We start from the raw sequence: 144,179 nt of genomic DNA, 5'->3' as shown, positions 1-144,179 counted from the left end.
GCCACTTGGGTCGCTTAGCTTAGCCATCCAGCGACCCTGGTGCACCTCTTTTTTTCATTGCATCATGTGATTTTTGGGGACAATTTTTTAAATCGGCCATCGTGTCTGACACTGCAATGCCACTCCTAGATGGGCCAGGTGTTTGTGTCGGCCACTTGGGTCGCTTAGCTTAGTCATCCAGCAAACTCGGTGCAAGTTTTAGGACTAAAAATAATATTGTGAGGTGTGAGGTGTTCAGAATAGACTGGAAATGAGTGGAAATTATGGTTATTGAGGTTAATAATACTATGGGATCAAAATGACTACCAAATTCTATGATTTAAGCTGTTTTTGAGGGGTTTTTGTAAAAAAAACACCCGAATCCGACAAAAAATTTTCAGGGAGGTTTTGCCAAAACGCGTCCAAATCCTAAACACGGCCGTGGAACCGAATCCAAAACCAAAACACAAAACCCGAAAAATTTCCGGTGCACATCACTACAAAAAACTAGAGATGAGCGGGTTCGGTTTCTTTGAATCCGAACCCGCACGAACTTCACTTTTTTTTCCACGGGTCCGAGCGACTCGGATCTTCCCGCCTTGCTCGGTTAACCCGAGCGCGCCCGAACGTCATCATGACGCTGTCGGATTCTCGCGAGGCTCGGATTCTATCGCGAGACTCGGATTCTATATAAGGAGCCGCGCGTCGCCGCCATTTTCACTCGTGCATTGAGATTGATAGGGAGAGGACGTGTCTGGCGTCCTCTCCATTAGAATAGAGATAGATAGATTAGATAGAGAGAGATTGTGCAGAGTCGCAGACAGAGTTAGTTTACCACAGTCAGTGACCAGTGCAGTTGCTAGTTAACTTTTATTTAATATAATATATCCGTTCACTTCTCTCTGCTATATCCGTTCTCTGCCTGAAAAAAAAAACGATACACAGCACGGTCAGTCACACAGTGTGACTCAGTCTGTGTGCACTCAGCTCAGCCCAGTGTGCTGCACAGTCATCAATGTATAAATTAAAAGCTTATAATTAATTGTGGGGGAGACTGGGGAGCACTGCAGGTTGTTAGCAGGAGCCAGGAGTACAATTATATTAATTAACAGTGCACACTTTTGCTGCAGGAGTGGTGACCAGTGCCTGACCACCAGTATAGTATTGTTGTATACTACTAATATCTCTTTAAATATCAACCAGTCTATATTAGCAGCAGACACAGTACAGTGCGGTAGTTCACGGCTGTGGCTACCTCTGTGTCGGCACACGGCAGGCAGTCCGTCCGACCAGAATTGTATTATTTATTATTATATACCTACCACCTAACCGTGGTTTTTTTTTCATTCTTTATACCGTCATAGTGTCATCCTAATTGTTACGAGTATACTACTATCTCTTTATCAACCAGTGTACAGTGCGGTAGTTCACGGCTGTGGCTACCTCTGTGTCGGCACACGGCAGGCAGTCCGTCCGACCATAATTGTATTATTTATTATTATATACCTACCACCTAACCGTGGTTTTTTTTTCATTCTTTATACCGTCATAGTGTCATCCTAATTGTTACGAGTATACTACTATCTCTTTATCAACCAGTGTACAGTGCGGTAGTTCACGGCTGTGGCTACCTCTGTGTCGGCACACGGCAGGCAGTCCGTCCGACCAGAATTGTATTATTTATTATTATATACCTACCACCTAACCGTGGTTTTTTTTTCATTCTTTATACCGTCATAGTGTCATCCTAATTGTTACGAGTATACTACTATCTCTTTATCAACCAGTGTACAGTGCGGTAGTTCACGGCTGTGGCTACCTCTGTGTCGGCACACGGCAGGCAGTCCGTCCGACCAGAATTGTATTATTTATTATTATATACCTACCACCTAACCGTGGTTTTTTTTTCATTCTTTATACCGTCATAGTGTCATCCTAATTGTTACGAGTATACTACTATCTCTTTATCAACCAGTGTACAGTGCGGTAGTTCACGGCTGTGGCTACCTCTGTGTCGGCACACGGCAGGCAGTCCGTCCGACCAGAATTGTATTATTTATTATTATATACCTACCACCTAACCGTGGTTTTTTTTTCATTCTTTATACCGTCATAGTGTCATCCTAATTGTTACGAGTATACTACTATCTCTTTATCAACCAGTGTACAGTGCGGTAGTTCACGGCTGTGGCTACCTCTGTGTCGGCACACGGCAGGCAGTCCGTCCGACCAGAATTGTATTATTTATTATTATATACCTACCACCTAACCGTGGTTTTTTTTTCATTCTTTATACCGTCATAGTGTCATCCTAATTGTTACGAGTATACTACTATCTCTTTATCAACCAGTGTACAGTGCGGTAGTTCACGGCTGTGGCTACCTCTGTGTCGGCAGTCGGCAGGCAGTCCGTCCATCCATAATTGTATTATTATTATAATATATACCACCTAACCGTGGTTTTTTTTTCATTCTTTATACCGTCATAGTGTCATACTAGTTGTTACGAGTATACTACTATCTCTTTATCAACCAGTGTACAGTGCGGTAGTTCACGGCTGTGGCTACCTCTGTGTCGGCAGTCGGCAGGCAGTCCGTCCATCCATAATTGTATTATAATATATACCACCTAACCGTGGTTTTTTTTTCATTCTTTATACCGTCATAGTCAGTCATACTAGTTGTTACGAGTATACTACTATCTCTTTATCAACCAGTGTACAGTGCGGTAGTTCACGGCTGTGGCTACCTCTGTGTCGGAACTCGGCAGGCAGTCCGTCCATCCATAATTGTATTATAATATATACCACCTAACCGTGGTTTTTTTTTCGTTCTTTATACCGTCGTCATACTAGTTGTTACGAGTATACTACTATCTCTTTATCAACCAGTGTACAGTGCGGTAGTTCACGGCTGTGGCTACCTCTGTGTCGGCACTCGGCAGGCAGTCCGTCCAACCATAATTGTATTATATACCACCTAACCGTGGTTTTTTTTTCATTCTTTATACCGTCGTCATACTAGTTGTTACGAGTATACTACTATCTCTTTATCAACCAGTGTACAGTGCGGTAGTTCACGGCTGTGGCTACCTCTGTGTCGGCACTCGGCAGGCAGTCCGTCCAACCATAATTGTATTATATACCACCTAACCGTGGTTTTTTTTTCATTCTTTATACCGTCGTCATACTAGTTGTTACGAGTATACTACTATCTCTTTATCAACCAGTGTACAGTGCGGTAGTTCACGGCTGTGGCTACCTCTGTGTCGGCACTCGGCAGCCCGTCCATAATTGTATATACCAGTGACCTAACCGTGGTTTTTTTTTCTTTCTTTATACATACATACTAGTTACGAGTATACTATCTCTTTATCAACCAGTCTATATATTAGCAGCAGACACAGTACAGTGCGGTAGTTCACGGCTGTGGCTACCTCTGTGTCGGCACTCGGCAGCCCGTCCATAATTGTATATACCACCTAACCGTGGTTTTTTTTTTCTTTCTTTATACATACATACTGCAGTGCCACTCCTAGATGGGCCCGGTGTTTGTGTCGGCCACTAGGGTCGCTAATCTTACTCACACAGTCAGCTACCTCATTGCGCCTCTTTTTTTCTTTGCGTCATGTGCTGTTTGGGGAGGGTTTTTTGGAAGGGCCATCCTGCGTGACACTGCAGTGCCACTCCTAGATGGGCCCGGTGTTTGTGTCGGCCACTAGGGTCGCTAATCTTACTCACACAGCTACCTCATTGCGCCTCTTTTTTTCTTTGCGTCATGTGCTGTTTGGGGAGGGTTTTTTGGAAGGGACATCCTGCGTGACACTGCAGTGCCACTCCTAGATGGGCCCGGTGTTTGTGTCGGCCACTAGGGTCGCTTATCTTACTCACACAGCGACCTCGGTGCAAATTTTAGGACTAAAAATAATATTGTGAGGTGTGAGGTATTCAGAATAGACTGAAAATGAGTGTAAATTATGGTTTTTGAGGTTAATAATACTTTGGGATCAAAATGACCCCCAAATTCTATGATTTAAGCTGTTTTTTAGTGTTTTTTGAAAAAAACACCCGAATCCAAAACACACCCGAATCCGACAAAAAAAATTCGGTGAGGTTTTGCCAAAACGCGTTCGAACCCAAAACACGGCCGCGGAACCGAACCCAAAACCAAAACACAAAACCCGAAAAATTTCAGGCGCTCATCTCTACAAAAAACACGACACAGACTGCACATACTGTACACTCCACACACAAACACACATTACAGACCACACACATACTGTACATTTAAACAAACATATACAGTGTACTGCACACATACTAGAGATGTGCGGCTGGCACTTTTTGTGTTTTGTGTTTTAGTTTTGCTTCTAATTCCACTTTCGTGTTTTGGTTTTGGCTTGGTTTTGCCAAAACCACCCTTTCGTGTTTTGGTTTTGGATCGGGATTATTTTTGAAAAAAACATAAAAACAACTAAAATCACATAATTTGGGGGTAATTTTGCTCCTACGGAATTATTAACCTCAATAACATTCATTTCCACTCATTTCCAGTGTATTCTGAACACCTCACAATATTGTTTTTAGGCCTAAAATTTGCACCAAGGTGGCTGTATGACTAAGCTAAGCGACACAAGTGTGCGGCACAAACACCTGGCCCATCTTGGAGTGGCACTGCAGTTGCAGACAAGGTGGCACTATTCAAAAACTAGTCCCCAAACAGCACATGATGCAAAGAAGTAAAAGAGGTGCAATTAGGTAGCTGGCCAAGCTAAGCAACACAAGTGTGCGGCACAAACACCTGGCCCATCTAGGAGTGACACTGCAGTGGCAGACAGGATGGCAGATTTAAAAAATAGGCTACAAACAGCACATGATGCAAAGAAGAAAAAGAGGTGCAATGAGGTAGCTGGATGGCCAAGCTAAGCGACACAAGTGTGCAGCACAAGCACCTGGCCCATCTAGGAGTGGAACTGTAGTTACAGACAGGATGGTACTTAAAAAAACTAGTCCCCAAACAGCACATGATGCAAAGAAGAAATAGAGGTGCAAGATGGAATTGTCCTTGGGCCCTCCCACCCACCCTTATGTTGTATAAACAGGACATGCACACTTTAACAAACCCATCATTTCAGCGACAGGGTCTGCCACACGACTGTGGCTGAAATGACTGGTTGGTTTGGGCCACCACCAAAAAAGAAGCAATCAATCTCTCCTTGCACAAACTGGCTCTACAGAGGCAAGATGTCCACCTCCTCCTCATCGTCCGATTCCTCACCCCTTTAACTGTGTACATCCTCCTCCTCACAGAGTATTAATTCGTCCCCACTGGAATCCACCATCACAGGTCCCTGTGTACTTTCTGGAGGCAATTGCTGGTAAAGGTCTTCCCGGAGGAATTTATAATTCATTTTGATGAACTTCATCTTCTCCACATTTAGTGAAAGTAACCTCCTACGCCAATCGCTGACAAGGTTACCGGCTGCACTAAACACTCTTTTGGAGTACACACTGGATGGGGGGGGGGGGGGGGGCAACTTAGGTCAAATGAAGCCAGTTTGTTTGTGCAACGGCATCCAAATTACCTCTTTTTCCTGCCAGTATACATACGGACTGTTTGACATGCCTACTTGATGCTGTCACTCGTATAATCCTTAACCATTCTTTCAATGGTGACAGAATCATATGCAGTGACAGTAGACATGTCAGTAATCGTTGGCAGGTCCTTCAGTCCGAACCAGATGTCAGCACTCGCTCCTCACTGCTCTGCATCACCGCCACGTTCCGCTTGAGTTGACAATTTACTAACCAGCAGGTCTTTGCACCTCTGCACACTTGTGTCTGCTGGAAAGAGAGATACAACGTAGACTTATACCTAGGATCGAACACGGTGGCCAAAATGTAGTGCTCTGATTTCAACAGATTGACCACCCTTGAATCCTGGCAAAGCGAATGAAGGGCTCCATCCACAAGTCCCACATACTTTGCGGAATCGCTCCGTCTTAGCTCCTCCTTCAATTTATCCAGCTGCTTCTGCAAAAGCCTGATGAGGGGAATGACCTGACTCAAGCTGGCAGTGTCTGAACTGACTTCACGTGTGGCAAGTTCAAAGGGTTGGAGAACCTTGCACAAGATGGAAATCATTCTCCACTGCGCTTGAGTCAGGTGCATTACCCCTCCTTTGCCTTATCGTAGGTGGATGTATAGGCTTGAATGGCCTTTTGCTGCTCCTCCATCCTCTGAAGCATATAGAGTGTCGAATTCCACCTCGTTAGCACGTCTTGCTTCAGTTGATGGCAGGGAAGGTTCAGGAGTGTTTTCTGGCACTCCAGTCTTTGGCACGCAGTGGCAGAATGCAGAAAGTGGCCCGCAATTTTCCGGGCCACCGACAGCATCTCCTGCACACCCCTGTCATTTTTCAAAAAATTCTGCACCACCAAATTAATTGTATGTGCAAAACATGGGACATGCTGGAATTTGCCCACATGTAATGCACGCACAATATTGGTGGCGTTGTCTGATATAACAAATCCCCAGGAGAGTCCAATTGGGATAAGCCATTCTGCAATGATGTTCCTCAGTTTCCGTAAGAGGTTGTCAGCTGTGTACCTCTTACTGAAAGCGGTGATACATAGCATAGCCTGCCTAAGAACAAGTTGGTGTTTGCGCAATGCTGCTACAGGTGCCGCTGCTGTTATGCTGCGGAAGGCCATACATCTACCCAGTGGGCTGTTACAGTCATATAGTCCTTAGTCTGCCCTTTTCCACTTGTCCACATGTCCGTGGTAAAGTGGACACTGGATACAACCACATTTTGCAGGACACTGGTGACGCTTTCTGACATCTGTGTACATTCTCAGTATCGCCTGCCTAGAGAAGTGGAACATAGATGGGATTTGATACTGGGGACACAGTACCTCAAACAATTCTCTAAGTCCCACTGAACTAATGGCGGATACCGGACGCATGTCTAACATCAACATAGGTGTCAAGGCCTCAGTTATCCGCTTTACAAAAGGATGACTGCTGTCATATTTAATCTTCCTCACAAAGTACTGTTGGACAGTCAGCTGCTTACTGGAAGTAGTACAAGTGGTCTTCTGACTTCCCCTCTGGGATGACGATTGGCTCCCAGCAGCAACAACAGCAGTGGCAGCAACAGCAGGCGTACCACTCAAGGATCCTCCGGAGGAATCCCGGTTAGGAGAGGACTCCTCAGTCTTGACAGTGACATGGCCTGCACTTGGAGGACGTTGACGTTGAGGGAGTTGGTGGTGTGACCTGCAGGAGCTTGTGTACAGGAGGAAGAAGGGATTTAGGTGTCAGTGGACTGCTTACGCTCTTACCCAAAGTTTCACAACTTTACACTGACTTATGATGAATGCGTTGCAGGTGACGTATAAGGGAGGATGTTCCTAGGTGGTCAACATCCTTACCCCTACTTATTACAGATTCACAGAGGCAACAGATGGCTTGACACCTGTTGTCCGGATTTGTGGAGAAATAATTCCACACCGAAGAGGTGGCTTTTTGGTAGTTTGCCCAGGCATCACAATGGACTTCTTCATCCCACGGACAACAGGTGTCTCCCTCGTTACCTGACATAAACAAACCACATCACCCAATCCTCATCGTCAACTTCCTCCTCAGCACCAGTAACACTCATATCCTCATCCTGGTGTACTTCAACAGTGACATCTTCAATTTCAATATCAGGGACTGGACTGTGGGTGCTCCTTCCAGCATTTGCCTCTCAGAACGCACAGTTCTTTTCTGTGCTTTTTCCAGATTAACTCTCTAGATTTTTCTAGCAGGAGGATGAGGACTTCCATCGTCATGTGAAGTCATGAACATAGGCCAGGGCCTCAGCCGTTCCTTGCCACTCCGTGTCGTAAACGGCATATTGGCAAGTTTATGTTTCTCCACAGACCATTTACATTTCTTTTTTTGGGTCTTTTTACTGAACTTTGGCTTTTTGGATTTTCCATGCCCTCTACTATCACATTGGGCATCGGCCTTGGCAGACGACTTGATGGCATTTCATCATCTATGTCATGGCTAGTGGCAGCAGCTTCAGCACTAGGAGGAAGTGGTTCTTGATCTTTCCCTATTTTATCCTCCAAATTTTTGTTCTCCATTATTTTTCTGGAGTTATATAACACAATATGCGGCACAGGAGTGACTGATGGCTGATGCACAGGACACTAGCACTGGTCTGATGCAGGACAACACAGCAACACTGTAAGGGACTTGTTGTTATTATTATTATAATACTGTAGCAGTGGACATATAGCAGCAGCATATACCACTGTGACTGCCTGGTCACTGGATTGACTGATGGCTGATGCACAGGACACTACCAATGGTCTGATGCAGGACAACACAGCAACACTGTAAGGGACTTGTTGTTGTTGTTGTTGTTATTATTATTATTATTATTATTATTAATATTATACTGTAGCAGTAGACATATAGCAGCAGCGTATACCACTGTGACTGCCTGGTCACTGGAATGACTGATGGCTGATGCACAGGACATTAGCACTGGTCTGATGCAGGACAACACAGATAATTATACAGCAGCACTGGCCATATGGCAGCAGATGACACCACCACTGTGAATGGTCTGTAAATGCTTATTTACTTACAGGACTAAAAGCAATACTTTAAAATACACTCAATACACATTAAAATCGAGCCGCTGCGGCCACTGTATTCAATCCTTAACCCACGTACTTTTTACTCAGTTAGCGTACAAAGCCCCATACTTTGAGTACTAACGCCGCGACGGACGTATAAAGTACACGCAGTGCATACACATACACACACCGACACGCTGAGAGCACAATGCAGCTTCACGTGTGGCTGAAATACATTTAATACCTTAGCAGGAAAAGAGACAAGACACCAATTGTATTTAATAGGAAAAAATAGATGTTGATCTTGAATGCGCTATACCGTGAATTGCAGCCTAGGAGAAACAATTTTGTAACCCAAATGGAATCAAGTCCTTTTTTGGGATACAGACCATTTTAACAAATTGGAGACATAGGGATCTAGAATCAAGATTAGCTAAAGCCGAAATGGAATGGATTTTTAAGTTAAAAACATTAGTTCCTAATGGGTTAAATGGAGAATTCGAAATGAAATGGTTTTTATAATTTTTATAATTCATATATTTTAATATTTTCTATTCCTTTTTTCTTCTCTTATATATTTATGGACTTTTTATGAAGATTCTTTGGACTTTGGTGAATGTTTAATGTTTATTTATTGATGCACGGCACTTTGAATGACCTCCGGCAATATACGAGGCTAGTTCCGGGATCAATACCACCACTGGAACGCAATCGGACTCTGGCTGAAACGCAAAGAGGATTTCCGGGGTGACGTCACTTCCGCTTGAGAAACGGGAGTTAGACGCGACGTCACGTCCGGGAGGAGCGTCTGTTTGGACAGTTTCCTGGTGGCTTTGTCGGACGTTTAAAGATGCTCGGGAACAGGAAGTTCCTACTAATGTTATGGACATTTATTGCTGACGGACTTTATTTTGTCATTTCCGCTGATGTCATTTAGGATGCTGTGGTGGGAAAATTTAACCCAATTAGAAGGGATATAAATATAGGAGGCTTATTACTACTCACCATGCTTCTGATGAAGGACCTGGTGTCCGAAAAGCTTTAAGCTGCTGGTGAGAACATCCAAAGGGAGAGCTCTTTTTGTCCAATACTTACCTGAGGAGGTGCGAGGAACCCGGGCCGTCATTCTCCAATCCCTTATTCCATCTGGGACGGGTAACGAAGTGGAAATTTGAGCCTATGTGATCCTGTACCACTATATTGTGGTGATATGCTGTTTTAATTCTATGTTATTATTGGGACATAAAACTGGAAATTTCAAGTGGATATCCTCATGGTGCATGACTGAGAATCTCGTCACTCCTTGATACACGAAAGTGGAACTCAATTACTGTCAAAAGAATTACATGAGGAAAGTACTTTGTTTAGTGATATGCGCCATTGTGAGATTCATTTTTTGTAACCAATTGTATTTAAGAAGTTGGGATATGACCCGCCAACATATAATTGATAAAAGGGGGTTACAACAAATATACAATTACAATAAGAGAAAAGAGGCTACAATACAATTGTACATATGTTTGGTTTCGCCAGCGCCACTCGGTCCGGTGCTCAGAACAATCAAGCAAGATGACTTTCAGAGAGAGAGAGAGAGAGAGAGAGAGTGACCGGCTAGGCAGCTTTAGCTTTTATACAGTTGGTAAAAACACAATACAATGGAAACTGTAACCTCTTCATCCATAGGTCAAAGGGCTGGTCATTTACAGTACAGGAGGGGTTTGAATAGGTGGGTGATGTCTGTTCCAAGTGTACTTGCAGTTGGTCTCCACTGGGTTCCCGTCGAATATCAAAGTACAGTAAACACAGTATAATATTAATATCCTATTCCTGCGCATAACTATGTGCAGGAGCGTGCTATCTTCTGCAAACTGCTACCGGAATGTTGCCCTTAAAATACCCTACAGTTGGATACCAAACACCACCTCATAACCTAATTCTGTCCCCTCATATCCTGTAAAGGTGAATTCCTTTGTTGTACCTTTTAAACAAGTATAACTTGCTGGTGTGGTGCGTGTGGGCTATGTGTACATTGTGCACTATGTGGATTAAATATGAGATATGTCTTTGTGGCTTGTCCATGCGAGTACCAATGCTACCGTAATTACCCATACCACGCGCTAATACGCAGGACCGCGTGAGCGGTCATACGCAACTTGCGAATATGTGCACGCACGGCAGAACAAGTACGCGCACGGAGGCCATCTGTGCTGAGTTTGTACGTGATGTGTGTACTGTAATATTTTCCGACTTCGACAGTCCACCCTTTGGCAGTCACCAATAACTGCCACTCTTGACTAATAAACTAAAAATATTACCTATACAATTTATATACAAGCTTGGATGATCGGGGGAGAGTTGTAGATGGGAAATGTATAGCCTAGTGGGATAGTAAAAGCATGTATGTATGAATCAATGTCTGGGGGGCATGTATCATCGTGCCGTATATGTTCTAAGTAAGCTTCGAGGTATTGCGAAGTATACATTAAATCCTTCTCATCCCGTATTAAGGGTCTGTAAATGGGCAAACAAACACTACCAAGCTTTTTTTTCCGGCTTCTTATTCCAACAAATGGGGAGCACATTTAGTTGATGATACATGGAGGGGGAACATATGTGAATGCTACTATATGTGTATAACACCTATCGACTATGTGTGCCATTAACTGAGGGTTGCAGAAATGAAGATAAGACATATATATATATATAAAAATACATTCACATAAACATTGGGTAGGGTTGGCGTCTTTTCCGGTTGGATGTTTCTGGGTAAAGGGGGAGACAGAGAAAAATGGTGAAAGAAACAGACCATGAAATTCATTTGCAATCCTTGTCATAACACTGTTTCTATTGATGGGTCATAAACCAAATCTGCTGCTGTGACAATGCCCTCGCTCCTTATAGGCCCTACACACTGGCCGATTTTCAGAAAGATATGAACGATCTCGTTCATAAATGAACGAGAACTCATTCATATCTTTCAGTGTGGAGACTCCAGCGATGAACGATGCGCGTCCCCACGCTCGTTCATCGCTGGCCTCCCGTCGGCTGTGCATGCAGGCCAATATGGATGATCTCGTCCATATTTGCCTGCACTTCAATGCAGCCGCGTGACGGGGGGAGTGAAGAAACTTCACTCCCCCCGTCACTGCCCCCCCGCCGCCGGGTCGCTCGTCGGCCGTATCGGCCGTCGGGCACCTCGGCGGCGCATCGGGAAATGAGTAGGGCCCTTTAGACTCATCAAATTTGTGCCGTGCTTGCGCCGCGTTAGAATTTGAACACACTAATATCAAGCCAATACTTATGACGACACCCAGGATACAAAGGAGAAACTTTCCTACACTTGCAATTGCATTCTGCACCCACTCTCCTAATCCAGAAAACCATTTGAGTGGGTTTAACCATGAGACCCAGCCGGTCAATTCATTACCCACAGACATCAAAGTAAGATTTTGTTTCCTCCGGAACTCCCACTTCAACTGTAAGATCTCATCCATCTTTTGATCGATGATCTCCGTGGGGTCGTCAGTGCTATTCGTGATATACGTACAACACTTCACTCCATATTGAGTTGCCAGGGTAACACAGTACCCACCTGTCACAGCTGTAACATAATTAAGGACCATTCTGTGCTGGATCAGCTCTTTCTTGTAGGCTTGTAACTCCCTTCCCGTATACCTGAAGGTGTCATCATACATCTCAGTGATATTATCTATCAAGTTCGCTAGCACATGGATGTACCTATAATTTATAGTTCCTATGGCAGTACGGGTGATATCTAATGCGATAAGGAACTGAATCCCGGTGGATTCATGGATCAAATCAGAGGCTGCGTGCTCTGCCCTGTCTCTTGATGATGTGTTCATAGTGGGTATGAGTATAAGGAGTCTGAGCGCTGCGGTGAACGTCTTTCATTTTATCATGGGTTATGGTCATGACCTCTGGTAGTACTCTCCCAATATAACACAATCCCTCAGAGCTTGGAGTAAGTCACTTGTACGCTTTCCTCCCACATATGAAATAGGCATCATCTGGGAGAACATAGGGGACAAAATGTAACATCACCATATTGCAAATTTTCCATGTAAAGAAACCAATCCCTAGTTCTCTCATTTGCTCAGTACAAGTATCGGGCTGGATGATATGGGCACAAAACCCCTACGATACCTTTCCAACCCACATGGTCTTGCTTCCACGTGTATACCGGTACTGAAAATACTTTCCACTGCTGGCTATCTTGCGTACAAGTTCAGAGTCGATAGGAATCCTATCAGTTCTGTGAGAAAAGGTCATTGTCTGGTTATTCCACGTCACTTCCCAATTTCCCGGTTTTCGGTAATTGGAAATATTAAAACACAATAAGGACCTGTCTACAGGATACAGGTGGAGCTTCAAACTAGGGGGCCTAGATATATTGAATTTCTTGTCCACCTGTCTCCCACCCCGTAATTTGAGTACCTCATCTATTGCTAAAGGGTACGGCACTAATCCTGACTTACTCTGTCCTTGAGGTACCTGTGAGCACACCCAACATTCTGTCTGGTTTAAGATCTTACCCACTAATGAGTGGTAATCGCTCAACGGATGTCAGTCCATGTCAATATTAATGTTGGATTGACGTCTCTGGATGCACCCATCTTCGACTATGTTCTCACAATTTCTACAAATACAATATTCATCAGACAATAACCCCTCACATTGCCTCCGAGCTCCATGCCTACCAGAGCACTTACTGATACCAGCCTTTACTCGAGTGATGTGCTGCTCCGGAGATCCTAGAAATCCATACTTGCCATCAGAACCCATTCCAGATCCTTGCTCGACTTCTCTGGGACCCTCACCAAAACAAATTGTCCTGAGCAAAAACAGAATTACTAGCAGTACCCGAAACGCAGTCTCTTGGGGTAGTTCCATTTCGTTAAGGGAAAAGAAGGAAGCTAAGAAGGGGGAGAAAGTGAAAAAGGGCAGTGGGAGGTGAAAAAAGAGAAAATTGGTACGACAACCATCTTTGATCTTGTTGCTCTCCGTGCTCAGGTGCCGTTCAACAGTTCTGCCTCTCAGCTTTCCTGGAATAGACTCTCTAGTGATACGAGGTTCTCTTCACCTTGCTCTTTGAACACACAGTTCTCTGGGTCTGCGGCCTTCTTGCAGTGGGACGAGTGGACCCAAGTCTCTCTTTCGGTGACCTTTAGTGCTGTCGTGCTGGTTAACAAGACTTGATATGGTCCTTCCCACCTGTCTATGAGTCAACCTGAGCGTAGAAAATTTAAAATCATCACATAATCCCCAGGCTCAATGTCATGACAATTACCGTTCGGTAGGTCAGGAATCACCAGCTTTAGATTTCTTTGTTGATTTCTCAGCTGCTGGCTCAGCCTAACCAAATATTTCACAGTTATTTCATTATTGCACTTCAAATCATCCTGGGGGTCTATCATTACATGTGGTTGTCGACCAAAAAGAATTTCAAAGGGTGATAAGTTAAGCGGTGACCTGGGGGTGGTTCTGATGCTGTACAACACTAGTGGCAAAATTTCTGTCCACAACAATCCAGTTTCAGCCATCACTTTGCTCAGCTTGTTCTTAATAGTGCTGTTCATTCTCTCCACCTTTGCACTCGCCTGTGGTCGGTACAGAGTGTGCAGCTTGCTATTAATTCCCATCAGTTTGCACATGACCTGAAAGACTTCACCTGTAAAATGGGTACCGCTATCACTTTCAATCATTCTAGGGATACCATATCTGCACACAAATTCATGCACGATTTTCTTGCTGAACACAGCAGTATTTGTGGCAGCGGGGAATGCTTCTACCCAGTTGGAAAACACATCAGTACATACTAACACATATTTCAAATTCCTACAGGGTGGTAACTGTATGAAGTCGATTTGTATTGCCTGAAAAGGTCCGTCTGTAGGAGGGATATGGGATGGCTCCGTTGGTATTGCCTTACCAATATTCTTCCTCAAGCAAGTAAGACATGTCATTGCTTTCTTACCTGCATGAGAAGAGAATCCTGGTGCACTCCAGTAGGCTCTTACCAGCTTGCACATACCCTCCTTGCCCAGATGAGTCAGACCATGTGCTGCCACAGCTAGACTTGGGAGATATGTTCTGGGGGCCACTGGCTTACCGTATCCACCTGTCTAAAGTCCTGAGGACTCCTGACCATATCCTTTCACCTTCCAGACCATCTTTTCCTGTAGGGAACACAAATTTTTAATTTTTAATTTAATTATTTCATGTTATCAGTTGTGTGAAGTAAAAACATCTCTGGATGAGAGAAGAGAGGGAAAATGAAAAAGAAAAATGTCAGGTTTGCCCTTCACCAACAGGCCGTCACACTATCATGCATATCAGTGTCTGTACACAATCTCCCTTCACCAGTATTCCCATTCTCCACCCTTTGTGCATGACCAGGCACACTGTAGTAATACTGGTGTCATTGTGTTGGTGAGATATACTGGGTTTGGGTAGAACTCTGAAGGACCGAGTAGGCATGTGGTGTTTAAACTGTAATCGGGTCCACGTATTGGACCACCCTGTGTGAATGCAAAAAATGAAGAGGAAATTGTGGAGAAACAGAATAGACGTTGGTGACAGATAAGTTTGTAGAGGCAAAGAAGATTTTCTTAAATTTGACAACTGGATTGGGCACTACGGGGAAGTGATTTTCTACTTGGTCTACTCCCCTTAAAATTTTTATGTTTGTGGTATCGCTATTGGGACTATCCCAGCTATCAATCCAGTGTCCTGTCCATCCTAAGTTCATAAGGAACCCGGTATCTGTGAGATAATTTCCTCTACCTGTGATGGACATGAATCTAAAACAGAGAATTGTAACATTAGTCTTCGTGGGTGTCTAACATACTTTGTACTTACTGACTGGGAGCACATTATATGTATATCATATCTAACAAAGCTCCTGTTAAGTTAATCAGGGGCCATTTCTGCTAGAAGAAGAAGCAAAAGTTTAGAGGCCCCATCTTAACCCTAGCAAGTTTTGTCAAAGGGTAATGTTGCATTTATTTTGTTTTTCCCATTAGCTGAATCTGTGTTTTCTATATAGCTTGTGATTCCTTACTATATGTCCCTTGGTCCCATCTATGTGTTTAATAATGTGGCTTGTGTTTTCTGTCTAGGGGGTCTATATTGACTATGTGTCCTACTACTCCTACAATCTCTGGCAAAATTCTCTTTTTTCCTACAAATGTAACATAGTCTTGATCTTTTCCAAACATCAATGGTCTGGGGTTTAGGTAGATGGGACTTTGCTGTAAGAGCCTGTGTATTTTCAGTCCTCAACCTCTCCTCCTGTTGTTCTCTGCACCTAACAATATTCTTGTGATGTTCAATAGCGCACTCTCTAAGATTAGCTACTGTGACCCCTTTCCAATTTGGTAAAGAAGTCTGCACCCTGACCCTCAATGCCTTATTGAGACCGTCCATTAGCACAGAGACAGCTACCTCCCTGTAATTCTCATTGTTCCCTATATCCGATACCCCAGTGTATCTAGCCATTATTTGCAAAGCTCTATGGAAATATTCAGATGTCATTTCACTGTCCTTCTGTCTTATGGAGAAAATTTTGTTCCATTTAACAGCAGTGGGGAAATACAATCCTAGTTGTATGTTAATTCGTTCCACGTTCTCCTGATTGTGTTCGTCAGTCATAGGACTATCCGACTCTAATTTACAATCCGTAATACATTTTTTGGTGTCAATATTAGGGGGTAGACTCGCTTTCAAAAGTGTCCGCCAATCTTTGTTTGCCGGTTCATGGGTATTACCCAGATTCCTGATAAACTTCTGACATCTGGCTAAATGCTTCTGGGGATCAGGGAATTCTGAAATGATTGACCACAGCTCTGATCTGGACCACGGGCAATACATTGCATTGTTCCTGGTGAGGATTATTCCCTGACTATCGGTCCTCCTATTGGGAGTTACTATTTCCAAGACAGGATGTAATCCTACCATTCCATTCCTAATCTGCTCACTGTGAGGTGTTAATGTCCCTGTGTAATGAACAGTCTCACACTTACCAGTAGCTGTGATCTCCCCAGTCCTTTCAGTAGGGGACACTGTTACTGCTCTTACTGGTTGGACAGGGCCCACCTGAGTTTCCTGTAAGGTGACTGCCTGAATGAGGGCTGAGATTAGGCTGGATCCTTCATCTTCCTGTGACCTATAACCTTGGAGAGATTTCAAAACAGGATACAACTTGCACGGGTTAGAGTTAACACATTGCTTCTGCATTCTACTATCATTTACAGATGTACCATTGATTGTAGCCATTTCCTGCCCTACGACTTGTGTCGGTAATGGTGTGCTCATACTCACATCCCTGCCAGGTTTGGAACTTGCTGTGCGAGTTAGTTCCCTTTGCACCTCTCCCTCTTGCTGCCACAGATTTAAACAATCGTTATGTCTGATCCTTTGTTTTCTAGATTTAATCAGACATATTTTAATCCTTATGTTCTGCAGTACCTCTGATTCACAGCTACCCACCCCAGGGAATGATGCCCTATCTTTAGCAGTCATACGTACCCATTCATTGCAATAAGCCTCTGCGTGCGGACCATATTTCCCACACATAATAAACCTTGCTGGCCCCCTGGGCTGAAATTCTCCAGCCTGAACCCTGCATACTGAACGTCTCCCACTTGAGCAACTGGCTCCCATAATTGTGGGTCTTTACCCACAAACACCAAAATACTCAATGCAAGCAGACGGTGAAAGTTACTCGAGCGCCTTTCACTCACTCTCGCCCATGCTGGCCAGTACAACGATACACTGTCGAGAGTGTATCGCAATGCCCCCAACTTAGGGCTCCTATAAGACCTTACAGCACCGCAATTTCTTTCGGTGGAGGGTCTGTTGGAATATTTTCCTGAGAGAGGCAGCGAAAAATACCTTTTCGGTATCTTTCCACTGGAATTTTTTGTAGGGTGAAAACAGAGAAATTACATAACTGTTGTTCACCCTTTCCAATGAAAGTCCACCAGGGAGATTTTCCAACGTTATCAAAGAAAAACCCCTTTGTTTACACAATCACGTCTGCGTATGCTTTTCCACAGTGCATATGACACAATGGTATCACGTTGTGTAGAACACACGGACGTGCGGTTCAATCGCACAGCCTATAGATACTAGTTATCTATATGCCCTATGATCGCGGGAGTCAAATTCACAAGCTGCGATCCTCAGCCGCAGCATAACAAAAACTATATGGGGGTCACAATTCTCAATTCACAATTCCCTACCATGCTCCTGTGCAAGTCTCCTCACGACTTGCGTATTTCCACAATATGTTCACGTAAGGTAGCGAACCTTACGCCACCGGGCCTCTACTAACCCAGTGTCCCCACGGGACACAAATTTACGGGGTTCAGCTCCACTTACTCCGCTTTCACTCACTCAAATACACCTTGTTTTTCTTTTCTGTACAGAAAATTTCCACTCCCTTAGGTTGGTTACCTTACCCCAGAGGTACTTACAGTTTTTAAACTAAATTTTTAAGGTAACCTGTTTTTGAAATCGGATAGTTATGTGCTATTGTATTAAATGTATACTATCCCACCTTTAATTGAACTATCGTGTGCTTTGTAATTAGCATCCGTACTCCTATGCAACCTTGCGTAAACACGCGACCAGTGTGCCTTTTACGCCACATGCGCTCTCCTGTACTTTGTCCGAACCACGTGTGCAATGTGCGTCCGCAATAAAACAAATCACACAATCTCTATAAATGTGAGCAATAAACTATAATCGCTCATAAACACAACCCACACTTGTTCTGTATAAACCTTTGCAACCAGGCCAGAACTGCGTTTTGTGTCTTTATAATTACTCCCTTAATACACTTATTTCAAATTTATCTATATAGCAAACAAATGTATCCGATTTCACACAGGTCTAAAATGACTAATAACCTATGTTTTAAAACATCCAAGCAACCAGAAAAAGGTTTAACTTAAAGATGTATTTCCACCCTTTGTTGATAGTTTATAGTCTGCTATGATCTGCTAGCTTATGAGCGTGTGAAAAACCGGATCGAGCCCCCAATTGTAAATGCTGATTTACTTACAGGACTAAAAGCAATACTTTAAAATACACTCAATACACATTAAAATCGAGCCGCTGCGGCCGCTGTATTCAATCCTTAACTCACGTACTTTTTATTCAGTTAGCGTACAAAGCCCCGTACCGTGTACGCACTTTACGTACACACGCAGCGATGGACATACAAAGTACACGCAGTGCATACACACACACACACCGACATGCTGAGAGCACAATGCAGCTTCATGTGTGGCTGAAATACATTTAATACCTTAGCAGGAAAAGAGACAAGACACCAATTGTATTTAAGAAGTTGGGATCCGACCTGCCAACATATAATTGATAAAAGGGGGTTACAACAAATATACAATTACAATAAGAGAAAAGAGGCTACAATACAATGGTACATATGTTTGGTTTCGCCAGCGCCACTCGGTCCGGTGCTCAGATCAACCTAGCAAGATGACCTTCAGAGAGAGAGAGTGACCGGCTAGGCAGCTTTGGCTTTTATACAGTTGGTAAAAACACAATACAATGGAAACTGTAACCTCTTCATCCATAGGTCAAAGAGCTGGTCATTTACAGTACAGGAGGGGTCATAGGTTGGTTTGAATAGGTGGGCGATGTCTGTTCCAGGTGTACTTGCAGTTGGTCTCCACTGGGTTCCCGCCGAATATCAAAGTACAGTAAACACAGTATAATATTAATAATGTTCGCCAGTAGTAATGCCCCAATAGATGACCCCCCAGTAGTAATGCCCCCAGTAGATGCCCCCCAGTAATAATGCCCCAAGTAATAATCATGGGAGACTTTAATCTTCCTGATGTAAACTGGGAGGTGTCTGTTGCTAGTTCCACTAGAAGTAGGAACATTTTAAATTCCCTTCAGGGAGCATCCCTCCACCAATTGGTGAGGGAGCCCACTCGGAAAGACGCAATATTAGACTTAATACTTACAAATGGAGACAGATTATCGGACGTAAAAGTGGGTGAAAACCTGGGATCCAGTGATCATCAAGCAGTATGGTTCAGCATTAAGACAGAGACTGACTCGTCCCATACAAAAACAAAGGTGTTGGATTTTAGGAAGGCTGATTTTGTAGGGATGGGAAAATGTGTAAGCGATTCTTTGGCAGAGTGGAGGAACTTGGAAACAGTGCAGGAGAGGTGGGAAACATTCAAATGTGCAATATTGAAGGCAACAGACCTTTGTATCAAAACTGTTAGGAAAAACACAAGGAAAAGGAAGCCAGTGTTGTTTGCAAAAGAAGTAGCAAATATTGTGAGAGCAAAAAAGATGGCTTTTAGGAAATATAAGCAGACACAAAATAATGAAGACAAAAAGATATATCTTGTTAGACAGAAGGAGACAAAGAAGGTAATCAGATGTGCAAAGGCACAAGCTGAGGAGAAAATGGCCCAGTCAGTGGGTAAAGGAGGCAAAACTTTTTTTTAGGTATATAAGCGAAAAGAGAAAAACAAAAGGCGGAATTATAAAACTAAAGACGGACACTGGGAGTCTTGTTGAAGGAGACAATTTAATAGCAGATCATCTTAATGATTATTTTTGCTCAGTATTTACTACTGAAAGAGAGGGGAAGGGGCCACAGTTAAGTTGCAGGGATATTCAGGAAAATGAAACAAGTACATTTACAGAGGAGAAGGTCCTAACAGAACTCTCAAAGCTGAAAGTGGACAAATCTATGGGGCCAGATGGGATACATCCAAGGATATTAAAAGAACTTAAAGAGGTGCTGGTAGCACCATTGACAGAATTATTCAACCAGTCATTAGCTACAGGAGAAATTCCAGGGGACTGGAAAAGAGCAAACGTAGTCCCACTGCACAAAAGTGGAAGCAAGGAAGAGGCAAACAACTACAGACCAGTGAGTCTTACATCAGTAGTAGGGAAATTGATGGAAACACTCTTAAAAGAAAGAGTTGTAGATTATCTCAAATCCGGCAATTTACTGGATCCCAAACAGCATGGATTCACTGGGGGGAGATCATGTCAAACAAATCTTATTGACTTTTTTGATTGTGTGACTAAAGTGATGGATAAAGGTGGAGCCAAGGATATAGCTTATCTAGACTTTAGTAAGGCTTTTGACACAGTTCCACATCGCAGACTGCTAAATAAACTTGAAAGTTTGGGATTGGATATTAGGATTATTAAATGGATAAGATCTTGGTTGAAGGATAGAAAACAGAGAGTTGTGGTAAATGGAGTGCATTCACAGGAGGGAAATGTTACCAGTGGAGTACCCCAGGGATCTGTACTTGGACCAGTGCTTTTTAATATCTTTATTGGTGACATTGCAAATGGCATTAAAGGGAAAGTATGCCTTTTTGCAGATGACACAAAGGTATGCAACAGGGTAGACACACCAGGTGGGGTAAAACAAATGATTGAGGATCTAGGTAGACTAGAGGAATGGTCAAGAGTCTGGCAATTACAGTTTAATGCCAAAAAATGCAAAATCATGCACTTGGGTCTCAAAAATCCTAAAGCTAAATACAATATTAATGGCACTATACTGGAAACTACTGAGGAGGAAAGGGATCTAGGAGTCACTATTTCAGATGACTTAAAAGCAGGTAAGCAATGTAACAAGGCAATGAGGAAGGCTAGTCAGATGCTTGGCTGCATTGGGAGAGGAATCAGCAGCAGAAAGAAAGAAGTAATAATGCCACTGTATAGGTCATTAGTACGGCCTCATCTAGAATACTGTATTCAGTTCTGGAGGCCATATCTTCAAAAGGATATTAATACATTAGAAACTGTACAAAGGAGGGCAACTAAAATGGTGCATGGCCTACATCACAAAACATACCCAGAAAGACTAAGAAATCTCAATATGTATAGTTTGGAGCAGAGAAGGGAAAGGGGGGACATGATAGAAACTTTCAAATATATGAAGGGTTTTAACAAAGTCCAGGAGGGAAACATTCTCCAAATGAAGAGAAGCAATAGGACACGAGGACATGCACTGAGACTGGAGGGGGGGAGGTTCAGGGGAAATTTGCGGAAAAATTATTTCACAGAAAGGGTAGTGGACAAGTGGAATAGCCTCCCATCAGAGGTGGTAGAGGCTAAGACAGTAGAGCAATTTAAACATGCATGGGATAGACATAAGGATATCCTTACAAAGAAATAAGGATCAAATAAGGTTAGTGATAAAAAATAATATAAAAAAAAAATAATAAAAAAAAATAAAAATAAGGGGCAGACTAGATGGGCCAAGTGGTTCTTATCTGCCAACAAATTCTATGTTTCTATGTTTCTATAGTTTGCCCCAGTAGTAATGCTCCCCCTCAGTAGTTATGCCCCTTGTTGATGCCCCCCCAGTAGTAAGATCCCCCCGTAGTTTGCCCCAAGTAGATGCCCCCAGTAGATGCCCCCTGCACTAAGGAAGAAAAAAACCATCATACTTACTGAGCCCCGTTCCCGCTTCCAGACCGCTGCAGTCCTCCTCCTCTCTGAGCGTCCGCTCCTCATTCAGCACTATGAGAGAGATGTCATGACTGACGTCTCTCCCATAGCGCACGCCGCACAGTGAGAGCGCCGGAAGCCGGAGCTCAGTACTGAGCTCCTGCCTCCGGCTCACGGTGAGGAGGGACGGGCGCCCATTGGTAACACAATCTCAGCGGGCGCCCGTCATCTCCCTGTGCGGCGCCGGGGTACATAGGGTTGGGGCCACAAATGACAGGGGGGGGGCACGAGCCCGAGTGCCCCCCCCCCCCCCTTGGATCTGCCACTGGATGCCACCACCACTGTGAATGGTCACTGGACTGACTGATGCACAGGACACTAGCACTGGTCTGATGCAGGACAACACAGCTAATTATACAGCAGCACTGGGCATATGGCAGCAGATGCCACCACCACTGTGAATGGTCACTGGACTGACTGATGCACAGGACACTAGTACTGGTCTGATGCAGGACAACACAGATAATGATACAGCAGCACTGGGCATATGGCAGCAGATGACACCACCACTGTGAATGGTCACTGGACTGACTGATGCACAGGACACTACCACTAGTCTGATGCAGGACAACACAGCAACACGGTAAGGGACTTATTATACAGCAGCACTGGACATATGGCAGCAGAGGACACCACCACTGTGACTGGACTGATGCAGCACAATACACCACCCTGAACTGATGCAGCACAACACAGCACCCTATACAGCAGCACTGGACATATGGCAGCAGAGGACACAAGCACTGTGACTGGACAGATTCAGCACAAGACACAGATACTGAGGACACTGAGAGAATGGAGACACGTCCTCTCTCTACACTCTCCAATGCCGGAGTGAAAATGGAGGGGACGCGCGGCTCCTTATATGGAATCCAAGTCCCACAAGAATCCGACAGCGGGATGATGACGTTTTGCCTCGTTCTGGTTTCCGAGTCAGGCGGGAAAACTCTGACTTGGATCCAGGCTCGAATGGTGAAGTTCGGTAGAGTTCGGTTCTCAGAGAACCAAACCCGCTCATCCCTAACACATACCCAGGTGTTACAGAGGAGAGACACTACCAGTGCCAGCCAAGGAACAGCTACTGGAATTGTGAGCATATATTATGGAGTTACCATGCTGTGCATGTGCAGCAGCTCCCAGTCGCCGTAGGTAGGGAGAAAGCTTTGCCGGCAATAGCTCCCTGCAGCGGTAGCTGCGATCGCGGACGTGGCTTTTCTCGAAACGGAGACACAGCTGTCTCCGTTTTTAAAACAAGGTATTAGATCCATTGGGAAGGGGGGGGGGGGTTCTGGGTAACCAGACCCCCCACACACACACTTCGTGCACTACTGGTGTTACAGTATGCATCATTGAATAAAGCCATGTCCTAAAGAGATTCTTGAAGAATAACGTCTGTAATGAAGTTATATGTTATGTCCAAGGAGGTTGTTTTAGGCAGTAAACATACTGTATATTTCATCCAGTGAAAAAAAAACTGTTTACTTAGCTTTCATTTAGATATTACGTTTACTTGAGAGATTATTTGTATCTGTAGATAAGCACATATCAGGTTTCAGGGAGTTGTATAATTTTATATTTATACTTTAAATAATTAACTCACGCACAGTCATAATCTATGACGTTGATTAAGCTTCTTTTTTTTTTTTGTAAATAATAACCAACAAGTTTATGGCAATATAAGTAATTAGATTTTATAAAATGCCAATTTGGCCTTTGAATACAAATTACACATTGCCTACAAGGAAGAAAAAAATTAATATATAGATAAAAAAAAAAGACAGATCTGAGGCCTTTGTACCAATTCCCACAACGGCACTTACTGTGTGGAGTTTGTATATTCTCCCTATGCTTGCGTGGGTTTCCTCCGGGTGCTCCAATTTCCTCTGACAATCCCAAAATATACTTATAGACAAAGGTATCCCAAGGGGGTTACTGGGCGTGTGGACCACTCATGGGTGATACTGGTCCAGGAAATGACACCAAAATGCTGGTTCCTCCACAGGGATTGGGAGCCAGGTGCCGCAGTGTGACATTATCCTGTAGTGCCTGGCTACTGTCACTAAGAAGGAGCCGGCAGTGCAGCCCCAGTCTCTGGGGGCAGCCTTGCATATCTGTGGATGCTGGGCACGCCTCCTGAGTGATGTAACAGGGGGGCATCCCGCAAAGCCATGCCTCCATAGTGATGTAAATGGGAAAGTTCTGTGAGGCCACGCCCTCTGCCAGTGAAATCACACTGCGGGTAAGTTAATTGGCTCCTTACAAAAATTAACATACTGTGTTACAGGCGCACTCTGTCACTCACTAAGATCAGGGATGTGGTGTTAACAAGGAATGGAGCATGCAGAATGGAGAGGCGCTGCTGAGGCGCAAAGTCTAAAACCCCCCTGTTATTGATCAGGGACCCCTGAAGAAAATGTTTGGATTTAGCAGCCGGGAGCCTGCAGTTTGTGTCCCTTAAGCCAGGGCCGAAACTAGGATTTTTGTCACCCGGGGCAAGGTAGTCATTTGACACCCCCCCCCCCCCCCCCCCCCCGCAAAAAAAAATAAAAAATTCTTTTACAATAAATAAATAAAAATAATAATTAAAAATAAATAAATAAATGAATAAAAATATTATATATATATATATATATATATATATATATATATAGATATCTCTTTCAGAACTTTTTTACCTGAAAAATTGCCTTTTCTAACATAAATTTCATATCCAGGAAAAAGTGTCCCCATTTTACACAGTACGACAGGCAAGTGTCCCCATTCCCCATTTTACACATTGCGGCAGACAGGTGACCCCATTTTACACATTGCGGCAGACAGGTGTCCCCATTTTACACATTGCGCCAGGAAAAAGTGTCCCCATTTTACACATTGCGGCAGGCACGTGTCCCCATTTTACACAGTACGCTGGCAAGTGTCCCCATTTTACACATTGCGGCAGGAAAAAGTGTCCCCATTTTACACATTGCGGCAGGCACGTGTCCCCATTTTACACAGTACGCTGGCAAGTGTCCCCATTTTACACATTGCGGCAGGAAAAAGTGTCCCCATTTTACACATTGCGGCAGGAAAAAGTGTCACCATTTTACACATTGCGGCAGGAAAAAGTGTCCCCATTTTACACATTGCGGCAGGCACAGGTCCCCATTTTACACAGTACGCTGGCAAGTGTCCCCATTTTACACATTGCGGCAGGCACAGGTCCCCATTTTACACAGTACGCTGGCAAGTGTCCCCATTTTACACATTGCGGCAGGCACAGGTCCCCATTTTACACAGTACGCTGGCAAGTGTCCCCATTTTACACATTGCGGCAGGCACAGGTCCCCATTTTACACAGTACGCTGGCAAGTGTCCCCATTTTACACATTGCGGCAGGCACAGGTCCCCATTTTACACAGTACGCTGGCAAGTGTCCCCATTTTACACATTGCGGCAGGAAAAAGTGTCCCCATTTTACACATTGCGGCAGGCACAGGTCCCCATTTTACACATTGCGGCAGGTGGTGGAGGGAGAGAGAGAGAGAGAGGGCGGGATGTACTAAGATGTTACCCTGCGCTAATAGCCCTCTTACCGCTTCGAAGCATGTTAAAATCATCCTCAGCCTCCCGACGCTGTCATTCTTTCTAAGCAGTTTCTGCATCATGTTTCGATAGTGCATACAGTGCCTGCGGAGGACCAGTACAGCCAATGGAGTCAGGAAACAATACGAAGGTATCACGTGATGCAGAAACTGCTTGAAAAGAATGACAGCGCCGGGAGGCTGAGGAGGATTTTAACATGCTTCAGAGCGGTAAGAGGGTTATTAGCGCAGCGTAACATCTTAGTACATCCCGCCCAGAGAGAGGAAGGGAGAGGGGCTGACTTACATTTGAAGCGGTTCTCGCCGCTCTTCAGCCGCCTCTCCCTCCTCGTCTGCGCGGCTCCCCCTTCTCCCTCCTCCGGCGGGGTTTCGTGGAATGACGCGTTTGCGCCGTGACCTCACGACGCAATCGCGTCATTCCGCGAAATCCCGCCCACCGAGCTGGGCACTCGGGAGAAGGGGGTTTCAAAGTCTAAAAGTGCCGCGGCGGGTGTTAGGGGGTCTCGGCGCCCCCTCCAATCCGGCGCCCAGGTCGCCTGCCCCCCTAGCCCCCCCCCCTAGTTTCGGCCCTGCTTAAGCCGCATACTATGTAGTCCATATTGGTAGAAAACATAGTACATGTCGCACTGTGTGTTTATACAGTGCGCTCCCGCAGGGTCGTTATCGCAAGAAAAAATAGACTGCGCAGGCAGTTCCATTTTGACTAGAAAGTGTACAATCTAGTACATAGTATAGTTAAAATTGTACATAGCCAAAATCGCACATGGCCAAAATCGCACCGTGTGTATAGTCAACATTGGTGGTTTTGGGCTCTGAGGCATTCAGAGGAAATCGCATAGTGCATATTGGCCACATAGGCAGAATTGCAGTGTGTAGGCCCCTTTAAATCTGCCTCTTGGAGTTACAGGCCAGTGCTAGTGGTCTGGAAGTTAAGGATGCATGGTCCACAATTAAATAACAAGAAAATAGTCCAACAATCCAAGGTCTAAACACAGGAGAGCACAGGAAAAATTTTATGACTAGCCAAGGGTAGCCATAAATGGTAGCCATAAACTCTGGCACTAAGAAGTGCTCAGAATACTGTTTGGATACAAGAGTCTGTTTACATTTTGTGCTTACATTATGTAAACTGTCACTTTTCTGTAACTCCAGGAAGAGGATAAGAGAGAGATGAGGTCCAGGGAGCACTGGAACAGTTACGTAACTGTAACAAGTACCAGTCACAAGAGCTACCTGTTTATTTTAGTAGCTCTGTTCAGTGGTGGCTCAGAGGTAGGGAACCACCACCATCTTCTTAATACCAATAATAATAATAACAATAATTTAATTTATATAGTGCTTTTTCTCCAACAGAACTCAAGGCGCATTACAGACATCAGAAACAATGCACATTGGGGGTCATTCCGAGTTGATCGCACGTACCAACTTTTTGCTGCTCATGCGATCAACTAGACGCCGCCTATGGGGGAGTGTATTTTAACATAGCATTGCTGCGATCGCTTGTGCAGCCCTGCTATGCTAAAAAAGTTTTGTGTGAAACAAGACCAGCCCTGCAGTTACTTACCCTGGATCCAGCGATGAAGATCCCGGAATTGACGTCAGACATCCGCCCTCCAAACGCCTGGACACGCCTGCGTTCACTGCTCCACTCCCAGAAAACGGTCAGTTGACGCCCCGGAACGCCTTCCGCCAGTCACTCTTCTTGTGATCACGGCAGCGATCGCTTTCTTCGTTATTCTTGTCATTGCCCCCATGTGGGGGTGGGGCTTAATGATGTCAGAGCCCGCCCCCGCCACCTGAAGTCTCCTGCTGCGTATCCTCTCCGGGCTTCTCCTGGAGAGGAGCTATTTAAAGTAGGCAACCCTGTGTAAGAGGAGCTACTTTGATCAAAAAATCTTTTTTTAAATCCGGATTGAAAACCAACAACACAGTTTATGCAAAACCAAAACCAGACGCCAAATTAGAACCAAAACCTGCAAAAAAGATCTGTCGCACATCTCTAGTTATTATTAAATTAGCTTAGCTATAAAACAGACCATCACATGTTATTATTGTTTTCATGAAGTATGCATGTATGTTATAGTTATTATACGTTATTGTGATGTTCTTATTGATGCCTTGCAACATGCATTCCCAACCTTGGTACTCAAGGCACGGTAACAGTCCAGGCTTAAGCACAAATGGGTGAATTAAAATTAGAGATGTGCACCGGACATTTTTCGGGTTTTGTGTTTTGGTTTTGGATTCGGTTCCGCGGCCGTGTTTTGGATTCGGACGCATTTTGGCAAAACCTCCCTGAAAAATTTTTGTCGGATTTGGGTGTTTTTTGGATTCGGGTGTTTTTTTACAAAAAACCCTCAAAAACAGCTTAAATCATAGAATTTGGGGGTCATTTTGATCCTATAGTATTATTAACCTCAATAACCATAATTTCCACTCATTTCCAGTCTATTCTGAACACCTCACAATATTATTTTTAGTCCTAAAATTTGCACCGAGGTCGCTGGATGACTAAGCTAAGTGACCCAAGTGGGCGGCACAAACACGTGGCCCATCTAGGAGTGGCACTGCAGTGTCAGACAGGATGGCACTTAAAAAAAATAGTCCCCAAACAGCACATGATGCAAAGAAAAGAGAAAAAGAGGTGCACTGTGGTCGCTGGACGGCTAAGCTAAGCGACACAAACACCTCAATATCACAGGAATTATTTGTTCTAATCAATGGTATTATTGGTCCAAATCACTGGAAGAAAATTACAAAATCACAGGAATTATTCGTTCTAATCAGTGGTATTATTGGTCCAAATCACTGGAAGAAAATGACAAAATCAGAGGAATTAAATGGCAGTAATGTCGGGAATTATATCAAATGGCAGTACCACTGGACATATACGGAAGTGTCAGACAGGATGGCACTTAAAAAAATAGTCCCCAAACAGTACATGATGCAAAGAAAAGAGAAAAAGAGGTGCACTATGGTCACTGGATGGCTAAGCTAAGCGACACAAACACCTCAATATCACAGGAATTATTCGTTCAAATCAATGATATTATTGGTCCAAATCACTGGAAGAAAATGACAAAATCACAGGAATTATTCGTTCTAATCAATGGTATTATTGGTCCAAATCACTGGAAGAAAATGACAAAATCACTGTAATTATTTGGCAAGATCACTGTAATTAATAATTATAAATCACTGATATTAATTGGTAAAATCTCACTATCGCCTGCCTAGTGAAGTGGAATCTAGATGGGATTTTGTACCGGGGACACAATAACTACATCAATTGTCTAAATTCCAATGCACTAATGGTGGAAAACGGGCGCACGTCTAACAGCGCACTGATTATACTGAGCACTGATTATACTGATCACTGATTATACTGATCACTGATTATACTGAGCACTGATTTTACTGAGCACTGATTTTACTGAGCACTGATTATACTGAGCACTGATTATACTGATCACTGATTTTACTGAGCACTGATTTTACTGAGCACTGATTTTACTGAGCACTGATTATACTGATCACTGATTATACTGATCACTGATTTTACTGAGCACTGATTTTACTGAGCGCTGATGATACTATGGAGAATTGACACTGAGCAGCGAGAACAGCACTGGACTATTGTACTGTAGTATACTGGTCACCACAATGCAGCACTATACTACTATATACTGGTGGTCACCACACTGCAGCACAGATATTGAGCACTGATCAGGATACTAGAAGTGACACAGAACAGCAAGATACAGCAATGGCCAACTGTACTACTATATACTGGTGGTCACCACAATGCAGCACTGTACTACTATATACTGGTCACAACAATGCAGCACAGATTGAGCACTGATCAGGATACTAGAACTGAGTCTGACACGGATCTGCAAGATACAGCAATGGCCTGTATCTTGCAGCTCCGTGGTCACCACAATGCAGCACTGTACTAATATATACTGGTCACAACAATGCAGCAAAGATTGAGCACTGATCAGGATACTAGAACAGAGTCTGACACGGAGCTGCAAGATACAGCAATGGCCTACTGTACTGTACTACTATATACTGGTGGTCACCACAATGCAGCACTGTACTACTATATATACTGGTTACCACAATGCAGCACAGATATTGAGCACTAATCAGGATACTAGAACTGAGTCTGACACAGAGCTGCAAGATACAGCAATGGCCTACTATACTGTACTACTATATACTGGTGGTCACCACAATGCAGCACTGTACTACTATATACTGGTCACAACAATGCAGCACAGATTGAGCACTGATCAGGATACTAGAACTGAGTCTGACACGGAGCTGCAAGATATAGCAATGGCCTACTGTACTGTACTACTATATACTGGTGGTCACCACAATGCAGCACTGTACTACTATTTACTGGTCACAACAATGCAGCACAGATTGAGCACTGATCAGGATACTAGAACTGAGTCTGACACGGAGCTGCAAGATACAGCAATGGCCTACTGTACTGTACTACTATATACTGGTGGTCACCACAATGCAGCACTGTACTACTATATACTGGTCACAACAATGCAGCACAGATTGAGCACTGATCAGGATACTAGAACTGAGTCTGACACGGAGCTGCAAGATACAGCAATGGCCTACTGTACTGTACTACTATATACCGGTGATCACCACAATGCAGCACTGTACTACTATATACTGGTCACAACAATGCAGCACAGATTGAGCACTGATCAGGATACTAGAACTGAGTCTGACACGGAGCTGCAAGATACAGCAATGGCCTACTGTACTGTACTACTATATACTGGTGGTCACCACAATGCAGCACTGTACTACTATACATGTGATGTGGCTGTGGCATACCGGGAGTCTCTCTTCGGTCCCGTTGGCGGCCTGTCTTGTCGTCCCATTCTGACTTGTCGCGACGCCTGTCGACGTCTGCATATAACACCTATATAGGACCTGGGCAGAAGGACTGAAATACCCCAGTACGAACAACACCCCTCCCCAAAGTGTACAAGGATAACTACAGTGGGACACGGTAACAAAGATTTATTGCAGGAAGGTATATTCACCGCTTATGTAACTTGAGTTACTGGTCAGTATGTTTAGCACATTTCGGTAAGGCACATTACTAAATAACACATCATTTGCATAATGAAACAGGTCATAACAACATAAGTACTTTCGGTATTTCAATATTGATAAAGCTGAATATTTATCTTACTTAAAACCCTTTAAGAGGTCAATGAACACAGTACGCTATTGGCGTATGGAATACCGTAAGGGTACGCACGTTGCGTAACAATCGCTTAGCCGTGGTCGAGACGCTCAAGCGTCACATTCGCTCACGGCCAAGAGATCACAGGCAGGCACGCTATTGGCTGCCGACTAACGTAATGATACGCTATTTGCGTAGCTATACCATAAACAATGTATTTATGCAATAAACCCTTGTGCAGTGATAAGGTGAAAATGCAACATAGTGTAAGATGGTTTACACTAAAGCTGTTTGAGCGATAGAGACGCTCCTATTACCCACTGCAATATAATGAACACACACAATACCGGTCTAAGGGTCTAACGCCTTTTTAAGGAAATGAATGAACGTTCAAAAGAATCATACAATACAAGTCATACACTACCAATATAACATAGACTACCTAACCAGATAACTACACATAAAATACAATAGCAGTACAATAACGATATAAGAGAAACGAGAGAGAAAGAGAAGAGAGAGAGAGAGAGAGATATGGCTCACAATAACAAGAAAGACAATATGATTGCGGAGAAAACTTACGCTCAAGGGAAACAATCGCATGCGCCTCTGGATATCCAGCTCCCGATTATCAGCAATGAGAACCGTTGAAGAGAATAGAGAGCTGGATCAGGTCGGCTTGTCCTTTTATACCCTACACATAATACTGTACAATGGTCCCTATAATCTCATTGTTCATTGGACACAGGAATTCGTCTCCGCATTATAACAAAAGGTCATAGGTTGATTCATACAGGTGGGCTGTGACTATTTCCAACTGCTCAGGTGGGTGGGAAACTAGGTTTCCCGCCGCATGGATAATAAAGTGCAAATAATAGTAAAAGTCCATAAACTTCTTATGTCCATAACTATTCGCACGAGCGATTAATCCGCTTCAAACCAACACCGGAATATTGCTAATTAAATACTCTTCCGATGGATACTAAACACCACTGTATAACCCTTGTCTGACCCTTCGTATCAAACAAAGAGGGTTCTCTTTGTCTATGAACATGCTACCTTAACTAAACTTTCAGGTTCTATCAAAGGGACCATAATCTACAAAATACATTATACAGTTAAAATATGTTATGTACGAGTCGCCTGCTAGACGCACATAAACTTTACCGTAAATGCACATACCGTGCGCCTGCGGGTGCACATAACAGCGAGTATGCGCACGCACAGGAGAGCGTACGCATGCGCAGCGGGGACACATATGAGGTGCAAATATGGCAGTGTGCATCATGATATTTTTCTGACTTTGACAGTCCACCCTTTGGCAGTCACCAATAACTGCCACTTTCTAAAACATTTCAAAAAGAGAAAAATATATGTCATGTGTAAATATTTCTATGGTTGGGTAGGGGAGGAGAGGAGAAGGTGAGAAAAGGGTATGACCTAGTGAGATAGCAGAAGCATGTGTGTATGAATCCATGTTTGGGGGGTCATGTATCATCGTGCCGTACGTGTCTTAAATCAAGCTTCGAGGTATTGCGAAGTATACATTTGAATTCCTTCTTATCCCGTATTAAGGGTCTGTGGATGGGCTGTCAAACTTTACCGAGCTCTTTTCGGCTTTCGGTTGCAACAAAATGGGGGAGCACATTTTAGTTGATGATACATGAATAGGGGAATATGTGAGTGCTGATATCTGTGTCTGTATTCCCTATCGACTATGTGTGTCATTACCTGAAGGTTGTAGAGATGAAGATAAGAAACAATTATGGTAAATGCAGTGGTATTCTATGTCAGGTTAATGAACATTTGTCGGTTGAAGTCTTGTCTGGTGTCTGTTGAATGCAGTCTTCTTTGGGCTTTTGCCAAAAAGTGCGGGCAAAAAGCTTTGTCAATGTCCATAGACTTACAAAAGTGTTGGGCTAGCGTAAATTTAAAATTTCTAGGGAAACTGGGGGTCTATGGCATAGTTCATCAATTATCTGTGTACAAGGTTGTCAAAACTTCTTCTTTAATCCATCTGTTGTCTGTATACAGGATCGCCAACTTCCTCTTCCAAGTGGGTCTTTTTACCTTGGAGAAAAACGAGAAACAGGTGAAAGAAACGGACCGCAGAATCGCATTTTCATCACATCATTGTCTCTATCGTTGGGTCATAAATCAAATCCATTGGAATTATAATGTCCTCACTCCTTAAACTCATCACCCTAGTACTTCGTTTACACTTCGTTAAAGCCTGAACGCATCTAAATATCAAGCCAATCGATATGACAACACCTAGGATACATAGAAGAAACTTCCCTACATCCATTATGACTCCTTGAGCCCATTCTCCTAAACCAGAGAACCAATTTCGCGGGTTCAACCATGACACCCAACCGGTCAGCTCATTACCCACAGCAGCAAGGGTGAGATTATGTCTCCTGCGAAATTCCCATTTTAATTGGAGAATGTCGTCCATCTTTTGGTCTATGACCTCGACCGGATCCTCGGTGCTATTCGTAATATAAGTGCAGCATTTTACGCCGTACTGCATTGCCAGTGTGACACAATATCCGCCTGTTACTGCTGTGAGGTAATTAAGAACCATCCTATGCTGAACCAGTTCTGTTTTATAAGCTTGAAGCTCCCTTCCGGTATACCTAAAAGTGTCGTCATACATTTCAGTGATATTGTCTAATAAATGTGCAAGCGCTGATATGTATTTATAATTCAACACTCCTCTGGCGGTGCGAGTGATGTCTAACGCGAGTAGAACCTGAATCCCGGTGGATTCATGGATCATGTCAGAGGCCGGATGCTCTGTTCTTTCTATTAGATGACGTTTAACGATGTGTTCGTAATGAGTATGAGTATAAGGAGCTTGGGCAACACGGTGAATATCTTTCATTTTTGTATGCTGTACAGTCATTACCTCAGGCAGTACTTTTCCAATATAACATAATCCTTCTGAGTTTGGGGTAAGCCACTTATACGCCTTCCTCCCACATATGAAATATGTATCATCGGGGAGAACATATGGGACGGAGTAGGACATAACCATATTACACATTTTCCATATAAAATTTCCTAGCCCTAATTCTCCCATCTGTTTAATACACGTATCAGTTTGTACGATATGTGCACAGTATCCTGGTGATACCTCTCCAATTTTCATGGTCTTACTTCCTAGGGTATACCTATATCGGAAAGATTTTCCACTACCGGCTATGTGGCGTATAAGCTCTGTATCTGTTGGCAATTCGTCTGCTCTATGTGAGAATGTCATGGTCTTGTTATTCCATGACACTTCCCAATTTCCCGGCTTTCGGGGATTGGAAATGTTATAGCACACTAAAGACCTATCCACATGGTATTGGTGGAGCTTTAAACTAGGAGGACTAGAGATACTAAACCTCTTGTCCACCGGCCTCCCACCACTTAACTCAAGTACCTCCCCTATCGTTAAAGGAAGTGGTACTAGCCCTGATTTGCTATGGCCCTGAGGTACTTGAGAGCATACCCAACAGTCTGTCTGATTTAGTACTTTACCCACTAAGGAGTGATAGTCACTCAATGGATGCCTGTCCATATGGATATTAAAACTGGATTGGCATCTCTTGATGCATCCATCCTCAATTATATTGTCACAATGCCTACAGATACAGTTTTCTTCAGCTAACAATCCTTCACAATTCCTTCTATGGTCAATGCTATCGGATCGTTTTCTGATACTCGCCTTTGCTTGTTGATTATGTTGTTTTTGGAAAACTACGCCTCCATCTTTGTCATCAGAACCCATTCCAGAACCTCTCTCGACCTCCATGGTACTCTCGCCGGAACAGACTGCTCTGGTCAACATCATGGTCAACAGGAAAATCCGGATCACAGTCTCTTGGGGCAAGTCCATCTTAGAGGAGGAAATGGAGAAAAATGAGAAGGGGGAAAGAAATACTTGAAGGAGGTGGGATGGGAAGTTGGAGAAAAACAATAAAAGGGAACAGGGGATCGACAACTGCTTCCGATCTTATGATTTTTCAAAGCTCAGGTGCCGCCTCAGTCCTCCTGAAACAGACACTCCAGTGATACCACTTCCTCTACCGTCTGTTCTTTATCACGGGACCTCTCTGGATCAGCAACCTTCTTACAATGGGACGAATGAACCCAAGTCTCTCTCTCGGCAACCGTCAATGCTGTCGTGCTAATCAATAAGACTTGGTATGGTCCTTCCCATCTGTCAATAAGGCAACCTGAGCGTAGAAAATTCCGTATCATTACATAATCCCCAGGTTCAATGTCATGACAATTACTATCTGGCAAATCAGGAATCACTAACTTCAGATTGTCATTTTGATTCCTTAGCTGTCTACTCATGTTAACCAGGTATTTTACAGTCACTTCATTGTTACACTTCAAATCATCCTGAGGGTTAATCATAACATGTGGTTGTCGACCAAACAAGATTTCGAAGGGGGACAGATTAAGAGGGGACCTGGGAGTGGTTCTGATGCTGTATAATACAAGGGGTAAAGCTTCTGGCCATGTCAATCCTGTTTCTGCCATAACTTTGCTTAATTTATTTTTAATAGTGCTGTTCACTCTTTCCACCTTCGCACTCGCCTGGGGGCGATATGGAGTGTGCAGCTTACTATCAATTCCCATCAACTTACACATTCCTTGAAAGACATCACCTGTAAAATGGGTACCCCTATCACTTTCAATTATTCTAGGGATACCATATCTACACACAAATTCCTGCACAATTTTCTTAGCAGTAAACATAGCGGTATTTGTGGCCGCCGGAAATGCTTCGACCCAATTTGAGAACACATCTATACAAACAAGTACATATTTCAAATTTCGACAAGGGGGTAATTGAATAAAGTCAATCTGTATTACCTGAAAAGGGCCGCCTGTAGGTGGGATATGAGATGGTTCTGTTGGTATTGCCTTTCCGATATTCTTCCTCAAACAGGTAAGGCATGACATTGCTCTCTTACCTGCGTGAGATGAAAATCCTGGGGCGCACCAATATGCTCTTACCAACTTACACATTCCCTCCTTGCCCAGATGAGTCAGCCCGTGTGCTGCCTCAGCTAAACATGGAAGATATGCTCTAGGGGCCACTGGTTTACCTTGTCCATCCATCCAGAGTCCTGAGGACTCCTGGCCATATCCTTTTGCCTTCCAGACTGCCTTTTCCTGTGTGGAACACAAATTTTGCATTTCACACAACTTCTGTGTGTTGATGGTATTAAATACCATCAGTTGTGTGGTGTCTGTCTGTCTGGGGGTACCGGCTGCTAACTTAGCAGCTTCGTCTGCTCGGCTGTTACCAAGTGATACTGGGTCCTGGCTATATGTGTGTGCTTTACACTTGATAACAGCCACTCTGTCGGGTTCCTGTATCGCTGTTAGAAGCCTTTTGATGTGAGCTGCATGCGCTATCGGTGTGCCAGCTGCCGTCATGAAATTTCTGAGGCGCCATAGGGCTCCGAAATCATGGACTACCCCGAAGGCGTATCTAGAATCGGTGTAGATATTGGCTGACTTTCCCTTAGCCAATTCACATGCTCTGGTTAGGGCAACCAGTTCAGCAACCTGGGCTGAGTGAGGTGGGCCTAGCGGTTCTGCTTCTATGGTGCCTTGGTCATCTACGACTGCGTATCCAGTACACAAGTCTCCCGAGTCTGACTGTCTGTGACAACTACCGTCAGTGTAGAAAGTAAAATCTACATCTTCCAGTGGGTTGTCACTGATGTCAGGCCTTGCCGTGAAATTTTGGGTCAAATATTCCATACAATCATGTGTGTCATCCTTTGTATTAAATCCTCCTTCCCCACCACTCTCATCCTCCACCCTTTGTGCCTGTCCAGGCACACCTGGGAGATATGTTGCAGGATTTAATGCACTGCATCTCCTTATGGTGATGTTTACGGGGGCCATTAGTGCCAATTCCCATCTTGTAAACCGCGCTGATGAGACGTGCCTGGTTTGGGCAGAATTTAGCAAGGCTGACACTGCATGTGGTGTATGAATTGTGAGGTTGTGACCTAGCACTACATCTTCGCTTTTCGTTACTAGCAATGTTATTGCAGCAACGCTTCGCAAGCATGTGGGGAGGGATCGCGCTACCGTATCTAGCTGAGCGCTGTAGTATGCTACCGGCCTGCTGGCATCACCGTGCTTTTGGGTTAGGACGCCTGCCGCGCAACCAGCACTTTCTGTTCCGTACAGCTCAAAGGGTTTCCCATAGTCTGGCATACCTAATGCTGGCGCCTGCGTTAGGCACTGTTTAAGTCCCTCAAATGCCATCTCGGATTCGTCTGTATGCGAAATCCGATCAGGTTTGTTTGATGAGACCATCTCCTGCAAAGGTAATGCTAGAATGGAAAATCCTGGGATCCAGTTACGGCAATACCCACACATTCCTAAAAACGTTCTGATCTGTTGCTGGGTTTGTGGCAGAGTCATGTCTCTAATTGCTTGAATTCTATCAGCGGTCAGGTGTCTCAGTCCTTGTGTTAGACAGTGTCCTAAATATTTTACTTTAGTCTGGCATAATTGCAACTTGTCTTTGGAAACCATGTGTCCTGTGTCTGAAAGATGAAACAGGAGCTGTTTCGTATCCTTCAGGGACGCTTCCAATGAATCTGAACACAGTAGTAAATCATCCACGTACTGTATCAATATTGATCCACTCTCTGGTTGGAAAGACTGTAAACAATCATGCAAAGCCTGGGAAAATATGCTTGGACTGTCTATGAAACCTTGCGGAAATCGAGTCCATGTGTATTGGACTAGAGATGAGCGCCGGAAATTTTTCGGGTTTTGGGTTCGGTACCGCGGCCGTGTTTTGGGTTCGACCGCGTTTTGGCAAAACCTAACCGAATTTTTTTTGTCGGATTCGGGTGTGTTTTGGATTCGGGTGTTTTTTTCCAGAAAACCTAAAAAACAGCTTAAATCATAGAATTTGGGGGTCATTTTGATCCCAAAGTATTATTAACCTCAAAAACCATCTTTTTCACTCATTTTCAGTTTATTCTGAATACCTCACACCTCACAATATTATTTTTAGTCCTAAAATTTGCACCGAGGTCGCTGGATGACTAAGCTAAGCGACCCTAGTGGCCGACACAAACACCTGGCCCATCTAGGAGTGGCACTGCAGTGTCACGCAGGATGTCCCTTCCAAAAAACCCTCCCCAAACAGCACATGACGCAAAGAAAAAAAGAGGCGCAATGAGGTAGCTGTGTGAGTAAGATAAACGACCCTAGTGGCCGACACAAACACCGGGCCCATCTAGGAGTGGCACTGCAGTGTCACGCAGGATGTCCCTTCCAAAAAACCCTCCCCAAACAGCACATGACGCAAAGAAAAAAAGAGGCGCAATGAGGTAGCTGTGTGAGTAAGATAAGCGACCCTAGTGGCCGACACAAACACCGGGCCCATCTAGGAGTGGCACTGCAGTGTCACGCAGGATGTCCCTTCCAAAAAAACCCTCCCCAAACAGCACATGACGCAAAGAAAAAAAGAGGCGCAATGAGGTAGCTGTGTGAGTAAGATAAGCGACCCTAGTGGCCGACACAAACACCGGGCCCATCTAGGAGTGGCACTGCAGTGTCACGCAGGATGGCCCTTCCAAAAAACCCTCCCCAAACAGCACATGACGCAAAGAAAAAAAGAGGCGCAATGAGGTAGCTGTGTGAGTAAGATAAGCGACCCTAGTGGCCGACACAAACACCGGGCCCATCTAGGAGTGTCACTGCAGTGTCACGCAGGATGTCCCTTCCAAAAAACCCTCCCCAAACAGCACATGACGCAAAGAAAAAAAGAGGCGCAGTGAGGTAGCTGTGTGAGTAAGATAAGCGACCCTAGTGGCCGACACAAACACCGGGCCCATCTAGGAGTGGCACTGCAGTGTCACGCAGGATGTCCCTTCCAAAAAACCCTCCCCAAACAGCACATGACGCAAAGAAAAAAAGAGGCGCAATGAGGTAGCTGTGTGAGTAAGATAAGCGACCCTAGTGGCCGACACAAACACCGGGCCCATCTAGGAGTGGCACTGCAGTGTCACGCAGGATGTCCCTTCCAAAAAACCCTCCCCAAACAGCACATGACGCAAAGAAAAAAAGAGGCGCAATGAGGTAGCTGTGTGAGTAAGATAAGCGACCCTAGTGGCCGACACAAACACCGGGCCCATCTAGGAGTGTCACTGCAGTGTCACGCAGGATGTCCCTTCCAAAAAACCCTCCCCAAACAGCACATGACGCAAAGAAAAAAAGAGGCGCAATGAGGTAGCTGTGTGAGTAAGATAAGCGACCCTAGTGGCCGACACAAACACCTGGCCCATCTAGGAGTGTCACTGCAGTGTCACGCAGGATGTCCCTTCCAAAAAACCCTCCCCAAACAGCACATGACGCAAAGAAAAAAAGAGGCGCAATGAGGTAGCTGTGTGAGTAAGATAAGCGACCCTAGTGGCCGACACAAACACCGGGCCCATCTAGGAGTGGCACTGCAGTGTCACGCAGGATGGCCCTTCCAAAAAACCCTCCCCAAACAGCACATGACGCAAAGAAAAATTAAAGAAAAAAGAGGTGCAAGATGGAATTGTCCTTGGGCCCTCCCACCCACCCTTATGTTGTATAAACAGGACATGCACACTTTAACCAACCCATCATTTCAGTGACAGGGTCTGCCACACGACTGTGACTGATATGACGGGTTGGTTTGGACCCCCACCAAAAAAGAAGCAATTAATCTCTCCTTGCACAAACTGGCTCTACAGAGGCAAGATGTCCACCTCATCATCATCCTCCGATATATCACCGTGTACATCCCCCTCCTCACAGATTATCAATTCGTCCCCACTGGAATCCACCATCTCACCTCCCTGTGTACTTTGTGGAGGCAATTGCTGCTGGTCAATGTCTCCGCGGAGGAATTGATTATAATTCATTTTAATGAACATCATCTTCTCCACATTTTCTGGATGTAACCTTGTACGCCGATTGCTGACAAGGTGAGCGGCGGCACTAAACACTCTTTCGGAGTACACACTTGTGGGAGGGCAACTTAGGTAGAATAAAGCCAGTTTGTGCAAGGGCCTCCAAATTGCCTCTTTTTCCTGCCAGTATAAGTACGGACTGTGTGACGTGCCTACTTGGATGCGGTCACTCATATAATCCTCCACCATTCTTTCAATGTTGAGAGAATCATATGCAGTGACAGTAGACGACATGTCCGTAATCGTTGTCAGGTCCTTCAGTCCGGACCAGATGTCAGCATCAGCAGTCGCTCCAGACTGCCCTGCATCACCGCCAGCGGGTGGGCTCGGAATTCTGAGCCTTTTCCTCGCACCCCCAGTTGCGGGAGAATGTGAAGGAGGAGATGTTGACAGGTCGCGTTCCGCTTGACTTGACAATTTTCTCACCAGCAGGTCTTTCAACCCCAGCAGACTTGTGTCTGCCGGAAAGGGAGATCCAAGGTAGGCTTTAAATCTAGGATCGAGCACGGTGGCCAAAATGTAGTGCTCTGATTTCAACAGATTGACCACCCGTGAATCTTTGTTAAGCGAATTAAGGGCTCCATCCACAAGTCCCACATGCCTAGCGGAATCGCTCCGTGTTAGCTCCTCCTTCAATGTCTCCAGCTTCTTCTGCAAAAGCCTGATGAGGGGAATGACCTGACTCAGGCTGGCAGTGTCTGAACTGACTTCACGTGTGGCAAGTTCAAAGGGCATCAGAACCTTGCACAACGTTGAAATCATTCTCCACTGCGCTTGAGACAGGTGCATTCCACCTCCTATATCGTGCTCAATTGTATAGGCTTGAATGGCCTTTTGCTGCTCCTCCAACCTCTGAAGCATATAGAGTGTTGAATTCCACCTCGTTACCACTTCTTGCTTCAGATGATGGCAGGGCAGGTTCAGTAGTTTTTGGTGGTGCTCCAGTCTTCTGTACGTGGTGCCTGTACGCCGAAAGTGTCCCGCAATTCTTCTGGCCACCGACAGCATCTCTTGCACGCCCCTCTCGTTTTTTAAATAATTCTGCACCACCAAATTCAAGGTATGTGCAAAACATGGGACGTGCTGGAATTTGCCCATATTTAATGCACACACAATATTGCTGGCGTTGTCCGATGCCACAAATCCACAGGAGAGTCCAATTGGGGTAAGCCATTCCGCGATGATCTTCCTCAGTTGCCGTAAGAGGTTTTCAGCTGTGTGCGTATTCTGGAAACCGGTGATACAAAGCGTAGCCTGCCTAGGAAAGAGTTGGCGTTTGCGAGATGCTGCTACTGGTGCCGCCGCTGCTGTTCTTGCGGCGGGAGTCCATACATCTACCCAGTGGGCTGTCACAGTCATATAGTCCTGACCCTGCCCTGCTCCACTTGTCCACATGTCCGTGGTTAAGTGGACATTGGGTACAGCTGCATTTTTTAGGACACTGGTGACTCTTTTTCTGAGGTCTGTGTTCATTTTCGGTATCGCCTGCCTAGAGAAATGGAACCTAGATGGTATTTGGTACCGGGGACACAGTACCTCCAACAAGTCTCTAGTTGGCTCTGCAGTAATGATGGATACCGGAACCACGTTTCTCACCACCCAGGATGCCAAGGCCTCAGTTATCCGCTTTGCAGTAGGATGACTGCTGTGATATTTCATCTTCCTCGCAAAGGACTGTTGAACAGTCAATTGCTTACTGGAAGTAGTACAAGTGGGCTTACGACTTCCCCTCTGGGATGACCATCGACTCCCAGCAGCAACAACAGCAGCGCCAGCAGCAGTAGGCGTTACACGCAAGGATGCATCGGAGGAATCCCAGGCAGGAGAGGACTCGTCAGAATTGCCAGTGACATGGCCTGCAGGACTATTGGCATTCCTGGGGAAGGAGGAAATTGACACTGAGGGAGTTGGTGGGGTGGTTTGCGTGAGCTTGGTTACAAGAGGAAGGGATTTACTGGTCAGTGGACTGCTTCCGCTGTCGCCCAAAGTTTTTGAACTTGTCACTGACTTATTATGAATGCGCTGCAGGTGACGTATAAGGGAGGATGTTCCGAGGTGGTTAACGTCCTTACCCCTACTTATTACAGCTTGACAAAGGCAACACACGGCTTGACACCTGTTGTCCGCATTTCTGTTGAAATACTTCCACACCGAAGAGCTGATTTTTTTGGTATTTTCACCAGGCATATCAGTGGCCATATTCCTCCCACGGACAACAGGTGTCTCCCCGGGTGCCTGACTTAAACAAACCACCTCACCATCAGAATCCTCCTGGTCAATTTCCTCCCCAGCGCCAGCAACACCCATATCCTCCTCATCCTGGTGTACTTCAACACTGACATCTTCAATCTGACTATCAGGAACTGGACTGCAGGTGCTCCTTCCAGCACTTGCAGGGGGCGTGCAAATGGTGGAAGGCGCATGCTCTTCACGTCCAGTGTTGGGAAGGTCAGGCATCGCAACCGACACAATTGGACTCTCCTTGTGGATTTGGGATTTCGAAGAACGCACAGTTCTTTGCGGTGCTTTTGCCAGCTTGAGTCTTTTCAGTTTTCTAGCGAGAGGCTGAGTGCTTCCATCCTCATGTGAAGCTGAACCACTAGCCATGAACATAGGCCAGGGCCTCAGCCGTTCCTTGCCACTCCGTGTGGTAAATGGCATATTGGCAAGTTTACGCTTCTCCTCCGACAATTTTATTTTAGGTTTTGGAGTCCTTTTTTTACTGATATTTGGTGTTTTGGATTTGACATGCTCTGTACTATGACATTGGGCATCGGCCTTGGCAGACGACGTTGCTGGCATTTCATCGTCTCGGCCATGACTAGTGGCAGCAGCTTCAGCACGAGGTGGAAGTGGATCTTGATCTTTCCCTAATTTTGGAACCTCAACATTTTTGTTCTCCATATTTTAATAGGCACAACTAAAAGGCACCTCAGGTAAACAATGGAGATGGATGGATACTAGTATACAATTATGGATGGACTGCCGAGTGCCGACACAGAGGTAGCTACAGCCGTGAACTACCGTACTGTGTCTGCTGCTAATATAGACTGGTTGATAATGAGATGTAGTATGTATAAAGAAGAAAGAAAAAAAAACCACGGGTAGGTGGTATACAATTATGGATGGACTGCCGAGTGCCGACACAGAGGTAGCTACAGCCGTGGACTACCGTACTGTACTGTGTCTGCTGCTAATATAGACTGGTTGATAATGAGATGTAGTATGTATAAAGAAGAAAGAAAAAAAAAACCACGGGTAGGTGGTATACAATTATGGATGGACTGCCGAGTGCCGACACAGAGATAGCTACAGCCGTGGACTACCGTACTGTACTGTGTCTGCTGCTAATATAGACTGGATGATAATGAGATGTAGTATGTATAAAGAAGAAAGAAAAAAAAAACCACGGGTAGGTGGTATACAATTATGGATGGACTGCCGAGTGCCGACACAGAGGTAGCTACAGCCGTGGACTACCGTACTGTACTGTGTATGCTGCTAATATAGACTGGATGATAATGAGATGTAGTATGTATAAAGAAGAAAGAAAAAAAAAACCACGGGTAGGTGGTATACAATTATGGATGGACTGCCGAGTGCCGACACAGAGGTAGCTACAGCCGTGGACTACCGTACTGTACTGTGTCTGCTGCTAATATAGACTGGATGATAATGAGATGTAGTATGTATAAAGAAGAAAGAAAAAAAAACCACGGGTAGGTGGTATACAATTATGGATGGACTGCCGAGTGCCGACACAGAGGTAGCTACAGCCGTGAACTACCGTACTGTGTCTGCTGCTAGTATAGACTGGATGATAAATAATGATATAAAAAATATATATATATCACTACTGCAGCCGGACAGGTATATATTATATAATGACGGACCTGCTGGACACTGTCTGTCAGCAGAATGAGTTTTTTAATTTTTATAGAATAAAAAAACACCACACAAGTCACACGACGAGTGTACTTTTTCAGGCAGACAATCACAATATACTATACTGGTGGTCAGTGTGGTCAGGTCACTGGTCACAGTGGTCAGTGGTCAGTCACACTGGCAGTGGCACTCTGGCAGCAAAAGTGTGCACTGTTTAATATGTACTCCTGGCTCCTGCTATAACCTATAACTGCTCCCCAGTCTCCCCCACAATTAAGCTGTGTGAGCACAGTCAGATATTATACATAGATGATGCAGCACACTGGGCTGAGCACAGATATGGTATGTGAGTGTGACTGAGTCACTGTGTATCGTTTTTTTCAGGCAGAGAACAAGAACAGAACGGATTATTAAATAATAATAAATTATAAAACTGCACTGGTGGTCAGGTCACTGGTCATCAGTCACTAGTATAACTCCTCCTAAGCTCCAGTAAGTAAATGAAGTGTCTCACTCTCACTCTCCTATCTATTTTAATTTCTAAACGGAGAGGACGCCAGCCACGTCCTCTCCCTATCAATCTCAATGCACGTGTGAAAATGGCCGCGACGCGCGGCTCCTTATATAGAATCCGAGTCTCGCGATAGAATCCGAGCCTCGCGAGAATCCGACAGCGTGATGATGACGTTCGGGCGCGCTCGGGTTAACCGAGCAAGGCGGGAAGATCCGAGTCGCTCGGACCCGTGTAAAAAAACATGAAGTTCGGGCGGGTTCGGATTCAGAGAAACCGAACCCGCTCATCTCTATATTGGACTCCTCTGTATGTAAATGCAAACAAATATTGGCTGTCAGGATGCAGGGGTACCGAAAAGAAAGCGGAGCAGAGGTCAATAACAGTGAAAAATTTCGCAGTGGGAGGGATCTGCATAAGGATGACAGCTGGATTTGGCACTACGGGGAATTGACTCTCAACTATTTTGTTAATCCCCCTTAGATCCTGCACTAGCCTGTAACCCCTCCCCCCACTCTTTTTCACAGGGAAGATGGGACTATTGGCAGTGCTGGATGTTCTTACCAAAATGCCCTGTTGTAGCAAACGCTCTATTACTGGGTAAACTCCTAACTCCACCTCTGGCTTCAGAGGGTATTGTGGGATTTTTGGAGCTATCCTACCATCTTTTACTTGCTCAACTACTGGAGCTACGTTTGCCATTAATCCAGTGTCTTGTCCATCTTTAGTCCACAGTGACTCTGGTATTTGGGATGTCATTCCTTCTACTTGGGATGGAGTCCTATTTGTCATAACGGTATGTGACATTAATTTTGATGGGGAGTCTAACATGTCTCGTACTTCCTGAGCGTTATTCTCAGGTATGTCTAAGAATACACCTTCAGGAGTACAATAAATGACGCACCCCATTTTACACAATAAATCTCTTCCCAGGAGATTAGTCGGTGCCGATGCCGCCAGCAAAAAGGAATGCTTGGTGTGCAAAGGCCCTACTGTAACCTCGGCTGGTTTGCTAACAGGGTAGTGCTGGACTACTCCCGTTACTCCCATGGCTGGGATTGTCTTACCAGTGGTTCTCATGCCCACTGTCGAATTTATCACTGATTTGGCCGCCCCCGTATCTACAAGAAAGTTTAATGATTTACCAGCTACATTAATTGCAATTTCGGGTTCACTTCCAAGACTTGCAATCAATTTTACTGGCTGCAGATTACAGGTGTGGCCACACCCCTATTGGGTATGGTGACCTCCCTGAATCCCGCTGGCAGCGACTACTTGAGAGGGAGTTAACTGGGAACTACCAGAGGCTTGCCAGTCTCTGTTCGGGGGGTATCTTTTTGTTTCCCCTGCATGTGGCTCATAACTCCGTTTCTGCGGACCCTGATCCCAATGTCGTGTGTCGTGTCGTTGTCTAGGGGGTTGATAAGACTTTTGTGTGTTTCTCGATTTACAGTCTCGTGCAAAGTGTCCCTCTCTATGACAGGAATAACAGGTTACCACATTTGACTTACCCACAGGGTTTGGTGATCTATACAAAGGCTGCCTTGTGGTCAGGGCCTGTATACTTACGGCCATTAACTTATCACCTTGTAATTCCCTGTGTCTGGTGATATTCCGTTCGTGATCAACAGCTGCCTCTCTCAAAGTAGCCACCGACAGACCTCGCCAACATGGTTGCGTGGTCTGTACCCTTGTCTTTAATGCTTCTTTTAAACCATCCATTAGCACAGATACTGCTACTTCTCTATGATTTATGTTTGTTTTAATGTCTTCTATGCCTGTGTATTTAGCCATTTCCAGTAATGCCCTGTGAAAATATTCTGAAGCTGTCTCTGACTCTTTTTGTTTAATGGAGAAAATTTTGTTCCATTTAACTACAGCTGGAAAATACTCTTTTAATTGTAAATTTATTCTTTTTACATTGTCTTGGTTGTACACATCCGTAAGGGGTACATCCTGGTCCAATCCACAGTCAGCTAAAAATTGAGCTGAGTCGACATTGGAGGGTAAACATGCCCTCAGCAATATCTGCCAGTCTTTGTTATTGGGCTCTACAGTGTTCCCTAGGTCTCTGATGTATTTCTGACTAGCAACTAGATCTTTTCTAGGATCAGGGAATTCAGACACTATGGTTCTTAATTCCATTCGGGAAAACGGGCAGTGCATGGCAATGTTCCTGACAGGAGTGATTCCTGTAGTGTCAGTTTTCCCATTTGGCACTGCTATTACCCTAACGGGATTAAGTCTACTAACATCCTTCTGAATAGATTCTACAGCTTGTGGTGAAATGGTTTCAGCATAGTGTATGGTGCCGTACTTACCCGTTGATACGACCTCACCTGTCCCTCCGCTAGGGGCCTTTGATACTAATCTTACGGGTTGGGCCGTGCCCACTGCTGTTTCTGATATGGTGGCTGCTAGTGAGAGCGCCGATATTGTTGACGATTCATCCTCTTGATCACACTCCTGGGGAAAGTTTAAAACAGGGTACAACTTGCACGGGTTAATATTTGCATTAGTTAACTTATTAACATTATCTTTAACATTTATACAGTTGCTAAGTGTTTGTTTGTTACACCCTAATGCGTCATTCTCCGCAACCAATTTCTCTCCTGATATATATGGTGGCGGCGGTGCCGTGGCTATCAGTTTCTTGATAGGGTTAGATCCCGCCGCCTGAGCCAATCCTCTCTGTATTTCACCCTCCTGTTGCCATAACTGTAAATAATCATAATGTTTGATCCGTCTCTTTGTTGATTTAATGAGACATATCCTTCTCCTTAGATTTAGTAACACATCTGGGCTAAAGCTGCCTACTCTTGGGAACTTCTCCCCGTCATGTACAGTCATTCTTTCCCATTCATCACATAAAACCTCTGTGTGTGAACCGTATTTTTCACACATTACATACCTTGCCGACCCGATTGGTCGGTTTACTAAATCAACCCGAACCGAGGTTGATCGCCCCCTACCTGAACAACTGGCCCCCATAACTTGCAGGTGTTGCTTTCACTACCTCTGACCTTAATCAGGGTCTTCAGCGAACCCTTACAAAAACCAAGATGTTCAGGATAGGCCGACGGTGGCGGTTTACCGAGTACCCCACTCACTCGCCCACGCCGACCAATACGCCCACACACTGCCTTAGCGCTGGCGTACTCGACCCAGGGCCCCTGCGACCTGAACCGCTATTTACTGGAACATGTGAGGGTGATCCGCAGAGCACTTACTCTTTCCAGTAACTATTGGTTGCTGGATAGTTCCTGAGTGACCAGCGAACCTCCCTTAAAATAAAAAAAATTACACAAATCACGTTAGAATGTACAAATAGCATTTATGATCCCTTTCGTACGCAAATGGTACTGGGTCAAATTACTAACTAATGCACACAATTACGTGCGGTACAATCAGTCTGCACATAAGCAACTAATCTTATGTGCGGAGCGACCAGTGGAATCGAAAATTTCGGCTGCGAATTCCTTCAGCATGAGCTTTAATGGCCTATATGGGTTCTGCACCAACCCCCTGGGTTGTGCTCTTTAATTTATAGCGGACTTCCTTGTCTGCTGTACCTGGACCTCCTGGTCAATTCTGGACCTCCTGGTCTGTGCTACAGTAGACCTCCTGGTCTGCTATACTCTAATGCTCAGGTTTTTATGTTTAACAAGGGATGCCTCCCTAGCCACCATGCACGTCACTTACATGTATGTACCTCACGAGAACTCGACTTCTTGTGGTTCAACCTCAAAAAAAAAATTGTAAAAACTTATATATGCAAACACTCACTCACCACATGTACACTTTACTTTTGTTTCTATTTCTATTTCTGCGCAGAAATTTATTTCCTTTAGACCAGATGAGTCGTAAATTTAGAGAAGGATCTATTAATTTAAATTTCAGACACTAAAATTGACTTGCGCTATTTATCGCGTTGCCACCTTTTCGCCTGTTAAAAATAACACTATCGTGTGATTTGTTACGTGGGCGTACCCAGACGCTCCGTTGCGTAATATACGCTGCGTGCGTCGGCCTTTGGGTTGCGTGCGCGAGTCTCAGTCTTTTGTTAGAGACACGTGTACGCAAGGCAGGTATCCACCGTAACACAATTAACACGTTTATCAATGTAGGTGATCCTCGATCATCTACCGAGCACCACACAAGTCTCTCCTTGTATCTTAGGCAAAGCTGTGTGCGTGCTTTACAAATTACCCCTTAAATGTATTACCTTTACTCTTTAACTACTGATAGCAACAAATCTTTCTTAGCCCGTTAACAATTGTGAAATGGCAAACAGGAGAGTGATATGAAAATACACGAATGAAAAGAAATGCAGATATATGCGTGCGTGCGTACGCAAGACAGAAATAAACAGTTTTAAAAGACACTAGCGTGTTGTTCTTACCTCCGGTTCTGGATTCCTTCAGCACCCTTTACTAAGCGAGGCAGACGCTTATCCAGACAGCACTACGAGGAATATGACCTCCCGCCCTTTGCTGATGGATAATGTCTGCTGAAATTACCTAGTGCAGATATGTGAAGGACGGACGAGCCGCCAATTGATAAAGCTGAATATTTATCTTACTTAAAACCCTTTAAGAGGTCAATGAACACAGTACGCTATTGGCGTATGGAATACCGTAAGGGTACGCACGTTGCGTAACAATCGCTTAGCCGTGGTCGAGACGCTCAAGCGTCACGTTCGCTCACGGCCAAGAGATCACAGGCAGGCACGCTATTGGCTGCCGACTAACGTAATGATACGCTATTTGCGTAGCGGACGCTCGGGACCACGAGGAGATCACCAGCGGCGCAGACGCTCACAATGTTAAACCTTTATAACTATACCATAAACAATGTATTTATGCAATAAACCCTTGTGCAGTGATAAGGTGAAAATGCAACATAGTGTAAGATGGTTTACACTAAAGCTGTTTGAGCGATAGAGACGCTCCTATTACCCACTGCAATATAATGAACACACACAATACCGGTCTAAGGGTCTAACGCCTTTTTAAGGAAATGAATGAACGTTCAAAAGAATAATACAATACAAGTCATACACTACCAATATAACATAGACTACCTAACCAGATAACTACACATAAAATACAATAGCAGTACAATAACGATATAAGAGAAACGAGAGAGAAAGAGAAGAGAGAGAGAGATATATGGCTCACAATAACAAGAAAGACAATATGATTGCGGAGAAAACTTACGCTCAAGGGAAACAATCGCATGCGCCTCTGGATATCCAGCTCCCGATTATCAGCAATGAGAACCGTTGAAGAGAATAGAGAGCTGGATCAGGTCGGCTTGTCCTTTTATACCCTACACATAATACTGTACAATGGTCCCTATAATCTCATTGTTCATTGGACACAGGAATTTGTCTCCGCATTATAACAAAAGGTCATAGGTTGATTCATACAGGTGGGCTGTGACTATTTCCAACTGCTCAGGTGGGTGGGAAACTAGGTTTCCCGCCGCATGGATAATAAAGTGCAAATAATAGTAAAAGTCCATAAACTTCTTATGTCCATAACTATTCGCACGAGCGATTAATCCGCTTCAAACCAACACCGGAATATTGCTAATTAAATACTCTTCCGATGGATACTAAACACCACTGTATAACCCTTGTCTGACCCTTCGTATCAAACAAAGAGGGTTCTCTTTGTCTATGAACATGCTACCTTAACTAAACTTTCAGGTTCTATCAAAGGGACCATAATCTACAAAATACATTATACAGTTAAAATATGTTATGTACGAGTCGCCTGCTAGACGCACATAAACTTTACCGTAAATGCGCATACCGTGCGCCTGCGGGTGCACATAACAGCGAGTATGCGCACGCACGGGAGAGCGTACGCATGCGCAGCGGGGACACATATGAGGTGCAAATATGGCAGTGTGCATCATGATATTTTTCTGACTTTGACAATACCTAAACTGGCATTTAGAAAAGCAGGTTCAGGAATGTTCAAACAGTATAGTAGTGAGCTACTAGGCGACACTATAGACTTATTAAAGGGAAGCCTCTGACCCTACACAAAATCCATAGAAGTCCACATATGAGTTCGCACAGAAAAGCAACTGAAGGCAGTTATGCCTGCTTCTCGTCTGGTGGGGCCGATAAGTCCGGCACACAATAAACAATTCAGACCGTCTTCCGGGAATCACTTCCCTTAATACGACTTGGAAAGGGGCATATAACAGATGGGATGCAGCGTAATGGTACTGCTCCTTTAAGGTCAGTGCATCTCTTTGAGGCTGTGAGTCAGGTAGCAACTTAGGGATTGCCCGGGTTGAGGCACAGTGGTGTCTCAGAGTGCGGCCTTGAATAAAGTCTATAAATCTGCGAAGGGGCGCAGGTAATTACTAGAGATGAGCGGGTTCGGTTCCTCGGAATCCGAACCCCCCGAACTTCAGCCTTTTTACACGGGTCCGAGGCAGACTCGGATCTTCCCGCCTTGCTCGGCTAACCCGAGCGCGCCCGAACGTCATCATCCCGCTGTCGGATTCTCGCGAGGCTCGTATTCTATCACGAGACTCGGATTCTATATAAGGAGCCGCGCGTCGCCGCCATTTTCACACGTGCATTGAGATTGATAGGGAGAGGACGTGGCTGGCGTCCTCTCCGTTAGAATAGATAGAGACACTTGAGTTGATTACTTAGTAATTTTGGGGAGCATTAGGAGTACTCAGAGTGCAGAGTTTTGCTGATAGTTAGTTACTAGTGACTGACCACTTTATTATTTAATATAATCCGTTCTCTGCCTGAAAAAAAACGATACACAGTCACATACCATATCTGTGCTCAGCCTCAGTGTGCTGCATGATAATATCATCTATGTATCTCTGACTGTGCTGAGTGCTCACTGCTCACACAGCTGAATTGTGGGGGAGACTGGGGTGCAGTTATAGCAGGAGTACAGTGCACACTTTTGCTGCCAGTGTGACTGACCAGTGACCACCAGTATATTGTCTGCCTGAAAAAGTTAAACACTCCTGTGGTGTTTTTTTTATTATTCTATAAACGCATTCTGCTGACAGTGTCCAGCAGGTCCGTCATTCATTATATTATATAAATATTTACCTGCAGTAGTGTTATATTTTTTTTGTTCATCTCTATCATCTTTATCATCTCTATATTAGCAGACGCAGTACGGTAGTCCACGGCTGTGGCTACCTCTGTGTCGTCAGTGCTCGTCCATAATTGTATACCTACCTGTGGTGGTTTTTTTTTTCTATCTTCTTCATACTAGTAGTTTAGGAGTCTGCTGACAGTGTCCAGCAGGTCCGTCATTATATTATATATACCTGCAGTAGTGATATATATATATTTTTTATATCATTATCATCTCTATACTAGCAGACGCAGTACGGTAGTCCACGGCTGTGGCTACCTCTGTGTCGTCAGTGCTCGTCCATAATTGTATACCTACCTGTGGTGGGGTTTTTTTTTCTATCTTCTTCATACTAGTAGTTTAGGAGTCTGTTGACAGTGTCCAGCAGGTCCGTCATTATATTATATATACCTGCAGTAGTGATATATATATATTTTTTATATCATTATCATCTCTATACTAGCAGACGCAGTACGGTAGTCCACGGCTGTGGCTACCTCTGTGTCGTCAGTGCTCGTCCATAATTGTATACCTACCTGTGGTGGGGTTTTTTTTTCTATCTTCTTCATACTAGTAGTTTAGGAGTCTGCTGACAGTGTCCAGCAGGTCCGTCATTATATTATATATACCTGCAGTAGTGATATATATATATTTTTTATATCATTATCATCTCTATACTAGCAGACGCAGTACGGTAGTCCACGGCTGTGGCTACCTCTGTGTCGTCAGTGCTCGTCCATAATTGTATACCTACCTGTGGTGGGGTTTTTTTTTCTATCTTCTTCATACTAGTAGTTTAGGAGTCTGCTGACAGTGTCCAGCAGGTCCGTCATTATATTATATATACCTGCAGTAGTGATATATATATATTTTTTATATCATTATCATCTCTATACTAGCAGACGCAGTACGGTAGTCCACGGCTGTGGCTACCTCTGTGTCATCAGTGCTCGTCCATAATTGTATACCTACCTGTGGTGGGGTTTTTTTTTCTATCTTCTTCATACTAGTAGTTTAGGAGTCTGCTGACAGTGTCCAGCAGGTCCATCATTATATTATATATACCTGCAGTAGTGATATATATATATATTTTATATCATTATCATCTCTATACTAGCAGACGCAGTACGGTAGTCCACGGCTGTAGCTACCTCTGTGTCGTCAGTGCTCGTCCATAATTGTATACCTACCTGTGGTGGGGTTTTTTTTTCTATCTTCTTCATACTAGTAGTTTAGGAGTCTGCTGACAGTGTCCAGCAGGTCCGTCATTATATTATATATACCTGCAGTAGTGATATATATATATTTTTTATATCATTATCATCTCTATACTAGCAGACGCAGTACGGTAGTCCACGGCTGTAGCTACCTCTGTGTCGTCAGTCACTCGTCATCCATAAGTATACTAGTATCCATCCATCTCCATTGTTTACCTGAGGTGCCTTTTAGTTGTGCCTATTAAAATATGGAGAACAAAAATGTTGAGGTTCCAAAAATAGGGAAAGATCAAGATCCACTTCCACCTCGTGCTGAAGCTGCTGCCACTAGTCATGGCCGAGACGATGAAATGCCAGCAACGTCGTCTGCCAAGGCCGATGCCCAATGTCATAGTACAGAGCATGTAAAATCCAAAACACAAAATATCAGTAAAAAAAGGACTCAAAAATCTAAAATAAAATCGTCGGAGGAGAAGCGTAAACTTGCCAATATGCCATTTACCACACGGAGTGGCAAGGAACGGCTGAGGCCCTGACCTATGTTCATGGCTAGTGGTTCAGCTTCACATGAGGATGGAAGCACTCAGCCTCTCGCTAGAAAAATGAAAAGACTTAAGCTGGCAAAAGCACAGCAAAGAACTGTGCGTTCTTCGAAATCACAAATCCACAAGGAGAGTCCAATTGTGTCGGTTGCGATGCCTGACCTTCCCAACACTGGACGTGAAGAGCATGCGCCTTCCACCATTTGCACGCCCCCTGCAAGTGCTGGAAGGAGCACCCGCAGTCCAGTTCCTGATAGTCAGATTGAAGATGAAGATGTTGAAGTACACCAGGATGAGGAGGATATGGGTGTTGCTGGCGCTGGGGAGGAAATTGACAAGGAGGATTCTGATGGTGAGGTGGTTTGTTTAAGTCAGGCACCCGGGGAGACACCTGTTGTCCGTGGGAGGAATATGGCCATTGACATGCCTGGTGAAAATACCAAAAAAATCAGCTCTTCGGTGTGGAAGTATTTCAACAGAAATGCGGACAACAGGTGTCAAGCCGTGTGTTGCCTTTGTCAAGCTGTAATAAGTAGGGGTAAGGACGTTAACCACCTCGGAACATCCTCCCTTATACGTCACCTGCAGCGCATTCATCATAAGTCAGTGACAAGTTCAAAAACTTTGGGCGACAGCGGAAGCAGTCCACTGACCAGTAAATCCCTTCCTCTTGTAACCAAGCTCACGCAAACCACCCCACCAACTCCCTCAGTGTCAATTTCCTCCTTCCCCAGGAATGCCAATAGTCCTGCAGGCCATGTCACTGGCAATTCTGACGAGTCCTCTCCTGCCTGGGATTCCTCCGATGCATCCTTGCGTGTAACGCCTACTGCTGCTGGCGCTGCTGTTGTTGCTGCTGGGAGTCGATGGTCATCCCAGAGGGGAAGTCGTAAGACGACTTTTACTACTTCCACCAAGCAATTGACTGTCCAACAGTCCTTTGCGAGGAAGATGAAATATCACAGCAGTCATCCTGCTGCAAAGCGGATAACTGAGGCCTTGGCATCCTGGGCGGTGAGAAACGTGGTTCCGGTATCCATCATTACTGCAGAGCCAACTATAGACTTGATTGAGGTACTGTGTCCCCGGTACCAAATACCATCTAGGTTCCATTTCTCTAGGCAGGCGATACCGAAAATGTACACAGACCTCAGAAAAAGACTCACCAGTGTCCTAAAAAATACAGTTGTACCCAATGTCCACTTAACCACGGACATGTGGACAAGTGGAGCAGGGCAGACTCAGGACTATATGACTGTGACAGCCCACTGGGTAGATGTATTGACTCCCGCCGCAAGAACAGCAGCGGCGGCACCAGTAGCAGCATCTCGCAAACGCCAACTCTTTCCTAGGCAGGCTACGCTTTGTATCACCGCTTTCCAGAATACGCACACAGCTAAAAACCTCTTACGGCAACTGAGGAAGATCATCGCAGAATGGCTTACCCCAAGTGGACTCTCCTGTGGATTTGTGGCATCGGACAACGCCAGCAATATTGTGTGTATTAAATATGGGCAAATTCCAGCACGTCCCATGTTTTGCACATACCTTGAATTTGGTGGTGCAGAATTATTTAAAAAACGAGAGGGGCGTGCAAGAGATGCTGTCGGTGGCCAGAAGAATTGCGGGACACTTTCGGCGTACAGGCACCACGTACAGAAGACTGGAGCAACACCAAAAACGCCTGAACCTGCCCTGCCATCATCTGAAGCAAGAAGTGGTAACGAGGTGGAATTCAACCCTCTATATGCTTCAGAGGTTGGAGGAGCAGCAAAAGCCATTCAAGCCTATACAACTGATCACGATATAGGAGGTGGAATGCACCTGTCTCAAGCGCAGTGGAGAATGATTTCAACGTTGTGCAAGGTTCTGCAACCTTTTGAACTTGCCACACGTGAAGTCAGTTCAGACACTGCCAGCCTGAGTCAGGTCATTCCCCTCATCAGGCTTTTGCAGAAGAAGCTGGAGACATTGAAGGAGGAGCTAACACTGAGCGATTCCGCTAGGCATGTGGGACTTGTGGATGGAGCCCTTAATTCGCTTAACAAGGATTCACGGGTGGTCAATCTGTTGAAATCAGAGCACTACATTTTGGCCACCGTGCTCGATCCTAGATTTAAAACCTACGTTGTATCTCTCTTTCCGGCAGACACAAGTCTGCAGGGGTTCAAAGAACTGCTGGTGAGAAAATTGTCAAGTCAAGCGGAACGCGACCTGTCAACATCTCCTCCTTCACATTCTCCCGCAACTGGGGGTGCGAGGAAAAGGCTCAGAATTCCGAGCCCACCCGCTGGCGGTGATGCAGGGCAGTCTGGAGCGACTGCTGATGCTGACATCTGGTCCGGACTGAAGGACCTGACAACGATTACGGACATGTCGTCTACTGTCACTGCATATGATTCTCTCACCATTGAAAGAATGGTGGAGGATTATATGAGTGACCGCATCCAAGTAGGCACGTCAGACAGTCCGTACGTATACTGGCAGGAAAAAGAGGCAATTTGGAGGCCCTTGCACAAACTGGCTTTATTCTACCTAAGTTGCCCTCCCACAAGTGTGTACTCCGAAAGAGTGTTTAGTGCCGCCGCTCACCTTGTCAGCAATCGGCGTACGAGGTTACTTCCAGAAAATGTGGAGAAGATGATGTTCATTAAAATGAATTATAATCAATTCCTCCATGGAGACATTCACCAGCAGCAATTGCCTCCACAAAGTACACAGGGAGCTGTGATGGTGGATTCCAGTGGGGACGAATTGATAATCTGTGAGGAGTGGGATGTACACGGTGATGAATCGGAGGATGATGATGAGGTGGACATCTTGCCTCTGTAGAGCCAGTTTGTGCAAGGAGAGATTAATTGCTTCTTTTTTGGTGGGGGTCCAAACCAACCCGTCATTTCAGTCACAGTCGTGTGGCAGACCCTGTCACTGAAATGATGGGTTGGTTAAAGTGTGCATGTCCTGTTTATACAACATAAGGGTGGGTGGGAGGGCCCAAGGACAATTCCATCTTGCACCTCTTTTTTCTTTCATTTTTCTTTGCGTCATGTGCTGTTTGGGGAGTGTTTTTTGGAAGGGCCATCCTGCGTGACACTGCAGTGCCACTCCTAGATGGGCCAGGTGTTTGTGTCGGCCACTAGGGTCGCTTATCTTAGTCACACAGCTACCTCATTGCGCCTCTTTTTTTTCTTCTTTGCGTCATGTGCTGTTTGGGGAGTATTTTTTGGAAGGGCCATCCTGCGTGACACTGCAGTGCCACTCCTAGATGGGCCAGGTGTTTGTGTCGGCCACTAGGGTCACTTATCTTAGTCACACAGCTACCTCATTGCGCCTCTTTTTTTTCTTCTTTGCGTCATGTGCTGTTTGGGGAGTATTTTTTGGAAGGGCCATCCGGCCTGACACTGCAGTGCCACTCCTAGATGGGCCAGGTGTTTGTGTCGGCCACTAGGGTCGCTTAGCTTACTCACACAGCTACCTCATTGCGCCTCTTTTTTTCTTTGCGTCATGTGCTGTTTGGGGAGTGTTTTTTGGAAGGGCCATCCTGCGTGACACTGCAGTGCCACTCCTAGATGGGCCAGGTGTTTGTGTCGGCCACTAGGGTCGCTGAGCTTAGTCACACAGCTACCTCATTGCGCCTCTTTTTTTCTTTGCGTCATGTGCTGTTTGGGGAGTGTTTTTTGGAAGGGCCATCCTGCGTGACACTGCAGTGCCACTCCGAGATGGGCCAGGTGTTTGTGTCGGCCACTTGGGTCGCTGAGCTTAGTCATCCAGCGACCTCGGTGCAAATTTTAGGACTAAAAATAATATTGTGAGGTGTGAGGTGTTCAGAATAGACTGAAAATGAGTGGAAATTATGGTTATTGAGGTTAATAATACTTTGGGATCAAAATGACCCCCAAATTCTATGATTTAAGCTGTTTTTTAGGGTTTTTAGAAAAAAACACCCGAATCCAAAACACACCCGAATCCAACAAAAAAAAATTCGGTGAGGTTTTGCCAAAACGCATTCGAACCCAAAACACGGCCACGGAACCGAACCCAAAACCAAAACACAAAACCCGAAAAATTTCCGGTGCACATCTCTAGTAATTACCTGGGGTTAGAGTAGAGGGGGTAGGTGCCTCGGTTCCCCTGCTAAGTGTCCCTTGGCATAAGGAATGTGTGGGGGATTCAGTGTGGGGAATACCTGTTTCCGGCTGGGGCTCCCCTCTCTGCGTCTGTTCGGCAGCTCCTCTACACTGCAGCTTCCAGTCACAGCAGCAGTGTCAGATGGTGTCCTGCTCTCTCTCACTCTGTGTTGGACGCACAGTTACAGAGCGTCCTGGTCCCAGCAGCCTCTTCACTGCGGCTCCCTCTGTCAGCTGGTCGCAGCCGCGCGTATCCCTCTGAGGCGGCCAGTGGCAGCATGTCTCCGGCGGTCAGCGGCGTGTCCCGCTGCTCCTCTCTCTACTTCACGGCGGCGCCCCAAGCGCGGCTCCCTGACTCTGCTCCCAGCGTCCTCCGGCAGCTCTCTTTAGTGACAGCAAGGCTGGCGGCTGCAGTCGGGTCCCGGCTCTCTCGCGGCTGGGACTAGCGGCTCTCTCCTCCTTGCTCCGGCCCGCTTCTCTGGTCAGTCACCCCGCCCGCTCTCCACCAAAATGGGCGCCAACCCCGCCTACACTCTCCTGCTCTGCGGGCAGCCAATCCCCGGGGTCCTCCTGCCTAGCAACCGGCCGGTCCATTAACCCCTGCAGTTCCGTAGGTGCCTTTTTCCTGTGTGGGGCTTATGCATTTGGCAGCCCATCACATATACTGGTCACAACAATGCAGCACAGATTGAGCACTGATCAGGATACTAGAACTGAGTCTGACATGGAGCTGCAAGATACAGCAATGGCCTACTGTACTGTACTACTATATACTGGTGGTCACCACAATGCAGCACTGTACTACTATATACTGGTCACAACAATGCAGCACAGATTGAGCACTGATCAGGATACTAGAACTGAGTCTGACACAGAGCTGCAAGATACAGCAATGGCCTACTGTACTGTGCTACTATATACTGGTGGTCACCACAATGCAGCACTGTACTACTATATACTGGTCACAACAATGCAGCACAGATTGAGCACTGATGAGGATACTAGAACTGAGTCTGACATGGAGCAGCAAGATACAGCAATGGCCTACTGTATTGTACTACTATATACTGGTGGTCACCACAATGCAGCACTGTACTACTGTATACTGGTCACAACAATGCAGGACAGATTGAGCACTGATCAGGATACTAGAACTGAGTCTGACACGGAGCAGCAAGATATAGCAATGGCCTACTGTACTGTACTACTATATACTGGTGGTCACCACAATGCAGCACACTGAGCACAGATATTGAGCTTTTCAGGGAGAGAACGCAGCCACGTCCTCTCCGCTCAATCTACAATGCACGAGTGAAAATGGCAGTGACGCGCGGTTCTTTATATGGAATACGAATCTCGCGAGAATCCGACAGTGGGATTATGACGTTCGGCCTTGTTCGGGTTAACCGAGCAAGGCGGGAAGAACAGAGGCTGCCTCGGACCCGTGAAAACCACGTGAAGTTCGGGGGGGTTCAGATCTCGACGAACCAAACCCGCTCATCTCTAATTAAAATAACTGTGCTCAAGCATGAATATCACTAAAACCTGAACTGTTAGTGCTTCTTGAGTACAGAGGTTGGGAATGCTTGCCTTACAGTAAGCTAAAATGACTCTATAATACTGCTAGTTGGACATACTGTATAATAAGTAAATAGACCTAAACTTCCTATATTAATCATCTGAACTAATGTGTCATAAAATAATGAAAACTGACCAGAGCCTCAATTATTTACATCTTTTATTTTATTTAGTTTTTAAAAATTTTTACAGGATAAAACTGTTAATTTAATAGAATTACACAACCTTTACTGAAATGTGACACATGATGTTTCGGTCAATAATTTGAGTCTGTGTGGGAATGGCTCGGGTGTGGCATTGTTCCACAGAAAAGTTGCCAGCTAATAATTTCCTCTACGTTTGTAATACTACAATTGGGTGTGATTCTTACATAATAATAACTAATATCCCTAACAATCATCATATATATTCCTGTTAGACAATGTTTTGAAACATTCAACTCAATGCATTTGGAAGCCTCCATGTGTCTGTTATAGACTTTCATTTGGTATACAAACAAAACAGTCTTTTGGCGATCCCTAGCACTAAGAGACCCTACACACTGAGCGATAATACTCAAAGATATGTGCGGCCCCGCACTCGTTCATCACTGGTGCCCCGTCGCCTGTACATGCAGGCCAATATGGACGATCTCGTCCATATTTGCCTGCACTTCTATGGAGCCGGGTGACGGGGGGAGTGAAGAAACTTCACTCCCTCTGTCACTGCCGCCGTCGGGTTGCCTGTCAGCCGTATCCGCCGTTGGGCAGCTCGGCGGCGGATCGCTCAATGTGTAGGGCCCTTAAGCTAACATGCTCCAACTAGTCCGATGTAGATCACTCACCCTACAGTACCCAGCACCTTTTTGAAGGCTAAGCTCCACCCCAGCTCTATCCTAACTGGTTGACATTAAAACAGTCAGTGGTTCCCAAACTTTCTAGAGTATCAGAATTGTTTCAGGCCACCCCTAGTTCAAAAATCTTATTGATGAATTAAAACAAATATATTAAATTAAGTAAATTGTGCCTAGCTGCCATTCTTAAGTTCAGTTATATGATAGTAGACATAGTTGTAGTCCTAATTGTCTGTATATTTTATGACTGTCAGCTACTAGTGCTGGTATGCCTATCACTTTGACCATAAATATTTAGTTTTGTTCCTGGACCACCAACCCGAGGCACTCCTGCAAGTGTCTCATGGTGCCCCAGGGTGCCTAGGCACACAGTTTGGGAACCACTGTATTAAACCTATGTTATTCCTTTCCGTGAGGCTTATAATTCCCTGCTTCTCTACATACTGTAAAGCTAATTAGCAAAAGTGCTCCATTTGGTTTGTCTGACTGCAGTTGCACCCTACAGCCTGGCAGTAGTGAGAACTGAATTCACTTCAAAGGTATATGGTAGTTCATTCACTTTGCCACATATCACTCCTTCTAGTGTTACCCTATCAAGTGGTGGAGAATTTGTGGGGGTGCAAACGTCAGGAACTGAAGAAAATACACCTCCACTTCAGTTTACCAAGACTCCACACTTGGGGTCTACTCATGAAGCAGTGAAAAGAGTGGAGAAGCGAGCCAGTGGAGAAGTTGACCATGGCAACCAATCAGTGTTGAGGTAACATTTATAAAGTGCATTCTATTAAATTATACATAGCAGCTGTTTGGTTGCCATGGGCAATTTCTCCACTGGCTCACTTCTCCAAACGTTTAATTGCTTCATGAATAGACCTCTTGGTTTCTTTGACTTTGAGATAAGCTGAGCTCATTTGGAATCTCAGGTTCTGAAATGTCTTCAACTCTTACTGCTGCTGGAATTTCCTCCTTACAGAGCTTCAGAAGATTACCATGAAACATTTTCTCATTTTCACTTTTCTCCAGTTGACCGAATTACAATATACTGGACCTACTGGCTTTGCTGTTGGAACCAACAGAAATACATTGATCTCTGTTTCTAGCATCCAGACTACCACTATCCTATAATAATATTGTCATTGCCTACCTTGGGCCATAAGATTTGGGTAGATCTGTGGCAAGTGTTCCTACAAACCGCCAATATCTTTTAGCACAGCCCACACAATATGGCACAGCAAGCCCTCTTTATCTATAAAATAAACTATCCCTAGCAGGCTGCAAAGGCTTGTCTACCACATTAACTTGTCACAGTTTGAAATTAATTTGCAAAGGTATTATCATTAAACTGCCCCCATGCAATATCTTGACATGGGAAATGCCCTAGTGTCGAGTTCCAGTCCTCTTTTCATGCTCTGGCTGAAAGCGTTCCATCCATGGTTTCTCCCAGCAATACAGCACTGTCTTTCTCTCCAACACCACTTCTCACAATGCTTTCCATCGAGGGTTTTGTGGTTTATACTTTATATTTCCCAAGTTAGTGTCCTGAAATGGCAGTTTGTTCAGACTACTGTCCTTCTTACTCACTTGCCGACAAAAGATTTTGCCATAGAAAGGTATGTTTCACTGCAAGATGAGGGAATGTGGTAGCCTCAGCATGTTGGAGGCTACTTCCTTGACTGTTTGTCCTCTAACAGCATGCTGTAAAAGGTTTCTGTCATCATGCATCTCAGTGGTACCTTGTGTATTACAGAAATCAACCATTAGAAAATTGTAAAGTCTCCACCTCAGTTGGCACAATGTGTCATGACTGTGGTTTTTGTGAACCCAGCGTGTATGTGAAGTCCATGCGGGTAACTGGAGGGCTATGTGTATATTTGTCTGGTCTGTGGGAATCAGTGAGATGAAGTAGTAAGGAGCAATCCCTGACCGGGGGTCGAACCCGGACCTCGGCAGATGGAGCCATATCCTGACCACTGGATCACCAGGGACTTGGTGTTGATAGCAGGATGGTGAATGTATTGGTGAGAACGAACTGGATATACTGTCACAGGAGTAGGTTTTAGTGTACTCAAGGTTATTATGAAATAGGTTCTCTGGAGTTGCGCAGAACTGGGAGGAGAGCTGATGATGTTGAACCGGGCTGGTTACCATTGAGTCTGAGAACTGCACTGTGTGCCGGGCTGGGTAGCAAAAGAGCAGAGTTTTACAGGAACTAAGGTAATAGTGGGTGACACAAGGAACTGGCAGCTTCTGTAACACAAGTCTCTTTACTTATACTTCCTGGTCCTTGGTAATCGGTGAACAGAGTCAGGTGATTCAGAGAGTCTCAGGCTGGCACAGGATTGGATAGCTCCAGGTCAGGTGATCAGTAATCCAGGTTAGGCTCTGATGTGGAGTGAGGCCTAGCAGGCTGAAAAAAACACTGAAGCCTGAACTTCTGCAAATGAACAGAGAATGCTGACTTTTAGGCCTAAACTCCAGAGAGCCGAGCACAGTGGAGAATGTGTCTGGTGACCACTGGAGTCAGAGAGGCATATAGTATAATGACAACAATGATTGCTGAGTAGGCACAGTATAGAATGACTTGCAGAATTCAATACTCACAGAAGGTTAATCATCACATCTCAATATGTATAGTTTGGAGCAGAGAAGGGAAAGGGGAGACATGCACTGAGACTGGAGGGGGGGAGGTTCAGGGGAAATTTGAGGAAAAATTACTTCACAGAAAGGGTAGTGGACAAGTGGAATAACCTCCCATCAGAGGTGGTTGTGGCTAAGACAGTGGAGCAATTTAAACATGCATGGGATAGACATAAGGATATCCTTACAAAGAAATAAGGATCAAACAAGGTTAGAGAAAAAAATAATGTAAAAAAAAAGGCAGACTAGATGGGCCAAGTGGTTCTTATCTGCCGTCAAATTCTATGTTTCTATATCACAGGTGGAGCTCGTTAAGTCTCACCTTCCAGGCAGAGAACTCAGCACTCAGGAAACTCATGGTACTGGCAAGCTCTTTATCCCAGTGAGCAGAAAAAAAGCAGGATCCAGGACAGATGACAGAGGTAAGTCACCAAATATGAGAACAATAGTTAGGATCATGACAATGCTGGACACCAAGATGAGCTACTTTCAGAGTCCACTAACGCCAACCCTACTTTTGCGTCCTGCTCTACAGCCATCCAAAAAAAACAATTATTCCTGTTGTGGGACTCATGGCTCAACAAGCAGGGTAAAAGGGGCCAATATGAGACAGGCTGCAGTCCATGGGCTCCTGTAGCCAGGGACATTGGGCCAGTAAATGAACCACATCTCCACACTAAAAGCAACCTTGCCAGGTTATTGCCTTTACTGATACCATTTCCATTGCAGTGCTCCTACAAGTGGGGAATTAGAGCTCTTTTAGGGCTCCCATTTTCAGGAAAGAAGCCCTCCCTCCGCCCCCTCCTCACCTCTTTAATGCTGCTGCCTGTAAGACAGGCAGATGAGAACTATGAGTGTCATTGCAAGGTCCATTCTGCACATGCTCAGAACGGGCCTTGTGAAAACGCAGATTCCTGATAATCGGGAATGTGTTTTAAGCCCCAGAACAGCGCATATCTTTGAATCAGGCCCAAAGTTACTTGCTTGTTTTGCTTTACTTACAAACATGTATCAGCCCCTAGACTTGCAACTCAATATTTCTGCCCTAAATGTGCAGATTTCTTAAATAACAAAACTATGTCTTTTCCTAGCTGAACACATTTACAGGTTGTGGCTGAAAAACATGTTTATAGTCTAAAGAAAAAAGCGTCATGCTACAAAACCCAGCAGTGATATAATCCTAGATCCAAAAACAGGCAAGGTGACTTTTGTTGAAGATCCAACAGTTGAAGTAATGTCCTCAATAGACTGGGGTACAGCGAAGAAGTAGAACACTAAACAAAACAGACCACCAATATATCTTCTGAACAGATGCTTGAGCTCAGTGTAGGGTTTGACACCATGGATAAAACCACATAGCTAAGAACAGGGAATGAAATAGGACATTCAACACGGAAAAACAAGGTTAACCACCTGTACACCTCTCATGCAAAGCAAGAACAATAGTGTATGTGAACCCGCATCCTGGGAAAATATGATTCATCTCTCAGAAAGGCCATCCAATAGATGGCACATGTGCAGAACGGGTCCTACGCATGCACAGTTCCCATCTGTATTTGTTTTGGATCTGTTTTTTTATTTTATTGAAAAAAATAGCTATAATTACAGAATTTGGGCCTGTTTTTGATCCTACAGTATTATTAATCTCAATAGCACTAATTTCCACTCACTTCCAATTTTAACCACCACACAGCACAAAATATTGTTTTTATCCAGTTTAGGGTAAAAGGTTGCACCGAGGTAGCTGGATGTCTAAGCTAAGCGACAGCAGTGGGCAGCACAAACATGTGGCACTTAAACTTCCAACATGGCACATCTAGGAAACAGAATGGCACTGCAGTGGCAGACAGGGAAGCAGTTTAATAAACTATACAAATGTTTGTAGTCTACACAAGAAGACAGTCAGCAATGTCCAAACAGCACACAAGAAGACAGTCAGCAATGTCCAAACAGCACATAAAGCAAAGAAAAGAGGTGCAAGATGGAATTGTTTGTAATTGGGCCCTCCCACCCTTACAGTATGTTGTATATATTAAACAGGACATGCACAGTTTAACAAACCAATCACTTCAGCAACAGGGACTTTCACTTCAGTTGTGGCTGAAATGATTGGTTTGTTTGGGCCCCCACTAAACAAGCTGGCAATGGACAGCGAACATTGCTGGCAGTGATTGTACTCAAACTGGCTCTTCATAGGCAAGATGATGTCATCGTCTTCATCATCCGATTCCTCATCCCTATCAGTGTGTACATCCTCTTCTTCACACAGTATTAAATTGTCCTCCTTGGAATCCATTATATTAGGTGCATCTTTATTTTATGAACGTAATTGTCGGTAAAGGTCTTCCTCATGGAATTGGTAATTAATTTCGATGAACATCATCTTTTCCACATTTTGGGGAAGTAACCTCCTACGCCGATCGCTGACAAGGTTCCTGGCTGCGTTGAAAACTTTTTCTCAGTACACACTACAGGGGGGGCAACTTAAATAAATCAAAGCCAGTTTGTGCAAGGGCCTCCAAATTGCCTTTTTTTCCTGCCAGTATTGAAACGGACTGTCTGACATGCCTATATGGCTGCTTTCACTGAAATAATTGTCAAACATTCTTTGAATGGTGACCGAATCATATGCAGTAACAGTAGATATGTCAGTAATTATAGGCAGCGCCTTCAGTCCGGACCAGATGCCAAAAGTTGTTCCTGACTGATTGGCATCACCGCCAGCGGGTTGCTTAGTTTTTTCCTTACAGCCGTAGTTGCCGGAGAAATTGAGAAAGGAGATGCTGCCATGTCAAATGTCACTTGAGCTGACAATTTGTTTACCAACTGCTCTTTGCATCTCTTCAGATTTTTGTCCGTTGGAAAGAAAGATACAATGTAGGATGTATCAATGACTTAAACCTAGGATCAAGTATGGTCGCCAAAATATAGTTATCGAATTTCAAGAGATTGACAATCCTTGGATCCTGGTGTAGCTAATGAAGGGCTTGATCTACAAGTCTGACATGCTGAGCATACTCGCTTCCTTTCAGCTCCTCCTTCACTTTGTCCAGCTTCTTTTCTAAGAGTCTAATAAGAGGGGTGTAGTACTGGTGACCGGCGGTCTCCTGACCGCCGGTCACCTTACCGACGCCGGGATCCCGGCAGCATACCGACGCCGGGATCCCGGTGGGGAGGGGCGAGTGCAGCAAGCCCCTTGCGGGCTCGCTGCGCTCGCCACGCTGCGCTCGCCACGCTGCGGGCTCGGTGGCGACCTGCGGTCGCCACGGGTTCTATACCCACTCTATGGGTGTCGTGGACACCCACGAGTGGAAATAGTCCCTGTTGGTCGGCATGCCGACCATCGGGATAGTGAGACGTCGGGCTCACGGAGGAGGTCATGTGACTGTCAGTCAGCTGACCGGCGGTCACATGAATACCACCCTAATAAGAGGAATGACCTGACTGAAGCTGGCAGTGTCTGAACTAACTTCACATTTGGCAACTTCAAAGGATTTAAGAACCTTGCACAATAGAAATTATTCTCCACTGCGCTCTTAGGTGGATGTGTAGCTTTGGATAGCCTTTTGGTGCTCCTCCATCTGTGAAGCATATAAAGCTGGGGTGGGGAACCTTTTTTCTACCAAGGACCATTTGGATATTTATCAAATCCTTCGGGGGCCATACAAAAATTATCAGGTACTGAGTACGCGCACCAAAAAATGGGTGTGGCCAATTAAAATGGGACGTGATACACATATGCCCCCAATAGTGCAATGCCAGATACATATATGCCAGTGCAGTGCCAGATACACAAATGTCCCCACGCATGCCTCACCACCCCACTGTGCTGCTCACCGCTGCTCCATCCGGCGGTGGCGTATCTCAGCTGTCAGGGGGTCAGGGCAGGGAGGAGAGCGCGGCTATGTCGGGCAGTGGCGGCATATAGGATCTCAAACCAGCCGCTGGTTCGTGAGCCAGAGATCGCAGACCGGCAGCAGCGGCTCCTGATTGGCTGCCGGTCCGCGAACTTGGATTGGCTCACGAACTGGCGACTGGTTTGAGATCCTACATGCCACTGCCGCCGGACATATAGCTGTGCTCTCCTTCCTGCCCTGACAGCTGAGACACGCTGCTGCCAGACTGAGCGGCGGCGTGTCTCCCTGACATACAAGCGGGTGGGCCGGAACAAATGGCTTGCGGGCCTTGTATGGACCACGGGCTGGAGGTTCCCCACCCCTGATATAGAGGGTTGAATTCCACCTTGTTACTACATCTTGCTCCAGCTGATGGCAGGGCAAATTCAACATTTCTTGCAAGTGCTGCATTTTTCTACATGCACTTGCAGAATGGCGAAAATGTCCCAAAATTTTCCAGGCCACGGACAGCATCTCCTGCACACCCCTGCCATTTAAAAAAAAATGTGTACCACCATGTTAATTGCATGAGCAAAACATGGGATGTGCTGGAATTGGCCCAGATGTAATGCTCTCACAATATTGGGGGCATTGTCAGATATTACAAATCCTGGGGAGAGTCAAAGTGGGGTAAGCCAGTTTGCAATGATTTCCATAAGTTTTTCGAAGAGGTTGTCAGTGGTATGCCTCTTAGTGAAACCGGTGATACACAGCGTAGCCTGCCTCTGAATGAGCTGGCATTTGTGAGATGCTGCTGCTGTTGGTGTTGCTAACATCTACCCAGAGGGCTGTCACAGTCATGTAGTCTTTAGTTTGCCCTGTTCCGCTTGTCCACATATCCGTGTCACGATCCTGACTGGATTTCTCATGTTCTGTGGCTTACCTCTGCTTATTCTGCAAACAGGCATCGCTTCACATACAAACTGCAGTCTTGATTACTTGCTGGGTAGCACCTGAGCAGGAATTCCACTATGTGTGTAATTGCCAAGATCCAGTGTTCAGCAACCAGGCTCTCTGTTCATCACACCCAGCTTGCAGGAAAGTCTTTACATGCTGTTCCTGCATAGGTCTCTCAGCATAATGTCTGCTTCCTAGTGTTTGGGCCTACTAGGCCTTAATCCACATCAGAGCCTAAGCCTTGAGTACTGCTGTGACAAGTCCTGATCATCTGACTGCAGCACAGCCAATTATGTGACTGTCTGAGCTTCCCTACACCACCTGATCATCCCAGCCAATCCCTGCACACTGGCTCCTATAAGAAAGCTGGGTAAGGACTGCCTGATCGCCAGTGTTATGATTGTCATACTGTGGGAGTGCGGGCGCGTCCCACTCCGCCCCCCACCACTGGTCCGGAACCTTCTTCCCCCGCTGCCGCCCGCCGCAGCAGCAGGCGCGCCCACGTGTTGTGGCGCGTCATCACTGGGCGACGCGGCGGGCCAATGAGGACCTGCCGCGTCACCCATCCCAGAGAGCCGCGCGGCGGGGGTTTTAAACGCCCGCACGCGGCAGGAAGAGGAGGGGTGTTCGGACGGCGGGTGAACGGAGGACGTCGGCGCGGTCAGCGGAGGCGGCCCAGCGGAGGATTTGGAGTCGGAGGTCCGGATGTCGGTGAGCAGGTAAGCCCTCAGTGAGGCCCTTTTCTCCCGCAGGTACCGTCCCCGGGTCTGCTCCCACCGCACCACCAACGCCGGCGTTAGGCCGAGGCCCCCCCACATTGCCCTTGCAGTCAGGCAGGCTACGGCCTGAGCCACATTGGGCGCTAGGCCCCCCCGCATTGCCCCCGCAGTTAGGCAGGCTACGGCCTGAGCCACATTGGGCGCTAGGCCCCCCACATTGCCCTTGCAGTCAGGCAGGCTACGGCCTGAGCCACATTGGGCGCTAGGCCCCCCCGCATTGCCCCCGCAGTTAGGCAGGCTACGGCCTGAGCCACATTGGGCGCTAGGCCCCCCACATTGCCCTTGCAGTCAGGCAGGCTACGGCCTGAGCCACATTGGGCGCTAGGCCCCCCCGCATTGCCCCCGCAGTTAGGCAGGCTACGGCCTGAGCCACATTGGGCGCTAGGCCCCCCACATTGCCCTTGCAGTCAGGCAGGCTACGGCCTGAGCCACATTGGGCGCTAGGCCCCCACATTGCCCCCACAGTCAGGCAGGCTACGGCCTGAGCAGCAGCAGACGCTAGGCCCCATTACTACCCTGGGTGTGCCGCACCAGTGGTAGTACACTGTTTATCATTACAGCATCGTGTTTGTTACCATTGTACACTGTTCATATTTCCATACCCTGTCCGCACCGCCTTGCGTACGCGCTAGCATCGAGCGCCGTCGTATACTAGTTACGGGGCGAGGTGTAATACCCGTGACTGTGCACGGGCACTCCACCGGTAGGTCCCTCGGAAAGGTAAGGTGCCGTTTGTTGTTGTTGCTGTCGTTGTTGTTGCTGTTGTTGTTGTGTTTTGAAGTTCGTCCCAGGTGCCGAGACCGAAGACATCGGGCCAGCAAGGGGACCAACATATACCCGGTGAGGACAGCTTGCTCGAGTCCGTTTTGTGTACCGTACGTGACCCCTCCCCCCCCCCCCCCTGGTTTCGCAGGGCGTTTCCGTCCGGGTTGCACCCACCGTGCTTCGCACGCGGGTGTAACCAGTCTGAGGCCACAAGTGCCGATGATGACCATCTCTTAGCTCAGCGAGCGCCTGCCCGATTGTTTCTCCCCCCCCCCCCCCCCTTTTCCCAGTGCCCTTTTGGGGCCTTAGCGCAGTTGCCTTTCTCTTTCAGACGGACAGACGGAAGGGCCACCGACTGGGACGAGGGATCCGGGATCATCACTGACCCGAAGGTAAGAGTTAGCAGCGGGCGCGGAGTGAGTACGGCACTCGCGAGTGCCGACAGCGTTGCGCCAGATGGCCCGCCGGGTCTCTTACATTTGGCGTAGCTGGCAGGATCCGACATGTCGGTCCCAGCAACGTCCCCGGCGCCGGATTGGCCCGGTCTGCCCCTCGGGACGGCCATCCATTTTCTGTCTAGGTACGATGGGTGGAACATGCCCCTCGAGGAGTGGAAGAATCAGCTGGACTCTGTCATCCGGCTACACCGCCTGCCAGTTTCAGCGTACGTGGATCTGGCCCTACAGTTCCTCCAAGGAGAAGCCAGGGAGACCGTGCTGCTGCGACCGGAGGAGCAGAGGACGGACCTCGACGGGGTATACAAGATCCTCAAGGACGTCTACCGGGAGAGGTCCACGGCAGATAGGCTCCGGAGGCGCCTCTTCGCGCGATTCCAGACGGAGGATGAAACTATCTCCCAGTTTGCCAACGCCTTACAGAAGTGCGCGCAGAAGATCAAGGCGCGTCCCGACGAGAAGTGGTTGACCGGAGATGCGGACTCCGGCCTCCGGGACCGGTTCGTGGCCGGCCTGAGGAATAAACAACTGCGAAACCACCTCCTGGACAAGATTGAGGCTCAGCCCACCATGACCTTCCCCGACGCGCTGGAGAGGGCCTTGACCAAGGACCAGGATGCAGAATTTGGGTCCTGCGTCATAGCTCTTCAGCAGGCCCAACCCCTGGCGAAGGCCCAGCCACCACCACCGCCCCCCCAGCCAGAGGTCAGTCCCCTGGAAGGGTGCGTCAAGGACCTGACCAATGCCCTCCTACTAGTCCAGGAAGAGATGTCCAAACTGAAGCGACGGGTGGAACAATCGGAAAGCCGCAATGTAATTCCGGGAGGCAGCACCAGGGACGCCGAGGAGGAGAAGGGAGACTCCTTTCAACGTCTACGCCGGCGGGAGGAGCCGCGCAGACGAGCGGAGGACACCCAACGGAGGGGACCCCGGGAGATGGCGTGTTGGGAGTGTGGACGCCCAGGGCACTTCGCGCGGGAGTGTCCAGAGGCCCGACGCCCCCGGAGCGATCGCAGGAGGGCTTTAAACTAACATCCCTCGCAGTTGCGGGCAAAACTGCGAGGAACAGAGACGACTGTGTGGATATCGCCCATTCCTCGTACCTAATTGGAGAATGCCCCACCGTGATAGCGCAGCTAGATGGTCAGAGCCAACGCTGCCTGCTGGACACCGGTTCCCAGGTGTCCACCATGTCCGAGAGATGCTTCCAACAAGACTACAGCCACTTGAAGAGGACGGACGTGGGAGACTGGATAACCCTCACGGCCGCCAACAACTTGCCCCTCCCAATCCTGGGGGTTGTGTGGCTCGAGGTGGAACTGTATGGACAATCCCTTGGAAAGAAAGGAATAATGGTAGTCGCCGGAGACGAGTTAAGGCATGGGCCCATCATCCTGGGGACCAACATATTGCGAGACTTAGATCAAGCCCTGGCCCAGGAGAACGGCCCCCGATATTGGAAATACCTGGGGATACAAAAGCCCGTACAACAGGCCCTACAGAGAGTGGTCCAGCTAGGCGAGGGGTTGTCTGCCCGAGGCCTGGGCCCCTTGGGGCGAATTAAGACCCACCACAACCAAAGGGTAAAGATACCCCCCCGACAGGAGGTAGTGTTGGACTTCCCCGTACGGACGCAGCACCGCCTGGAAGGTAAGGCGGTACTGATCGAGCCCTGCTGGTTCAGCCAGTCCGGTGCCGGGCTGGTTGTGGCCCGGGTCCTGGCCGTGGTCCGGAACGGCATGGTCCCCATCCGGATTTGTAACCTGGGGGACCTCCCCACCCATATTCCCCCCCGGACCATCCTCGCACAGGTGGACGCGATCCCGGCGGGAGGCGTGGAGACAGGACGAGGCCTAGTCCTGGATTCGGATGGCCGGAATCCGTGGACACTGGCCGTGAGCCTGGAAGAATCTGAGGAACCCACTGCCAGCTGGAACGGCCAAACCATACTGGCCCAGATGGACGTCTCTCTGGAACAGACCAGCCCCTCCGACGTCAAAAGACTAGAACGGATGCTATGGAAGAGGCAAAAGGCGTTCTCGCGGCACGAGGAAGATTTCGGCTACACCCGAGAATTGGAGCACGAGATCAACACGGGGGACAACGCCCCTGTCCGGGAGCGATACCGGCCGATCCCGCCCAAATTGTACCAGGAAGTAAAGAGCATGATCCGCCAGATGCTGGACAACCAGGTTATTCGAGAGAGCAAAAGCCCCTGGGCGGCCCCCATCGTACTGGTAAAGAAAAAGGATGGCGCGCTACGCTTCTGCGTGGACTACCGGAAGCTCAACCACTGCACCGTGCGGGACGCGTACCCGCTGCCCAGGATCGAAGAATCTTTGGCAGCACTAGGTAAATCCCGCTATTTTTCAACATTAGATCTGGCCAGTGGGTACTGGCAGGTGCCGGTAGCCGAGAAGGACCAGGCCAAGACCGCCTTCATCACCCCCATGGGACTGTTCGATTTTTGCAGGATGCCCTTCGGACTCTCCAATGCCCCGGCCACGTTCCAACGCCTCATGGAACGCTGCCTGGGGGACTTGAACTTCGATGCGATTCTGATCTACCTCGATGACATCATCGTGTTCGCCCCAACGTTGGAGGAACATTTGCGGAGACTGGACTTGGTCCTGCAAAGGTTGGAGCAGTTTGGGCTTAAACTAAAGCCAAGGAAATGTCACCTCCTCAAGCCCAGCCTTGAGTACTTGGGCCATGTGGTCTCCCAGCAGGGGGTCCAGCCGACCCCCGACAAACTTGCCGCAATCCGTGGGTGGAAAGCTCCAACCACTGTGACGGAGGTGAGGGCCTTCTTGGGACTGGTGGGTTACTACCGAAGATTCATCAAGGGCTTTGCCAAGATTGCCGGACCCTTGCATGACCTTCTTCGAGGGGTAGCGACAGACGCCCGGAGGAAGGCAGTGGAATGGGGGCGAGCCCAAGACGACGCGTTCAACCAGCTTAAAGACGCCCTCATGCAGGCCCCGGTCTTGGCTTATGCGGACTTCGACAAACCGTTCTTGGTCTATACCGACGGAAGCCACCAGGGGTTGGGGGCGGTGCTCTCCCAAGTACAGGACGGCCAGGAGCGGGTGATCGCCTACGGAAGCCGGAGCTTACGGGACTCCGAACGGAACCCCGATAACTACAGCTCGTTCAAGCTGGAGTTGCTGGCACTAGTGTGGGCGGTGACCGAAAAGTTTGCGGAGTACCTGACAGGCGTGGACTTCGAGGTCGCAACCGACAACAATCCCCTGGCCCACCTCAGCACAGCCAAACTAGGGGCTCTGGAGCAACGCTGGGTTGCCCGACTGGCAAAATTTCCCCACAAAATAAAGTATCGCCCAGGGAGGGACAACGCCAACGCGGATGCCCTGTCCCGGTTTCCAGTGGAAGGCCCCACAGGCCCCACCGACGAGGAGCAAGAGGGACTGGAGATTCCAGACCTCACCAGGGTCGGACCAGCCCCCCAGTCCCGGCAGGCCACCAGCTGCGGTCTCCTCCTGCAAAGAACTCCCAAGGATTGGGCCACCCAACAGGAGCAGGACCCCGTCCTGAGAGCTCTACGCGACTGGAAGAAGGGAGGGCACTGGCCCTCCAACCGAGAGAGGGAACAGCTTGGAGCAAACAGGCAGAAAATACTACACCAGTGGGATCGGCTGGCGATCCAGGAGGACGTATTATGTCGGCGCGCCTACCTGGAGCAGGAACTTCGCTATGTGTGGCAGATCGTCCTCCCCGAAACTACAGCCTGGGCCTTGGCGACAGAGGCCCATGAGGAGGGGGCCCACTTCGGGGTGGCCAAGACACTCCAGTGGATCCGCCGGCAGTACTTCCTACCCGGACTCAAGGGGGTGGTGGAGGGCGTATGCCGAACGTGCGAGAGGTGTGGGGTGACCAAGCCCAGCGAACAACGGGCCCCTGTCCAAACCATCAAGACAAGTAGGCCCCTGGAGCTACTGATGGTGGACTATGTCTCCCTAGGGGAGTCGGCGGCCGGATACCAGTATGCCTTGGTGATGACGGATCACTTCACCAAGTTCACCGTGGTGGCCCCCACCCGGGACCAGACAGCGGAGGGGGCCGCCAAAGCCATCGTGGAGCAGTTCATCCGGAAGTATGGGTGCCCCGAGCGCATTCACTCGGACCAGGGGGCGTGCTTCCAAGGCCGGGTGATGGAGCGACTCTGCCAGACCTATGGCATGCAGAAGTCCCGGACCACCCCATATCACCCTCAGGGGAATGGGGCCTGCGAGAGATTTAATCGGACCCTCTTACAGATGCTGAGGACGCTAGCACCCGAGAAGAGAAGGCGCTGGCCCGACTTCGTCCAGGAGTGCGTGTGGGCATATAACAACAGAATACACCGGACCACAGGCATTTCCCCCTATTTCATGTTGTTTGGCCGACCGGGGCGGGAGCTGCAGGACCTTGACTTGACCATACCGCCGGGGGACGACCAATGGACCGAAGGTGGATGGGTCGAGGAGCAGAGACGTCGCCTAAAGACGGTGGCAGAGATGGCTGAGTCCCACATCAGCTCCGCTGAGCACCCCCAACCTCCCCAGGCTCAGATGGAACCCCTCGAGGTGGGTCAACGGGTCCGGGTCCGGGAGAAACGGCCCAAGAACAAACTGAGCGAGAGGTGGGAAGTAGTGCCCTATGTGGTGCAGCGGCAGGCAGCTCCCGGCAGTCCAGTCTACCAGGTGCGAGCCGAGGACGACAGCGGTTGTACCCGCACCCTACATCGAGACATGCTGCGCCCTTGCGAGCCACAGGCCCCAAGGGGCGAAGCAGAGGAACCAGTGCGGTGCGACCCCCCAGTAGCCAGGGTGGCCCCAGAGGAACCAGCCGCCACCCTGGAGCCAACACTCTTCGACTTATGGGGACCCCCACCAACTCCAGCGCCACCAGTCAGCCCGACCACGGGGGGGGGCAACCACGGCAACCAGCCCTACACCCACAGAGGAGCCGACAACTGACTCGTCCCCGGCAAGGCAGGGAGGGGCGCCCAGGGAGCCCACGTCAACCCCCCTGCCACAAGCCACACCGGTCCGGAGATCGGCCCGTTCCACCATGGGAGTACCCCCACCACGCTTCGCAGACCCCGACTTCGAGTGGTCACACAACCCCGTCTTTGTGGGGACCACAAAGGAAAAGGCGGGGGGAAGTGTGGGAGTGCGGGCGCGTCCCACTCCGCCCCCCACCACTGGTCCGGAACCTTCTTCCCCCGCTGCCGCCCGCCGCAGCAGCAGGCGCGCCCACGTGTTGTGGCGCGTCATCACTGGGCGACGCGGCGGGCCAATGAGGACCTGCCGCGTCACCCATCCCAGAGAGCCGCGCGGCGGGGGTTTTAAACGCCCGCTCGCGGCAGGAAGAGGAGGGGTGTTCGGACGGCGGGTGAACGGAGGACGTCGGCGCGGTCAGCGGAGGCGGCCCAGCGGAGGATTTGGAGTCGGAGGTCCGGACGTCGGTGAGCAGGTAAGCCCTCAGTGAGGCCCTTTTCTCCCGCAGGTACCGTCCCCGGGTCTGCTCCCACCGCACCACCAACGCCGGCGTTAGGCCGAGGCCCCCCCACATTGCCCTTGCAGTCAGGCAGGCTACGGCCTGAGCCACATTGGGCGCTAGGCCCCCCCGCATTGCCCCCGCAGTTAGGCAGGCTACGGCCTGAGCCACATTGGGCGCTAGGCCCCCCACATTGCCCTTGCAGTCAGGCAGGCTACGGCCTGAGCCACATTGGGCGCTAGGCCCCCCCGCATTGCCCCCGCAGTTAGGCAGGCTACGGCCTGAGCCACATTGGGCGCTAGGCCCCCCACATTGCCCTTGCAGTCAGGCAGGCTACGGCCTGAGCCACATTGGGCGCTAGGCCCCCCCCGCATTGCCCCCGCAGTTAGGCAAGCTACGGCCTGAGCCACATTGGGCGCTAGGCCCCCCACACTGCCCTTGCAGTCAGGCAGGCTACGGCCTGAGCCACATTGGGCGCTAGGCCCCCACATTGCCCCCACAGTCAGGCAGGCTACGGCCTGAGCAGCAGCGGACGCTAGGCCCCATTACTACCCTGGGTGTGCCGCACCAGTGGTAGTACACTGATTATCATTACAGCATCGTGTTTGTTACCATTGTACACTGTTCATATTTCCATACCCTGTCCGCACCGCCTTGCGTACGCGCTAGCATCGAGCGCCGTCGTATACTAGTTACGGGGCGAGGTGTAATACCCGTGACTGTGCACGGGCACTCCACCGGTAGGTCCCTCGGAAAGGTAAGGTGCCGTTTGTTGTTGTTGCTGTCGTTGTTGTTGCTGTTGTTGTTGTGTTTTGAAGTTCGTCCCAGGTGCCGAGACCGAAGACATCGGGCCAGCAAGGGGACCAACATATACCCGGTGAGGACAGCTTGCTCGAGTCCGTTTTGTGTACCGTACGTGACCCCTCCCCCCCCCCCCCCTGGTTTCGTAGGGCGTTTCCGTCCGGGTTGCACCCACCATGCTTCGCACGCGGGTGTAACCAGTCTGAGGCCACAAGTGCCGATGATGACCATCTCTTAGCTCAGCGAGCGCCTGCCCGATTGTTTCTCCCCCCCCCCTTTTCCCAGTGCCCTTTTGGGGCCTTAGCGCAGTTGCCTTTCTCTTTCAGACGGACAGACGGAAGGGCCACCGACTGGGACGAGGGATCCGGGATCATCACTGACCCGAAGGTAAGAGTTAGCAGCGGGCGCGGAGTGAGTACGGCACTCGCGAGTGCCGACAGCGTTGCGCCAGAAGGCCCGCCGGGTCTCTTACAATACCCTGTATGGATGTTTGCTCTCAGCTGCTTCCAGGTTGCCCTGAGATCTGAGTTCCATCCTGCTTGCAACTCTGCCTGGCTCCATCGGTGTTCCGCCATCGATCTCTAGCTCCATCGGTGTTCCGCCATCGATCTCTAGCTCCATCGGTGTTCCGCCATTGATCTCTAGCTCCATCGGTGTTCTGCCATCGATCTCTAGCTCCATCGGTGTTCCGCCATCGATCTCTAGCTCCATCGGTGTTCTGCCATCGATCTCTAGCTCCATCGGTGTTTCGCCATCGATCTCTAGCTACATTGGTATCCTTTCTTTCTCCAGTGGTCAGTAACATTGTGTATTTCTTTATATTGACTCCCTCAGTGGTTTACACTGCAACTGTGTCTGCTATCGTGTGCTCATTATATTGGGACTTCATCAGTGGTTCACACTGCATCTCATATTACATCTAGTGATGTGCACCGGACATTTTTCGGGTTTTGTGTTTTGGTTTTGGATTCGGTTCCGCGGCCGTGTTTTGGATTCGGACGCGTTTTGGCAAAACCTCACCGAAATTTTTTTGTCGGATTAGGGTGTGTTTTGGATTCGGGTGTTTTTTTCAAAAAACCCTAAAAACAGCTTAAATCATAGAATTTGGGGGTCATTTTGATCCCATAGTATTATTAACTTCAATTACCATAATTTCCACTCATTTCCAGTCTATTCTGAACACCTCACACCTCACAATATTATTTTTAGTCCTACAATTTGCACCGAGGTCGCTGGATGGCTAAGCTAAGCGACACAAGTGGCCGACACAAACACCTGGCCCATCTCGGAGTGGCACTGCAGTGTCAATCAAGACAGGATGGCACTTCAAAAAAATTGTCCCCAAACAGCACATGATGCAAAGAAAAAAAGAGGCGCACCAAGGTGGCTGTGTGACTAAGCTAAGCGACACAAGTGGCCGACACAAACACCTGGCCCATCTAGGAGTGGCACTGCAGTGTCAATCAAGACAGGATGGCACTTCAAAAAAATTGTCCCCAAACAGCACATGATGCAAAGAAAAAAAGAGACGCACCAAGGTGGCTGTGTGACTAAGCTAAGCGACACAAGTGGCCGACACAAACACCTGGCCCATCTAGGAGTGGCACTGCAGTGTCAATCAAGACAGGATGGCACTTCAAAAAAATTGTCCCCAAACAGTACGTGATGCAAAGAAAAAAAGAGGCGCACCAAGGTGGCTGTGTGACTAAGCTAAGCGACACAAGTGGCCGACACAAACACCTGGCCCATCTAGGAGTGGCACTGCAGTGTCAATCAAGACAGGATGGCACTTCAAAAAAATTGTCCCCAAACAGCACATGATGCAAAGAAAAAAAGAGGCGCACCAAGGTGGCTGTGTGACTAAGCTAAGCGACACAAGTGGCCGACACAAACACCTGGCCCATCTAGGAGTGGCACTGCAGTGTCAATCAAGACAGGATGGCACTTCAAAAAAATTGTCCCCAAACAGCACATGATGCAAAGAAAAAAAGAGGCGCACCACAGGTATAGAATGTAGATGGATAGTATACTTAATGAATGACGACACAGAGGTAGGTACAGCAGTGGCCTACCGTACTGCTATATATAGTATACTGGTGGTCACTGTGTCAGCAAACTGCAAAACTAAAATGCACCACAGGTATAGAATGTAGATGGATAGTATACTTAATGAATGACGACACAGAGGTAGGTACAGCAGTGGCCTACCGTACTGCTATATATAGTATACTGGTGGTCACTGTGTCAGCAAACTGCAAAACTAAAATGCACCACAGGTATAGAATGTAGATGGATAGTATACTTAATGAATGACGACACAGAGGTAGGTACAGCAGTGGCCTACCGTACTGCTATATATAGTATACTGGTGGTCACTGTGTCAGCAAACTGCAAAACTAAAATGCACCACAGGTATAGCATGTAGATGGATAGTATACTTAATGAATGACGACACAGAGGTAGGTACAGCAGTGGCCTACCGTACTGCTATATATAGTATACTGGTGGTCACTGTGTCAGCAAACTGCAAAACTAAAATGCACCACAGGTATAGAATGTAGATGGATAGTATACTTAATGAATGACGACACAGAGGTAGGTACAGCAGTGGCCTACCGTACTGCTATATATAGTATACTGGTGGTCACTGTGTCAGCAAACTGCAAAACTAAAATGCACCACAGGTATAGAATGTAGATGGATAGTATACTTAATGAATGACGACACAGCGGTAGGTACAGCAGTGGCCTACCGTACTGCTATATATAGTATACTGGTGGTCACTGGTCAGCAAAACTCTGCACTGTACTCCTCCCATATAATATTAATTATACTGGTGGTCCCCAGTCCCCACATTAAAATAAAGCAGCACACTGAGCACAGATATGGAGTGTTTTTCAGGCAGACAACGTATACTGGTGGTCACTGTCAGCAAAACTCTGCACTGTACTCCTGCTATATAATACAGCTGCTCCCCAGTCCCCACAATTAAGCAGTGTGAGCACAGATATATTATGCAGCACAATGAGCACAGATATGGTATGGAGCGTTTTTTTCAGGCAGAGAACGGATAAAAACTGGTGGTCACTTATCAGCAAAACTCTGCACTGTACTCCTCCTAACAGCTGCTCCCCAGTCCTCCCCACAATTAAGCAATAAAGCAATCAAGTTCAACAATAAACGGAGAGGATGCCAGCCACGTCCTCTCCCTATCATCTCCAATGCACGAGTGAAAATGGCGGCGACGCACGGCTGCTTATATAGAATCCGAATCTCGCGAGAATCCGACAGCGGGATGATGACGTTCGGGCATGCTCGGGTTAGCCGAGCAAGGCGGGAAGGTTCGAACCTGCCTCGGACCCGTGTAAAAAGGGTGAAGTTCGGGGGGGTTCGGTTTCCGAGAAACCGAACCCGCTCATCTCTAATTACATCTTGCGATCGATGTTACATATGCTTCTGCATTTCCTTGTTCCTGTGCCAATGTTACTGCATTATCTGTGATACCGATCATTGAGTTTAATACCATCTGCCGCTACCTGTACCATCTTGCGTGCTGAATAAAAGACTTGTTTTATCTTATATTCTCCTCCATTCTGGTCACGCCTTCAGGCCTATGCTCAAGTTTATGTAGAACAAACAAAGAAAAAGTATACTCTGCGCCAAAAAACTATATAATACCAGTGTGCAGTCTGTCATGTATAATGATTGACTCAGTACAACTTCAATTATAAATAACCATTTTTATATTTTGGTTTGTTTAAAAGTTAGCAGCATAAGACACATACATATATAAACTTTGTAGCAATATTGCTCTCCAAATAAATAATATAAACAATAAACAATATATTATATTCTAAAAATAACTTATTGGCTCTGTTTGGTAAAGATTATATTATTAGGCACTGGCGTCCCAGTGTCAGAAAACCTGATAGTAATGAAAAAGTCCCGCAAATAGGATAATGCAGTCTCTCTGTGGATAATATATATTTTAGTTGTAATGGGTAATTATCAATGTGCTGGTTCCTGGATTGTATAGATACAGGGTCCGTTTTAAAGTAAATTGCACGTATAGAGATTGATCAAATGATATTACCGTTCCATTAGCAGAGCAGCTTGAGGAAGTCTCCGGTTGCCTAGGAGACGAAACGCGTTGACGCCCACTCCACATTGGTCTCTGTTTGGTCTCAGCTGTTTGTGGAACGGACCTACTGCTGCACACAGCCACAGCGGTCATCTGCACGTTGTGCACCGGGTGCTCCAGCCGACTGCCAGCCGCAGATTGCTATCCGAGAGGCGGCGGTCCGGAGCTCAAAGCCGGCAGTGTTCTGCATCACGTCTCGTCAGCCTTTAACATCACAGAAGCCGGCGAGTGTCAGCGGGTGCCGCACACAGCTGTCCGCAGCGGCTTTAAGTTGGCCCGACTTTCTATTCATCTTTACCGGGTGTCTGCCTATGTCCTCCGCAGTGGGGTCAATTACCCGTGGTATGGAAACAACCAGAGCAATCATCTGATAAGATCATCAATCAGTGAAGCTGCTCTGCTAATGGAACGGTAATATCATTTGATCAATCTCTATACGTGCAATTTACTTTAAAACGGACCCTGTATCTATACAATCCAGGAACCAGCACATTGATAATTACCCATTACAACTAAAATATATATTATCCACAGAGAGACTGCATTATCCTATTTGCGGGACTTTTTCATTACTATCAGGTTTTCTGACACTGGGACGCCAGTGCCTAATAATATAATCTTTACCAAACAGAGCCAATAAGTTATTTTTAGAATATAATATATTGTTTATTGTTTATATTATTTATTTGGAGAGCAATATTGCTACAAAGTTTATATATGTATGTGTCTTATGCTGCTAACTTTTAAACAAACCAAAATATAAAAATGGTTATTTATAATTGAAGTTGTACTGAGTCAATCATTATACATGACAGACTGCACACTGGTATTATATAGTTTTTTGGCGCAGAGTATACTTTTTCTTTGTTTGTTCTACATAATCTTAAGCGACCTAGCAAGTTGCTTTTACTCAGCTGCCTATTCACATATCTCTTTATCCTTTTTTAAAAAATAGTTTGATATATTTATATATATATACATAATTTTTTGATTTCTAGAATTAGCGCCGGAATAGCAGATCTGTGACAATTGTCCAGTTCTGCAACCCACTAACTATGCTCAAGTTTACCATATCCCGGTTATGTAGCAAAGCTCCCAGATTCACATTCCAGTCAGCCCCTACGCCTGAGATCTCCACTGGTCAGAGTCGGACCTCAGGCGTGACAATCCGTGGTTAAGTGTACAGTGGGTACAAAGGCATTTCTGATGACACTAACAATGCTTTTTTTTAATGTCCTTGTACAGTCTGGGAATTGCTTTCCTAGTGAAGTGGACTCTAGATGGTGCTGGGGACACAGGACCTTAATCAACTATCTAAAACCCACTGCATTAATGGTGGATACTGGACACACGTCTAATATCAGCATAGTTGTTATGGCGTCAGTAATCCGCTGTGCAACCACTGGCGTGCGCAGCACATTTTATTAGGGGGTGCACCGTCGGAGGGGGGTGTCTAGCACAGCCTTTTGGGCGTGTCTAGCACCATCTATTGATGGTCAACGCATATAAAATATCCACCCTTGTACCAATCCTAATAAAGCAGATACATTGTCAGATGTTGTGGTGTGCACCAAACAAACACCCCTGATGACACTCACTGCAATTACACTGCTCCTCCTCAGCCTGGTCTGGCTCCCCCTCTCTTTCCCCTGCAAGCTGCAGCAGCTTACTTACAAGTCAGTCACTCACTGACACTGACAGTCACAGACTAGTACTGCTGCTGCTGGAAAAACGAGTGACGTGTCAAAGCTGCTGCCGACCGCCTGCCAGTATTGAATTTGTCTTCCTAAGAGGAACGCTGGCTGCATGCTGCTCCTCATCAGTGGCTGGTGTTGGCATAGCATACAAGGAGAGAGGTGTATACGTGGCGGGTGTGACGGGTGGGCATGCGAGCAGCATGACGTAATCACGTCACATTACATGGAGGTGGAGCTGGGAATTTGAAAGGCGGTGTCAGTGGCACCTTTGATTAACCCAGGCGTCTGGTCAGTAATGCAGTTCTGACTAGAGATGAGCGGGTTCGGTTTCTCTGAAACCGAACCCGCACGAACTTCATGTTTTTTTCACGGGTCCGAGCAGACTCGGATCCTCCCGCCTTGCTCGGTTAACCCGAGCGCGCCCGAACGTCATCATGACGCTGTCGGATTCTCGCGAGACTCGGATTCTATATAAGGAGCCGCGCGTCGCCGCCATTTTCACACGTGCATTGAGATTGATAGGGAGAGGACGTGGCTGGCGTCCTCTCCATTAGAAATTAGATTAGAAGAGAGAGAGAGATTGTGCAGAGTCAGACAGAGTTTACCACAGTGACCAGTGCAGTTGTTGTTAGTTAACTTTTATTTATTTTAATATATATCCGTTCTCTGCTATATCCGTTCTCTGCCTGAAAAAAAACGATACACAGCAGCAGCCAGTCACACAGTGTGACTCAGTCTGTGTGCACTCAGCTCAGCCCAGTGTGCTGCACATCAATGTATAAAAGGCAAAGCTTATAATAATTGTGGGGGAGACTGGGGAGCACTGCAGGTTGTTATAGCAGGAGCCCCCAGGAGTACATAATATTATATTAATTTAAAATTAAACAGTGCACACTTTTGCTGCAGGAGTGCCACTGCCAGTGTGACTAGTGGTGACCACAGTGCCTGACCACCAGTATAGTAGTATATTCATTGTTGTATGTATTGTATACTATCTCTTTATCAACCAGTCTATATTAGCAGCAGACACAGTACAGTGCGGTAGTTCACGGCTGTGGCTACCTCTGTGTCGGCAGTCGGAACTCGGCAGGCAGTCCGTCCATCCATAATTGTATTACAATATATACCACCTAACCGTGGTATTTTTTTTTCTTTCTTTATACCGTCATAGTGTCATACTAGTTGTTACGAGTATACTACTATCTCTTTATCAACCAGTGTACAGTGCGGTAGTTCACGGCTGTGGCTACCTCTGTGTCGGCAGTCGGCAGGCAGTCCGTCCATCCATAATTGTATTATTATTATAATATATACCACCTAACCGTGGTTTTTTTTCCATTCTTTATACCGTCGTCATAGTGTCATACTAGTTGTTACGAGTATACTACTATCTCTTTATCAACCAGTGTACAGTGCGGTAGTTCACGGCTGTGGCTACCTCTGTGTCGGCAGTCGGCAGGCAGTCCGTCCATCCATAATTGTATTATTATTATAATATATACCACCTAACCGTGGTTTTTTTTCCATTCTTTATACCGTCGTCATAGTGTCATACTAGTTGTTACGAGTATACTACTATCTCTTTATCAACCAGTGTACAGTGCGGTAGTTCACGGCTGTGGCTACCTCTGTGTCGGCAGTCGGCAGGCAGTCCGTCCATCCATAATTGTATTATTATTATAATATATACCACCTAACCGTGGTTTTTTTTCCATTCTTTATACCGTCGTCATAGTGTCATACTAGTTGTTACGAGTATACTACTATCTCTTTATCAACCAGTGTACAGTGCGGTAGTTCACGGCTGTGGCTACCTCTGTGTCGGCAGTCGGCAGGCAGTCCGTCCATCCATAATTGTATTATTATTATAATATATACCACCTAACCGTGGTTTTTATTCCATTCTTTATACCGTCGTCATAGTGTCATACTAGTTGTTACGAGTATACTACTATCTCTTTATCAACCAGTGTACAGTGCGGTAGTTCACGGCTGTGGCTACCTCTGTGTCGGCAGTCGGCAGGCAGTCCGTCCATCCATAATTGTATTATTATTATAATATATACCACCTAACCGTGGTTTTTTTTCCATTCTTTATACCGTCGTCATAGTGTCATACTAGTTGTTACGAGTATACTACTATCTCTTTATCAACCAGTGTACAGTGCGGTAGTTCACGGCTGTGGCTACCTCTGTGTCGGCAGTCGGCAGGCAGTCCGTCCATCCATAATTGTATTATTATTATAATATATACCACCTAACCGTGGTTTTTTTTTCATTCTTTATACCGTCGTCATAGTGTCATACTAGTTGTTACGAGTATACTACTATCTCTTTATCAACCAGTGTACAGTGCGGTAGTTCACGGCTGTGGCTACCTCTGTGTCGGCAGTCGGCAGGCAGTCCGTCCATCCATAATTGTATTATTATTATAATATATACCACCTAACCGTGGTTTTTTTTCCATTCTTTATACCGTCGTCATAGTGTCATACTAGTTGTTACGAGTATACTACTATCTCTTTATCAACCAGTGTACAGTGCGGTAGTTCACGGCTGTGGCTACCTCTGTGTCGGCAGTCGGCAGGCAGTCCGTCCATCCATAATTGTATTATTATTATAATATATACCACCTAACCGTGGTTTTTTTTCCATTCTTTATACCGTCGTCATAGTGTCATACTAGTTGTTACGAGTATACTACTATCTCTTTATCAACCAGTGTACAGTGCGGTAGTTCACGGCTGTGGCTACCTCTGTGTCGGCAGTCGGCAGGCAGTCCGTCCATCCATAATTGTATTATTATTATAATATATACCACCTAACCGTGGTTTTTTTTCCATTCTTTATACCGTCGTCATAGTGTCATACTAGTTGTTACGAGTATACTACTATCTCTTTATCAACCAGTGTACAGTGCGGTAGTTCACGGCTGTGGCTACCTCTGTGTCGGCAGTCGGCAGGCAGTCCGTCCATCCATAATTGTATTATTATTATAATATATACCACCTAACCGTGGTTTTTTTATACCACCTAACCGTGGCAGTCCGTCCATAATTGTATACTAGTAAACTATCCAATCCATCCATCTCCATTGTTTACCTGAGGTGCCTTTTAGTTCTGCCTATAAAATATGGAGAACAAAAAAGTTGAGGTTCCAAAATTAGGGAAAGATCAAGATCCACTTCCACCTCGTGCTGAAGCTGCTGCCACTAGTCATGGCCGAGACGATGAAATGCCAGCAACGTCGTCTGCCAAGGCCGATGCCCAATGTCATAGTACAGAGCATGTCAAATCCAAAACACCAAATATCAGAAAAAAAAGGACTCCAAAACCTAAAATAAAATTGTCGGAGGAGAAGCGTAAACTTGCCAATATGCCATTTACCACACGGAGTGGCAAGGAACGGCTGAGGCCCTGGCCTATGTTCATGGCTAGTGGTTCAGCTTCACATGAGGATGGAAGCACTCAGCCTCTCGCTAGAAAACTGAAAAGACTCAAGCTGGCAAAAGCACCGCAAAGAACTGTGCGTTCTTTGAAATCCCAAATCCACAAGGAGAGTCCAATTGTGTCGTTTGCGATGCCTGACCTTCCCAACACTGGACGTGAAGAGCATGCGCCTTCCACTATTTGCACGCCCCCTGCAAGTGCTGGAAGGAGCACCCGCAGTCCAGTTCCTGATAGTCAGATTGAAGATGTCAGTGTTGAAGTACACCAGGATGAGGAGGATATGGGTGTTGCTGGCGCTGGGGAGGAAATTGACCAGGAGGATTCTGATGGTGAGGTGGTTTGTTTAAGTCAGGCACCCGGGGAGACACCTGTTGTCCGTGGGAGGAATATGGCCGTTGACATGCCAGGTGAAAATACCAAAAAAATCAGCTCTTCGGTGTGGAGGTATTTCACCAGAAATGCGGACAACAGGTGTCAAGCCGTGTGTTCCCTTTGTCAAGCTGTAATAAGTAGGGGTAAGGACGTTAACCACCTCGGAACATCCTCCCTTATACGTCACCTGCAGCGCATTCATAATAAGTCAGTGACAAGTTCAAAAACTTTGGGTGACAGCGGAAGCAGTCCACTGACCAGTAAATCCCTTCCTCTTGTAACCAAGCTCACGCAAACCACCCCACCAACTCCCTCAGTGTCAATTTCCTCCTTCCCCAGGAATGCCAATAGTCCTGCAGGCCATGTCACTGGCAAGTCTGACGAGTCCTTTCCTGCCTGGGATTCCTCCGATGCATCCTTGCGTGTAACGCCTACTGCTGCTGGCGCTGCTGTTGTTGCCGCTGGGAGTCGATGGTCATCCCAGAGGGGAAGTCGTAAGCCCACTTGTACTACTTCCAGTAAGCAATTGACTGTTCAACAGTCCTTTGCGAGGAAGATGAAATATCACAGCAGTCATCCTACTGCAAAGCGGATAACTGAGTCCTTGACAACTATGTTGGTGTTAGACGTGCGTCCGGTATCCGCCGTTAGTTCACAGGGAACTAGACAATTTATTGAGGCAGTGTGCCCCCGTTACCAAATACCATCTAGGTTCCACTTCTCTAGGCAGGCGATACCGAGAATGTACACGGACGTCAGAAAAAGACTCACCAGTGTCCTAAAAAATGCAGTTGTACCCAATGTCCACTTAACCACGGACATGTGGACAAGTGGAGCAGGGCAGGGTCAGGACTATATGACTGTGACAGCCCACTGGGTAGATGTATGGACTCCCGCCGCAAGAACAGCAGCGGCGGCACCAGTAGCAGCATCTCGCAAACGCCAACTCTTTCCTAGGCAGGCTACGCTTTGTATCACCGCTTTCCAGAATACGCACACAGCTGAAAACCTCTTACGGCAACTGAGGAAGATCATCGCGGAATGGCTTACCCCAATTGGACTCTCCTGTGGATTTGTGGCATCGGACAACGCCAGCAATATTGTGTGTGCATTAAATATGGGCAAATTCCAGCACGTCCCATGTTTTGCACATACCTTGAATTTGGTGGTGCAGAATTTTTTAAAAAACGACAGGGGCGTGCAAGAGATGCTGTCGGTGGCCAGAAAAATTGCGGGACACTTTCGGCGTACAGGCACCACGTACAGAAGACTGGAGCACCACCAAAAACTACTGAACCTGCCCTGCCATCATCTGAAGCAAGAAGTGGTAACGAGGTGGAATTCAACCCTCTATATGCTTCAGAGGTTGGAGGAGCAGCAAAAGGCCATTCAAGCCTATACAATTGAGCACGATATAGGAGATGGAATGCACCTGTCTCAAGTGCAGTGGAGAATGATTTCAACGTTGTGCAAGGTTCTGATGCCCTTTGAACTTGCCACACGTGAAGTCAGTTCAGACACTGCCAGCCTGAGTCAGGTCATTCCCCTCATCAGGCTTTTGCAGAAGAAGCTGGAGGCATTGAAGAAGGAGCTAACACGGAGCGATTCCGCTAGGCATGTGGGACTTGTGGATGCAGCCCTTAATTCGCTTAACAAGGATTCACGGGTGGTCAATCTGTTGAAATCAGAGCACTACATTTTGGCCACCGTGCTCGATCCTAGATTTAAAGCCTACCTTGGATCTCTCTTTCCGGCAGACACAGGTCTGCTGGGGTTGAAAGACCTGCTGGTGACAAAATTGTCAAGTCAAGCGGAACGCGACCTGTCAACATCTCCTCCTTCACATTCTCCCGCAACTGGGGGTGCGAGGAAAAGGCTCAGAATTCCGAGCCCACCCGCTGGCGGTGATGCAGGGCAGTCTGGAGCGACTGCTGATGCTGACATCTGGTCCGGACTGAAGGACCTGACAACGATTACGGACATGTCGTCTACTGTCACTGCATATGATTCTCTCAACATTGATAGAATGGTGGAGGATTATATGAGTGACCGCATCCAAGTAGGCACGTCACACAGTCCGTACTTATACTGGCAGGAAAAAGAGGCAATTTGGAGGCCCTTGCACAAACTGGCTTTATTCTACCTAAGTTGCCCTCCCACAAGTGTGTACTCCGAAAGAGTGTTTAGTGCCGCCGCTCACCTTGTCAGCAATCGGCGTACGAGGTTACATCCAGAAAATGTGGAGAAGATGATGTTCATTAAAATGAATTATAATCAATTCCTCCGCGGAGACATTGACCAGCAGCAATTGCCTCCACAAAGTACACAGGGAGCTGAGATGGTGGATTCCAGTGGGGACGAATTGATAATCTGTGAGGAGGGGGATGTACACGGTGATATATCGGAGGGTGAAGATGAGGTGGACATCTTGCCTCTGTAGAGCCAGTTTGTGCAAGGAGAGATTAATTGCTTCTTTTTTGGGGGGGGTCCAAACCAACCCGTCATATCAGTCACAGTCGTGTGGCAGACCCTGTCACTGAAATGATGGGTTGGTTAAAGTGTGCATGTCCTGTTTTGTTTATACAACATAAGGGTGGGTGGGAGGGCCCAAGGATAATTCCATCTTGCACCTCTTTTTTCTTTTCTTTTTCTTTGCATCATGTGCTGATTGGGGAGGGTTTTTTGGAAGGGACATCCTGCGTGACACTGCAGTGCCACTCCTAGATGGGCCCGGTGTTTGTGTCGGCCACTAGGGTCGCTAATCTTACTCACACAGCTACCTCATTGCGCCTCTTTTTTTCTTTGCGTCATGTGCTGTTTGGGGAGGGTTTTTTGGAAGGGACATCCTGCGTGACACTGCAGTGCCACTCCTAGATGTGCCCGGTGTTTGTGTCGGCCACTAGGGTCGCTAATCTTACTCACACAGTCAGCTACCTCATTGCGCCTCTTTTTTTCTTTGCGTCATGTGCTGTTTGGGGAGGGTTTTTTGGAAGGGCCATCCTGCGTGACACTGCAGTGCCACTCCTAGATGGGCCCGGTGTTTGTGTCGGCCACTAGGGTCGCTAATCTTACTCACACAGCTACCTCATTGCGCCTCTTTTTTTCTTTGCGTCATGTGCTGTTTGGGGAGGGTTTTTTGGAAGGGCCATCCTGCGTGACACTGCAGTGCCACTCCTAGATGGGCCCGGTGTTTGTGTCGGCCACTAGGGTCGCTAATCTTACTCACACAGCTACCTCATTGCGCCTCTTTTTTTCTTTGCGTCATGTGCTGTTTGGGGAGGGTTTTTTGGAAGGGACATCCTGCGTGACACTGCAGTGCCACTCCTAGATGGGCCCGGTGTTTGTGTCGGCCACTAGGGTCGCTTATCTTACTTACACAGCGACCTCGGTGCAAATTTTAGGACTAAAAATAATATTGTGAGGTGTGATGTGTTCAGAATAGGCTGAAAATGAGTGTAAATTATGTTTTTTGAGGTTAATAATACTTTTGGATCAAAATTACCCCCAAATTCTATGATTTAAGCTGTTTTTTAGGGTTTTTTGAAAAAAACACCCGAATCCAAAACACACCCGAATCCGACAAAAATAATTCGGTGAGGTTTTGCCAAAACGCGTTCGAACCCAAAACACGGCCGCGGAACCGAACCCAAAACCAAAACACAAAACCCGAAAAATTTCAGGCGCTCATCTCTAGTTCTGACAGGGTGCAGCGCAGAGGGGACAGTAATCAGCCTGCTCGGCGATCACTGCATCAGGCATGTGAGATCGAGGTGTCAGACATTAGGGGGTGCCTGTGCGCACCAGGCACCCCCCCTGCGCACACCTATGTGTGCAACTGGGTGACTGCTGTCATACTTGCTCCTTCTTGCAAAGGATTGTTCAACAGTCAATTGTTAAGTTAAACTACAAGTAGTCTTCCTGGTCCCCGTCTGGACAGTAGCAGCAGCAACATGCATAGCACTCAAGGATGCTTCTGAGGAAGCCCGGATAGGAGAGGAGTCAGTCACGCTTGTGAGATTGGAAGCAGGGCTACTTCCAATCATGACTGAGGATGTTGATGATGAAGGTGTTGGTGGTGGAGTTTGCAGGCCCTTGGAATATTTGCACCACCATGCTAATTGTGTGAGCAAAATTATCTCCTGACACAATAGATGTTTAAGCTATACAATTATTTACTAAATTACATCTAACACTAACCAAAGGGTACATCAGTGATGATGAATAGAAATACATGAAAGTAACATATCCAGGAATACACAGGGTGCTTTAAGAGAGGAGGCCCGTGTGCAGCCTCCTCTGTTTGGGCCCCCTGCTCTCTGCTGGCAGCACTGAGAGTCTGAGTGCTAGAAGGCACTCCGGGAACATGACACGGTTGCCATTTTCCCAGTGATTTCTCTACTGCACGTGCGCAGAACTCTGTGAAAATGACAGCTGTGCCATTTTCATGCTGATTTAACAGTGCTGCTGACTTCGGCGTGGGACACCGGAGGGATGAGTATTTTAAAAAAATGGGTGCACCACACCAGGGCCGGCTCCAGGCCTACTAGCACCCTGAGCGAGAAAATGTAAAAGCGCCCCCCTCCCCCCCCCCCATGCGCGCGCTGAAGGCGCGTGCGCTCCCGGAAAAGTGGGTGTGGCCTCTGGAAAAGTGGGCGTGACCTCGTAACTTCATATCATCAAACTATAAACATATTTTCACACAATTAGCAGCCTTACACATAGCCACAGTAGTGTTCCTTACACACAATGTCTCCAGTATAGTGCCAGATACACATAATGTGCAGTGCCAGATAGACATGACATGCCCCCCAGCAGTACCAGCTACACATGACATGCCCCCCAGCAGTGCCAGCTACACATGATAGTGTTCACTTTTTAGGGCATGGTGCTGATCACAGGGAGGGCACATTTTTAAGTTAGGAGGGCAAAATGATGTACATACTGCTTGTTGTTCCCATACCCAAACGTTAAAGCATGGACAGTGCGCGCCGAGCAAAAATTAAGGGGAGTTACTTCGTGGGGAAGGTACGTGGCCACATAATAGTGGCAATTTGCATTACACCACACAGTAGTGCAGCTAATACACACTGCACCAGGTAGAACCTCCTATACACTTTGCGCCAGGCACAGCACTGAGACACATTGCACCAGGGAGAGCACTGAGACACATTGCCTAGCCACAGACGCCTAGCGGGAACACTACATGACATGCTCCCCAGCAGTGCCAGCTACACGTGACATGCCCCCCAGCAGTGCCAGCTACACGCGACATGCCCCCCCCAGCAGTGCCAGCTACACGCGACATGCCCCCCCAGCAGTGCCAGCTACATAAATGGCCACACAGTGCCAGATATGCCCCCACAGTGCCAGATACATTAATGCCCCCACAGTGCAGATATACCCCCACAGCGCCAGATACATAAATGCCCCCACAGTGCAGATATGCCCCCACAGTGCAGATATGCCCCCTCAGTGCCAGATACATAAATGCCCCCACAGTGCAGATATGCCCCGACAGTGCCAGATACATTAATGCCCCCACAGTGCAGATATACCCCCACAGCGCCAGATACATAAATGCCCCACAGTGCAGATATGCCCCCACAGTGCAGATATGCCCCCACAGTGCCAGATATATAAATGCCCCCACAGTGACAGATATGCCCCCACACTGTGGGTGGCTGTGACTAAGCAGAACTGGTCTGGACTGGTCTCTGTGTGACTCACGTGTTAAGCAGCTGCAGCAGGAGGAAGGGAAGACGGCGGCCAGGCAGTCTGCAGCAGCGTCCCGCCTCCAGGCTATCAGTGGCTGCCTGTGCCGATGACTCATCTCTGAGGGGGAGTACTGTGGTCTGTGGGCGGTCCGCAGACGGCAGAGGCAGAGGCTAAGCTGTAAGGTCTGATGATCGATTCGGCTATGTGCGCTGTGCGGCGGCGCCCGGCGTCTGACGTCAGACGCCGGAGCCGCTGCCGCCGTATAGCGTCAGCGCGGACAGCCTGTGTAGTTTACATTCAGTCCGCGACCCGCCCACAGGCAGCACTCCCACCTCATGATGACGAGTCATCGGTACGGGGCAGCAGGGCGGCACGCACACACCACACACAGTCAGCCGCGGCCGTCCACTGCTACTCGAGGCTACTACTATACTACCACGATTAGGAGGCGGGCGGGCCGGGCCGGGAATGGATAAAGGGACGGATCGCTGTGTGCTGCAGTCACAGGTGCTCCAGCCAGGTTCCAATATGGCGGCGCAAGCATGCGGCGCCCATTAAGGGTGGCGCCCTGCGCGGCCGCTCTATTGGAACATGCCTGGAGCCGGCCCTGCACCACACCAGGGCCGTAACTACGTGTGTGCCAAGTGGGCTTGGCACACAACGCAGTTGCCCTGAGGGCGCACGGCCAGCGGCATGTAATGAGTCAAATTGACTCATTACATGCCGCCTCTGCTGTGTGCGCCGTGCGCCGCGCTGGAGGAAGAAGAGACCAGCGACGGGCAGCGGACAAGGAGGACGAGGGAGGGGGAGCAGGGAGCCGCAGCAGCGCTATTTCATTGGTAGTAAGCGCCGCTGCAGCATCCCCCTCTCCTTCTGTATTGGCTGCCCGGCGCTGCTATGGATGCTGGGATGCGGTTCCTTCATCCCAGCATCCACAGCAGCGCCAGGCTGCCAATACGGAAGGAGAGGGGGATGCTGCAGCGGCGCTTACTACCAATGAAATAGCGCTGCTGCGGCTCCCTGCTCCCCCTCCCTCCTTCTCCTTCTCACCTCACTGCCTGCACCGAGAGGGAGATGCCAGCACGAGGAGCCTGTGTCAGCGGGGAGAAGGTAAGTATATCCCTCTCTCTCTCTCTCTCTCTCTCTCTCTCGGGGACACCGTCTGCCGCAATGTGTAAAAAGGGGGCCTGGCTGCCGCAATGTGTAAAAAGGGGTCCTGGCTGCCGCAATGTGTAAAAAGGGGTCCTGGCTGCCGCAATGTGTAAAAAGGGGTCCTGGCTGCCGCAATGTGTAAAGAGGGGTCCTGGCTGCCGCAATGTGTAAAAAGGGGGACTGGCTGCCGCAATGTGTAAAAAGGGGGCCTGGCTGCCGCAATGTGTAAAAAGGGGGACTGGCTGCCGCAATGTGTAAAAAGGGGGACTGTCTGCTGTAATGTATAAAAGGGGCTCTACCTGGTGTAGTGGCGCTACCGTGCAGCGTAATTTGAATAATGTTGACTACTGTGCATCGTAGTATGAATTGCTATTATTTTGTGGCCACCCCCCTTCCCCGTGAAGCCACACCCCTATAAATTTTTCACGCGACTACGGCGCGCACTGCCCCTATCTTACATGGGGGGGGGGGGCGCCACTGTCGTTTCTTGCACACAGCGCTAAAATGCCTAGTTACGGCACTGCACCACACACACTGCACCCATTATAGATACACCAGTGCTTGAGATGCATTTTAAAGTATACCCAAGCATTAATAAAGGAGTTAGCTGGGGATTTGTTTATTAAAAGAACTCTGTATAGGACACGTGGGCACTCACTAAGGCTAGAGGAGAGAAAATTCCGTACACAAAGTAGGAAAGGGTTCTTCACGGTAAGGGCAATAAAGATTTGGAACTCCCTGCAGGAGAACGTAATAATGGCAGACTCTGTAAATACATTTTAAAAACGAATTGGACAAATATCTAATTGGAAAAAGTATCCAGGGCTATAGCTCTTAACATAGTGACATTATATACCTGGGAGTGGTAGAATCAGAGTTGTCAATTGGTACTAAACCATTACTTCGGCAGGTACATTATACAGGTTGAGTATCCTTTATCCAAAATGCTTGGGACCAGAAGTATTTTGGATATCGGATTTTTCCGTATTTTGGAATAATTGCATACCATAATGAGATATCATGTCGATGGGACCCAAGTCTAAGCACAGAATGCATTTATGTTTCATATACACCTTATACACACAGCCTGAAGGTAACTTTAGCCAATATTTTTAATAACTTTGTACACACACTTTGTTTAATGGACATTCACACAATGCATTTATGTTTCATATACACCTTACACACACAGCCTGAAGGTCATTTAATACAATATTTTTTATAACTTTGTGTATTAAACAAAGTTTGTGTACATTGAGCCATCAAAAAACAAAGGTTTCACTATCTCACTCTCACGCAAAAAATTCCGTATTTCGGAATATTCCGTATTTCGGAATATTTGGATATGGGATACTCAACCTGTAATATGCACAGCTTAACACAGAATACAGGTTGAACCCGATGGGCATTTTGCTTCTATTCAACCTCACTAACTATGTAACTATATATATATATATATATATATATATAATATGTGATCATGTGCATGGGGTAAATATGTAAAATATACTTCTAATTCAAATGACATCTATGTACATAACATAATCTGGTACACAGTACAAACTACAAAGATCATTCCCAGACCCCCAATGCAGTTGATATGCCGGCAGTTGGAATCCCGGCGGTCAGGATACCAACGCCAAAATCCCGACCACTGACAATGCCGCCAGCCGGAATGCCGGCTAACGGGCTATTCCCACTCATAAGTGTCCACGACACCCATAGAGTGGGAATAGAACCTGTGGCGAACGCAGCAAGGGGATTTACTCAGGTCTCCCATGTAAGTAGCAACAAAAAGAACCAAGCTAAAGGCCACATACACCTGTAAAATAAGTATATTTATGAGCACAGTTCAAACCTAGACAATTAAAGACATGTATTTATCTGACTCCTGGAATTCCCCAGTAGAACCAGGTAGAGGTAAACACTGTAGTGCAGTCGGTGGCAGCCAGAGAAAGTTCTTCCATAGCCATATATAAATTAAGACGAATTATCCACTCTTTGATGGTAAGCGGTGAGAGTGAATGCCACTCAACTGGTATTACTGCCTTGGCAGCACTATTCATGAGCCTTAAAAGGGATTTTTTATATTTTGAAATAAGCCAGGAGACACAGTATTTCGTTTATAGGAGTAACATGATTAAGTTTGAATATGCATCCCGCTGTCTGCTCCACGTATACAATAATTTTGTATTTTAATGATGAAATCTTGTGCCTACATTCCTTAAAGTGCCATGCCACTGGCTGATCAGTAACTTTTCCTTCTATTGCTGCGTTGATGGTTCAGTGGTGTAGGGCCACCCACTATCTAAACTGTCTGGTAATTTTACTATGTAATATAGGGACAGGGAAATATTGTATAATCACAAACTCTACATACATTTTTGTAAAATTAAATTCATGCCAAATATCAAGCACTTTTCAGTGTGTGGATGCTTGAATGTAGATCCCAAGTTTCTGCAGGTTACAGGTAGAGATGAGCGGGTTCGGTTCTCCGAGATCCGAACCCCCCCGAACTTTACCCATTTTACACGGTTCCGAGGCAGCCTCGGATCTTCCTGCCTTGCTCGGTTAACCCGAACGCGCCCGAACGTCATCATCCCGCTGTCAGAATCTCGCGAGATTCGTATTCTATATAAAGAGCCGCGCATCGCCGCCATTTTCACTCGTGCATTGGAAATTGAACGGAGAGGACGTGGCTGCGTTATCTCCCTGAAAAACTCCGTAATCTGTGCTCAGTGTGCTGCAAATATCTGTGCTCAGTGTGCTGCAAATATCTACGTTCTCTGCCTGAAAATGCTCCATATCTGTGCTCAGTGTGCTGCAAATATCTGTGCTCAGTGTGCTTTATTGTGGGGACTGGGGACCACCAGTATATAATTATACTTATAGTAGTACAGTACAGTAGGCCATTGTTGTATCTTGCAGCTCTGTGTCACTGCAAGTATCCATTCCATATCTGTGCTGCATTTTTGTGAGCAGTATATATAGTATTACAGTGCAGCATTTTGGTGACCAACAGTATATAGTTGTACAGTACATTAGGCCATTGCTGTAGTATCTTGCAGCTCTGTGTCACTGCAAGTATCCATTCCATATCTGTGCTGCATTATTGTGAGCAGTATATAGTAGGACAGTGCAGCATTTTGGTGACCAGCAGTATACATATATAGTACAGTAGGCCATTGCTCTATCTTGCAGCTCTGTGTCACTTCTAGTATCCTGATCAGTGCTCAATATCGGCTGCATTGTTGTGACCAGTATGTATACTGTACTGTGCTGTATGTACTGGTGTTGGTGTGTCCTAATGTGCGCTTTTTGTTGGCAGCCCGTCTATATTTGCTAATAGGGGAATTTCTCCAAAACCCCTGATTCTAGAATTGTGTGTGTGGTAAGTAATTAATGTGGAGGCGCTAACTCTAAAGAATGGAAGATGGAGACTTCCCTTAGTTCCTATATAACGAGGCGATGTGCAGTCCTTCCAAGGTCCTATCCACAATCTGGTAATTGAGCCATTTGTTCTGTCCTTTACACCATTGTTCGGGTGTCACTTTTGGGAGGAGGCACGAGGCATTCTACTACATACTCATTATCTGTTTCCTTTGCGTACTACACCATATGGTTCTTTTTATTCCTTTCTATATAAATTCGTGGAACATCGGAGTCTTATCCGGCAGAAGATCCGTCCGGGATAGGACCTTGGAAGGACTGCACATCGCCTCGTTATATAGGAACTAAGGGAAGTCTCCATCTTCCATTCTTTAGAGTTAGCGCCTGTACATTAATTGCTTACCACACACACAATACTGTACTGTGCGACTTGTGTTATACACCTGGTGATTATACATCCTGTAATCTGTACTGAGCGATGTGTGAGATACACCTGGGGATTATACACTCTATATACTGTACTGTGTGATGTGTGAGATACACCTGGGGATTATACACCCCATATTATTATTATTATTAATATTATTATTATTATTATTATTATTATTATCCTTTATTTTTTATATGGCGCCACAAGGGTTCTGCAGTGCCCAATTACAGAGTACATAAATAATCAAACAGGAAAACAGCAACTTACAGTTGATGACAGTATAGGACAAGTACAGGGTAAATAATAAGAATTTACTCACCGGTAAATAAGAATTTACTTACCGATAATTCTATTTCTCGTAGTCCGTAGTGGATGCTGGGAACTCCGTAAGGACCATGGGGAATAGCGGCTCCGCAGGAGACTGGGCACAAAAGTAAAGCTTTAGGACTACCTGGTGTGCACTGGCTCCTCCCCCTATGACCCTCCTCCAAGCCTCAGTTAGGATACTGTGCCCGGACGAGCGTACACAATAAGGAAGGATTTTGAATCCCGGGTAAGACTCATACCAGCCACACCAATCACACCGTACAACTTGTGATCTGAACCCAGTTAACAGCATGATAACAGAGGAGCCTCTGGAAAGATGGCTCACAATAACAATAACCCGATTTAGTTAACAATAACTATGTACTTGGGATGGGCGCCCAACATCCACTACGGACTACGAGAAATAGAATTATCGGTAAGTAAATTCTTATTTTCTCTGACGTCCTAGTGGATGCTGGGAACTCCGTAAGGACCATGGGGATTATACCAAAGCTCCCAAACGGGCGGGAGAGTGCGGATGACTCTGCAGCACCGAATGAGAGAACTCCAGGTCCTCCTCAGCCAGGGTATCAAATTTGTAGAATTTAGCAAACGTGTTTGCCCCTGACCAAGTAGCTGCTCGGCAAAGTTGTAAAGCCGAGACCCCTCGGGCAGCCGCCCAAGATGAGCCCACCTTCCTTGTGGAATGGGCTTTTACAGATTTTGGCTGTGGCAGGCCTGCCACAGAATGTGCAAGCTGAATTGTACTACAAATCCAACGAGCAATAGTCTGCTTAGAAGCAGGAGCACCCAGCTTGTTGGGTGCATACAGGATAAACAGGGAGTCAGATTTTCTGACTCCAGCCGTCCTGGAAACATATATTCTCAGGGCCCTGACAACGTCCAGCAACTTGGAGTCCTCCAAGTCCCTAGTAGCCGCAGGTACCACAATAGGCTGGTTCAGGTGAAACGCTGAAACCACCTTAGGGAGAAATTGTGGACGAGTCCTCAATTCTGCCCTGTCTGTATGAAAAATCAGGTAAGGGCTTTTATAAGATAAAGCCGCCAATTCTGACACGCGCCTGGCCGAAGCCAGGGCCAACAGCATGACCACTTTCCATGTGAGATATTTCAAATCCACAGATTTAAGCGGTTCAAACCAATGTGATTTTAGGAACCCCAAAACTACATTGAGATCCCAAGGTGCCACTGGAGGCACAAAAGGAGGCTGTATATGCAGCACCCCCTTGACAACGTCTGAACTTCAGGAACTGAAGCCAGTTCTTTCTGGAAGAAAATCGACAGGGCCGAAATCTGAACCTTAATGGATCCTAATTTTTAGGCCCATAGACACTCCTGTTTGCAGGAAATGCAGGAATCGACCCAGTTGAAATTCCTCCGTTGGGGCCTTCCTGGCCTCGCACCACGCAACATATTTCCGCCAAATGCGGTGATAATGCTTTGCGGTCACATCCTTCCTGGCTTTGATCAGGGTAGGAATGACTTCTTCCGGAATGCCTTTTTCCTTCAGGATCCGGCGTTAAGTCTTGGAACAGACAGGGTCCTTGCTGGAGCAGGTCCCTTCTTAGAGGTAGAGGCCACGGGTCCTCTGTGAGCATCTCTTGAAGTTCCGGGTACAAAGTCCTTCTTGGCCAATCCGGAGCCACGAGTATAGTTCTTACTCCTCTCCGTCTTATAATTCTCAGTACCTTGGGTATGAGAGGCAGAGGAGGGAAACACATACACTGACTGGTACACCCATGGTGTTACCAGAGCGTCCACAGCTATTGCCTGAGGGTCCCTTGACCTGGCGCAATACCTGTCCAATTTTTTGTTGAAGCGGGACGCCATCATGTCCACCTTTGGTTATTCCCAACGGTTTACAATCATGTGGAAGACTTCTGGGTGAAGTCCCCACTCTCCCGGGTGGAGGTCGTGCCTGCTTAGGAAGTCTGCTTCCCAGTTGTCCACTCCCGGAATGAACACTGCTGACAGTGCTATCACATGATTTTCCGCCCAGCGAAGAATCCTTGCAGCTTCTGCCATTGCCCTCCTGCTTCTTGTGCCGCCCTGTCTGTTCACGTGGGCGACTGCCGTGATGTTGTCCGACTGGATCAGCACCGGCTGACCTTGAAGCAGAGGTCTTGCTTGGCTTAGGGCATTGTAAATGGCCCTCAGCTCCAGGATATTTATGTGAAGTGATGTCTCCAGGCTTGACCACAATCCCTGGAAATTTCTTCCCTGTGTGACTGCTCCCCAGCCTCGCAGGCTGGCATCCATGGTCACCAGGACCCAGTCCTGAATGCCGAATCTGCGGCCCTCTAGAAGATGAGCACTCTGCAACCACCACAGGAGAGACACCCTTGTCTTTGTTGACAGGGTTATCCGCTGATGCATCTGAAGATGCGATCCGGACCATTTGTCCAGCAGGTCCCACTGGAAAGTTCTTGCGTGGAATCTGCCGAAAGGGATTGCTTCGTAGGAAGCCACCATTTTTCCCAGGACCCTTGTGCATTGATGCACTGACACTTGGCCTGGTTTTTAGGAGGTTTCTGACTAGTTCGGATAACTCCCTGGCTTTCTCCTCCGGGAGAAACACCTTTTTCTGGACTGTGTCTAGGATCATCCCTAGGAATAGAAGACGTGTCGTCGGGATCAGCTGCGATTTTGGAATATTGAGAATCCAATCGTGCTGCCGCAACACTACTTGAGATAGTGCTACCCCGACTACCAATTGTTCCCTGGATCTTGCCCTTATCAGGAGATCGTCCAAGTACAGGATAACTAAAACTCCCTTCCTTCGAAGGAGTATCATCATTTCGGCCATTACCTTGGTAAAGACCCGGGGTGCCGTGGACAAACCAAACGGCAGCGTCTGAAACTGATAGTGACAGTTCTGTACCACAAACCTGAGGTATCCTTGGTGAGAAGGGTAAATTGGGACATGGAGGTAAGCCTCCTTGATGTCCAAAGACACCATATAATCCCCTTCTTCCAAGTTCGCAATCACCGCTCTGAGTGACTCCATCTTGAATTTGAACCTGTGTATGTATTCAAGGATTTCAGATTTAAAATAGGTCTCACCGAGCCGTCCGGCTTCGGTACCACAAACAGCGTGGAATAATACCCCTGTCCCTGTTGCAGGAGGGGTATCTTGATTATCACCTGCTGGGAATACAGCTTGTGAATGGCTTCCAATACCGCCTCCCTGTCGGAGGGAGACGTCGGTAAAGCAGACTTTAGGGGAGTGCCTGAGTCCGCTTGTAAAGCCCCAGCGTCATGCTGAGGACTTGGCAGAAAACGGGAGAGGGCTTCTGTTCCTGGGAACTGGCTGTTTGCTGCAGCCTTTTTCCTCTCCCTCTGCCACGGGGCAGAAATGAGGAGCCTTTTGCCCGCTTGCCCTTATGGGGCCGAAAAGACTGCGCCTGATAATACGGCGTCTTCTTATGTTGAGAGGCTACCTGGGGTAAAAATTTGGATTTCCCAGCAGTTGCCGTGGTCACCAGGTCTGATAGACCTACCCCAAATAACGCCTCCCCTTTGTAAGGCAATACTTCCATATGCCTTTTGGAATCAGCATCACCTGACTACTGCCTCGTCCATAACCCTCTTCTGGCAGAAATGGACAGCGCACTTACTCTTGATGCCAGTCGGCAAATATCCCTCTGTGCATCACGCATATATAGAAATGCATCTTTCAAATGCTCTATAGTCAGTAATATACTGTCCCTATCTAGGGTATCAATATTGTCAGTCAGGGAATCCGACCAAGCCACCCCAGCACTGCACATCCAAGCTGAGGCGATTGCTGGTCGCAGTATAACACCCGTGTGAGTGTATATACATTTTAGGATATTCTCCTGCTTTCTGTCAGCAGGTTCCTTAAGGGCGGCCCTATCAGGAGACGGTAGTGCCACCTGTTTTGACAAACGTGTGAGCGCTATATCCACCTTAGGGGGTGTTTCCCAACGTGCCCTATCCTCTGGCGGGAAGGGGTATGATGCTAATAACCTTTTAGGAATTATCAGTTTTTTATCGGGGGAAACCCACGCTTCATCACACACTTCATTTAATTCCTCAGATGCAGGAAAAACTACAGGCAGTTTTTTCTCACCAAACATAATACCCTTTTTAGTGGTACTTGTATTATCAGAAATATGTAAAACATTTTTCATAGCATCAATCATGTAACGTGTGGCCCTACTGGAAGTCACATTCGTCTCTTCATCGTCGACACTGGAGTCAGTATCCGTGTCGGCGTCTGTATCTGCCATCTGAGGTAACGGGCGTTTTAGAGCCCCTGATGGCTTTTGAGACGCCTAGACAGGCACGAGCTGAGTAGCCGGCTGTCTCATGTCATCAACCGTCTTTTGTAAAGAGCTGACACTGTCACGTAATTCCTTCCATAAGCTCAGCCACTCAGGTGTCGACTCCCTAGGGGGTGACATCTCCATTACAGGCAATTGCTCCACCTCCACACCATTTTCCTCCTCATACATGTCGACACAATCGTACCGACACACAGCACACACACAGGGAATGCTCTGATAGAGGACAGGACCCCACTAGCCCTTTGGGGAGACAGAGGGAGAGTATGCCAGCACACACCAGAGCGCTATATATTTACAGGGATAACCTTATAGAAGTGTTTTTCCCCTTATAGCTGCTGTTTTATTTATACTGCGCCTAATTAGTGCCCCCCTCTCTTGTTTTACCCTTTTCTGTAGTGCAGGACTGCAGGGGAGAGTCAGGGAGACGTCCTTCCAGCGAAGCTGTGAGGGAAAATGGCGCCCGTGTGCTGAGGAGATAGGCTCCGCCCCCTTCTCGGCGGACTTTTCTCCCGCTTTTTGCTGTATTCTGGCAGGGGTTAAAATATATCCATATAGCCCTGGGGGTTATATGTGATGTATTTTCGCCAGCCAAGGTGTTTCTATTGCTGCTCAGGGCGCCCCCCCCCAGCGCCCTGCACCCTCAGTGACCGGAGTGTGAAGTGTGCCTGAGGAGCAATGGCGCACAGCTGCAGTGCTGTGCGCTACCTTGGTGAAGACTGATGTCTTCTGCCGCCGATTTTCCGGACCTCTTCTTGCTTCTGGCTCTGTAAGGGGGCCGGCGGCGCGGCTCTGGGACCGGACTCTGAGGCTGGGCCTGTGTTCGGTCCCTCTGGAGCTAATGGTGTCCAGTAGCCAAGAAGCCCAAGCTGGCTGCAAGCAGGCAGGTTCGCTTCTTCTCCCCTTAGTCCCTCGATGCAGTGAGCTTGTTGCCAGCAGGTCTCACTGAAAATAAAAAACCTAAAACTAAACTTTTACTAAGAAACTCAGGAGAGCCTCCTAGAATGCACCCTTCTCGGCCGGGCACAAAAATCTAACTGAGGCTTGGAGGAGGGTCATAGGGGGAGGAGCCAGTGCACACCAGGTAGTCCTAAAGCTTTACTTTTGTGCCCAGTCTCCTGCGGAGCCGCTATTCCCCATGGTCCTTACGGAGTTCCCAGCATCCACTAGGACGTCAGAGAAATTCTATTTCTCGTAGTCCGTAGTGGATGCTGGGGACTCCGTAAGGGCCATGGGGAATAGACGGGCTCCGCAGGAGACTGGGCACTCTAAAAGAAAGATTAGGTACTATCTGGTGTGCACTGGCTCCTCCCTCTATGCCCCTCCTCCAGACCTCAGTTAGGGAAACTGTGCCCGGAAGAGCTGACACTACAAGGAAAGGATTAGGAATCCAGGGTAAGACTCATACCAGCCACACCAATCACACCGTATAACTTGTGATAACCATACCCAGTTAACAGTATGAACAACAACTGAGCCTCAATCAACGGATGGCTCATAACAATAACCCTTTAGTAAGCAATAACTATATACACGTATTGCAGAAGAAGTCCGCACTTGGGACGGGCGCCCAGCATCCACTACGGACTACGAGAAATAGAATTACCGGTGAGTAAATTCTTATTTCTCTGACGTCCTAGTGGATGCTGGGTACTCCGTAAGGACCATGGGGAATAGACGGGCTCCGCAGGAGACTGGGCACTCTTTAAAGGAAGAGTAGGTACTACATCTGGTGTGCACTGGCTCCTCCCTCTATGCCCCTCCTCCAGACCTCAGTTAGAATCTGTGCCCGGCCAGAGCTGGATGCACTCTAGGGGCTCTCCTGAGCTTCCTAGAAAGAAAGTATTTGTTAGGTTTTTTATTTTCAGTGAGATCTGCTGGCAACAGACTCACTGCTACGTGGGACTGAGGGGAGAGAAGCGAACCTACCTGCTTGCAGCTAGCTTGGGCTTCTTAGGCTACTGGACACCATTAGCTCCAGAGGGATCGAACACAGGCCCAGTCCTCGGTCGTCCGGTCCAGGAGCCGCGCCGCCGTCTCCCTTGCAGAGCCAGAAGAACCGAAGAGAAGTTGAAAATCGGCGGCTGAAGACTCCGGTCTTTATTAAGGTAGCGCACAGCACTGCAGCTGTGCGCCATTGCTCCCTCTGCACACCACACACTCCGGTCACTGATGGGTGCAGGGCGCTGGGGGGGGGGGGGCGCCCTGGGCAGCAATTAGAGTACCTTCCATGGCTAAATAGCACATAATACAGCTACTAAACTGTATATGTGCATAATCACCCGCCATAAAGCATATAAAAAAGCGGGAGAAGTCCGCTGAGAAAGGGGCGGGGCTATCTTCCTCAGCACACGGGCGCCATTTTCTCTTCACAGCTCCGCTGGAAGGCAGCTCCCCAGGCTCTCCCCTGCAGTTTCCAGGCTTCAAGGGTAAAAAAGAGAGGGGGGGGGGGCACTAAATTTAGGCGCAAACTGTGTATAATAAGCTGCTATAGGGAAAAATCACTCACTTTAGTGTAAATCCCTGGTTATATAGCGCTGTGGTGTGTGCTGGCATACTCTCTCTCTGTCTCCCCAAAGGACTTTGTGGGGTCCTGTCCTCAGTCAGAGCATTCCCTGTGTGTGTGTGTGTGTGTGTGTGTGTGTGTGTGTGTGTGTGTGTGTGTGTGTGTGTGTGTGTGTGTGGTGTGTCGGTACGGCTGTGTCGACATGTTTGAAGAGGACGCTTACGTGGAGGCGGAGCAGGAGCCGATAGTTGTGATGTCACCCCCTGCGGGGCCGACACCAGAGTGGATGGATATGTGGAAGGTATTAACCGACAGTGTCAACTCCTTGCATAAAAGGTTCGATGACGTAACAGCTTTGGGACAGCCGGCATCTCAGCCCGCGCCTGCCCAAGCGTCTCAGAGGCCATCAGGGGCTCAAAAACGCCCGCTACCTCAGATGGCAGACACAGATGTCGACACAGAGTCTGACTCCAGTGTCGACGAGGATGAGACTAATGTACAATCCACAAGGGCCATCCGATGCATGATTACGGCAATGAAAAATGTGTTGCACATTTCTGACATTAACCCGGTTACCACAAAAAAGGGTATTATGTTTGGGGAGAAAAAGCAGCCAGTGACTTTTCCCCCATCTGATGAGTTAAATGAATTGTGTGAAGAAGCGTGGTGTTCCCCGGATAAGAAATTAGTGATTTCTAAACGGTTACTAATGGCGTACCCTTTCCCGCCATCGGATCGGTTACGCTGGGAGACATCCCCTAGGGTGGACAAGGCGCTCACACGCTTATCAAAAAAGGTGGCACTGCCGTCTCAGGTAGAGATGAGCGCCTGAAATTTTTCGGGTTTTGTGTTTTGGGTTCGGTTCCGCGGCCGTGTTTTGGGTTCGAACGCGTTTTGGCAAAACCTCACCGAATTTTTTTTGTCGGATTCGGGTGTGTTTTGGATTCGGGTGTTTTTTTCAAAAAACACTAAAAAACAGCTTAAATCATAGAATTTGGGGGTCATTTTGATCCCAAAGTATTATTAACCTCAAAAAACATAATTTACACTCATTTTCAGTCTATTCTGAATACCTCACACCTCACAATATTATTTTTAGTCCTAAAATTTGCACCGAGGTCGCTGTGTGAGTAAGATAAGCGACCCTAGTGGCCGACACAAACACCGGGCCCATCTAGGAGTGGCACTGCAGTGTCACGCAGGATGTCCCTTCCAAAAAACCCTCCCCAAACAGCACATGACGCAAAGAAAAAAAGAGGCGCAATGAGGTAGCTGTGTGAGTAAGATTAGCGACCCTAGTGGCCGACACAAACACCGGGCCCATCTAGGAGTGGCACTGCAGTGTCACGCAGGATGGCCCTTCCAAAAAACCCTCCCCAAACAGCACATGACGCAAAGAAAAAAAGAGGCGCAATGAGGTAGCTGTGTGAGTAAGATTAGCGACCCTAGTGGCCGACACAAACACCGGGCCCATCTAGGAGTGGCACTGCAGTGTCACGCAGGATGTCCCTTCCAAAAAACCCTCCCCAAACAGCACATGACGCAAAGAAAAAAAGAGGCGCAATGAGGTAGCTGACTGTGTGAGTAAGATTAGCGACCCTAGTGGCCGACACAAACACCGGGCCCATCTAGGAGTGGCACTGCAGTGTCACGCAGGATGTCCCTTCCAAAAAACCCTCCCCAATCAGCACATGATGCAAAGAAAAAGAAAAGAAAAAAGAGGTGCAAGATGGAATTGTCCTTGGGCCCTCCCACCCACCCTTATGTTGTATAAACAAAACAGGACATGCACACTTTAACCAACCCATCATTTCAGTGACAGGGTCTGCCACACGACTGTGACTGATATGACGGGTTGGTTTGGACCCCCCCAAAAAAGAAGCAATTAATCTCTCCTTGCACAAACTGGCTCTACAGAGGCAAGATGTCCACCTCATCTTCACCCTCCGATATATCACCGTGTACATCCCCCTCCTCACAGATTATCAATTCGTCCCCACTGGAATCCACCATCTCAGCTCCCTGTGTACTTTGTGGAGGCAATTGCTGCTGGTCAATGTCTCCGCGGAGGAATTGATTATAATTCATTTTAATGAACATCATCTTCTCCACATTTTCTGGATGTAACCTCGTACGCCGATTGCTGACAAGGTGAGCGGCGGCACTAAACACTCTTTCGGAGTACACACTTGTGGGAGGGCAACTTAGGTAGAATAAAGCCAGTTTGTGCAAGGGCCTCCAAATTGCCTCTTTTTCCTGCCAGTATAAGTACGGACTGTGTGACGTGCCTACTTGGATGCGGTCACTCATATAATCCTCCACCATTCTATCAATGTTGAGAGAATCATATGCAGTGACAGTAGACGACATGTCCGTAATCGTTGTCAGGTCCTTCAGTCCGGACCAGATGTCAGCATCAGCAGTCGCTCCAGACTGCCCTGCATCACCGCCAGCGGGTGGGCTCGGAATTCTGAGCCTTTTCCTCGCACCCCCAGTTGCGGGAGAATGTGAAGGAGGAGATGTTGACAGGTCGCGTTCCGCTTGACTTGACAATTTTGTCACCAGCAGGTCTTTGCACCCCAGCAGACTTGTGTCTGCCGGAAAGAGAGATCCAAGGTAGGCTTTAAATCTAGGATCGAGCACGGTGGCCAAAATGTAGTGCTCTGATTTCAACAGATTGACCACCCGTGAATCCTTGTTAAGCGAATTAAGGGCTGCATCCACAAGTCCCACATGCCTAGCGGAATCGCTCCCTTTTAGCTCCTTCTTCAATGCCTCCAGCTTCTTCTGCAAAAGCCTGATGAGGGGAATGACCTGACTCAGGCTGGCAGTGTCTGAACTGACTTCACGTGTGGCAAGTTCAAAGGGCATCAGAACCTTGCACAACGTTGAAATCATTCTCCACTGCACTTGAGACAGGTGCATTCCACCTCCTATATCGTGCTCAATTGTATAGGCTTGAATGGCCTTTTGCTGCTCCTCCAACCTCTGAAGCATATAGAGGGTTGAATTCCACCTCGTTACCACTTCTTGCTTCAGATGATGGCAGGGCAGGTTCAGTAGTTTTTGGTGGTGCTCCAGTCTTCTGTACGTGGTGCCTGTACGCCGAAAGTGTCCCGCAATTTTTCTGGCCACCGACAGCATCTCTTGCACGCCCCTGTCGTTTTTTAAAAAATTCTGCACCACCAAATTCAAGGTATGTGCAAAACATGGGACGTGCTGGAATTTGCCCATATTTAATGCACACACAATATTGCTGGCGTTGTCCGATGCCACAAATCCACAGGAGAGTCCAATTGGGGTAAGCCATTCCGCGATGATCTTCCTCAGTTGCCGTAAGAGGTTTTCAGCTGTGTGCGTATTCTGGAAAGCGGTGATACAAAGCGTAGCCTGCCTAGGAAAGAGTTGGCGTTTGCGAGATGCTGCTACTGGTGCCGCCGCTGCTGTTCTTGCGGCGGGAGTCCATACATCTACCCAGTGGGCTGTCACAGTCATATAGTCCTGACCCTGCCCTGCTCCACTTGTCCACATGTCCGTGGTTAAGTGGACATTGGGTACAACTGCATTTTTTAGGACACTGGTGAGTCTTTTTCTGACGTCCGTGTACATTCTCGGTATCGCCTGCCTAGAGAAGTGGAACCTAGATGGTATTTGGTAACGGGGGCACACTGCCTCAATAAATTGTCTAGTTCCCTGTGAACTAACGGCGGATACCGGACGCACGTCTAACACCAACATAGTTGTCAAGGCCTCAGTTATCCGCTTTGCAGTAGGATGACTGCTGTGATATTTCATCTTCCTCGCAAAGGACTGTTGAACAGTCAATTGCTTACTGGAAGTAGTACAAGTGGGCTTACGACTTCCCCTCTGGGATGACCATCGACTCCCAGCGGCAACAACAGCAGCGCCAGCAGCAGTAGGCGTTACACGCAAGGATGCATCGGAGGAATCCCAGGCAGGAGAGGACTCGTCAGAATTGCCAGTGACATGGCCTGCAGGACTATTGGCATTCCTGGGGAAGGAGGAAATTGACACTGAGGGAGTTGGTGGGGTGGTTTGCGTGAGCTTGGTTACAAGAGGAAGGGATTTACTGGTCAGTGGACTGCTTCCGCTGTCACCCAAAGTTTTTGAACTTGTCACTGACTTATTATGAATGCGCTGCAGGTGACGTATAAGGGAGGATGTTCCGAGGTGGTTAACGTCTTTACCCCTACTTATTACAGCTTGACAAAGGGAACACACGGCTTGACACCTGTTGTCCGCATTTCTGGTGAAATACCTCCACACCGAAGAGCTGATTTTTTTGGTATTTTCACCTGGCATGTCAACGGCCATATTCCTCCCACGGACAACAGGTGTCTCCCCGGGTGCCTGACTTAAACAAACCACCTCACCATCAGAATCCTCCTGGTCAATTTCCTCCCCAGCGCCAGCAACACCCATATCCTCCTCATCCTGGTGTACTTCAACACTGACATCTTCAATCTGACTATCAGGAACTGGACTGCGGGTGCTCCTTCCAGCACTTGCAGGGGGCGTGCAAATGGTGGAAGGCGCATGCTCTTCACGTCCAGTGTTGGGAAGGTCAGGCATCGCAACCGACACAATTGGACTCTCCTTGTGGATTTGGGATTTCGAAGAATGCACAGTTCTTTGCTGTGCTGCTTTTGCCAGCTTGAGTCTTTTCATTTTTCTAGCGAGAGGCTGAGTGCTTCCATCCTCATGTGAAGCTGAACCACTAGCCATGAACATAGGCCAGGGCCTCAGCCGTTCCTTGCCACTCCGTGTGGTAAATGGCATATTGGCAAGTTTACGCTTCTCCTCCGACAATTTTATTTTAGGTTTTGGAGTCCTTTTTTTTCTGATATTTGGTGTTTTGGATTTGACATGCTCTGTACTATGACATTGGGCATCGGCCTTGGCAGACGACGTTGCTGGCATTTCATCGTCTCGGCCATGACTAGTGGCAGCAGCTTCAGCACGAGGTGGAAGTGGATCTTGATCTTTCCCTAATTTTGGAACCTCAACATTTTTGTTCTCCATATTTTAATAGGCACAACTAAAAGGCACCTCAGGTAAACAATGGAGATGGATACTAGTATACAATTATGGACTGCCTGCCGACTGCAGACACAGAGGTAGCCACAGCCGTGAACTACCGTACTGTACTGTGTCTGCAGCTAATATAGACTGGTTGATAAAGAGAAGATGTCTATGTAACTATGTATGTATAAAGAAGACTGAAAAAAATCCACGGTTAGGTGGTATACAATTATGGACGGACTGCCTGCCGAGTGCAGACACAGAGGTAGCCACAGCCGTGAACTACCGTACTGTACTGTGTCTGCAGCTAATATAGACTGGTTGATAAAGAGAAGATGTCTATGTAACTATGTATGTATAAAGAAGAATGAAAAAAAACCACGGTTAGGTGGTATACAATTATGGACGGACTGCCTGCCGAGTGCAGACACAGAGGTAGCCACAGCCGTGAACTACCGTACTGTACTGTGTCTGCAGCTAATATAGACTGGTTGATAAAGAGAAGATGTCTATGTAACTATGTATGTATAAAGAAGAATGAAAAAAATCCACGGTTAGGTGGTATTACAATTATGGACGGACTGCCTGCCGAGTGCAGAGACACAGAGGTAGCCACAGCCGTGAACTACCGTACTGTGTCTGCTGCGACTGGATGATAAATGATATAAAAAATATATATATATCACTACTGCAGCCGGACAGGTATATATTATATATTATATAATGACGGACCTGCTGGACACTGTCTGTCAGCAGAATGAGTTTTATTTTTATAGAATAAAAAAAAAAAAAAACACACAAGTGAAGTCACACGACGAGTGTTTAACTTTTTCAGGCAATCACAATATAAGTATACTACTAACTATACTGGTGGTCAGTGTGGTCAGGTCACTGGTCAGTCACACTGGCAGTGGCACTCCTGCAGCAAAAGTGTGCACTGTTTAATTTTAATATAATATGTACTCCTGGCTCCTGCTATAACCTATAACTGGCACTGCAGTAGTGCTCCCCAGTCTCCCCCACAATTATAAGCTGTGTGAGCTGAGCAGTCAGACAGATATATATAATATTATATATAGATAATAGATGATGCAGCACACTGGCCTGAGCCTGAGCAGTGCACACAGATATGGTATGTGACTGACTGAGTCACTGTGTGTATCGCTTTTTTCAGGCAGAGAACGGATATATTAAATAAACTGCACTGTGTGTCTGGTGGTCACTCACTATATAATATATTATGTACTCCTGGCTCCTGCTATAACCTATAACTGGCACTGCAGTAGTGCTCCCCAGTCTCCCCCACAATTATAAGCTGTGTGAGCTGAGCAGTCAGACAGATATATATAATATTATATATAGATAATAGATGATGCAGCAAACTGGCCTGAGCCTGAGCAGTGCACACAGATATGGTATGTGACTGACTGAGTCACTGTGTGTATCGCTTTTTTCAGGCAGAGAACGGATATATTAAATAAACTGCACTGTGTGTCTGGTGGTCACTCACTATATAATATATTATGTACTCCTGGCTCCTGCTATAACCTATAACTGGCACTGCAGTAGTGCTCCCCAGTCTCCCCCACAATTATAAGCTGTGTGAGCTGAGCAGTCAGACAGATATATATAATATTATATATAGATAATAGATGATGCAGCACACTGGCCTGAGCCTGAGCAGTGCACACAGATATGGTATGTGACTGACTGAGTCACTGTGTGTATCGCTTTTTTCAGGCAGAGAACGGATATATTAAATAAACTGCACTGTGTGTCTGGTGGTCACTCACTATATAATATATTATGTACTCCTGGCTCCTGCTATAACCTATAACTGGCACTGCAGTAGTGCTCCCCAGTCTCCCCCACAATTATAAGCTGTGTGAGCTGAGCAGTCAGACAGATATATATAATATTATATATAGATAATAGATGATGCAGCACACTGGCCTGAGCCTGAGCAGTGCACACAGATATGGTATGTGACTGACTGAGTCACTGTGTGTATCGCTTTTTTCAGGCAGAGAACGGATATATTAAATAAACTGCACTGTGTGTCTGGTGGTCACTCACTATATAATATATTATGTACTCCTGGCTCCTGCTATAACCTATAACTGGCACTGCAGTAGTGCTCCCCAGTCTCCCCCACAATTATAAGCTGTGTGAGCTGAGCAGTCAGACAGATATATATAATATTATATATAGATAATAGATGATGCAGCACACTGGCCTGAGCCTGAGCAGTGCACACAGATATGGTATGTGACTGACTGAGTCACTGTGTGTATCGCTTTTTTCAGGCAGAGAACGGATATATTAAATAAACTGCACTGTGTGTCTGGTGGTCACTCACTATATAATATATTATGTACTCCTGGCTCCTGCTATAACCTATAACTGGCACTGCAGTAGTGCTCCCCAGTCTCCCCCACAATTATAAGCTGTGTGAGCTGAGCAGTCAGACAGATATATATAATATTATATATAGATAATAGATGATGCAGCACACTGGCCTGAGCCTGAGCAGTGCACACAGATATGGTATGTGACTGACTGAGTCACTGTGTGTATCGCTTTTTTCAGGCAGAGAACGGATATATTAAATAAACTGCACTGTGTGTCTGGTGGTCACTCACTATATAATATATTATGTACTCCTGGCTCCTGCTATAACCTATAACTGGCACTGCAGTAGTGCTCCCCAGTCTCCCCCACAATTATAAGCTGTGTGAGCTGAGCAGTCAGACAGATATATATAATATTATATATAGATAATAGATGATGCAGCACACTGGCCTGAGCCTGAGCAGTGCACACAGATATGGTATGTGACTGAGTCACTGTGTGCTGTGTATCGCTTTTTTCAGGCAGAGAACGGATTATAAAGTAAACTGCACTGTCCTCACTAGTAAACTCTCTCCACTCAGTCTCTACACTTCTACAGTAACAGTACTCCTCCTTGTCAGCTCCAGTAAATCTCTCTCAGTCTCTTATAATCTAAATGGAGAGGACGCCAGCCACGTCCTCTCCCTATCAATCTCAATGCACGTGTGAAAATGGCGGCGACGCGCGGCTCCTTATATAGAATCCGAGTCTCGCGATAGAATCCGAGCCTCGCGAGAATCCGACAGCGTCATGATGACGTTCGGGCGCGCTCGGGTTAACCGAGCAAGGCGGGAAGATCCGAGTCGCTCGGACCCGTGAAAAAAAACATGAAGTTCTGGCGGGTTCTGATTCAGAGAAACCGAACCCGCTCATCTCTACTTTCAACCCCAGCAGACTTGTGTCTGCCGGAAAGAGAGATCCAAGGTAGGCTTTAAATCTAGGATCGAGCACGGTGGCCAAAATGTAGTGCTCTGATTTCAACAGATTGACCACCCGTGAATCCTTGTTAAGCGAATTAAGGGCTCCATCCACAAGTCCCACATGCCTAGCGGAATCGCTCCGTGTTAGCTCCTCCTTCAATGTCTCCAGCTTCTTCTGCAAAAGCCTGATGAGGGGAATGACCTGACTCAGGCTGGCAGTGTCTGAACTGACTTCACGTGTGGCAAGTTCAAAGGGCATCAGAACCTTGCACAACGTTGAAATCATTCTCCACTGCGCTTGAGACAGGTGCATTCCACCTACTATATCGTGCTCAATTGTATAGGCTTAAATGGCCTTTTGCTGCTCCTCCAACCTCTGAAGCATATAGAGGGTTGAATTCCACCTCGTTACCACTTCTTGCTTCAGATGATGGCAGGGCAGGTTCAGTAGTTTTTGGTGGTGCTCCAGTCTTCTGTACGTGGTGCCTGTACGCCGAAAGTGTCCCGCAATTCTTCTGGCCACCGACAGCATCTCTTGCACGCCCCTGTCGTTTTTAAAAAAATTCTGCACCACCAAATTCAAGGTATGTGCAAAACATGGGACGTGCTGGAATTTGCCCATATTTAATGCACACACAATATTGCTGGCGTTGTCCGATGCCACAAATCCACAGGAGAGTCCAATTGGGGTAAGCCATTCCGCGATGATCTTCCTCAGTTGCCGTAAGAGGTTTTCAGCTGTGTGCGTATTCTGGAAAGCGGTGATACAAAGCGTAGCCTGCCTAGGAAAGAGTTGGCGTTTGCGAGATGCTGCTACTGGTGCCGCCGCTGCTGTTCTTGCGGCGGGAGTCCATACATCTACCCAGTGGGCTGTCACAGTCATATAGTCCTGACCCTGCCCTGCTCCACTTGTCCACATGTCCGTGGTTAAGTGGACATTGGGTACAACTGCATTTTTTAGGACACTGGTGAGTCTTTTTCTGACGTCCGTGTACATTCTCGGTATCGCCTGCCTAGAGAAGTGGAACCTAGATGGTATTTGGTAACGGGGGCACACTGCCTCAATAAATTGTCTAGTTCCCTGTGAACTAACGGCGGATACCGGACGCACGTCTAACACCAACATAGTTGTCAAGGCCTCAGTTATCCGCTTTGCAGCAGGATGACTGCTGTGATATTTCATCTTCCTCGCAAAGGACTGTTGGACAGTCAATTGCTTACTGGAAGTAGTACAAGTGGGCTTACGACTTCCCCTCTGGGATGACCATCGACTCCCAGCAGCAACAACAGCAGCGCCAGCAGCAGTAGGCGTTACACGCAAGGATGCATCGGAGGAATCCCAGGCAGGAGAGGACTCGTCAGAATTGCCAGTGACATGGCCTGCAGGACTATTGGCATTCCTGGGGAAGGAGGAAATTGACACTGAGGGAGTTGGTGGGGTGGTTTGCGTGAGCTTGGTTACAAGAGGAAGGGATTTACTGGTCAGTGGACTGCTTCCGCTGTCGCCCAAAGTTTTTGAACTTGTCACTGACTTATTATGAATGCGCTGCAGGTGACGTATAAGGGAGGATGTTCCGAGGTGGTTAACGTCCTTACCCCTACTTATTACAGCTTGACAAAGGCAACACACGGCTTGACACCTGTTGTCCGCTTTTCTGTTGAAATACCTCCACACTGAAGAGCTGATTTTTTTGGTATTTTCACCAGGCATGTCAACGGCCATATTCCTCTCACGGACAACAGGTGTCTCCCCGGGTGCCTGACTTAAACAAACCACCTCACCATCAGAATCCTCCTGGTCAATTTCCTCCCCAGCGCCAGCAACACCCATATCCTCCTCATCCTGGTGTACTTCAACATCTTCATCTTCAATCTGACTATCAGGAACTGGACTGCGGGTGCTCCTTCCAGCACTTGCAGGGGGCGTGCAAATGGTGGAAGGCGCATGCTCTTCACGTCCAGTGTTGGGAAGGTCAGGCATCGCAACCGACACAATTGGACTCTCCTTGTGGATTTGGGATTTCGAAGAACGCACAGTTCTTTGCGGTGCTTTTGCCAGCTTGAGTCTTTTCAGTTTTCTAGCGAGAGGCTGAGTGCTTCCATCCTCATGTGAAGCTGAACCACTAGCCATGAACATAGGCCAGGGCCTCAGCCGTTCCTTGCCACTCCGTGTGGTAAATGGCATATTGGCAAGTTTACGCTTCTCCTCCGACAATTTTATTTTAGGTTTTGGAGTCCTTTTTTTACTGATATTTGGTGTTTTGGATTTGACATGCTCTGTACTATGACATTGGGCATCGGCCTTGGCAGACGACGTTGCTGGCATTTCATCGTCTCGGCCATGACTAGTGGCAGCAGCTTCAGCACGAGGTGGAAGTGGATCTTGATCTTTCCCTAATTTTGGAACCTCAACATTTTTGTTCTCCATATTTTAATAGGCACAACTAAAAGGCACCTCAGGTAAACAATGGAGATGGATACTAGTATACAATTATGGACTGCCTGCCGAGTGCAGACACAGAGGTAGCCACAGCCGTGAACTACCGTACTGTACTGTGTCTGCTGCTAATATAGACTGGTTGATAAAGAGATGTCTATGTAACTATGTATGTATAAAGAAGAAAGAAAAAAAAACCACGGTTAGGTGGTATACAATTATGGACGGACTGCCTGCCGAGTGCAGACACAGAGGTAGCCACAGCCGTGAACTACCGTACTGTACTGTGTCTGCTGCTAATAATATAGACTGGTTGATAAAGAGATGTCGTAGTAGTATGTATGTATAAAGAAGAAAGAAAAAAAAACCACGGTTAGGTGGTATACAATTATGGACGGACTGCCTGCCGAGTGCAGACACAGAGGTAGCCACAGCCGTGAACTACCGTACTGTACTGTGTCTGCTGCTAATATAGACTGGTTGATAAAGAGATGTCTATGTAACTATGTATGTATAAAGAAGAAAGAAAAAAAAACCACGGTTAGGTGGTATACAATTATGGACGGACTGCCTGCCGAGTGCAGACACAGAGGTAGCCACAGCCGTGAACTACCGTACTGTACTGTGTCTGCTGCTAATATAGACTGGTTGATAAAGAGATGTCTATGTAACTATGTATGTATAAAGAAGAAAGAAAAAAAAACCACGGTTAGGTGATATACAATTATGGACGGACTGCCTGCCGAGTGCAGACACAGAGGTAGCCACAGCCGTGAACTACCGTACTGTACTGTGTCTGCTGCTAATATAGACTGGTTGATAAAGAGATGTCTATGTAACTATGTATGTATAAAGAAGAAAGAAAAAAAAACCACGGTTAGGTGGTATACAATTATGGACGGACTGCCTGCCGAGTGCAGACACAGAGGTAGCCACAGCCGTGAACTACCGTACTGTACTGTGTCTGCTGCTAATATAGACTGGTTGATAAAGAGATGTCTATGTAACTATGTATGTATAAAGAAGAAAGAAAAAAAAACCACGGTTAGGTGGTATACAATTATGGACGGACTGCCTGCCGAGTGCAGACACAGAGGTAGCCACAGCCGTGAACTACCGTACTGTACTGTGTCTGCTGCTAATATAGACTGGTTGATAAAGAGATGTCTATGTAACTATGTATGTATAAAGAAGAAAGAAAAAAAAACCACGGTTAGGTGGTATACAATTATGGACGGACTGCCTGCCGAGTGCAGACACAGAGGTAGCCACAGCCGTGAACTACCGTACTGTACTGTGTCTGCTGCTAATATAGACTGGTTGATAAAGAGATGTCTATGTAACTATGTATGTATAAAGAAGAAAGAAAAAAAAACCACAGTTAGGTGGTATACAATTATGGACGGACTGCCTGCCGAGTGCAGACACAGAGGTAGCCACAGCCGTGAACTACCGTACTGTACTGTGTCTGCTGCTAATATAGACTGGTTGATAAAGAGATGTCTATGTAACTATGTATGTATAAAGAAGAAAGAAAAAAAAACCACGGTTAGGTGGTATACAATTATGGACGGACTGCCTGCCGAGTGCAGACACAGAGGTAGCCACAGCCGTGAACTACCGTACTGTACTGTGTCTGCTGCTAATATAGACTGGTTGATAAAGAGATGTCGTAGTAGTATGTATGTATAAAGAAGAAAAAAAAACCACGGTTAGGTGGTATACAATTATGGACGGACTGCCTGCCGAGTGCAGACACAGAGGTAGCCACAGCCGTGAACTACCGTACTGTGTCTGCTGCGACTGGATGATAAATGATATAAAAAATATATATATATCACTACTGCAGCCGGACAGGTATATATTATATATTATATAATGACGGACCTGCTGGACACTGTCTGTCAGCAGAATGAGTTTTATTTTTATAGAATAAAAAAAACAACAACACACAAGTGAAGTCACACGACGAGTGTTTAACTTTTTCAGGCAATCACAATATAAGTATACTACTAACTATACTGGTGGTCAGTGTGGTCAGGTCACTGGTCAGTCACACTGGCAGTGGCACTCCTGCAGCAAAAGTGTGCACTGTTTAATTTTAATATAATATTATGTACTCCTGGCTCCTGCTATAACCTATAACTGGCACTGCAGTGCTCCCCAGTCTCCCCCACAATTATAAGCTGTGTGAGCTGAGCAGTCAGACAGATATATAATATATATAGATGATGCAGCACACTGGGCTGAGCCTGAGCAGTGCACACAGATATGGTATGTGACTGAGTCACTGTGTGTATCGCTTTTTTCAGGCAGAGAACGGATATATTAAATAAACTGCACTGTCTGGTGGTCACTCACTATATAATATTATGTACTCCTGGCTCCTGCTATAACCTATAACTGGCACTGCAGTGCTCCCCAGTCTCCCCCACAATTATAAGCTGTGTGAGCTGAGCAGTCAGACAGATATATAATATATATAGATGATGCAGCACACTGGGCTGAGCCTGAGCAGTGCACACAGATATGGTATGTGACTGAGTCACTGTGTGTATCGCTTTTTTCAGGCAGAGAACGGATATATTAAATAAACTGCACTGTCTGGTGGTCACTCACTAGTAAACTCTCTGCACTCTCTACACTTCTACAGTACTCCTCCTAGTCCTAAGCTCCAGTAAATCTCTCTCTCTTATAATCTAAATGGAGAGGACGCCAGCCACGTCCTCTCCCTATCAATCTCAATGCACGTGTGAAAATGGCGGCGACGCGCGGCTCCTTATATAGAATCCGAGTCTCGCGATAGAATCCGAGCCTCGCGAGAATCCGACAGCGTCATGATGACGTTCGGGCGCGCTCGGGTTAACCGAGCAAGGCGGGAAGATCCGAGTCGCTCGGACCCGTGAAAAAAACCATGAAGTTCGGGCGGGTTCGGATTCAGAGAAACCGAACCCGCTCATCTCTAGTCTCAGGATACGGCCGCCTTAAAGGAGCCTGCAGATAGAAAGCAGGAGGCTATCCTGAAGTCTGTGTATACACACTCAGGTACTATACTGAGACCTGCTATTGCTTCAGCATGGATGTGTAGTGCTGCAGCAGCATGGTCTGATTCCCTGTCAGATAACATTGATTCCCTTGACAGGGATACTATTTTGCTAACCATAGAGCATATTAAAGACGTAGTCTTATATATGAGGGATGCACAGAGGGACATTTGCCGGCTGGCATCTAGAATTAATGCTATGTCCATTTCTGCCAGGAGAGTATTATGGACTCGGCAGTGGACAGGTGATGCTGATTCTAAAAGGCACATGGAGGTTTTGCCTTATAAGGGTGAGGAATTATTTGGGGACGGTCTCTCGGACCTCGTGTCCACAGCAACAGCTGGGAAGTCAGCTTTTTTACCCCAGGTTCCCTCACAGCCTAAGAAAGCACCGTATTATCAAGTACAGTCCTTTCGGCCCCAGAAAGGCAAGCGGGTCAGAGGCGCGTCCTTTCTGCCCAGAGGCAGGGGTATAGGGAAAAAGCTGCACCAGACAGCCAGTTCCCAGGAACAAAAATCCTCCCCTGCTTCCACTAAGTCCACCGCATGACGCTGGGGCTCCACAGGTAAAGTCAGGTGCGGTGGGGGCCCGTCTCCGGAACTTCAGCGACCAGTGGGTTCGCTCACAGGAAGATCTCTGGGTTCTACAAGTGGTATCTCAGGGATACAAGCTGGAGTTCGAGACGTCTCCCCCTCGTCGTTACCTCAAATCAGCCTTGCCAGCCACTCCCAAGGAAAGGGAGGTAGTACTGGCGGCAATTCACAAGCTGTACCTCCAGCAGGTGATAATCAAAGTTCCCCTCCTTCAACAGGGACGGGGTTACTATTCCACAATGTTTGTGGTACCGAAACCGGATGGTTCGGTGAGACCCATTCTAAATTTGAAATCCTTGAACACTTATATAAGGAAGTTCAAGTTCAAAATGGAATCGCTAAGGGCGGTTATTGCAAGCCTGGAAGAGGGGGATTTTATGGTATCACTGGACATCAAGGATGCTTACCTACATGTCCCCATTTACCCACCTCACCAGGAGTACCTCCGATTTGTGGTACAGGACTGCCATTACCAATTCCAGACGTTGCCGTTTGGTCTGTCCACGGCACCGAGGGTATTTACCAAGGTAATGGCCGAAATGATGATACTCCTTCGAAGGAAGGGAGTTATAATTATCCCGTACTAGGACGATCTCCTTATAAAGGCGAGGTCCAAGGAGCAGTTGTTGGTCAGAGTAGCACTATCTCAGGAAGTGCTACAACAGCACGGCTGGATTCTGAATATCCCAAAGTCGCAGCTGGTTCCTACGACGCGTCTGCTGTTCTTGGGCATGATTCTGGACACAGAACAGAAGAAGGTGTTTCTCCCAGAGGAGAAGGCCAAGGAGTTGTCATCTCTGGTCAGAGACCTCCTGAAACCAAAACAGGTGTCGGTGCATCACTGCACGCGAGTCCTGGGAAAGATGGTAGCTTCTTACGAAGCAATTCCCTTCGGCAGGTTCCATGCCTTTTTGCAGATGACACAAAGGTATGTAACAGGGTAGACACACCAGGTGGGGTAAAACAAATGATTGAGGATCTAGGTAGACTAGAGGAATGGTCAAGAGTCTGGCAATTACAGTTTAATGCCAAAAAATGCAAAATCATGCACTTGGGTCTCAAAAATCCTAAAGCTAAATATAGTATTAATGGCACTATACTGGAAACTACTGAGGAGGAAAGGGATCTAGGAGTCACTATTTCAGATGACTTAAAGGCAGGTAAGCAATGTAGCAAGGCAATGAGGAAGGCTAGTCAGATGCTTGGCTGCATTGGGAGAGGAATCAGCAGCAGAAAGAAAGAAGTAATAATGCCACTGTATAGGTCATTGGTACGGCCTCATCTAGAATACTGTATTCAGTTCTGGAGGCCATATCTTCAAAAGGATATTAATACATTAGAAACTGTACAAAGGAGGGCAACTAAAATGGTGCATGGCCTACATCACAAAACATAACCAGAAAGACTAAGAAATCTCAATATGTATAGTTTGGAGCAGAGAAGGGAAAGGGGGGACATGATAGAAACTTTCAAATATATCAAGGGTTTTAACAAAGTCCAGGAGGGAAACATTCTCCAAATGAAGAGAAGCAATAGGACACGAGGACATGCACTGAGGCTGGAGGGGGGGGAGGTTCAGGGGAAATTTCCGGAAAAATTATTTCACAGAAAGGGTGGTGGACAAGTGGAATAGCCTCCCATCAGAGGTGGTAGAGGCTAAGACAGTAGAGCAATTTAAACATGCATGGGATAGACATAAGGATATCCTTACAAAGAAATAAGGATCAAATAAGGTTAGAGATAAAAATAATGTAAAAAAAAAAAGGGGCAGACTAGATGGGCCAAGTGGTTCTTATCTGCCGACAAATTCTATGTTTCTATGTTTCTATGCAAGGATCTTTCAGTGGGATCTGTTAGACAAGTGGTCCCGGATCGCATCTTCAGATGCATCGGCTGATCACCCTGTCCCCGAGGGCCAGGGTGTCTCTGCTGTGGTGGCTGCAGAGTGCTCATCTTCTCGGGGGCCGCAGATTCGGCATTCAGGACTGGGTCCTGGTGACCACGGATGCAAGCCTCCGAGGTTGGGGGGCAGTCACTCAGGGAAGAAACTTCCAAGGACAATGGTCGAGTCAGGAGACTTCCCTACACATAAATATTCTGGAACTAAGGGCCATTTACAATGCCCTAAGTCAAGCAAAACCCCTGCTTCAAAACCAGCCGGTGCTGCTTCAGTCAGACAACATCACGGCGGTCGCCCATGTAAACAGACAGGGCGGCACAAGAAGCAGGATGGCTATGGCAGAAGCCACAAAGATTCTCCGATGGGCGGAGAATCACGTGATAGCACTGTCAGCAGTGTTCATTCCGGGAGTGGACAACTGGGAAGCAGACTTCCTCAGCAGGCACGACCTCCACCCGGGAGAGTGGGGACTTCATCCAGAAGTCTTCCAGCTGATTGTAAATCGTTGGGAAAGGCCACAGGTGGACATGATGGCGTCCCGCCTCAACAAAAAGCTAAAAAGATATTGCGCCAGGTCAAGGGACCCTCAGGCGATAGCTGTGGACGCTCTAGTGACACCGTGGGTGTACCAGTCGGTTTATGTGTTCCCTCCTCTTCCTCTCATACCAAAGGTACTGAGGATAATAAGAAAGAGAGGAGTAAGAACTATACTCATCGTTCCGGATTGGCCAAGAAGAACTTGGTACCCGGAGCTACAAGAAATGATCTCAGAGGACCCTTGGCCTCTGCCGCTCCGACAGGACCTGCTACAGCAGGGGCCCTGTCTGTTCCAAGACTTACCGCGGCTGCGTTTGACGGCATGGCGGTTGAACGCCGGATCCTAATGGAAAAGGGCATTCCAGTGTAAGTCATTCCTACGCTGATAAAAGCTAGGAAGGATGTGACAGCAAAACATTATCACCACATATGGCGAAAATATGTTGCTTGGTGTGAGGCTATGAAGGCCCCAACAGAGGAATTTCAGCTGGGTCGATTTCTGCACTTCCTACAGTCAGGAGTGACTATGGGCCTAAAATTGGGATCCATTAAAGTCCAGATTTCGGCTCTGTCTATTTTCTTTCAAAAAGAACTGGCTTCACTGCCTGAAGTTCAGACGTTTGTTAAGGGAGTGCTGCATATTCAGCCCCCTTTTGTGCCTCCAGTGGCACCTTGGGATCTCAACGTAGTGTTGGATTTCCTAAAATCACATTGGTTTGAGCCACTTCAGACCGTGGAGTTTTAGTATCTCACGTAGAAAGTGGTCATGCTTTTGGCCTTGGCTTCGGCTAGGCGTGTGTCAGAATTGGCGGCTTTGTCATGTAAAAGCCCTTATCTGATCTTCCATATGGACAGGGCAGAATTGAGGACTCATCCCCAATTTCTCCCTAAGGTGGTATCAGCGTTTCATTTGAACCAACCTATTGTGGTGCCTGCGGCTACTCGGGACTTGGATGCTTCCAAGTTGCTGGACGTAGTCCGGTCCCTGAAAATCTATGTTTCCAGGACGGCTAGAGTCAGAAAAACTGACTTGCTGTTTATCCTGCATGCACCCAACAAGCTGGGTGCTCCTGCTTCTAAGCAGACTATTGCTCGCTGGATCTGTAGCACGATTCAACTTGCACATTCTGCGGCTGGACTGCCGCATCCTAAATCAGTCAAAGCCCATTCCACGAGGAAGGTGGGCTCTTCTTGGGCGGCTGCCCGAGGGGTCTCGGCTTTACAACTTTGCCGAGCTGCTACCTGGTCGGGATCAAACACGTTTGCAAAATTCTACAAGTTTGATACCCTGGCTGAGGAGGACCTTGAGTTTGCTCATTCGGTGCTGCAGAGTCATCCGCACTCTCCCGCCCGTTTGGGAGCTTTGATATAATCCCCATGGTCCTTACGGAGTACCCAGCATCCACTAGGACGTCAGAGAAAATAAGAATTTACTCACCGGTAATTCTATTTCTCGTAGTCCGTAGTGGATGCTGGGAGCCCGTCCCAAGTGCGGACTTCTGCAATACTTGTATATAGTTATTGCTTAACTATAGGGTATTGTTCTGAGCCATCTGTTTAATGAGGCTCAGCTGTTGTTCATACTGTTAACTGGGTATAGTTATCACAAGTTGTACGGTGTGATTGGTGTGGCTGGTATGAGTCTTATCCTGGATTCCAAATCCTTTCCTAGTAATGTCAGCTCTTCCGGGCACAGTTTCCCTAACTGAGGTCTGGAGGAGGGGCATAGAGGGATGAGCCAGTGCACACCAGATGTAGTACCTAATCTTTCTTTAAAGAGTGCCCAGTCTCCTGCGGAGCCCGTCTATTCCCCATGGTCCTTACGGAGTACCCAGCATCCACTACGGACTACGAGAAATAAAATTACCGGTGAGTAAATTCTTATTTTTCTCTGACGTCCTAGTGGATGCTGGGGACTCCGTAAGGACCATGGGGATTATACCAAAGCTCCCAAACGGGCGGGAGAGTGCGGACGACTCTGCAGCACCGAATGAGCAAACTCAAGGTCCTCCTCAGCCAGGGTATCAAACGTGTAGAACTTAGCAAATGTGTTTGAACCCGACCAAGTAGCAGCTCGGCAAAGCTGTAAAGCCGAGACCCCTCGGGCAGCCGCCCAAGAAGAGCACACCTTCCTTGTGGAATGGGCTTTTACTGATTTTGGATGCGGGAATCCAGCCGCAGAGTGAGCCAGCTGAATCGTGCTACAGATCCAGCGAGCAATAGTCTGCTTCGAAGCAGGAGCGCCAACCTTGTTGGCTGCATACAGAATAAACAGCGAGTCAGACTTTCTGACTCCCGCCGTTCTGGAAACATAAATTTTCAAAGCCCGGACTATGTCCAGCAACTTGGAATCCTCCAAGTCCCTAGTAGCCGCAGGCACCACAATAGGTTGGTTCAAATGAAACGATGATACCACCTTAGGGAGAAATTGGGGACAAGTCCTCAATTCTGCCCTGTCCATATGGAAGATCAGATAGGGGCTTTTACATGACAAAGCCGCCAATTCTGACACACGCCTAGCCGAAGCTAAGGCCAATAGCATGACCACTTTCCACGTGAGATATTTTAGCTCCACGGTCTTAAGTGGCTCAAACCAGTGGGATTTCAGGAAATCCAACACAACGTTAGGATCCCAAGGTGCCACTTGTGGCACAAAAGGAGGCTGAATATGCAGCACTCCTTTTACAAACGTCTGAACCTCAGGCAGTGAAGCCAGTTCTTTTTGAAAGAAAATGGATAGGGCCGAGATCTGAACATTTATGGACCCTAAGTTGAGGCCCATAGTCACACCTGACTGTAGGAAATGCAGAAAACGACCCAACTGGAAGTCCTCTGTAGGGGCCTTCCTGGCCTCACACCAAGCAACATATTTCCGCCATATGCGGTGATAATGCTTTGCTGTCACGTCCTTCCTAGCTCTTATCAGCGTAGGAATTACTTCATCTGGTATACCCTTTTCCGCTAGGATCCGGCGTTCAACCGCTATGCCGTCAAACGCAGCCGCGGTAAGTCTTGGAACAGACAGGGCCCCTGCTGCAACAGGTCCTGTCTGAGAGGCAGAGGCCATGGGTCCTCTGTGACCATCTCTTGAAGTTCTGGGTACCAAGTCCTTCTTGGCCAATCCGGAACAATGAGTATCGTTCTCACTCCTCTTTTTCTTACTATTCTCAGTACCTTGTGTATGAGAGGAAGAGGAGGAAACACATATACCGACTGGAACACCCACGGAGTTACCAGTGCGTCCACAGCTATCGCCTGAGGGTCCCTTGACCTGGCGCAATATTTTTTAGCTTTTTGTTTAGGCGGGACGCCATCATGTCCACCTGTGGCCGTTCCCACCGATTTGCAATCTGCTCGAAGACTTCTTGATGAAGTCCCCACTCTCCCGGGTGGAGGTCGTGCCTGCTGAGGAAGTCTGCTTCCCAGTTGTCCACTCCCGGAATGAACACTGCTGACAGTGCTTGTACGTGATTCTCCGCCCAACGAAGAATCCTTGTGGCTTCCGCCATCGCCACCCTGCTTCTTGTGCCGCCCTGTCGGTTTACATGGGCGACTGCCGTGATGTTGTCTGACTGAATCAGCACTGGTTGGTCTCGAAGCAGGGGCTCCGCTTGACTCAGGGCGTTGTATATGGCCCTTAATTCCAGTATGTTTATGTGCAAACTAGAGATGAGCGGGTTCGGTTTCTCTGAATCCGAACCCGCACGAACTTCATGTTTTTTTTCACGGGTCCGAGCGACTCGGATCTTCCCGCCTTGCTCGGTTAACCCGAGCGCGCCCGAACGTCATCATGACGCTGTCGGATTCTCGCGAGACTCGGATTCTATATAAGGAGCCGCGCGTCGCCGCCATTTTCACACGTGCATTGAGATTGATAGGGAGAGGACGTGGCTGGCGTCCTCTCCATTTAGATTAGGAGAGAGAGAGAGAGAGATTGACCTGAGGCTGATACTGTAGAAGAGAGTGCAGAGTTTAGTGACTGACCACAGTGACCACCAGCAGTGCAGTTGTTTTATTTAATATATCCGTTCTCTGCCTGAAAAAAACGGTACACACAGTGACTCAGTCACATACCATATCTGTGTGCACTGCTCAGCCCAGTGTGCTGCATGCCTGCATCATCTATGTATATATTATATATCTGACTGTGCTCAGCTCACACAGCTTATAATTGTGGGGGAGACTGGGGAGCACTGCAGTGCCAGTTATAGGTTATAGCAGGAGCCAGGAGTACAAGACAGTCACATACCATATCTGTGTGCACTGCTCAGCCCAGTGTGCTGCATCATCTATGTATATATTATATATCTGACTGTGCTCAGCTCACACAGCTTATAATTGTGGGGGAGACTGGGGAGCACTGCAGTGCCAGTTATAGGTTATAGCAGGAGCCAGGAGTACATATTATATTAAAATTAAACAGTGCACACTTTTGCTGCAGGAGTGCCACTGCCAGTGTGACTGACCAGTGACCTGACCACACTGACCACCAGTATAGTTAGTAGTATACTATATTGTGATTGCCTGAAAAAGTTAAACACTCGTCGTGTGACTTCACTTGTGTGGTGTTTTTTTTTTTTATTCTATAAAAAACTCATTCTGCTGACAGACAGTGTCCAGCAGGTCCGTCATTATATAATATATATACCTGTCCGGCTGCAGTAGTGATATATATATATTTTTTATATCATTATTTATCATCCAGTCGCAGCAGACACAGTACGGTAGCTCACGGCTGTAGCTACCTCTGTGTCGGCACTCGGCAGTCCATCCATAATTGTATACCACCTACCCGTGGTTTTTTTTTCTTTCTTCTTTATACATACATACTACTACATCTCTTTATCAACCAGTCTATATTAGCAGCAGACACAGTACAGTACGGTGGTTCACGGCTGTGGCTACCTCTGTGTCGGCACTCGGCAGTCCGTCCATAATTGTATACCACCTAACCGTGTTTTTTTTTTCTTTCTTCTTTATACATACATACTACGACATCTCTTTATCAACCAGTCTATATTAGCAGCAGACACAGTACAGTACGGTAGTTCACGGCAGTGGCTACCTCTGTGTCGGCACTCGGCAGTCCGTCCATAATTGTATACCACCTAACCGTGGTTTTTTTTTTCTTTCTTCTTCATACATACATACTACGACATCTCTTTATCAACCAGTCTATATTAGCAGCAGACACAGTACAGTACGGTAGTTCACGGCTGTGGCTACCTCTGTGTCGGCACTCGGCAGTCCGTCCATAATTGTATACCACCTAACCGTGGTTTTTTTTTTCTTTCTTCTTTATACATACATACTACGACATCTCTTTATCAACCAGTCTATATTAGCAGCAGACACAGTACAGTACGGTAGTTCACGGCTGTGGCTACCTCTGTGTCGGCACTCGGCAGTCCGTCCATAATTGTATACCACCTAACCGTGGTTTTTTTTTTCTTTCTTCTTCATACATACATACTACGACATCTCTTTATCAACCAGTCTATATTAGCAGCAGACACAGTACAGTACGGTAGTTCACGGCTGTGGCTACCTCTGTGTCGGCACTCGGCAGTCCGTCCATAATTGTATACCACCTACCCGTGGTTTTTTTTTCTTTCTTCTTTATACATACATACTACTACATCTCTTTATCAACCAGTCTATATTAGCAGCAGACACAGTACAGTACGGTAGTTCACGGCTGTGGCTACCTCTGTGTCGGCACTCGGCAGTCCGTCCATAATTGTATACCACCTACCCGTGGTTTTTTTTTCTTTCTTCTTCATACATACATACTACGACATCTCTTTATCAACCAGTCTATATTAGCAGCAGACACAGTACAGTACGGTAGTTCACGGCTGTGGCTACCTCTGTGTCGGCACTCGGCAGTCCGTCCATAATTGTATACCACCTAACCGTGGTTTTTTTTTCTTTCTTCTTCATACATACATACTACGACATCTCTTTATCAACCAGTCTATATTAGCAGCAGACACAGTACGGTAGTTCACGGCTGTAGCTACCTCTGTGTCGGCACTCGGCAGTCCGTCCATAATTGTATACTAGTATCCATCCATCTCCATTGTTTACCTGAGGTGCCTTTTAGTTGTGCCTATTAAAATATGGAGAACAAAAATGTTGAGGTTCCAAAATTAGGGAAAGATCAAGATCCACTTCCACCTCGTGCTGAAGCTGCTGCCACTAGTCATGGCCGAGACGATGAAATGCCAGCAACGTCGTCTGCCAAGGCCGATGCCCAATGTCATAGTACAGAGCATGTCAAATCCAAAACACCAAATATCAGTAAAAAAAGGACTCCAAAACCTAAAATAAAATTGTCGGAGGAGAAGCGTAAACTTGCCAATATGCCATTTACCACACGGAGTGGCAAGGAACGGCTGAGGCCCTGGCCTATGTTCATGGCTAGTGGTTCAGCTTCACATGAGGATGGAGGCACTCAGCCTCTCGCTAGAAAAATGAAAAGACTCAAGCTGGCAAAAGCAGTAGCACCGCAAAGAACTGTGCGTTCTTCGAAATCCCAAATCCACAAGGAGAGTCCAATTGTGTCGGTTGCGATGCCTGACCTTCCCAACACTGGACGTGAAGAGCATGCGCCTTCCACCATTTGCACGCCCCCTGCAAGTGCTGGAAGGAGCACCCGCAGTCCAGTTCCTGATAGTCAGATTGAAGATGTCAGTGTTGAAGTACACCAGGATGAGGAGGATATGGGTGTTGCTGGCGCTGGGGAGGAAATTGACCAGGAGGATTCTGATGGTGAGGTGGTTTGTTTAAGTCAGGCACCCGGGGAGACACCTGTTGTCCGTGGGAGGAATATGGCCGTTGACATGCCTGGTGAAAATACCAAAAAAATCAGCTCTTCGGTGTGGAACTATTTCAACAGAAATGCGGACAACAGGTGTCAAGCCATGTGTTCCCTTTGTCAAGCTGTAATAAGTAGGGGTAAGGACGTTAACCACCTCGGAACATCCTCCCTTATACGTCACCTGCAGCGCATTCATAATAAGTCAGTGACAAGTTCAAAAACTTTGGGTGACAGCGGAAGCAGTCCACTGACCAGTAAATCCCTTCCTCTTGTAACCAAGCTCACGCAAACCACCCCACCAACTCCCTCAGTGTCAATTTCCTCCTTCCCCAGGAATGCCAATAGTCCTGCAGGCAATGTCACTGGCAATTCTGACGAGTCCTCTCCTGCCTGGGATTCCTCCGATGCATCCTTGCGTGTAACGCCTACTGCTGCTGGCGCTGCTGTTGTTGCTGCTGGGAGTCGATGGTCATCCCAGAGGGGAAGTCGTAAGCCCACTTGTACTACTTCCAGTAAGCAATTGACTGTTCAACAGTCCTTTGCGAGGAAGATGAAATATCACAGCAGTCATCCTGCTGCAAAGCGGATAACTGAGGCCTTGACAACTATGTTGGTGTTAGACGTGCGTCCGGTATCCGCCGTTAGTTCACAGGGATCTAGACAATTTATTGAGGCAGTGTGCCCCCGTTACCAAATACCATCTAGGTTCCACTTCTCTAGGCAGGCGATACCGAGAATGTACACGGACGTCAGAAAAAGACTCACCAGTGTCCTAAAAAATGCAGTTGTACCCAATGTCCACTTAACCACGGACATGTGAACAAGTGGAGCAGGGCAGGGTCAGGACTATATGACTGTGACAGCCCACTGGGTAGATGTATGGACTCCCGCCGCAAGAACAGCAGCGGCGGCACCAGTAGCAGCATCTCGCAAACGCCAACTCTTTCCTAGGCAGGCTACGCTTTGTATCACCGGTTTCCAGAATACGCACACAGCTGAAAACCTCTTACGGCAACTGAGGAAGATCATCGCGGAATGGCTTACCCCAATTGGACTCTCCTGTGGATTTGTGGCATCGGACAACGCCAGCAATATTGTGTGTGCATTAAATATGGGCAAATTCCAGCACGTCCCATGTTTTGCACATACCTTGAATTTGGTGGTGCAGAATTATTTAAAAAACGACAGGGGCGTGCAAGAGATGCTGTCGGTGGCCAGAAAAATTGCGGGACACTTTCGGCGTACAGGCACCACGTACAGAAGACTGGAGCACCACCAAAAACTACTGAACCTGCCCTGCCATCATCTGAAGCAAGAAGTGGTAACGAGGTGGAATTCAACCCTCTATATGCTTCAGAGGTTGGAGGAGCAGCAAAAGGCCATTCAAGCCTATACAATTGAGCACGATATAGGAGGTGGAATGCACCTGTCTCAAGCGCAGTGGAGAATGATTTCAACGTTGTGCAAGGTTCTGATGCCCTTTGAACTTGCCACACGTGAAGTCAGTTCAGACACTGCCAGCCTGAGTCAGGTCATTCCCCTCATCAGGCTTTTGCAGAAGAAGCTGGAGACATTGAAGGAGGAGCTAACACGGAGCGATTCCGCTAGGCATGTGGGACTTGTGGATGGAGCCCTTAATTCGCTTAACAAGGATTCACGGGTGGTCAATCTGTTGAAATCAGAGCACTACATTTTGGCCACCGTGCTCGATCCTAGATTTAAAGCCTACCTTGGATCTCTCTTTCCGGCAGACACAAGTCTGCTGGGGTTGAAAGACCTGCTGGTGAGAAAATTGTCAAGTCAAGCGGAACGCGACCTGTCAACATCTCCTCCTTCACATTCTCCCGCAACTGGGGGTGCGAGGAAAAGGCTCAGAATTCCGAGCCCACCCGCTGGCGGTGATGCAGGGCAGTCTGGAGCGACTGCTGATGCTGACATCTGGTCCGGACTGAAGGACCTGACACCGATTACGGACATGTCGTCTACTGTCACTGCATATGATTCTCTCACCATTGAAAGAATGGTGGAGGATTATATGAGTGACTGCATCCAAGTAGGCACGTCACACAGTCCATACTTATACTGGCAGGAAAAAGAGGCAATTTGGAGGCCATTGCACAAACTGGCTTTATTCTACCTAAGTTGCCCTCCCACAAGTGTGTACTCCGAAAGAGTGTTTAGTGCCGCCGCTCACCTTGTCAGCAATCGGCGTACGAGGTTACATCCAGAAAATGTGGAGAAGATGATGTTCATTAAAATGAATTATAATCAATTCCTCCGCGGAGACATTGACCAGCAGCAATTGCCTCCACAAAGTACACAGGGAGCTGAGATGGTGGATTCCAGTGGGGACGAATTGATAATCTGTGAGGAGGGGGATGTACACGGTGATATATCGGAGGGTGATGATGAGGTGGACATCTTGCCTCTGTAGAGCCAGTTTGTGCAAGGAGAGATTAATTGCTTCTTTTTTGGGGGGGGTCCAAACCAACCCGTCATATCAGTCACAGTCGTGTGGCAGACCCTGTCACTGAAATGATGGGTTGGTTAAAGTGTGCATGTCCTGTTTTGTTTATACAACATAAGGGTGGGTGGGAGGGCCCAAGGACAATTCCATCTTGCACCTCTTTTTTCTTTTATTTTTCTTTGCGTCATGTGCTGTTTGGGGAGGGTTTTTTGGAAGGGACATCCTGCGTGACACTGCAGTGCCACTCCTAAATGGGCCCGGTGTTTGTGTCGGCCACTAGGGTCGCTAATCTTACTCACACAGTCAGCTACCTCATTGCGCCTCTTATTTTCTTTGCGTCATGTGCTGATTGGGGAGGGTTTTTTGGAAGGGACATCCTGCGTGACACTGCAGTGCCACTCCTAAATGGGCCCGGTGTTTGTGTCGGCCACTAGGGTCGCTAATCTTACTCACACAGTCAGCTACCTCATTGCGCCTCTTTTTTTCTTTGTGTCATGTGCTGATTGGGGAGGGTTTTTTGGAAGGGACATCCTGCGTGACACTGCAGTGCCACTCCTAAATGGGCCCGGTGTTTGTGTCGGCCACTAGGGTCGCTAATCTTACTCACACAGTCAGCTACCTCATTGCGCCTCTTTTTTTCTTTGCGTCATGTGCTGATTGGGGAGGGTTTTTTGGAAGGGACATCCTGCGTGACACTGCAGTGCCACTCCTAAATGGGCCCGGTGTTTGTGTCGGCCACTAGGGTCGCTTATCTTACTCACACAGTCAGCTACCTCATTGCGCCTCTTTTTTTCTTTGCGTCATGTGCTGATTGGGGAGGGTTTTTTGGAAGGGACATCCTGCGTGACACTGCAGTGCCACTCCTAGATGGGCCAGGTGTTTGTGTCGGCCACTAGTGTCGCTTAGCTTAGTCATCCAGCGACCTTGGTGCAAATTTTAGGACTAAAAATAATATTGTGAGGTGTGAGGTATTCAGAATAGACTGAAAATGAGTGGAAATTATGGTTTTTGAGGTTAATAATAATATGGGATCAAAATGACCCCCAAATTCTATGATTTAAGCTGTTTTTTATTGTTTTTTTAAAAAAAACACCCGAATCCAAAACACACCCGAATCCGACAAAAAAAATTCGGTGAGGTTTTGCCAAAACGCGGTCGAACCCAAAACACGGCCGCGGAACCGAACCCAAAACCAAAACACAAAACCCGAAAAATTTCAGGCGCTCATCTCTAGTGCAAACGAGTCTCCTGACTTGACCACAGCCCCTGGAAGTTTCTTCCCTGAGTGACTGCCCCCCATCCGCGGAGGCTTGCATCCGTGGTCACCAGGACCCAGTCCTGTATGCCGAACCTGCGGCCCTCGAGAAGTTGAGCACTCTGCAGCCACCACAGAGGAGACACCCTGGCCCTCGGGGACAGGGCGATCAGCCGATGCATCTGAAGATGCGATCCGGACCACTTGTCCAACAGATCCCACTGAAAAATCCTGGCATGGAACCTGCCGAAAGGAATGGCTTCGTATGACGCTACCATCTTTCCCAGGACTCGCGTGCAGTGATGCACCGACACCTGCTTTGGTTTCAGGAGATCCCTGACCATGGTCACTAACTCCTGAGCCTTCTCCTCCGGGAGAAATACCTTCTTCTGTTCTGTGTCCAGAATCATGCCCAGGAAGGGCAGACGCGTCGTAGGAATCAGCTGCGACTTTGGAATATTCAGAATCCAGCCGTGCCGTAGCAACACTTCCTGAGAGTGCGCTACGCTGACCAACAACTGCTCTCTGGACCTCGCCTTTATGAGGAGATCGTCCAAGTACGGGATAACTGTAACTCCTTGCTTCCGGAGGAGTACCATCATCTCCGCCATTACCTTGGTAAAGACTCTCGGTGCCGTGGATAGACCAAACGGCAACGTCTGGAATTGATAATGACAGTCCTGCACCACAAACCTGAGGTACTCCTGGTGAGGCGGATAAATGGGGACATGCAAGTACGCATCCTTGATGTCCAGAGATACCGTAAAATCCCCCTCTTCCAGGCTGGCAATGACCGCTCTGAGCGATTCCATTTTGAACTTGAACTTTTTCATGTAAATGTTCAAGGATTTTAAATTTAGAATGGGTCTTACCGAACCGTCCGGTTTCGGTACCACAAACAGTGTGGAATAGTAACCCCTTCTCTGCTGAAGGGGGGGTACCATTATTATCACTTGCTGGAGGTACAGCTTGTGAATAGCCGTCAGGACTATCTCCCTCCCCGTGGGAGAAGCTGGCAAGGCGGATTTTAGGTAACGGTGAGGGGGCGTCACTTCGAATTCCAGCTTGTATCCCTGAGATACAATTTGTATAGCCCAAGGATCCACTTGTGAGCGAACCCACTGGTTGCAGAAAATTCGGAGACGCGCCCCCACCGCTCCTGGCTCCGCCTGTGGAGCCCCAGCGTCATGCGGTGGACTTAGTGGAAGCAGGGGAGGACTTTTGTTCCTGAGAACTGGCTGCATGGTGCAGCTTCTTTCCTCTACCCCTGCCTCTGGCAAGAAAGGATGCACCTCTGACTCTCTTGCTTTTTTGAAAATGAAAGGACTGCATTTGGTAATACGGTGCTTTCTTAGGCTGTGAGGAAACCTGTGGCAAAAAAATCGACTTTCCAGCTGTCGCTGTGGATACGAGGTCCGAGAGTCCGTCCCCAAACAATTCCTCACCCTTATAAGGCAAAACCTCCATGTGTTTTTAAGAGTCGGCATCCCCTGTCCATTGCCGAGTCCATAAGACCCTCCTGGCAGAAATGGACATTGCATTTATTCGAGAGCCCAGCAGGCAAATGTCCCTCTGGGCATCCCGCATATATAAGACGACATCTTTAATATGGCTAAGTGTTAGCAATACGGTATCCCTGTCCAGGGTATCCAACCCCTCTGACAGAGTATCTGTCCATGCTGCAACAGCACTGCACATCCAAGCTGAAGCAATAGCCGGTCTCAGTAGAGTACCAGAGTGTGTATACACAGACTTCAAGATACCTTCCTGCTTCCTATACGCAGGTTCCTTTAGGGCGGCCGTATCCTGAGACGGCAGGGCCACTCTTTTAGATAAGCGCGTCAGGGCCTTGTCAACCCTAGGGGAGGATTCCCAGTGTAACCTATCCGTTGGCGGGAAAGGGTACGCCATTAGTATTCTCTTGGGAATCACCACTTTCTTATCAGGGGAAGACCACGCTTCTTCACATAACTCATTTAATTCATGTGACGGGGGAAAAGTCACTGGCTGCTTTTTCTCCCCAAACATATTTACCCTCTTGTCAGGGACAGGGTCAGCCTCTGAAATGTGTAATACATTTTTCATTGCAATAATCATGTATCGGATGGCCTTAGGCATTTTGGGCTGTAATAGTGCCTCATCCTCGTCGACGCTGGAGTCGGACTCCGTGTCGACATCTGTGTCAACCAACTGAGATTGTCATTTAAGACCTTCCACATATCCATCCAATCAGGTGTCGGCACCGACGGGGGCGACACCACATTTATCTGCACTTGCTCCGCCTCCACGTAACCCTCCTCATCAAACATGTCGACACAGCCGTACCGACACACAGCACACACACAGGGAATGCTCTGACTGAGGACAGGACCCCACAAGGTCTATGGGGAGACAGAGAAAGAGTATGCCAGCACACACCACAGCGCTATGTACACAGGGATACACACTACCAGAAGTGAATTTTTCCCAATAGCTGCTGTATCAATACACCTTTTGCCTAAATTTATGTGCCCCCCCTCTCTTTTTACCCTCTTAGTGCCAGGAGACTGCAGGGGAGAGCCTGGGGAGCGTCCTTCCAGCGGAGCTGTGAAGAGAAATGGTGCTGGTGTGCTGAGGAAGAAGGCCCCGCCCCCTCAGCGGCGGGCTTCTGTCCCGCTGTTTCTGACTAAAAAATGGCGGGGGTTATACACATATACAGCCACAGACTGTATTATGTGTCTTTTTTATGCCAAAGGTATTCTTATTGCTGCCCAGGGCGCCCCCCCCCCCCGCCCCCAGCGCCCTGCACCCTACAGTGACCGGAGTGTGTGGTGTGCAGTGGGAGCAATGGCGCACAGCTGCGGTGCTGTGCGCTACCTTAACGAAGACAGGAGTCTTCAGCCGCCGATTTCATCACCAACTTCTGATCTTCTGGCTCTGCGAGGGGGACGGCGGCGCGGCTCCGGGAACGGACGACCGAGGACCTTTGCCTGTGTTCGAACCCTCTGGAGCTAATGGTGTCCAGTAGCCTAAGAAGCGCAACCTAGCTTTGAACAGGTACGTTTGCTTCTCTCCCCTCGGTCCCACGTAGCAGTGAGTCTGTTGCCAGCAGATCTCACTGAAAATAAAAAACCTAACATTACTTTCTTTATTAGCAGGCTCAGGAGAGCCCACTAGGTGCATCCAGCTCTGGCCGGGCACAGATTCTAACTGAGGTCTGGAGGAGGGGCATAGAGGGAGGAGCCAGTGCACACCAGATAGTACCTAATCTTTCTTTTAGAGTGCCCAGTCTCCTGCGGAGCACGTCTATTCCCCATGGTCCTTACGGAGTCCCCAGCATCCACTAGGACGTCAGAGAAACACATAGTTACATCAGCAGATGACACTGGAATAAGTATCAGGTGGCAGAAGACTGCTGGATGTGGTACAGTTGAAGATTATTAAAGTAAGACAAAGGATAAGCACATGAGGGAAGAGGGCCCTGCTCGTAAGAGTTTACAATCTAAAGGGGAGGGGTAGACAGACATGGGTGACACAGATGGGGTACATAGAGAACGTGGAACAGAGGGTTAGGATGAGATTTGGCTGGGTTTGGTGAAGAAGTGGACCCCCAGAAGGCACAAGTCAATACTTAACATTGCAACATTTTACTGGGCTATGCAGGAGAAAATTAAAAATAGGGGAAAATAAAAATAAATAAAAAGAATCGATAACTTCTACCGCTTTCAAAAAGGTCAATGGAAGCTGAAATAATGGACAACTATCTCATGGAAGCCAGATACATTATACCAAACAGTACTTAGCAGAGTTAGGAATGAGTGCTTATGAAATACAGTAACAGTTTGTCATAATATTTCAGAAACTGCATGGCTGGTCTCTTGCACTCTTTTGCTCTAATACACCACCTGCTTAAGGATTTATATTCAAAAACATTATGTCTCCATAATCCCAAAAACATCAGTCTTCTTGGAAAGTGGTTTGTTCCTTTGTAAGGGAAAGAGAACAAACGTTCTCTAACAAAGGTTTCTCAATTTCTTTTTCCTCTGGAAAGGGATTGTGGATTTGCAGGAATATCTGAGCATTTCTGTAATCAGAAAGCAGCGACTTTCTACAAATGTTTACGAATAATTCCTGTGATTTTGTCATTTTCTTCCAGTGATTTGGACCAATAATACCATTGATTAGAACGAATAATTCCTGTGATATTGAGGTGTTTGTGTCGCTTAGCTTAGCCGTCCAGCGACCACAGTGCACCTCTTTTTCTCTTTTCTTTGCTTCATGTGCTGTTTGGGGCCAATTTTTTGAAGTGCCATCCTGTCTGACACTGCAGTACCACTCCTAGATGGGCCAGGTGTTTGTGCCGCCCTCTTGAGTCGCTTTGCTTAGTCATCCAGCGACCTCGGTGCAAATTTTAGGGCTAAAAATAGTATTGTGAGGTGTGTGGTGTTCAGAATAGACTGGAAAAGGAAATGAGTGGAAATTGTGGTTATTGAGGTTAATAATACTATAGGATCAAAATTACCCCCAAATTCTATGATTTAAGCTGTTTTTGAGGGGGTTTTGAAAAAAAAACACCCGAATCCAAAACACACCCTAATCCGATTTTGGTAATCTACAGACATTCCTAACTACCTGTTTTATTGTTCATCCTCAAATCAGATAGATACCCAAGAATATAAGAGATTTCAATACAGCCTACTGAAGAAGGGAACAGTAAAAAATGTCAAATGTACTCACTTAGGGGTCAATTTACTAAGTTGGGAGTTCTATTTAAGATGGGGTGTTGCCCGTAGCAACCAGCAGATTCCAGGTATTATATTCTATAAGGTGCTAGATAAATGATAAGTAGAATCTGATTGGTTGCTATGGGCAACATCCCATCTTAAATAGAACTCCCATCTTAGTAAATTTACCCCTTAGACTAGGTGTTATTGATTTAGAAAGTAAGCTTGCGAGCAGGGCCTTCCCACCGCTATGCCTGTCTGTTATTACCCATTTTGTCTTATCACTATATCACTACTGTTTCCAATTGTAAAGATATACTGTGTGTGTGTGTGTGTGTGTGTGTGTGTGTGTGTGTGTGTGTGTGTGTGTGTGTGTGTATGTGTGTGTATATATATATGTGTGTGTGTGTGTGTGTGTGTGTGTGTGTGTGTGTGTGTGTGTGTGTGTGTGTATATATATATATATATATGTGTGTGTATATATATATATATGTGTGTATATACATACACACACACAAAGTGATTATGCCCAGAGGATCCATTATGTGGATCCTCTGGGCAAATAGCAGGTATTCTCCAGCAGATGACTTAGAGAAAAATCCAATACTGTACACTGAATAGTGATAAATTAAGTAGGAAAGGTAAATGAGCTTAAATATACAGTATGAGATTAATGCCTTAGAGGTGAATACTCTCCTTATTCTGCTTGATCATAAAGTGTTTATTTAAAAGAGAACATTAACTATTTACATAATAAAATATACAGTTAGGGCAATATATATATTTGGACACTGACAATTTGAGTAAGTATAATAATGAATATGATTTTAAAGCGCTGACTATCAACTTTAAATTGAGAGCATTCACATCCAAATTAGAGGAAGGGTTTAGGAATTACAGGTGTTTAAACCCCTTTTCTCATACGTCCTAGAGGATGCTGGGGACACTTCAAGAACCATGGGGTATAGACTGGATCCGCAGGAGACATGGGCACTTTAAGACTTTCAAAGGGGTGTGAACTGGCTCCTCCCTCTATGCCCCTCCTCCAGACTCCAGTTTTAGAATTGTGCCCAGGCAGACTGGATGCACTCTGAGGAGCTCTACTGAGTTTCTCTGAAAAAGACTTATGTTAGGTTTTTTATTTTCAGGGAGACTGCTGGCAACAATCTCCCTGCTTCGTGGGACTTAGGGGAGAGAAGTCAGACCTACTTCCAGTGAGTTAAAGGCTCTGCTTCTTGGCTACAGGTCACCATTAGCTCCTGAGGGTTTGGAACACTAGGTACGCCTAGGGGTTCATTCCCTGAGCCCACCGTCACCCCCCTTTGCAGAGCCAGAAGTCAGAAGACAGGTGAGTAGAAGAAGATCAGAAGACTTCAGTGATAGCTTTGAGGTACCGCACAGCGATCGCGCTGCGTGCCATGCTCCCACGCACAGCGGCACTACAGGGTGCAGGGCGCGGGGGGGGCGCCCTGGGCAGCATATAAAACCTCATATGAGACTGGCAAAGAGTGGTATAAGTGCCTAGGCACTAAATCCTAACCCCCGCCAGTATAAATGTTAAAAAATAGCGGGGCTGATACGCGCCATTAAGAGGGCGGGGCTTAGCCCTCACAGCTCTACTCAGCGCCATTTTCTCTTCACAGAGCTGCAGAGACACTGGTCCTTCCTCAACACTGCTGTACAAGTAACAGGGTGCAAAACAGGGGGGGGGGCACAGTTAATTTGGTGCTAAATAAGTTAATTATATAAGCGCTACAGGTCTGAGGCAATATATAAGAGTTTCAGAACCGGGATAAGCGCGATAAGCGCTGGGTTGTGAGCTGGCAAACTCCCTTTGTATTTCTCTGACAGGCTTTACTGTGGGTCTGTCCCCTATATGCCCAGTGTGTCTGTAGGTGTCGGTACATGTGTGTCGGCATGTCTGAGGCTGAGTGCTCTTCCCAGGAGGAGACTGTATTAGGGACAGAAACGGCTGTGGGAGTGACTCTGTCGGCACCGCCGACTCCTGATTGGGTAAATGTGTTGAATGCTTTGAATGCTAATGTGGCTCTTATTAGTAAGAGATTAGATAATCTGAGTCTCAAAACCAGGCATGGAAGAAATCTGTGGAGGTTGTGTTATCACAAGTCCAGACCCCCTCGGGGTCACATTTGCTCAGTTGGCAGACACAGATACCGACACGGACACTGACTCCAGTGTCGACTATAGTGATGCCAGATTAGACCCAAAATTGGTAAAGAACATTCAGTACATGATTGTGGCGATAAAAGACGTATTGCATATCACTGAGGACCCTACTGTTCCTGATATAAGGGTCTGTATGTATAAGGGAAAGAAACCTGAGGTAACGTTTCCTCCCTCTCATGAACTGAATACTGTTTTTGAAAAGCTGTGGGAAAATCCTGACAAAAAGTTTCAGATTCCCAAAAGGATTCAGGTGGCGTATCCCTTTCTGTCTGGGGATAGAGAAATGCCATGGCAGTTTCAGCTAGGAGGGCATTGTGGATTCATCAATGGAATGCTGAGGCTGACTCTAAAAAAGCTATGGAGTCTCTACCGTATAAAGGTGGTGTATTGTTTGGTAACGGCCTCGCTGATTTGGTATCTTCGGCTACCGCGGGTAAGTCGACTTTTTTGCCTTATGTTCCCCCACAACAAAAGAAAGCTCACCACTATCAGATGCAGTCCTTTCGGCCAAATAAATACAAAAAAGGCAGAGGTTATTCCTTCCTTGCTAATAGAGGAAGAGGAAAAGGGAAAAGATCTCCGGCCGTGGCGGGTTCCCAGGAGCAGAAGTCCTCCCCGGCTTCTGCCAAATCCACCGCATGATGCTGGGACTCCTCTGCGGGAGTCCGCACCGGTGGGGACACGTCTCAAACTCTTCAGTCAGTTCTGGGTTCGTTCGGACCTGGACCCATGGGTATTAGAAATAGTGTCCCAGGGGTACAAACTAGAGTTTGAAGACATTCCCCCTCGTCGATTTTTCAAATCTGCCTTACCAGCTTCTCTTCCGGACAGGGAGATAGTATGCGATGCAATACAAAAGTTGTGTCAAAATCAAGTCATTATCAGGGTTCCTCCGTCACAACAGGGAGAAGGCTTTTATTCGAGTCTGTTCGTGGTCCCAAAGCCGGATGGCTCTGTCAGACCAATTCTGAACCTAAAATACCTCAATTTCTACCTAAGAAAATTCAAATTCAAGATGGAATCTCTCCAAGCAGTGATCTCCAGTCTGGAGGAAGGGGATTTTATGGTGTCGGTCGACATAAAGGAGGCCTACTTACACGTCCCCATATATCCTCCGCATCAGGCTTACCTGAGGTTTGCCATTCAGGATTGTCATTACCAATTTCAGACATTGCCGTTTGTTCTGTCCACGGCTCCGAGGATTTTCACCAAGGTAATGGCGGAAATGATGGTTCTCCTGCGCAATCAAGGAGTCACAATTATCCCGTACTTGGACGATCTCCTGATAAAGGCGAGATCCAAGGACAAACTGGTGCAGGACATTACGCTCTCCCTGACAGTTTTGCAACAACATGGTTGGCTCCTAAACTTGCCAAAGTCACAGTTAATTCCGACAAAACGGCTGTCGTTTTTGGGAATGATTCCGGACACAGAATTACAGAGAGTCTTTCTTCCAGTGGAAAAGGCTCTAGAAATTCAGAGTCTGGTCAAACAAATTCTGAAACCAGCGAGAGTGTCAATCCTTCAATGCACTCGCTTGCTGGGGAAGATGGTGGCGGCCTACGAGGCCATTCAATTTGGCAGATTCCATGCCAGAGTGTTTCAGTGGGACCTGTTGGACAAGTAAACAGATCCCATCTGCACATGCACTGAAAAATAATCCTGTCCTCCAAGACCAGAATCTCACTCCTGTGGTGGCTGCACAGTTCTCACCTCCTAGAGGGGCGCAGATTCGGGATCCAGGACTGGATCCTAGTGACCACGGATGCGAGTCTCCGTGGCTGGGGAGCAGTCACACAGGGGGAAACTTTCCAGGGAAGATTGTCAAGCCAGGAAATTTGTCTACACATAAACGTTCTGGAGTTAAGGACCATTTATAACGGCCCTCTTCAAGCGGAACATCTTCTTCGCAATCTGCCCGTCCTGATCCAGTCGGACAATATAACAGCATTAGCGCACATAAACCGCCAGGGCGGAACAAAGAGCAGAGCGGCAATGGCAGAGGCCACAAAAGTTCTCCGCTGGGCGGAAAGACATACAAGCGCTCTGTCAGCGATCCTCATTCCAGGAGTGGACAACTGGGAAGCAGACTTCCTCAGCAGACACGATCTCCATCCAGGAGAGTGGGGTCTTCATCAAGAGGCCTTTGCAGAAGTGACAAGTCGTTGGGGAATTCCTCAAATAGACATGATTACCTCTCGCCTCAACAAGAAACTTCAGAGATATTGTTCCAGGACGAGGGACCCTCAAGCTATAGCAGTGGACGCCCTATTGACACCATGGGTGTTTCAGTCGGTGTATGTGTTCCCTCCGCTTCCACTCATTCCAAAGGTGCTACTGATCATAAGAAGAAAAGTTCAGGCGATCCTCATTGTTCCGGACTGGCCAAGGAGGGCTTGGTATCCAGATCTTCCGGAATTACTCATAGGAGATCCCTGGCCTCTTCCTCTACGAGAGGATCTGTTACAGCAGGGGCCGTGCATATATCAAGACTTACCACGGCAACGTTTGACGGCTTTGCGGTTGAACGCCGGATCCTAGCCCGAAAAGGTATTCCCAGTGAAGTCATTCCCACACTTCTTCAGGCTAGAAAAGGAGTGACGGCGAAACATTACCACCGTATTTGGAGAAAATATGTGTCTTGGTGTGAATCCAAGAAGGCTCCTACAGAAGAATTTCAGTTAGGACGTTTTCTCCATTTTCTACAAGCAGGTGTGGATGCGGGCCTAAAGTTGGGCTCCATTAAAGTACAAATTTCAGCCTTATCGATTTTCTTCCAAAAACAATTGGCCTCCCTTCCAGAAGTTCAGACTTTTGTGAAAGGCGTGTTGCACATCCAACCTCCCTTTGTGACCCCTGTGGCACCGTGGGATCTTAACGTGGTGTTGCAATTCCTTCAATCTCATTGGTTTGAACCTTTACATAAGGTGGAGTTGAAATTCCTCACTTGGAAAGTTGTCATGCTGTTGGCCTTGGCATCCACCAGGCGGGTGTCTGGATTGGCGGCCTTATCTCACAAGAGCCCTTTTTGATCTTCCATGAAGATAGAGCAGAATTGACGACTCGTCAGCAGTTTCTGCCGAAAGTGGTTTCATCGTTCCACTTGAACCAGCATATTGTGGTGCCAGTGGCTACTGACGCCTTGCTGGAATCGAAGCTTCTCGATGTAGTAAGAGCTTTGAAAATTTATGTCACCAGAACGGCTCAGTTTAGGAAAACAGAGGCTCTGTTTGTCCTGTATGCTCACAATAAAATTGGAGCTCCTGCTTCCAAGCAGACTATTGCGCGCTGGATCTGTCATACGATTCAGCAGGCTCATTCTACGGCTGGATTGCCGTTACCGAAATCGGTGAAGGCCCATTCTACCAGAAAGGTGGGCTCATCCTGGGCGGCTGCCCGGGGGGTCTCGGCTTTACAACTTTGCCGAGCGGCTACTTGGTCAGGTTCAAACACCTTTGCGAAGTTCTACAAGTTTGATACCCTGGCTGATGAGGACCTCATGTTTGGTCAATCGGTGCTGCAGAGTCACCCGCGCTCTCCCGCCTGTTCTAAAGCTTTGGTATAAACCCCATGGTTCTTGAAGTGTCCCCAGCATCCTCTAGGACGTATGAGAAAATAGGATTTTAATACCTACCGGTAAATCCTTTTCTCTTAGTTCATAGAGGATGCTGGGCGCCCGTCCCAGTGCGTACTGTATCTGCAGTTATTAGTTATTAGTTATGGTTACACACATGTTGTGTTACGTTTATGGTCAGCCTGTTGCTGATGTTGTTCATGCCGTTGACTTGCGTTGTTGAATGACATGTTGTACGGCGTGCTTGAGGTGTGAGCTGGTATGTATCTCACCTTAGTTTAACAATAAATCCTTTTCCTCGAAATGGCCGTCTCTCTGGGCACAGTTCCTATAACTGGAGTCTGGAGGAGGGGCATAGAGGGAGGAGCCAGTTCACACCCCTTTGAAAGTCTTAAAGTGCCCATGTCTCCTGCGGATCCCGTCTATACCCCATGGTTCTTGAAGTGTCCCCAGAAGTGTGTACGGACTAAGAGAAAAGGATTTACCGGTAGGTATTAAAATCCTATTATTTTTCAATGTACCAAAAGTGATATGACAATTAACTCAAAGGCTGTTGGAAAGGTCTGGGCTATTCCTTTGTTATTTATTCATCAGTTAAGCAGGCAAAAGGTCTGTAGTTGATTGCTAGTGCGACATTTGCATTTGGAAGCTGTTGCTGTGAACCCATAACATGTGGTCAAATGAACTCTCAATGCACGTGAAGGAAGCCATTCTCAGACTGCAAAAACAACAATAAAATCCATTAGGTAGCTGGAACCTTAGAAGTGGCAAAATCAACAGTTTGGTACATTCTGAGAAAAAAAAGAACGTACTGGTGAGCTCAGCAACACACTAAGACCTGGACGTCGATTGAAGATAAGAGTGATAGATGATTGCAGGATCCTTTCCATGGTAAAGAAAAATCCCTTCACAACATCCAGCCAAGTGAAAAACTCCAAGAGGTAGGGATATTATTATCCAAGTTTACCATCAATGCCGGATTAACAACAGGGTAGCTGGGGCAGTTGCCCAGTGGCTCCTACATATTGATTGGCCCAAACACATAGGTTCATGACCTGCATGAGGTGCCATGTGACCTATGTAAACAGGGGTTTCTGTGTAGCATAAAATGCTCAAAAGGCACTACAGTGTGTTCAACACATTTTCTCATACGTCCTAGAGGATGCAGGGGTCCACTTCAGTACCATGGGGTATAGACGGTTCCGCAGGAGCCATGGGCACTTTAAGACTTTTTCATAGTGTGAACTGGCTCCTCCCTCTATGCCCCTCCTCCAGACCTCAGTTTAGAAAATGTGCCCAGGCAGACTGGATGCACTCCAGGGGAGCTCTACTGAGTTTCTCTGAAAGACTTTATGTTAGGTTTTTTATTTTCCGGGAGGACTGCTGGCAACAATCTCTCTGCTTCGTGGGACTTAGGGGGCAGAAGTAGGAACCAACTTCCTGAATAGTTTAATGGCTCTGCTTCTGGCTGACAGGACACCATTAGCTCCTGAAGGGTACTGAACACTAGCTGCGGCTATGCGCTCACTCCCACAGCCCGCTGTCACCCCCCTTACAGAGCCAGAAGTCAGAAGACAGGTGAGTGTACAGAGGAGGATCTTCAGTCATTGTGATGGCTAAAAGGTACCGCGCAGCGGGCGGGAATGCTGCCCGCCATGCTACCCATCAACACAGGCACAGCAGGGTGCAGGGGGGGGGGGGGCGCCCTGGGCAGCATGAACCTACTCAAAACTGGCTAACAAGGGGACATAAGATGCTGAGGCACAGTCCTACCCCCACAGTATAAAAAATAGTATTGAAAAGTCTGAGAGGAAACGCGCCATTACGGTGGAGGGGCTTCCTCCTCAGTCAGCCAGCACACTGCTCAGTGCCATTTTTTCTCCTAGCAAGCTGCAGAGAAGAACGCTGGTCCTCCTCCACTTCTGAACCAAGTATCAGGGTGCAAAACAGGGGGGGGCACAGTATAAATTGGTGCTGTATGGTGAATTTGTCATTATAAAAGCGCTACAGGTCTGTGGGCATTTTGTGTTACACAGGGATTATATCACTAGCGCTGAGTTGTGAACTGGCAAAATCCTTTCTGTGTCCTTCTGACAGATTTTACTGTGGGTCTGTCCCCTATAAGTTCCGGAGTGTCTGTGGTGTGGTTGTGCACATGTGTGACATGTCTGAGGCAGGAAGCTCTTACCCTGAGGGAGCCATTTTAGGGACACAGAGTTGTAATGTGGTGGCGCTGCCGGCACACCATGAGCCTGAATGGGTGAAAGAATTACGTGATAGTGTGAATCATATCAGTAAGAGATTGGATAAGTCTGAGTCTCATGCAGAAAACTGGAGAAAATCAGTGGAAGATGTGATTTTTCTTAGTTCTGCCTTTTCATCCACAGGGGACCCCTCTGGGTCACATAAGAGGCCATTTGCACAAATAGTACAAACTGATACCGACACGGACTCTGATTCCTGTGTCGACACGACACTAGTGATTCCAGGGGAATAGATCCTAAATTGGCAAAAAGCATTCAATATATGATTGTTGCTATAAAGGAGGTCTTAGAAGTTACGGAAGCCCCTCCTTTACCTCAGGAGAAGGATTATTTTTATAAGGAAAAGAAAATTAATGTAACTTTCCCTCCTTCTCACGAGCTAAATACTCTCTTTGAGGGAGTTTGGGCAAACCCTGAAAAGAAATTTCAGATTCCCAAAAGAATTCAAGTTGCTTATCCTTTCCCGGCAGAGGACAGGAAAAGGTGGGAGTCACCCCCCGTTTTAGACAGTGCCCTGTCACGATTAACTAAAAAGGTGATTCTCCCTGCGCCTGGGACGGCTTCACTAAAGGAGCCAGCAGACCGCAAGTTGGAGACTACGTTAAAATCTATTTATGTGGCCAATGGTACGCTACTCAGACCCACCATTGCTTGTGCGTGGGTGAGTAGTGCTATCGAAAAATGGTCAGACAATTTGTTATCTGAAATTGACACGATAGATAGAGACGAGATACTCCTAACGTTAGGTCATATCAAAGACGCTGCTGCATACATGCTAGAAGCCATTAAAGATATTGGGCTCTTGGGTTCAAAAGCCGCTACCATGGCAGTCTCAGATCAGAGGGCGTTGTGGATTCGCCAATGGAATGCTGACGCAGATTCCAAAAGAAATATGGAGGCTCTCCCGTATAAAGGTGAGGCCTTGTTTGGAGATGGGCTGGATGCTTTAGTCTCTGCAGCTACCGCTGGTAAGTCGACATTCTTGCCTTATGCTCCTGCGCCGGCGAAAAAGACACATCACTCTCAGA

The sequence above is a fragment of the Pseudophryne corroboree genome, chromosome 6, assembly GCF_028390025.1.
Source record: "Pseudophryne corroboree isolate aPseCor3 chromosome 6, aPseCor3.hap2, whole genome shotgun sequence".
Lineage (NCBI taxonomy): Eukaryota > Metazoa > Chordata > Amphibia > Anura > Myobatrachidae > Pseudophryne > Pseudophryne corroboree.
This window is presented reverse-complemented; position numbering follows the sequence as displayed.